We start from the raw sequence: 144,179 nt of genomic DNA, 5'->3' as shown, positions 1-144,179 counted from the left end.
TTTTTTCGTTTGAAGATTGTTTTCGCGAAATATTGCATAAGTCGACAAGGAAATAGCCCGAACAACACTGTAAGTACAGTGAGAACCACTAGCGAGATGATTTTGGCTACAACTACATCCATATCAACTTCGGATTCTGGCATTGGGGAATGCTGTCTGCTCGTAAACCCTGACATGAGACCAAACAGGAAGTGACGATATCATAAGGTAGCTAGGGCACTTTTTTCTCCAAGTGTCACCAAAACAGATTCTCTTCACAAAGCAGTGACATACTTTTAAGTTGTCATCGAAGCTTTTTTTAAGCTGTAGGTCAACATTAGATAGAACGTGCGAATTCCTGTAGCCATGATCACATGATTGTTATAAAACACGGTATGAAGCAGCTAGCTGACCATAAGCAAATGGTCAATACGATATCGTCCGTTATAATTGTAATCCAAAGCTCAGATTATTAATCTACAAAATCACGAAAGTCAATCTCGCGCATTTTGTTTATCTCACACTTTCAAATACAATGTACAAAGAATCAGATTTGTAGTCTTCCACTAGTTCAAGAATCGGACTCATCCGCATACACAATTAAATCCTTGGTCTGTGTCCAGCGCTGCGTCCACTATGAACCACTTCAAGACAGTCTGTTGTGGCCAGCAATGATTCCCTAGCGAGTCGGTATCGACTGACCATTACTTCAACATGTACAGCTGTCAATAGCACGTGACCGTCAATTATTATTGGTAAGTTATATTGTTATTGTAATAGCGTTCGATTGTCTGTGATGTAGAATGATGAATATCTTTGGGCTCAAACAGGACACTAGTTCAGAAAGAAATATGCACGCGCTGTATATCTCTAAATATGTACATTTATGCTAATCACAACGAAAATCTCTTATATCATGTTCTAAGTTTTAGAAAACGAATTCACGCTGCAACAGGCTGTGATTAACCCTTCACACTTAATGTTAAATGAACTTGATTGCAGATTCATCAGTATGTATGTTTATGTCAGGCCAATCAACAAATCCACTCTATGGTAGTTAGAGCCGAGTCATCTGCCTGATTAAGCCTACCATGTCTGACACGGCCTTCCCGTGTTATACCAATCGATGAAAAACTCCACATACCTGTGCTGGAGACCAGTGCAATCAGTACAGACCCGATTCTCCAAGAAGTAGCTTTAAGTCAAATACACCTCTCAATGTCTATTGTTATTTTAAAAGTTGAACGTATCCTTTCATCTTCATTCGTGTCTTGAAACCGAACTATCAGACATATTAAACTTTTACATATCTACCGCTTGCCTTTGATAGTTACGAGATGGAGGCGCGATTATTTATTTAAAAGACGACCAGAATAGAATTAAGAGAAGATGAAAGACTGTTTAACTTGAACTACGTTTTCCTGATGTGTTCATTTGCATCATCCGCACGGCAGTGGCCGGACTCTCTCGTGATATGTAGCTCAGTCTGAAAAGAGATAAAAAGATTCAATTCCAGAAGAGCGTCTATAATTCACGCCATTCTAATGGATAACCTATATAATTCAGACATACTGTTGATATCTAGTTTTTCTTACCGGCGGATTTACGGTATGGACAATGACGTTACGTCATATCATCAAACAAAATTGTAGCATCCTGAAACACCATTAAACTAACACATGTTTATCTATTTATCAAAACCTAGATAATCCACACTTTATCAGTTACAACAAATCTTAACCCTCATTGTGTACTTTTGTGTCCACCTCGCGCTAGCGTAATATCAACACGGGTATCTGTATTCCGAATAGTATTAGACATCTATCTATATTTAGAAATAAAATGATGTTTTCTTCTCCGCTTTAACCAAAGGTTCATCTAAGATCACGTATCTTTTCAGTCCTTGAAGGTTGTGACGGTTAGAAATAATTCGTATCAAAAACACCTTGGCGTCATATATCTCAAATATTCCGTCCAAACTCAACATCACTCATGAAAAAGAAAGAAGTTCATAGTTTCATTATTCGTCTACTAGCAACATAAATGTATCTTAAAAACCAATGATCCAATAATCAATAGACCATGCATGCAAAAACAGACAATACCTACCACACTTACATCACCAACCAACAGTACCATGACAACATTCACATCACACACCACCAGTACCATGACAACATTTACATCACACACCACCATTACCATGACATTTACATCAGCCACCACCAATACCATGACATTTACATCACCCACCACCAGTACCATGACAACATTCACATCACCAACCACCATTATCATGACAACATTCACATCACCAACCACCATTACCATGACAACATTTACATCACCAACCACCATTACTATGACATTTACATCACCCACCACCAGTACCATGACAACATTTACATCACACACCACCAGTACCGTGACAACATTCACATCACCAACCACCATTACCATGACAACATTTACATCACCCACCACCATTACCATGACAACATTCACATCACCAACCACCATTACCATGACAACAATGCATGGTTTGCAGTGAAAAGGTTATTTTCCGGTTTCAATTTTTAAAACCTACCTTTTTGATGAAAATAATAGGATATATTGTTTTAACCATAAAGCGTGTAACTCCGTTATAATTATATTATCAAGAATATGAAAAGCTCACTCCGAGCAATTATCAAATAAAGCACAGCTAGAACATAATAAAAGTTGTGATGTCCTTTGTCAATTAAGTGTTGGAATATATTAACACTATCCACTGCCCCACATAAAAAAAACTTTACAGTTTCATACATTCCTTAGTGAAATTGACATGGGAAAGAAAGCGATCTATATTTGAAACCATGCGTACATAATGGTATGTCAGGTAACGTGAAGCTATGTATTTTATATTCTAAAATAATTATAGGACTTTATGTGACGATACATTATTGATGTGTTAATCAATAAATCAAACGCTGTGGAATTTCCAGACAATACTTTCATGCAAGTATAACGAAATAGAAGCTTCGGGCGTGACGGACGGAAAACCGCCGTTACATGTAAGCCTACTACAAAGTAAGGTAGATTTTTCCTGGTCGTTTGCACGCCAAATGAGAATATTAGTCTGTCGTGTCGTGTGCACTGGAATATGGCATAATGGAATTTGAAAACCTGAATTGTTGTGATGTTCACAATCGTCAGAGGTGCATGAGGAGCGAAATGTTCCAGAGAGAATAGGGTACTCGCTTACCTGTCACACACAAACGACACAAGAGAAAACTGCAATTTACTAAGAATGTCCACATTAGTCGCCTGTATTTTTTACTAAAAATGTCCACATTAGTCGCCTGTATTTTTACTAAGAATGTCCACATTAGTCGCTTGTATTTTTACTAAGAATGTCCACATTAGTCGCCTGTATTTTTACTAAGAATGTCCACATTAGTCGCCTGTATTTTTACTAAGAATGTCCACTTTAGTCGCCTATATTTTTACTAAGAATGTCCACATCAGTCGCCTGTATTTTTACTAAGAATGTCCACTTTAGTCGCCTGTATTTTTACTAAGAATGTCCACATCAGTCGCCTGTATTTTTACTAAGAATGTCCACTTTAGTCGCCTGTATTTTTACTAAGAATGTCCACATTAGTCGCCTGTATTTTCACTAAGAATGTCCACATTAGTCGCCTGTATTTTTACTAAGAATGTCCACATTAGTCGCCTGTATTTTTACTAAGAATGTCCACTTTAGTCGCCTATATTTTTACTAAGAATGTCCACATCAGTCGCCTGTATTTTTACTAAGAATGTCCACTTTAGTCGCCTGTATTTTTACTAAGAATGTCCACATCAGTCGCCTGTATTTTTACTAAGAATGTCCACTTTAGTCGCCTGTATTTTTACTAAGAATGTCCACATTAGTCGCCTGTATTTTTACTAAGAATGTCCACATCAGTCGCCTGTATTTTTACTAAGAATGTCCACATTAGTAGCCTGTATCTTACTAAGAATGTCCACATGAAACCCTCTCACAAAAAGCAGTAAGATTTTTTATGATCTTTAATTAGAAGGAAAAACAGATACTCTAGGTCTGAAAGCTGTAACTTTTAGTCATGTCATACAATAATACTGGATCCAGAAAACACAAATGTGATGAACCAGAAAGACAAGCGTCGATTAAAAAAACCCAGACGACAGGTAACAGGTAATACAAGATATGTAATAAATTGATATCTAACGTCCCCACAATAGTTCGTGGAGGACACGAGCTCTTAACACGCTAAGCAATACATCTAAATTCACATTGTACCAGACCAAATTATATACTCATTTGATTGAATCTGTCGTTCATTTTTTTCCTTCTCCATAGTAACCGATGTCAATGTCAATGCTAAGATATCAGACATTAATTTCCGGATCCGACAAACCACTCTATATAACCTTAACCTTTACCCCAGACTCTCATAATCTAATATTCTGTAATCGCGTACTAATATAGATATCATAGTTTAAAGTCCCTTGATGGCTGTAGAATATACAATATCTGCCAACTATTGCTGCCATTACATACCCTTTCTTATTTCACCCTCTCACAGATTATGAATTTTTCATAGTTAGGGACCCATGGAATGACATGTCGATAGGTAGTCTTAGTTGTAGACTACAAATGTCAAGGTTTTAGAAAATCAAAATCTTAATATAACAGCAGGTCATCCTTAAACAAATCCTGATTAGATTCATAAATAATAATGTAATTCACTGAAGAATCAATGAAAGGTATTTACCTAGGCTTGGAAGATTCCGACCAAAAAAGCAGAAGTCACGGGATGATACGTATTAGGACAATACACAATTTTCTGCATGATTAACGACGTTTCACGGTCCCTGCTAAACACTTTTCGATACGTACCTTAGGACACTGATCAACAGCACAACATACAGGTACAGTGTATCGATTTGAAATAATGTTTGTCTGTATAAGAATGCGTGCCAGTAGGACTATTTACAGGTGGTGTAATGGCACCAGGGTGACAATGGATTTACTATCGCGCTCGTTTATACTAGTATTTTATGTTACATTTAGACCTCAAACCTGCAATAACAAAAATAGAAAACTCCATTCTCTGACCTTTAAACATTAGAAACGATGTTAAGTTAAGGACAGACCAGAAATAAAGTCGGTAAAATTGTAAACTACCTTTCAATCGAGAAAAACTACTGTGACATGGCGCAATTATCGACTGAATAATGACTGTACACGGCAAGGTTACTTTACATGTAAGGGTTACAGCCAAACTGATACGACTAGTAAGAATTGTGGTGAAGAGTTATATATTAAATGAAGATACTTTCTCTACAACATTTCATGTTTTTGTCTCCCAAAGAATACTTTATGCGAAACGATAAGAAGCACAACATGGCGATGTTAATGTTATGTTAAAAATCACGGAAAAGAATCAGAGAGTATAGTTAGCAGACGACAGTGAAGCGGTTCGTCGAGAACGTAAATAACACATAAAGCTTTTTATTAATATAATTAAATTTAGGTAAATAAAACTGCTAAGTCACCACTATTGTGACATGTGTAAGACATAATCAGCACCAGTAGGTCTTAAAGAAAACTACAACATGTATGTATATATGCACACTCACCTTAGTGCGGTAAATATAAACAGGTAAGACGAAAAGCCCACTGTGTACCGCCATTATTCGGCACTATTTCCCTTGGTGGCGAACACAGATGTTCAAATGTTAACAAAATCCTCCCTAAGCTTTACTCTCACAATTCCAGAAGAAAATCTCATTGATATTGTGTAAACAATCTATCTTTAGACGTACGTAAACACATCAGTGCTGTAGGATTCGGTCTAGCACTGTGTAGAAAAAGTTAAGAAAACTCACTTTTTTATAATTACATTCCGTGGAGCGTTTTCATGATTGACACTTTTAAACGAGCATTATTACAAGTTCATAGCCATAAGTCATTTATATATATATATATATATAGTTAGTTTTACTTATAGCATCACCTCCTCATTCACCGCGTCCGTAAGGTACCACTGACAATCACATCTATTGAACGCTTTGATATACATCCAACTCATATAGCAGCTTGAGAAATTGAATTGTCGCGGGTGACTTATAAACATCAAGGAGATCTTTCGGAAAACCTTCCTAGTTGCTTAAGCGCTTGCAAATTTGTCGAAAATAGGATTGATTGGATTGTCCACAGTTGATGCCAACAGTACATAATAATTGATGCCGTTGAAAGGGTTATAAACAAATGCCTACGATCGGGTTTCATTGATTTTCTAGCTTTACGCAAAGTTCCTCGGGCTTGTAATTCAAACTACCGGCGGTGTTAAAGGCGTAATTACAGTGCGCACGATTGATCGTTTATCGGAATTCAGTGACTAATGATTTATTGTTAGGATTGAACCTTAAGAAATAATCGATAAAATAAATGACAATGTTAATGTGTTCTGTGACTTTTTGCTGAGAGAAATAAACAAGAACCACAACCTCTCATTGTGAAAGAAATTAGGGCAATATTTCACACATCAAGAAGCCTTAAATTAATGTATACATATGATACGGTTATGACAGAGACCATCGCGGGAGAGATTGCGGGAAGATGTGTAGGTCTGTATGACCTCCTCATCCATCACAGGCCCCTCTCCAGCTGATATCTAAATGTGATACAATGGTATATGGCACTGTGGACAGAAGTTACTATGATATATTAGTCCCCGGGGTCCAGTTATATAACATACATATAAACAGGTTATAGGGATGCAGACAATTTGCAATTATTTTTATTTTTAAAGCTATGTAACACGGTAATCAAAAGAATAGGATTTCACGTAAGTGTTATTTCATTTGCTATTAACGAAACGAGTTTTAAGATTTTTTTTCATTTCAAAATGCCCCTGGTGAGCTAATATCAAACAAATGTAACGACTGCATACCAAATTTCGGATCTCCTGTATCACCGATTTTACAAATATTTCTGGAAACATGATTTCCCATGCGGATGTTGAAGACATTTTCACTGCCTATCATTGTCTACATTGACGTCACAATGTGTAATATTACTCCAGAAGTGTGACACGCGAAAGATATTACACGAGAATATTTACGGAATTACACGTGGTAATCATGTGACATGTGATAATTATTAGATGGTAAAGTAAATTGATATAGAGAGCTTTAATTGAATCTATGCAGACACACAAAATAAACTATTGTTGTATGTAATGAAGTCTGCTTCGAAACGCATTCATAGCACATCATATGCATTCTGGTCTGTTCCGTAGTCTGAAAATTATTTCAAAGAAGTTATGACAAAATTGCTGGTGTTAATGAAAATTCTTACGGAAGGTTTCCTTCGTCATACACTTACAGACATTGTATGATTTACGGTGATGTATCCAATACATTCAATGTTCCAGATCAATGCGGGGTTTCGATTGGACGAGAATCTCTTTCCGTAGTAAAAAATACGGAAACTACCGGTTTTTTAGTTAATAGAATACCTGTCATCTCTCATAGGACAGTATACGTATCAAAAGTATATAAAGTATAATCAATCTCGCCAGAAATGGTAAATATCCGTGTCTACTTATTCCATATTAAAACCCACCAGTCGCATGTTGTACAAGAACATCTAAACCACGCTCCTAGAAGTATAATTTTACATTGGCTGTCCGATAACAGTCATTTGTAAATACGGATAACAGTTGGATGCTTCTCCTGGCGTACCGCTGGACCATAATCAATTGATTTATATAAGGGTATATTAAGTGTCCATTATGGCGGGAAAGGCAGAACACGAACCAATCTCATAATTACCAAATAATAAAAATGTACTTCCGTAAAATGTTTCGTTATGTACCGACACCAAATCTGCGTCGAGCCAGACACAATTACGCGGATGTATAAAAATTGCGTTTAGGTCAAAGATAGTTTGGAAACGTTTATTGCAATGCTATGTTCTACGTAATGAGAAGTTAGGGATATAGATAAATGTGATGGTGTGATAGTTATTGCTAAATAACACGTGCAGGCCAAATCTCTATAGAATAAATAACAGAGTTTAATATACTGCGTAGATTTTACAATTGTAATAAAATCAAAGCCAAACAAACTTCAAAATCAACCATTTCACAGTTTGTTTGGGGGAAGTCTTCTTCATTAAAATAGCTTACAATGATAATAAATATTTTCTTATTGCAAGCAATATGTTTAGTACAGAAGAAATGTAGCCAACTCCGAGTTGAAAATGTTTCTTCGGATGTGATAAATGTTTTTAGCTTCTCAATTGCTTTATTAACGCAACTTTCAAGATGTGGTTCTAGATTCGTCGATTGATATCTCCCGCACTACTTTAAAAGTAGAGTCTGCATTCTTGATTCACACTATTTCCGTTAATTCTACTGTCCTGAATCCCTGCAATATAAACCGTTGGTACAATTGTATCGTCAGGACTGATATTTAAGAAACTATTCTAACAAATAAGATATTATAATCAAGGTATTCGTCAGAGTCAATATTTCCTTGTTAAAATAATTTTATTGTTAGCCGAACATTAAACTTCTAAGAAAATCTCTATGACGCATATAGAATCTATAACGAAACAAAATGACATTAGTTTTGATTGACCAACATTGCGCTAGAAGGGTGACAATCTCCGACTGGAGGGGAAGGAGGACATTATCAGGACAATTAAGTATTAACACAGCCTTTTATCACGAGTTGGAGGATAATTGGACATCACGACAAAATTGAATATCCTTGGATCAAAAGGTCGATATCACATATATATTGTATATAGATAAAGTAAGTAACTGAATAGGATGTGTCTCCATTGATTTTCCTCTTTGTAATCGGATATCCCACCCAACAATTTTCCCGAGGAAGTAATGTGCATTAAAAGGTCAAATATCTCGGAGCGAAGTTTGCTGCCCAGTGACTGAAATGTATATTCAAATTAATGATTTTTCCATGATAAGGTTACTGGAAGTGATATTTTGTATACGCTGTCTGGTTGGTTAAAGTAACACACCAGACAAATTATGAGTTATGTTTAGGACAATGCAGAAATAGAAACGCACATCATATATGAATAACGATAGGTATATAATACATTATTTGACACTTGACCTCTTATGATGGTTTGTCTGGCCTTGTCAGACTTCGGCTTGTCATGCAAAGACCGCCCAGTAAATAACCATCTCTCATGTTAGTCGAACATTTACATTCCCAAAGATGCGATGCCGGTAATACACACTAAATATACACATATTAAGACAATTTTCCTCCACTGAATAAAATCTCATTTACATTGTCTTTAAAAAATCTGATGTGTAAAAAGTGCTGTTTGGGCATACACTACTACACCGAGTGCCTTTTTTTTTTTTAGAGTTTCTTGGATGAACAACATGATCAGTTTGAACAAATTATTTTGATACATCATAGCGTTTAAATCTGTATAGTAGTCCTTTTGGTTAATATTTTCATACCCATTGACCCTTTTACATTGTTACTTGGCAATGTCATTTGCTGCGTCCTTGTTCGTGAAGCACTCTGGTGTGTTTTGCTCGTGTTTGCGAGCTGTGTGGTATGCATTGTGACATGTTGTTTTAAAATAGTTCTGAGCAGAGTGGTATGCATTGTAACATGTTGTTTTAAAATAGTTCTGAGCATTGTGGTATGCATTGTGGCATGTTGTTTTAAAATAGTTCTGAGCATTGTGGTATGTTTTGTTCTTGGTTGTGATTACAACTTGCAATGCTACAATTTTAAACACAATCTGAATGATGTAAAATATCATTCGCACCAAAACCTGTATACTTTTACATAGTGTAGAATTCTGTATTTATACAACAAATGAAGGAGGAATAATCTAAACAGGCATGTCAACACTACGTAAATGTAATGGGAAATTATGTAAACAATCATATCTACAGACGTGTTATAAGGAATTATGATAAACAATCATATCTACAGACGTGTTATAAGGAATTATAATGAACAGTCCTATCTACAGACGTGTTATAAGGAATTATGATAAACAATCCTATCCACAGGCGTGTTATAAGGAATTATGATAAACAATCCTATCCACAGACGTGTTATAAGGAATTATGATAAACAATTCTATCCACTGACGTGTTATAAGGAATTATGATAAACAATCTTATCTACAGACGTGTTATAAGGAATTATGATAAACAATCCTAACTACAGACGTGTTATAAGGAATTATGATAAACAATCCTAACTACAGACGTGTTATAAGGAATTATGATAAACAATCCTAACTACAGACGTGTTATAAGGAATTATGATAAACAATCCTATCTACAGACGTGTTATAAGGAATTATGATAAACAATCTTATCTACAGACGTGTTATAAGGAATTGTAATGAACAGTCCTAACTACAGACGTGTTATAAGGAATTATAATAAACAATCCTATCCACAGGCGTGTTATAAGGAATTATGATAAACAATCCTATCCACAGACGTGTTATAAGGAATTATGATAAACAATCCTATCTACAGACGTGTTATAAGGAATTATGATAAACAATCCTATCTACAGACGTGTTATAAGGAATTATGATAAACAATCCTATCTACAGACGTGTTATAAGGAATTATGATAAACAATCCTAACTACAGACGTGTTATAAGGAATTATGATAAACAATCCTATCTACAGACGTGTTATAAGGAATTATGATAAACAATCTTATCTACAGACGTGTTATAAGGAATTATGATAAACAATCCTAACTACAGACGTGTTATAAGGAATTATGATAAACAATCCTATCCACAGACGTGTTATAAGGAATTATGATAAACAATCCTATCCACAGGCGTGTTATAAGGAATTATGATAAACAATCCTATCTACAGACGTGTTATAAGGAATTATGATAAACAATCCTATCTACAGACGTGTTATAAGGAATTATGATAAACAATCCTAACTACAGACGTGTTATAAGGAATTATGATAAACAATCCTATCCACAGACGTGTTATAAGGAATTATGATAAACAATCCTAACTACAGACGTGTTATAAGGAATTATGATAAACAATCCTATCTACAGACATATTATAAGGAATTATGATAAACAATCCTATCCACTGACGTGTTATAAGGAATTATGATAAACAATCCTATCCACAGACGTGTTATAAGGAATTATGATAGACAATCCTATCCACAGACGTGTTATAAGGAATTATGATAAACAATCCTATCCACAGACGTGTTATAAGGAATTATGATAAACAATCCTATCTACAGACGTGTTATAAGGAATTATGATAAACAATCCTATCTACAGACGTGTTATAAGGGATTAAGATACCATGACCCCGTCTGACATCGACTGCCTAACACCACCATAAACCGCCTCCTGACACAACTGAACAATAAAAGGCGCCGTATCAGCAGGTCTCATGGAGCCGTGGCATGTCTTGGTAGTCACGCCGAACAGACATTCACATCGAAAACAGCTACTATCCCGCAGGAGTTTATAGTTTTATAACTAACTCTCCGTTAGTGGTTTATATTAGCTGTCATTTGCCATTGTTTTTTCTTGAGTAACTGATATTACCAATATTAGTAGCTATTTGCTCATTTCCAAGGACGCTTTTAAATGACGAAAACTCCAACTTACCACAAAGCCCACATGTATTTTGACATTATTCCTGTTGGCATTTTGACAAAGGCGGGCTGTATAAATCACGTGTTGCTGCATACCAGGTATTTGAAACAATTTAACCAAGGTTTGTCACTTCTCGTCAAACGTAACCAGGATACCGCATGGCATCAAAATGCGATAGGAATGTCTTAGCATTAGCATTGCAAATAATTCTAGTTTTTGTTGCCTTATCTTAATCGACAATGAATACTCAAGGTCGATGAGACTCTTTAATAGGATTATAAATATTTCACATCTTTGTCCTATTTCTAAATCTTTTCTTTATAGTCCAGTTTTTATCTTAGTATAAATATTATACATATAATACATATATATATATATATCTAAAACATTTGTGACACAACTTTAAGGCCCATGTCTGATAGGTGACACCATACCTTTTCACGTTCATTTAGGGAATCGTACCCCGGACGTCCAGGTGAAAGGAGAGAGCGTATAAATATACACATTATAATTTTTATATTTACGAATATGGGTTTATCATACAAGTGATGATAGGAATCTTAAAATGTTATATAGATAAAGATTATAATATGTAAAATTTAAGAAGTTAAAGAAAACATTTCACAAAGTACTATAAACCCATCAATCAACATCATCGACATTTCAAATGAGTCGTAATTCGAACCCGTATTCGATGAAATATTTTAACAAAAGAAAGATATACATATACAAGATAGCATTGAATAAGACCAGGTGTCGTGGAAGGATAAGTGTTATGCTAGGTCAATCCTAGTAAGTAATGTCATGTCCCCAATATGAACAATGTCAGTAGAAATGATATATTCCAATATGAAAAAAAAATCAAAACGAGAATTCTATTATGTAACTAATTAAACACTTCACTCACGGCAGGCGATGCAAACCTTTGAATCAACACTCGGCAGTGTACATGTGTTGTGCTATATAATTATACGTATACATAATTACATATGGTTTATACGATGTTAGTATATATGGAATACTTATATATCTATATATATACAATATAACTATCCTTAACAAATTCTAAAGAAATCTAAATATCAATCACAGGAAAAGAATCTGATAAGTTCAATACCGATTCAGTATTAGATAGAGTAGGGTCAAATAAAAATTAGATCATACAGCTGTTTCATCCTTCTACAACTCGTTAGTGATGTTACAAACCTTAATTTTGAAACCTAAGAGGCAACTGTGGCAAATCAATTATGATTAAAAAAATTTCAAAGTTTAGATTAGGAGGTGTACTCGCCCCAGCATTTAATAAATTGCGTAATTTTCCAATTGTCCTTATATCGGTAGTATTATGGTATAGTAAAACCGGTAACATACCGTGCCCATTGTCCTTATGTCGGTAGTATAATGGCATAGTAAAACCAGTAACATACCGTGCCCATTGTCCTTATGTCGGTAGTATTATGGTATAGTAAAACCGGTAACATACCGTGCCCATTGTCCTTATATCGGTAGTATTATGGTATAGTAAAACCGGTAACATACCGTGCCCATTGTCCTCATATCGGTATTGTTTATGGTATAGTAAAACCGGTAACATACCGTGTCCATTGTCCTTAAATCGGTAGTATTATGGTATAGTAAAACCGGTAACATACCTTGCCCATTGTCCTTAAATCGGTAGTATTATGGTATAGTAAAACCAGTAACATACTGTGCCCATTGTCCTCATATCGGTAGTATTATGGTATAGTAAAACCGGTAATATACCGTGCCCATTGTCCTCATATCGGTAGTATTATGGTATAGTAAAACCGGTAATATACCGTGCCCATTGTCCTTAAATCGGTAGTATTATGGTATAGTAAAACCAGTAACATACCGTGCCCATTGCTAGCCTTTTAACTCATTTTATGCCAATCTCATGTCGTTAACGTTGAAAATTCGATTTTGACGTGTGCTGCTGAGAAGAATAAATACATCCCTGTCTCACACAGAGAAGTGTATGTACATAGAAAATGGACACAATCGATTTCTTCATTACAGAAGATGATTGACTGTAATTATTAAGGACAGATAATGTGTTACCGGATACGGCTCATAAAGGGACACATCAAGGTGGTCAAAGCGTATATAAAATGACGCTATGGCTGAAGTAAATGTGTAGATGAACGATCAGGTAAAACACCAGTTAACAAGAGGACCAATTCAAACCTGGCATTTCACTTTGTATTTGCTGTCACTATCATTATGCTTAGAAAACAGACATAGAATGTACTTGAAAATTTATACATGAAATATATACTAAGTATACTTTTCTGATCTTTAACACGAATAAAAACACGAGTTCATTATAATTCACAGAACCAGACCATCTTTGATACAGGGAAAACTGAAACTGGATAACGGAACGAAAAGTGAAACCTGGTTGATCCGATAGATCTCAGTTCCAGTGTATCAAGTATCTAATGACTGTTTAGACATGCTTGATTTTAAGACATGTATTTTCTCTGTATAACCAAACAAAGCAAGTTTCCTCAAACATTTTCAATGTACATGTTTATTTTTCATATACATTCAAATAAGGCATGTGATAATTAATTTCGTGTTTTTGTACAAAATTCAAATATATAAGAATGAATGAAAAAGATGTAACAGAACTTGAAGTATAAGACATGTCCAGAAATACATATTAGCCTTACAAATTTTATCAACATATTTTTCTTACATTACGAAATCAGACTACCTAATAGATGTCATTTTCAATTTATCCGTGTATGCAAGTTGTTACATCTTGAAATAAATGAAAAAAAATCTAGTATTATTTGAGTCTATTTAAGTTTTTACATGTAAAGCTATGTCTATATGAAATGTTTTAGTTTGACGTTCGTTCATAGTGATTCATACCCAGTAAAATCTATGTAGTAACTTATCATTTAAATGCTATCTGTGGTCACCTCCATTTAAAAGGTACTCAACACATTGTTGAAATAAAACGAAAATAGATATTTTGATAAGAAAGCAAAACAAGACTTTTTCGATATTCACAACTACGAACTTCGTAAGAGAATAGCCACTCATCCAGTAATACACGTGTCCTCAATAATACGATGTTGTTTCAGAGTTTTAGATCGTAGCGTGATGCAGAAACACCGTGGAAATAGATTAATTATTAAAATGACACTACGTGTGGACAACAGTGTGTTTTATTGTAATGACCCGTAATATGTACAGGACACAACACATTCAATTAAAATTAAATTACATTTGTCTGAACCATTAAAGTCTGTGTTGTAAACAGGATTGCGATGTACAAATGTTAACCCTTATCAATCATTGCGGATGATTAGATATTATTTTACGATATATCAATATAAAAAATATATTGGTATTTACCCTTCAGTACATGTACATGTCATATGTTTCTGTAAAACGTTAAGTATAATCCAATTACAGCAGAGTAGCCTTAGATTACACAGGAATTTAACCTTAGTTCACCTTTACTTTGTATACGCATTCTAGTGCGTGACACTAGGTATATTTCTATTAATAACCATAAGACTCTGTATGCGATAGAATGATATTAAACACACTAGATAAAAATAAAGCAAACTTTATCTAAATGCGTAATAAGAAATCAGTGATTATTGAAGATAATTATCGACTTCACTTACCGTTTGATACCTGCCACCTGTTTTAGACTGCCAGGGCTAATTTAACCACCTGTTCTGGCAGTTGTATTCCCAATAAACAATATGGTTCTCACACAAGCTCAATGACCGATTCAACGGAGAAAAGCTGTACGCAATGTCGTTATGGATCGAAGCCCAAAGAATGACATTTAAACGGAAGCGATATGCCTGTATTATCCCTCCGAGTTATGTTGAATAAACAGCCAGGCGAATCGAACGGTAGAATATATTGGTTGTTGTCGTAACGGTATTATACTGAGCTTAGACGGATTTGAGCGGATAAATACAAACTGGTGTTTATAGTGGCGAGAGAGTCATTGATTTTACTGGTGTTTGTTATAGAACTCCCTACTGGTGTAAATATAACGAAGGGTGGCATTATGACAAGAAAATACACACTGACTAGTGCTTGTTAATTCAAAATAACAACAGGGAATTCATTCCCAGTAAATATCACTTTTCTGATACTTCTGGAAAATGTCTGTTAAACCATGTTTTGACTTTGTGTTTCCAGTTGATATTTCAGCTTTTATGTCGCTGTAATTTCTTACTTACCGTATTTCAGTTTTCCGTTCTGAAGTCACGATGTCGATACTGAAGTACTGATATTAAGTAAATTCAGAACAAAATTAGCAGCTCATCACACGTGATCGATATAATGCGGAAGTAGCGAAGTACATCTACTTAATTCAATAAAGCAATTTAAATCTAACAAATCGTCGTTTTTCAGTGAAGAATATCTACAAATATTAAGGAATTCAAGAGAGACATGCATTCGGTGAAATTAACCTGAAGTGTTGTTTATTGTGCATCAATGAAGTCAGTACACAAAAGTGTAACTTTGATCCGTGAAATGTTCATCACTATGTTCTGTGTGAAGGCATATTACGTAGTGTTCAGCGTCCAGTTATTTACATACAGACATACACTGATATTGATAAATGAAATCAAAGTGTTTGTTTTTGGATGATATTTGATCAAAAAATGGTTTAAAAATGTAAATATTCTAATAAGTAATTTATTGATTCACATAATAAATGGAATGAAGAAGGGTATTTGAAAACAAAGAAAAAACAAAAACAAAACAAAGAAAAAAACAAACATACAAAAAATATAAAAAAAAATGAAAAAAAGATCTATGGTTTTATTTGTCTTCTCAGCTGTAAAGAAATTAAATCCCTATTCTATCTTTTATGTTTCTTTCAAAAGAAATAGTTTTAAAAGAGCTGCATTAACAACTTTTACAACATTTCTTGTGAATTGATATCTTAAAATTAACAAGCCAAATCCGAAGATGTACAAGTACAAAACACATATCAACAAGTTTCACTTTCCTTTGGATATGTTAATAGACAGCAATAACTTTCCCGGTATTAACCAGCAGTTCTCATCTACCCTAGGATATATCAACACACCTCAACTGAACTAAGATATACCAACATATTATTTCTGTTTGAATATATGTCAAAATACCTATCTACTTCAAAATATGTCAACACACCTCATTTGCCTTAAAATGTCAACATATCTCTGCTTCAAGGTGTCATCACATCTGCCTTGACAGCGTATGTATGCCTTGGTTTATATATATATATATATATATATATATGTGTGTGTGTGTGTGTGTGTGTGTGTGTGTGTGTGTGTGTGTGTGTGTGTGTGTGTGTGTATTTATATATATATATCAGATAATTTTGTTACATAACATAAATTCAGAGAACCCAGTATCCAAGGTATACTTAATAACCTAGAAAAACATAGACAATAATTTTAACAAAATCTTACAAACAATATCCATCAATTGTGATCAGATGTAGAGCAATTGAATAGTGTTTGTTTGTAGCGTTTGTACATCTAACTACTTGAAGACTTGACAGTAATGTTTCATATACAGGTGTCCTGTATCTTCAAACATATAGAACAAAGATCACAATTAAAACTACCATTATGCTTCAGATGTGCATGTAAGACTTCTAAGTCAGAGTTCAGAATTTAAACATAAGGAACAAGTATATCACTGACAAATTAATTATCGTGCTAATATGATACAATTAAATTGAACAATAACTAAATACATAGGCATTTAAAGACGTAAATACTAAATTGTAACTTCACCCAACAACACACAATTAACAACTGAATTCACCGACAGGGCTATGTATCTGATCAATGACAGACTTCACCTTGCTTATATCATTCTTCTTTATTCCTTGTCAGCTGTTGTATGGTATATGACCTGTTTAGTGGGTACTAAATAAGGGTTAAGGAACAACTGTAATTGTTTAAAAAACGGGTTATGTCAGGGTTATGAAGCATTTGTACATGCGAGAATAACGGGTTTTCTATGAACGACATATACTTTTTCTTATTTAAGAAGTATTTCTATATTTTACTTTCCAATCCGGGATATAGGAATACTTGTTCTTCATATTTATTTGTCTGTTTTCGTCCTGAATACTTTAAACACTTCAAGGCGGCTTGGTAGAACTCACTGACCTACGTGCTCTTCAAGAGTGTAGAGTACTCTAAAGTTTGTCGAGTAGCTGACTTTCAGCTGCTTAAAGGTAAAAGTGGTGTTTTTTTCTTCGAAAAGTTTATTGAACAAGAAACTTCAAAATAACAGGAATTACCTTTTGTAATTTAAAGTTTATTTCCATTGTTTTTCCAAGTTTCAGGGTTTGATAAAGAAAACATCGCGGCGATACTAGATGTTGGCAATGTTGGCTGCATCACCCACAAAAGTGATAATTTACTTAGTCTGGAAGTATTGCATGCAAGACATGAATAAGATACGTGTAATGATTTTTAATCGGAGGAATATTTACAAAACTTTCGTATGATAAGTGTGATGATTTCAATTTCCCTATTGCATTTTTCCGTATCTAGAGTTCAATATCCTTGCGTCCCTTACCTAAGATGTTTACATGTTGAAGTTGATTCAATATTCTAAGGCTTGTTCTCATTATCACACATCACGATATTCGTGCAAGATGTCGGTAACTGACAGAAAAACTCACAACACAGCATTTGACAGACGGAGTTTGATGAAAATAATGGGGAACTATTTATGGTGGGACGTGTTTGATGCTCGTTGGTATATCTGTTGGTTGCGGTGTTCTAATTTGGGAACTTGATATTACATACTTAGATTGTCCAAGATTTGCCTGGTTGGTGTCGTCGATGAAGCATAAGACGCTTACGATTACGTAACACCTGGTCTTCTTTTCCTTGTACTTTTCAGGAAACTCTGTGTAAATCTTTCTTTTGTTCCTATATTGCTCTAGTCTTATTGAAAGATTGTTGACATGTTTCTTGTTTTATTGATGTACGGATCGATACACGTGTTACTGTAAAATGTTCATAATCACTAGATCCACTACCATGTAGGGTGTTTGTCAGCAGCCCTGATCACTTCTTGACTATGTTAAGACGTCAGTAGCTTATGTTGGGGGAAGGGTGTGTTCGCGTTTAATCGTTTGGCATTATGTGGTTTTCTGCTATATTTGTTTGTTTAGGTGTTACAAACGTTTAGCATTAAAACCTTACTTCGCCGCTCACTCCAATCTGTGATCAATTGTAATAAAGACACTTCCTCTTTGAGCAATAATTTCCTTCCAAAGGATCGATTTCCCCTCAATTGACTTCTGTGTTGAAGCAAATGTTTTATTTGACCCACTTTTCCCATTAAGGATCACGTGACACGAAAGCCTTTACTCATATCGGATACTCAATATACTCCTGGCTAAAGATGCTGAAATGATCAGTTGGGGCGGTTTCCAGAATTACTTATCATATCTAGATATATTATTTTTTTAACATTTCATTTACATGAAGTTTTTTTGTAAGTTTGTGCTCCGCATTCACCCGAGTGCCAGCAGCCTCCCCAACCAGTCGACTTACGTACCAGAAAGTGTAGCATGAGCAATATAATTCCTCTTTTGTCTTTCGGTCTACGTCGTCTGTTTGATGCTGCTGTTACATTGTGTTAAGTGGTGTTTAATTTCTGTTCGCATTGTTTTCTGTTTGTCAAGTTTTCCTTATCCATATACCGCATTAAATATAAAAATACAAATGCGATCCAGAGCGTTTGCTATCTAATTTCTATTTTAAAAAATGAAATTATCATCGAGAGAATGAAAAAAATGTGCAATTCCATCCAACGTTTGTTGAAACATCAGAGGAACAGACAAGAGAGGATGAAGTTTAGTAGTTTTACGCTTGACGCCTGAAGCTGCACGTGATTCGACTTTGTGATTATTCTACCAAGAACTGCATTAACAGTTATCTTGTTGTTGTGAGGCAGCACGTGAATTCCACAGAAACCTATTATATCGTCAGATCACCCCGTTAACGAGATTTTACAAGACCAGGGGGTTTTCAGACAAAATCTATTGTTTTGAGTTTTCATGAGATGAACTTGTAATCCATTATTCAATAATCAGCTTTTACGTTGCAATATAAATACATGCATTATTACATGTTATAATGCTCGCTGTAAGGTGCGATTCGTGTTAATAACACTACATGGTTTATATGATATCTAGATTGTTAGGATGAAACAACACAACACAACGGTCACAATAACAATAATCATACAGAGAAATAGTGTTCTATCTGACACATATCGAAACACGCGACCGTGTCATCCTCGATTCTCTGTAGGAAACTCAGACATGGACCAGAACATACAATCCATTACAGAAATTGAACAAAGATCCGTCATTTTATCAAAAGATATCGTATTGATTGTCAGAAGAGCATCGGCAGAAAGAATCACAGTTTATGTGTCAAATGATAAATCGCAAAGGAAAATAAATGAAATTGGATACATGAAATATCGAGTTTTGGAGAAAATGGCTTCCATCACTAGATTTTTTTGTTTTTGGATGATTCCTGGGACACATGATCAAATCGTTCCAGAAACAAAATAATGGGAAAAACACATTTTACACCGCAACCTAATTACAGAAAACAAAGTCTAAACGATCGCGGAAAAGAGTTAGCGATCGTGAAAAATCAAGCATTACCAGCCTTTTACATCCTAAAACACGGGATAGTTCAAGTATTACCAGCCTTTTACATCCTAAAACACGGGATACCCGGTTAGCTGCAAAGTCATCAATCGCTTTTCAAATCAGTTGGTACCAATGCAACAATTTACATATGTAAAAAAAAATTGTTTACCGTAAACCAAAACCACTGTGATTTTATAACACACAGTTTCTTAATGAATGCAAGGTATTTTTTATGTTTGAATTCATAAGGAATTTGATATTGTAGATCAACAGAAATTAGAATGAAATTTGATACTTCGTAATATGCTTAATAAAATAGAAGAAGATAAATTCTCAAACCACATTTAATATTAAAAACACATCATATTTTTAGTTTTAATTAAAACATTTTGTCAACTTACCACAAAAGAATAAATCCAAACTTTAGATAGATAATTCTATATCTGAATCAAACTGTCATACCTTCAAACATATCTCTACTTCACCGCTCGGTTTATTACAGAATAGTTATGATATCAATAGTTAAAGAGTGTCTTTATGAAAACGATTTGGAAAGGTTTCAATTATGTAAAGATATTCTGAATGTATTGTCACATCCTAAAATATGAGAGGAGTTTATAATTTTTAGTCCCAGACATTCGTCACAAGGGACGTATCACAATATCGGAGCTGTTCTTACATTGATGATAATCAATATTTAACTGACTACAAGCTTTTAGTGGTGGAAAGAGAAGTGTTTTTTTGTTTCATATTATTACAATATTACAAAAATAAGTTGTGTTATAGGAGTAAAGTGATATCTTAGAGAAAGTAACTTTTAACATGTACGAAACAGGAAGTGAAAACAGTAAACATTTCTGATTGGTTTAGATAACGAAAATCCACGTGCAATATTTTCAAACTAATTAAATTTTAACATGAGATGAAATTCAAAATGAAAATCAATATTTAATTGTACAACAAACATCATCTTGAATCGGTGATCGGATTATAAAACAAAGCTTGTAGCATAGTTCGATTTATCTATACTAATTATAGAATAGAAATATTTAAATATACTCATTATAGAATAGCAACATTCACCAATACTCATTATAGAATAGCAACAATTACTTATACTCATTATAGAATAGCAACAATTACTTATACTCATTATAGAATAGCAACATTTACCTATACTCATTACAGAATAGCAACAATTACCTTTATTCATTATAGTTTCTTAGTGAATGCAAAGTATTTTTTCATGTTTGAATTCAGAAGGAATTTGATATTGTCAAGCCACATTTAATATTAAAAACGCCTCATAATTTAGTTTGAATTCGAAAATTTTGTCAACTTACCACAAAAGAATAAGTCTAAACTATAGATGAATAATGCTGTTTTAAGATATAAGTATTCCATATCTGAATCAAACTGTCATATACATATATACATATATTATCATTTTGAAGGATGGTTAAATTTATCTATTCTTCTTAAGAGGCTCTGCTCGATTAACCTATACTCACGCCTATTTGGAGTAGAACAGGAGTCGTAAAGCAATGAATAGCGCCTTTTAATACAATTTCAGAGCTAGATACAGCAGATCCAGACAATAACGTAAACTACAACATATAGCTGTTTCGTCCTTCTAGTTTCTTAGTGAATACAAATTAGCTGTTTCGTCCTTTGAACTTCAGTGGTTATACATCATACATTGTTTCAAGCCACATTTAATATACAAACGCCTCATGGTTTCAGTTTGCTAATTCAAAATCTTTGTCCTTCTACTCGTCAGTGATGCTACATCTAAATCTGTTTAGATTCTAATGCAGTGGTGATACATCATAAGCTATTTCATTCTTCAAACTGTCATATACATATATACATATGTTTCATTTTGAAGGACCATTAGTGATGCTAAATCATACAGCAGTTTCGTCCTTCTAGGACTCGTCAGTGATGTTATATCATACAGCTGTTTAGTCCATCTAGGACTCTCCATGATGCTACATCATAAAACTGTTTAGTCCTTCTAGGACTCGTCAGTGATGCTACATCATAAATCTGTTTAGTCCTTCTAGGACTCGTCAGTGATGCTACATCATAAAGTCGTTTCGTCCATCTAGGACTCGTCCATGATGCTACATCATAAAACTGTTTAGTCCTTCTAGGACTCGTCAGTGATGCTACATCATAAATCTGTTTAGTCCTTCTAGGACTCGTCAGTGGTGATACATCATACAGCTGTTTCGTTCTTCTAGGACTCGTCAGTGGTGACACATCATACAGCTGTTTCGTCCTTCTAAGGACCATTAGTGATGCTACATCATACAGCAGTTTCGTCCTTCTAGGACTCGTCAGTGATGTTATATCATACAGCTGTTTAGTCCATCTAGGACTCGTCCATGATGCTACATCATAAAACTGTTTAGTCCTTCTAGGACTCGTCAGTGATGCTACATCATAAATCTGTTTAGTCCTTCTAGGACTCGTCAGTGATGCTACATCATAAAGTCGTTTCGTCCATCTAGGACTTGTCCATGATGCTACATCATAAAACTGTTTAGTCCTTCTAGGACTCGTCAGTGATGCTACATCATAAATCTGTTTAGTCCTTCTAGGACTCGTCAGTGATGCTACATCATAAATTTGTTTAGTCCTACTAGGACAGTAGGACTCGACAGTGATGCTACATCATAAATCTGTTTAGTCCGTCTAGGACTCGTCAATGGTGCTATATCATACAACTGTTTCGTCCTTCTAGGACCCATCTTGTAATAATCTGCTTGGGTTTCGAAAATAAACCCAAAATTACATAGTTTATGATGAACTTGGAAGATATTCCATGGAAATTAATAGAAAAATGATAAAATGTATTAGTATTGTTTCAAATAACGTAACACAGAACATTATATAATACAAATATGTTATATAGAACTCACTAAGGTTAAAGGTCATTGGTTCTGGAATACCAAGGACGAAATGTATCGGATTGGGTTGGGTTACATTTGGGAAATGAATTAAGTAAATGTCCATTTTATGTCAAATTTCAAAGAGCGAATTGTAGATATATTTATGCAGGAATGTTTCGGTAAATTCAATACTATATCGAGATGGAATTCATACAAATATCTATGCAATTTTTTTTTTTTTTTTTTTTTTTTTACAAATGTCAGTAAACAGTGAATACTTGAAGAATAAAGAGTAAGACTTTCATTCCACGAGTTAAGAATGGAGGATACCACTGTGTGAAATCCGACAGAAAACTTGCTCGTTTTGTACTATGATGTAGAAAATTACTTTCATTTGTTCTAAAATGTCTATTTTTTGCTTTCTAAGGAGGTCTGTTATCAATTACTACTACATAAAAACACGAGTATGTTTAAATGTTCCTAATTGTTGTCATCATCAAACAAACAAAAAATACAATTTAGCAAAATACATAAGATCTGCGAGACTGCAGACTTGAGTAATTTGACTCACCTGTTGTAAGTTGTAAATTGTATCTAAGGTAAATAACCTGATATATGACTCTTTTAAATTACATGTACTATGTCTTTTTTTATTCCATCCTTCAGAATTTACATTTTTTATGGAGAAAGTGGAACTCTTTTATCATTTAAAGTGTTCCATAAATCTTTTATGGTTTACGTTTGTATACCTCAGATACAAAATGTGTTTTAAATGTTTATTGACACGTGACATTTACATCAATAATTGATTGATTGACTGAATTTAATGTTCATGATAAGATGTGTTGTTATTTACATGTTTGTTTGTTTACTGTAATGTTGTATTTTACATATATGCATAATTGATAGTTAATGAACCTGTGGAGACAGGCACGCTCCAAAACATCGATTTCAACCACGAAATCGATCTAATTTTGTTCTGTATAGTGATATTGTGTCATATAGGTAAGAGATCCCAGAGGGATCTTGGCGCCGTGGATTGTATGGTCTTTATTATTTCTTTTTCAGGTGAGTCTTTTCTCGTCTTTTTACCCCCGATCTGTCATAAATAGACAATACAAAACGAGGACGAAGGGTTACAGTCAAGATCCATTCAGAAATTCCGAAGAAATAGTGACAAACTAAAGTCAAAATCTAAGACGGCTCCCTGACAGCCATTTTGTCCTTCCAAATAGTCTCAAAATATACATTATTGTGCAATGCACAACTAGTGACAAATGGAAACCTGTACATAATTGGAAAATGATCCATTTCGAATTTGACAAACTTTAATTTTCAAAATTCAAGATGGCCACCTGCCACCTATTTTGTTTCCCCGACTAGTTCCCAAATCTCCAATGCACAACTAGGGATCAAAGTAAACCTCGATTAACATTTTGAGAATGATCCATCCAGTTCTTTTCACGAAGACAGTAAGAATTGTTGGAGGTGGTGACAAGGTTAATGATTGTCGGCTAAAAACTCCCAACCAACTCAGTTGTATAATCTCTAGCGAAAAGTCGTCAGTCGAGTATTTTATACGAAAATGACTGCAAAGCAGCATATTTAAGAGAGTGTGTCTTCGATCTTAATGAACAGATTAATGAGAATGACTCACAGTTTCTTTTCATATTTCTTGTAATAAGAAGTGACCATATTTTTACATTTGGGCAATTATTGAAGAAACAAATAAAATAATAGTCTCTATGTGACTTGATGAAAAAATGCACCAGAGAGCGTGTAATGACGGTATAAACACGAAACCGAGAACAAATAAACAACTACGACATCATGAAAAAGCCTTAAAGTGTTATTCAATTTAGATAGACGTTTAATATCTAACTCCAGAACCTTACCTATTTTATGTGTTCATAAGTACGTTTGTTCTTTTGTTTTGAATGATCACAATTCATGACATTATACCACTTAGATTGTTAAATCAAATATAATAGGATCGATCTACAGAAAAGTTAATTAGATTTGGTTCTGACATTAAATTCCTCGTATAATCTGCTGACAAAATGATATTAAAGCGTAATGAAACATAAAAAAGCACTTATAATACAATATTAGCACCACTTAATGAATTGTTCTGAAGTGTTTCTAACGTAACTAGATTTAAGTGCTTCTCTTTAAGAACACATCAGAATCTCTCTACACTAAATTGACATTGTTTTTATTGTCACAAAAACTTTAAAATCTCTGCAGATACATGGTTTGTTTTTAGTTTTAGTTAATAACTTAGAGTTAAATGCGTCATATAATGTTAAACACGATTGTTTACAGTACATCACGTGACTCATAAAACCTTCCTGTAGATTGTAGTATCACTAGTGAATAACACCGACATTAAATCTAAATAAGATAGAGAAGGGCCAAACAATATGGTTCCAAGTCAATGTGGAAATAAGTTTGGTAGTTATCCTCAAGCTTGGAAACTGGCAAAAATAATGTCTCTCTTCAAAATGGATGATATATATCAAATATCTAATTATCAACCGATTTCTTTGTTATCCTCAGTTTGTAAAGTTTTTGAAATGGTTGTTTTCAAACATAGCTATAACTATCTTTAGGAAACTCACTTTTAATTTAAATCAGTCAGGTTTTATGTAAAATCATTCCACACTTCATCGATTTATAGAAATGTATCATGATATTTATGTTTAGCCCCAGAAGAGAGAAACATGCTTGTTTATTGTTCTATGACATTGCTAAGACTTTTGACCGTGATTGGCACAAAATGATTATCACTGAATTAAAGTCTTATTGAATATCTGGTGAGCTGTTAAGTTGGTTCTCTAACCAAAGTGAGCTCTTAAGTTGGTTCACTAACCAGGTGAGCTGTTGAGTTGGTTCACTAACCTGGTGAGCTGTTAAGTTGGTTCACTAATCTTTTGAACTGTTAAGTTGGTTCACAAACAGATGAACTTGTAAGTTGGTTCACTAACCAGGTGTGCTGTTAAGCTGGTTCACTAATCTTGTGAGCTGTTAAGTTGGTTCACTAACCAGGTGAGCTGTTAAGCTGGTTCACTAATCTTGTGAGCTGTTAAGTTGGTTCACTAACCAGGTGAGTTGTTAAGCTGGTTCACTAACCAGGTGAGCTGTCAAGTTGGTTCACTAACCAGGTGAACTGTTAAGCTGGTTCACTAATCTTGTGAACTGTTAAGTTGGTCCACTCACTTTCTATCAGGTTGGCAGCAGAAAGTATATTTTTTCAAATTCTGTTTCTCGTGCTGGTCTTATAAAAGCAGTAGTACCTGTCATAGACATTTGGGAGTCGTTCCCAACCCCGAAGGTAAAAGGGGTGGATATAGCATCTATTCATATATCTGTTATGAAGAAAATAAATGTTCTTAGGAGCCTTAAGTACATGCTGTATACACGTCTTTTATCTTGCCGAATTTTGATTACTACTGTAAATTATAGGATGGATGTAAAGTTAATGACTGTGAATTTTTAAAGAAAAATCCCAACGTAAGGCAGAACGCATCATCACCATTCCCCCATTCTATGCTCCCAACGACTCTATTTCGAAACAGGATTAGAAAGACTATCGGAGAGAAGTAAAAGAAGGAAACGTCAATTACTGTATGAATAATGGTCTTACTTCAGATTTTCTTTATAGAATTCTTCCTAACACAGTTAACCAAGATGTCAGATATCTCTTAAGAAAATGCTAACGATTTTATCTTACCAAATTTCATACTTTCCTCTACTAATTCATCCTTTCTTCCTTCTAATTTCCATTCTCAAAATAACCTCGATGTTGATGTTAGATCGTCAACAACTTCAGTAAATTAAAAAAAAAACATCTCACGTAATAAAAGTACATCTTCTCCAAGTTGCTTTGGATATGGTGAACGCAAACAAAATATTATTGATACAAAATTAAGGTATAAATGTAGGTCACTTAATTACCAGTAATTAATCTTAATTCATTTTTAAACTTCATACTGACAAATCCCAGAAGGTTGACACATTGTACGCTAAAGTTTTCTTTACAGTTTGCTCAACTATAACTTATTCTAAATATATTTAGACAAGGCGGTATTCTTTTGGCTATCATACAACCCTTAAATTACAGCTTTCAACTCTCATCATCGTAAAATGTCGATGAAACTATCGGTGGCATTCTTTTGGAATCAAATAATAGCTTAACATAGTATTTTCAGGATTACTATACTCTTATAGCAAATTTGCAAAATGTACTCTTCCTGAATGTTGCCTAAATGGTTGCTGCTGCATGCAACGTTAAATTTGCGAAAGAGTCCGTCTATGACTTCTAACGAAGCAAGAGAGATAACCGTTATTTTTTCGTAGTAATTTAGCGACAAAATTATCAGTGTGTATTTTATGTTGTTCGTGACACAAACCGGTATTAACACAGTCGTCTATCCAGGTATTCTTCAACGTTATATTGTGTGTCACTGTGTACCTTTCGTCCCGGGTTTTCTTTTCTTTTTGTCATTGTTGCATTCGTTCCTGTTCCCGTCTTTCTGTTGTTTTCGTTCACTGTTGGTGAAACCTCTGTCCCTGCTTCGCTCTCTTTCTTGTTTGCGGTCACTCTGTTGGTGAACCCTTCGTCCCTGTTTCGTTCTTTTTCTTGTTTGTGGTCACTCTGTGGTCATCCTTCGTCTCTGTTTGCGCATTCTGGTGTTTCTGTCACTCTGTTGGTGTACCCTTCGTCTCTGTTTGCGCATTCTGGTGTTTCTGTCACTCTGTTGGTGAAACCTCCGTTCCTGTTTGCGCATTCTGGTGTTTCTGTCACTCTGTTGATGAACCGCCCGCCCCTGTTTGCGCATTCTGGTGTTTCTGTCACTATGTTGATGAACCGCCCGCCCCTGTTTACCTCTTTCTATTGTTTTGTATTGCTGTTTTGGAGTACCCTCAGTTTCTTTTTCCGTCTTTGGTGTCTACTCAACTTTTAATTTATGATAGCAGGTTGTAAGATATAAAACAAGATGAAACCCTTACGCAACTTTCAGCAGTAAAACTAATCTTGTTGGACCTTTTGCAATTTCATATTCCCTTCTATTTAAAAACTAAAACCATTTCTCGCCAGTATAAATAATCCGAATGGCCTTTCTGTGTATTTTCTTTATTCAATTCTTGTCTTAACAGCCATCAACCAATACAATAAACTCTATCATTTCTAACTTCAATTTCCATTCCAGATGTCCTCCATTTTTGTATCGCTACGTAACTGCGACAGTATTAAATTCGCAATCTCATCACTACTGGTCAAAATTAAAGTAAATCACAAAGTCAAACTCTTCTTATAGTAATAATGATGTAATATATAAGTAACTTATACAGTAGTACTAGAATGATTCTATGTGAGATCAGACATCATTTAACATACAGTGATAATTACATCAGACCTATATAACTAACACGACTAGAGATATTTATTTAGCAGGTCCTGAAGTGTCGAAACACTAATATTTGACCCACAAGATACGATCACAACCTTCTGGCCTTTGAACTTTTCTGGGTTGGACATAAAAGCTCCCAGGGATACGCCTGCCGACCCCTCAACAATCTGAAATATGAATTGGAACAAATTCTTTCTTCAACAAGAATGAAAGCAAGTAAAGTAGCAATGATTTCAAATCTTGATAAAAGTGAAACTCATTTTAACCGCTACTTTAATGCAGAGAACGTCATTATTTAACAATTATTTCACTAACTAACTCTACAAGAAACCTACTGATTTAGGTATAGTCATTTACATGAATCTGTACGTTTTTGATCGTTAACGGATAGGCTTTCGTTATCTCGTCCCTCTAAAACTAACATAGAACAAACTAAACAACAGTTACAGACCTAACTACCGACATGTAAGGCCATACCTTGTGGTGAGTCTGCATCATATATACTACCGACATATACCACTATACCTTGTGGTGAGTCTGCATCATATATACAAGTGCCTTTCCTATTTGTTCCTCTGTAACCAACATCCATTCATCAACATAATCCCGACAGAGCTCAAACGTCACCTATCAATGATCATTCCGCTGTTTACATTGGTGCCAGAATTAACACACATTAGAATTGTATTACGACTACTCGTGTACTCAACATTCAGCGGAGCTGTGATTGGCTACAGGTTCCGTTGTTTCAATTATGACATCATAAATTCATGTCATCATATATATTGTGACGTCACAAGTGAGAGAGATATCGACTGAGAATTTCGCAAAGTTTGATTTTTTTTATCGGTCTAATGAAGTGCCGTTTTTAAGAACGCTCAAAGAGGTATTTAGTAAGGTGATAAACAGAATATTATATTCGTTTCCATTGCTGCATACAACGAGATGAGTTAAAAAACCTGTTCAGTCCAGAACATAATCTGAAGAAGCTTAAATTTAGAATGTATTAAATCTTTGTGTGTTTCTATGTCTCGTAGTGGAAATTTTAATTCTAAGTGATTTATGTGTATTGTATGACAATTTAAGTTTGTACAAGTCTTTCTTTTATTCTTTAAATGTATGTAAAATTCGTAAAAACTGTACAACATTAAAATAAAGTTTTTTTTTTTTTTTTTTTACTTTTTTTTTTTCAATTTTCATCAATTGATATCAAGTTTCAAATAGAGTTCTTACCGAATTGTCCTCTACAGAACCTGCCGTTCCGTCCGACAAAGTATCGAACGATTCCTCAAATATCAATTTCTTCGCTTTCACGCTTTCGTGCATAACTTTTGATTTCTCTGGAGAGCAGCCAACGATCTTGATATAAAGGAAATGAAAATCAAAACCAAAGCAAATATCTAGAGCTGTGATGTAGTACAACAATATTCATCCGGTGTCATGTAACCACAGTGGATATAGCCACACTGGCCACGCTCGTACAAACCCCTCTACCCTAACCCTAACCAAATATCTAGAGCTGTGCTATAGTACAACAATATTCATCCGGTGTCCTGTAACCACAGTGGATATAGTACGGTGCTGCCTTGTATCAGAGAGGGCTGCTGGAGTGTGCGAATCAAGAACGAAATCTATAATAGAAGTACAATGGTTCTTTTATATCTAACACTTTACTGATTGGTTTCTCAATATACCTGGGAAATAGATACACAAAGATCTCATTGATGACTTATTTCCGTGATTGTACGGTTCTTTATGGTGTACTGATAGGATCAGACGACTACAAGTATCAAGTGTTACATAAAAAGTCTGCTCGGTAATCTCCTAGATATATGTTATTGTTATCATACAGATTTATGTTGCCTTACCTTTATTGTTGGCTTTACTTGCTTGGCATATCTGGCTATTCCACCAATCAGTCCACCACCCCCAACTGACACTAAAATGACATCAACTTCCGGTAGTTGTTCTAAAATCTCAACACTGTGCAAAGGAAAACAAAACAACAACAACAACAAAACTAGTGAATTCGTCATGGCGCCGATAAACATATTAGAACACATTTGTTTGATTTGTATTATCTAATACCACATGTCTTGTTAAATAAAACAGGAAAGTAAATTACTTTGGTTGATACACTAACAAGTAAAAATTACAAAGAAACGAGTGATGATGAAAGCATCTAAAGCGACTTAAAGCACATGCAGATTTTTTCCAGAACTTTAGAGGCACTTACAAAAAACGTATCTATAAATATCGATACCAACCCATATAACAGGTTTTTTTTGTCTTTCTCCTATCTACTTAGCAGATATCGCGGTTTTGTTGGGGTAGCTGTTTGTCAGTTGTAAAAGCATAATTCCTAAATCTATGGTATTTTACATAATAATCAGTTTCAGATAACTAACACCATCACCTGCGTCAACTTTTCATTCCCTTAATTAGTGTTGTTAACTTAAAATAAAAATCTGTATATAGATCGTACTACATGGTGACAAAGATGGTCTTGTCGGTAGTTTGTTAGTTATTATGGACTGTCATATAAAGATATCATGATGTCTAAAAGATTATAATGATTAAATAAATACATCATGTGTGTTCCCCTGAGTAATTAGTGTCCAATCAAATTACATCATTATGATGGGTTATACTCTCTGTGCAATTACGCATGCGCACTGCATTATTTGTACTGTAAATTATACAATCAATTCTAGTGTTTATCTCCGTGTAATATTGTTTATAAAAGAGTTGAGATAACAGAAATAAAATGGTAGGAAATATAAACATTTACAGTAGTACATCTGTGTGGTTTTTTTCTAAATAATACACACGTTTTATTATTACATTGGTTCATTGATTACCTTATGGTTCCCTGTCCAGCAATGATATCGTAGTCATTGTACGGAGAAATGTACTCAACGCCAGTGTGCTGAATAATGAATGATACAAACAGGTAGCCAGGTGGAAGAAATGTTTGTTACAAAATATCAAGTCTGATGTTTGTGACCATGAACTAGAACTACCTAGAAATTTCAATTAAAATCAAACTCACTTAATTAAAACTGATATCTGGTTTTACCTTTGCAACCCTTCGTGCCTCCAATTCAGCATCCACGCAGTCCTCGCCATACAAAACCACCGTGGCACCTCGGTCCTCTAGTGTTTTCCTCTTCCCGCTGTCCACGTTTTTCTGACAGTACACTTTGAGGGGTATTCCACTTTTTTTACAGGCTGCCAACTGCAAACAGCGAAAATCTTTAATTGGAATTTTTCCTCGTAAATAAGGTATTGAATACTATATTGGCTAATACGTCCCTGGTACTACGATCTGGTAAAACAAAACAAAAAATAATAACTACAGCAAAATGAGAAATATTTTTACATGAAATGTTTCAAATTTAACGGTATTAAGTAGAACTTAAATTTATCACATTGTTCTTACGTCGATATTTAAATTGTCTTATATTTGTTCTCATTAACTTAAAGATATCACTACTACGGTAAACGTGACGTCATACTTACACAAGCGAGGCCATGGTTACCGGACGACGCTGTTATTAAACCTTTCTGTCTTGACTTGGGACCCCTTCCTGCTATTAGTAATATCTTATTGAATGCTCCTCTCACCTTAAAGGACCCCGTCATCTGTTCACTTTCTAAATGTATGGAAGAAATTAGCATTCATTTCATCTTGTTTAATAATAATAATAATAATAATAATAATAATAATAATAATAGTCTTTATTTATACTTGATAACAAATATGAGTCAATGACTCGTATTACAATTTGGTCAAGTGTTTACTAAAATATAAACAATATTTACAAAATGTACATAAAAGATTCAAAACCGTAAAACTGAAAGTAATATAAGCGAATAAATCATACATGGAAAATTATGTGGATTCAATAAAAAAAATCGTTGAACTTTGTTTAAAAGATAAGAGTGAAGTAGAATTTCTGACATGATCAGGTAAAATATTCCATGTGTATGGACCCTGGTAAGTAAAAGAATTCTTAAATATATTAGTTTTAAATGAAGCTAAGTAAAATACATTACTGGATGAGGATCTTGTTTGTCTTGCCTGAACATCAGAACTAAGTTTAAAAAGATTAAGATACTGGGGAGCCAAACAATGCAGGACTTTGTACATCAGTATAGACTGATTATATTCAATACGTTTGGAAAAGGGTAACCAGTTTAACATTCTAAAAATATCACGAGATGGCATATTAAAATCACAACCCAAGATAATTCTACCAGCCCTTTTCAAAAATTTATCGAGCTTGATGCAGTTTTTCTGAGATGTATTTCCCCATATATTAATACAGTAGTTAAAATGAGGATTTACAAAGCAATTAAAATATGTCAAACAGGAAGACCTACTTAAGTATAACCTCAAGCGTTTCATTTGGAAAATATAGAAAGACAGTTTGATAGAACCTGTCTCTTTTTGAATCTGTTATTTAATTTGTCATAGATTACATAAGTAATATACAATCACAAAAGAACGATAAAACATTGAACTTAAACTGAAACAATCTGATCTCTCAGTGTTACTACCATTAGTTCCACTCTGTCAGATGGTATAGCTTGATAGACGACGGGGACCGAGAAGGATATAGAAACTAGGAGTAGTTATTCTTGTTTGGATCCACGGTATACTAGTGTATAAGTGAAATAATATTGTGAAATAATTAAGTTGGTCATATTTATATATATATATAAACAAGAGGCCCAATGAGCCTTAACGGTCACCTGAGGAATATATGTCAATAATCTGGGGATTTTAAAATGTTACAAAAATGTAACAACATTTGTGCAAGACCGTGTGTAAAACATCTGTACCAAGTTTGAACATGATCCACCCAGTGGTTCTTGAGAGGAAGTCCAAAATGTCTTAGCCAAACAGAGGCCAGGGTGGCCATCTTGGATTTTGAATCGCCCCAAAAAGTTAAAACACTTGCCAGGACCTTGTGTAGAACATTCGTATCAAGTTCAGACATGATCAACCCAGTGGTTCTTGAGTCTTGACAAGAAGTTGAAAATGTCTCAGCCAATCAGAGGCCATGGCAGCCATCTTGGATTTTGAATCGAACCAAAAAGTAACAAGACTTATGCAGGACATTGTGTTGAACATCTGTATCAAGTTTGGACATGATCATCTCAGTGGTTCTTGAGAAGAAAATCCATCAACTGGTTCTTGAGAAGAAGTCATTTAAAGAAGGTTTTTACATATGGCCCCTTTTACATCCCTTATGGGCCCCAAAGGGGACATTATTACATTTTTCAACATAATTTCCTATGTCCTTCACTAAGGGATGCTTTCTACCATATTTGGTTGAAATCGGTCAAAGTTGAATTTTTGACCCTTTTGAGCGCCCCCTAGAGGGGCCGTTTTTGACCCGATTTTTTTTCATTTGCAAACTTTGTATACCTTGCCATAAGGACCCTAAATATCAAATATGAATTCAATCTGACAGTTGGTTCATGAGAAGAAGACTTTTTAAATATTTACCTAATTTACCCCCCCCCCTTTCCCCCCTCCTGCGGCCCCTATTGGGGCCGAACCCTTTTTCTTCGCAAACTTGAAGCGGCTTCCCATGGGGATGCTTTGTGCCAAGTTTGGTCAAAATCCACCCACTGGTTCTTGAGAAGAAGCCATTTACATATGGACCCTTTTACATCCCTTATGGGTCCCAAAGGGAACATTATTACTTTTTTCAACATAATTTCATATGTCCTTCACTAAGGGATGCTTTCTACCATATTTGGTTGAAATCGGTCAAAGTTGAATTTTTTACCCTTTCGAGCGCCCCTAGTGGGACCGTGTTTGACCCGATTTTTTTTCATTTGCAAACTTTGTACACCTTGCCATAAGGACCCTAAATATCAAATATGAATTTAATCTGACTGTTGCTTCTTTACCTAATTTTACCCCCCCCCCTCTCTCTCCCCCCCCCCCCCCCACTCCTGCGGCCCCTATTGGGGCCACACCCTTTTTCTTCGCAAACTTGAAGCGGCTTCCCATGGGGATGATTTGTGCCAAGTTTGGTCAAAATCCATTCAGTGGTTCTTAAGAAGAAGTCGAACATGTGAAAAGCTAACGACGCACGACGACAGACAAATCATGATGGTAATAGGTCACCATGAGCCTGCGGCTCAGGCATATATACGTCTCTGGCTCAGGTGACCTAAAAAGACACAAGAAGTTGGTATTCCCTACTGTATGTGGAATTCTTATAGATTTATTTGGTATCTTTTCGAATAATAGACATATTGATTCATTTCAATATTCGTAACAACTGGAAGGACAGATCCTAAGGAAAGCAGTTGCAGGTCGAGTGATGTTGTTGTGTAGGTCAGATAGGGAAAGTATGGTGGCTGTACGGGGCCGTTTTTTCCCGTCTTATCACTTTCACGTCGCGAAGCAGTGGAAGTGCTTTAATTCGGTTGTGACCGATGTATTGTAGCGTTGATAACGCGAAAAATACATTGCATAATGCTGTCATAGTCATTTGTAAATACAAAAAAGCAAAAATGATACCTTTTTGTTGTCCGAATATCGCTTTAACCCTAGGGGAAATCCTCATCGTAAACACAGGCACTCGAGGCCAGGATAAAATTTTTTAATGACCGTGGACCTCGGATTTGTCAACCGGCACATAAACTTGAATTCTGCTGTTATTTCGTTTAAATAACGTCAGTCATGAGTGCTAAAACAAAAATCAATATTTAAAAAATAATATCCTGGCCTCGAGTGCCTGTGATCGTAAAATAACCAATGCGAAAAATTCAATTCTTTTAAATTATCTTTTTAAAGAAATATTCTCAGTTTGTCTTTTGTCATTAAATAAGGACTTAAAAAAATAGAATAATAATTTTAAAATAGATTTAAAAGCTATCCTTTCCCGACAAAAAAAACAACAAATATGGTTCTTATCGGACACCATAACTACGACAAACCGGATGTTGAATTAACACTGCTGACCTTTGCTTACCAAGTTTTATGAAGACGTCACTACCATTACCCAGGCTAGTTAGACTAGGAGAATATTCCAATGGTGTCTTTCTTATGTACGGATTTATCCTTTGATGAGCTTGCAAAATTTGGGTCGGTAAATCCTGGAATTTAGATACCTCCATTTCTGTAATTTGTCAGGCGTGTTCCCGTCAAGATGACAACTCCAAGGCTAGCATTGTGATAGGTGGAAGAATATGATGTGTAAATAATGATAGCGAGTGATCCGCACACCATATCTATAACACACAGAAACTCAAATACAGGTAACAACGCTGTAAAACGTTCTAATTAAATCGTTAATGTCTGGAGAAAGTATTAAAAAAAATATAATTGAAGCCTATTTTTTGGAAGAATTTTGAAAAGTACTTTATGCGCAATACCTGTTTACAAATTGATGCCTATGTGTCGTGTATATATATGATAAACAGTGGTCACGAGTATAGTCTTTCATGTAACATCGAGTAATTTGTTAGAAATCATGTGACCTAAATTGATTCATCCAAACTAAAGAATACGGAATGCCGAATGCACTTCTGTTGTTATTACCTAGTAGCGATTGCATGAAAAGTTCCGAACGGACGACGGACGGACGTTAGATGCCACAGTATGCCATAAGCTGGCTTGGTCCTTCGGTGAAATAGCAAAGACAATGACTTGCATGTTGACACTTTAAAAATCAAACCAAGAAAACGGGTAATGTACTTCACCTGACAAGCAACTCCTGCAGACAAACAAACACAACTTAAACAGTTATACACATAGGTCCCTGTAGGAGAAACCAACCAAATATTTCAATTTGACATATTTTATTTACTCGTCTCTGGTACACCGTGTTGACAATCAAAAGGATATTATTTTGCCCTCTAGAAATCCACCACACCAAGTGTGAAATTTGTGTTATTGCTTTCCATGAGGTTAAAATACATATAACATTCCTTCTCTCTCGCCTATGGAAATGTTTCAGATGAAATTCAGACAAAAATATACACCTATTGACCAGGCCATTAAAGTTACAAAGATGTTACAATACATCTCCTGTAGAGTTCTCCTTTTTTTTTACCAATACGAACGTCCGTTCGCTTTCATCAAGGAATTCATGGATGTGAAGAGAAAGTTATCATGGAAGAATAAAATATCTTTGAACAAAATAAAGGATTTCATGAAAGGAGTAAAATAAACTAGGTTCCAAAAGTGCAGGCTGCTTCTATCTCAAAGATTGCACGAGCAACACAGATTTAGAGACAAATAATGAATTTAACACACCGCGTTTCAGTCCTTCTCGGTCTTATAAGTTATACTAAAGACCTAAATTCTTGAAACCAAGGAGGCAAATGAAGAAAATCTTAATTTATCGATTCAAACGTTAAAATCCAAAAAGGGAGGTAAGTGTGCCCACCCCAGAATTTCATATCTTGTTAGCCCAACTGTATCTAACTCTAAATTAGGATTAAGTTCTACTGTTAACTTCAGTGTTTCTGTACAACCATTCCAGTGTTGAATGATTTCAAAAGAGGTAAAAGGATGTGTATTTTTAGTAGTGATATAATTTTAATGAAGTAAAACACAATTATAATGCGTTACGGTAGTGTCATGTTCTCAAAGGAAGAGCCGGAGATGTAACTACCGTGTATACTAATTAACAAAACATAGGTGATTCCGACATAATAACAGAATCTTAATTCAAACTAAATCTGTTGATACTAGGGGAGATACGAGCAAAAGAAAATATATTTGGAGAATCCAAAGAGAATATGACTAGGTGTTCCGGAAGTGTAAGCGCCTTCTGTTTCATTGACGACACCCGCCATACAAATCTTGATATTTCCAAACAAGAATGTCAATGAGATTGCATTGACAACCATAAGACCCCGCCCCCCCCCCATAATCCTGACCAACCTGCATCTCTCCAAACTCTGTGTTTTGAGTTTGTCTATCAGCTGCCACAACTTTAGTGAAAATCTTGATATTGGGAACATGCTTTGAATATCGGAACAACAGTGACATGTTTACACCATAGATTGAGAATGGAGGAATGTTGCCATCCAGAAATGTGAAACTCCCAACATGGAAATAAAATCATCAAGCCAATCATATAGCTGAATTGAAAACTGTCCCTGTTGATTTCGTTGTAGAAGATCAAGTCCAACTTCCTTATTGCACAACAGAATATTTTCCGATATCATGTGGCTTTCATTGACATGCATCTCTCGAATCCTTGAGTTATAAGTTTGTCCTCAGTGGTTCGACATCTAGATGTTCATAACATCATTATATTAGAGAAATATTGATCTGATCCAAAGCGCACTCTTGCATGTGACAATACCACAAATAAAGCAACGCTAGAATGCATCACAAATGTTTATTATTTTGGGGAATACAGTAATTTAACACCTAACCAACGATATTGCATTCTTGTGCGTTGTTATCTTAAATTAAAATTCCATCATTCTAAATCTAACATAGATATACAAGAGACCCAATGGGCCTGCAGAATTCACCTGGTGTATATATATACCAGCCAAATATCATGCCTGTCGGCGTTTTCGTTCATGACAAGTCATTTAAATGTTTTTAAAAATTTGACCCCTGTGACCTTGAACATAGGTCAAGGTCATATATTTTCTATACTTTGTTAGGGTTCATCCTAGGAACAAACCAGCCAAATATCATGCCTCTAGGCATTTTAAATCATATAGTAGGTCAAGGTTATTTCTTTTTCGGACCAGGTGAGGTAATGAATGGTTTGGTTTATTGTTGCTTTATGTGCTACTAATGGCCAGAGTTCTAAGTGTCGTACACTGGTGGGCATGTTCCTGTGTAATGTTGATTCGGTCTCCAGGGATTGTTCCTACTATAAGGATTCCGTGAAAAAATGCGGTTGATGTAAAGTTTGATCAACATGTTGATATTTCTATATAGTCTTCATCATCCCGAATCTCTCCAAACCCTGCATTTATGTTTGCCAGTAGACAAAAATGTTCTCCCACTACCTTTAACTTGACCTCTGTTACTAACATACTGATATCAATGCTGTGGGAAGGTATATTGTTTGACTAACCTTGACTTGACCTTTGTGACTAGTATACTGATGTTGTTTGATAGGACGTAGATAAGAATCAATGATGTGAAAAGGTGTGTTATCGGATGACCTTTAACTCTTGACCTTTGATAAATATCTGTCCACAGAATATCTTCTGTGATAACGTAATACTGTTAAACCAGTTGATGTTGAGTTTGTCCTATAAGCTAGGCACATGTCCGCTATTAAGAGAATTCACTAATTTTAACAATTCTTCAGTTACAGTTCTAAAAAGTCAATATCAAAAGATCTGACATCTACAGTTCTGAAGGAAAAGAATAATGAAAATGTTTTCAAAACAACAGTTCTAAAGGAAAGCATTGCCAGCATTAAAAACATTTAAAGAAAAGTACAGTCAAAGTTATGAAATTAAATATTTCGGAAAAGAAAGTTTTCAGCTTTTTGCAAATTACAAAATGAGAAGGAAAATATGATCATTGATGTGAACAAAGGAGAACAATGTTGTGACAATTGGAAGTTCTCATGGGAACTGCAATTAATACTATATTCAACAGCTCTGAAGGTAACATGTACTATCAGTGATTTAACAATTACAAGTTCTAAAGAAGAACATTGTTATTGCTGTGACAATAACACAAATCTTTAGGAAAATGCCATTTGGCAAGTGAGAAAAGTTCTAGTTTGTTTGTGATTTAAAAGAAGTCATAACAGATGATTCTGTTGTTGATGCCACAGAAAATCCTTCAAGAAATTTTGTTAATGTTATGAGAACTATATGTTCTTATGGGTAATGACAAAATTGAAAAATCAGAATTTTCAAAAAAGAAGAGTGAGTAATTCAAAACAGAAAAGTGTTGGTGTTGTGCTAATTACCAGGAACATTGTTAAGATTGAAGACAATCACGTCATCATTATGTTAAAATATCATCATACCACTGATAATACAAAAAGGATATAAAATGTAGATAACAAACCAAATTAGATTTTGGTAATGTTAATAACAATAAGTGCCTGGATTTTATAAGTGTAAAGACATTTCATGCTAATTCCTTTCAAAAACTTTAAATATCATCTTTTAGATTTTCAATTTAAATGTAAATTACATTTACTTTTTTAAAAAACTTTTGATGCTATTTTTAAGAGTAAAATGTTATTTCAATTATTTGTTTATGGTTTAATTAGAATTCAGTTGCATATTCTTCATTAGTTGTTTAAATTTTTATCACATGAATGTAAAAAACATGAATATTTGGTAACAAAATACCCAAGAATGTAATAACTCTAAAAAAGGGCAGATTTGCAGTAGTGTAAAAATTTAAACAAAATGCTAACAAACGTTTTGACACTGAAAAGACAATGATTTAATAACATCTGTAATCTGTTATTGAATGGATCATCGGGTATTCTTTCTAGTTATGATAATAAAAAAAGGAAAATACACAAACATGAAGAAGATATCATTTGTATGTCACGCTTGAATTGTAACATTACTACATAGATATGAACAACCACCATCATTATATATCTATACCATATCGAAGTCTCCAAAGTGAAATTGGGTACAAAATAATTATACAAATGGTACTTATTAAAAAAATGAGGTAATATGGTAAATTGCAGAAATATGTACACATACACAGTATTAGTGTGGTGAGTATTACTAACTATACCTGTGAACATATTTGGCACAATTAGTTTTATTATACAATACAAAACTCATTTTTGAAAACAAATATTCCTGATGTAAATATATCATTTTACCTTGGGGGATAATGAATTTTAACCGACCAACTATTTTGAGCTTTAATATGTTGTCTGCAAGCTGCAAATAATCTCCTTTTACATTCATGAAAAAACAGGATTTTTCCTACAAGTGCTGAAAGTGTTTGATTTTATAAGTGTATAGAAAAACTGCATTATATAGGAATTGTTAGTGTATAAGCTCAAAACAAAAAGTTACAGAACAGATTTAACAATTTTGTTACCATTCAAATTTGATATTTCTAATATATCAATTAAATATATACATCAATCAATTTCATATTTCTTTAAAACCATGAAACTTTATTGCAAACAAATCTTAATTTTAGTTAAATTTCGATATACTGGGTAATTATCATATATACCAAGTTCCAGAAAAGGATTTATGATTTTTTGTCTTAAATGGAATACACAAATGAAATACGAGAAGATATCGCACTGAAATCTTTGCATCCTAATTGACAGTGCAATGAATACATAAAATGGTGTCTACCTCAATCATGGTTAGCTAACAATGGAAAAAATATATATCAATCATTTCCTTATCACCGGTATTGCTTTCCCTCAAATTACTGAAATAAATAGTTCATTTAGTCCACCGCCGCTAAATCACCGTTCTAAATCTTACAAAAAATAGGGAAATATTTTCATATACATGTACCTTATCATATATCTTGTATTCAGCAAAAATTTACATCCGTGTTTTTTCCATTGAATATAGATACATGCCGTAACAGTTTTGTATCCCAGATACATCTCTGGCTGCTGTTATATATTCAATCTATAGTTTATACACTTCTCAACTATCATGAAAACAATGGATAAAATATTGAAACTCAACAAACAAGAACAAAGTCATCTGAGAGAACGATTCACACTCACATAAATACATTTACAGCAATCATACATATGAAAATCCTCGACCACATCCAACAAAACACAAACAATTCCATTCTATTGTATTCAGTTACGTCTATATCAGGTATTCTAATTACTGAAGTGATATCAAAATCACAACCTTCTTAATGATTGGGATTTTCTTCAATAAATAGAAAAAAAATAAAAATAATGTTTTGCTGTTTTTTGTTTTGATTCTGATTTTTATCTTATTTTTTATCTTTTTTTTTTGAAGATGAATATAAATTAACGTTGTGATTCTTACAGAAACAGATTAAAACAACTTGGTGAATTTATCATAATCCTTATATATACAAAACAATGTCCAGTAAAGTCTGCTTACTAACACCAATACATTCCTTTCAATTTCCAATAATGTTTTGGTAATATTCAGTTTTTACTCCTTCAGTAGTTTCTGTTTGAATTTATCTTTGATGAAGAGTAGGAAGACTGTTAATACTGGTAGTCACTGTTGGCCTATACCTGGTCTTGAATCATGAGACTAGGAGTGAGTCACTGCTATTGTATGTTCTTTGTAACTTATTTTCTTTTTCTTTTTCAAGTTGGACTGATACATTGTGTGAAAAGCTGACGTCTACGCATAAGTGATAGACATCCCTATAAGAAGATTAAATAACATCTTACAGTTATCATTCTACCTGTAATGGATTGATGATACTCTCTGACTGTAAGGTGGCTGTAATGGATTGATGATACTCTGACTGTAAGGTGGCTGTAATGGATTGATGATACACTGACTGTAAGGTGGCTGTAATGGATTGATGATACTCTGTGACTGTAAGGTGGCTGTAATGGATTGATGATACTCTGACTGTAAGGTGGCTGTAATGGATTGATGATACTCTGTGACTGTAAGGTGGCTGTAATGGATTGATGATACTCTGACTGTAAGGTGGCTGTAATGGATTGATGATACTCTGACTGTAAGGTGACTGTAATGGATTGATGATACACTGACTATAAGGTGGCTGTAATGGATTGATGTTACTCTATGACTGTAAGGTGGCTGTAATGGATTGATGATACTCTGTGACTGTAAGGTGGCTGTAATGGATTGATGATACTCTGTGACTGTAAGGTGACTGTAATGGATTGATGATACTCTGACTGTAAGGTGGCTGTAATGGATTGATGATACTCTGTAAGGTGGCTGTAATGGATTGATGATACTCTGTAAGGTGGCTGTAATGGATTGATGATACTCTGTAAGGTGGCTGTAATGGATTGATGATACTCTGACTGTAAGGTGGCTGTAATGGATTGATGATACACTGACTGTAAGGTGGCTGTAATGGATTGATGATACTCTGACTGTAAGGTGGCTGTAATGGATTGATGATACTCTGACTGTAAGGTGGCTGTAAAGGATTGATGATACTCTGTAAGGTGACTGCAATGGATTGATGATACTCTGTGACTGTAAGGTGGCTGTAATGGATTGATGATACTCTGACTGTAAGGTGGCTGTAATGGATTGATGATACTCTGTGACTGTAAGGTGGCTGTACAGGATTGATGATACTCTGTAAGGTGGCTGTAATGGATTGATGATACTCTGACTGTAAGGTGGCTGTAATGGATTGATGATACACTGACTGTAAGGTGACTGTAAGGGATTGATGATACTCTGACTGTAAGGTGACTGTAATGGATTGATGATACTCTGTGACTGTAAGGTGACTGTAATGGATTGATGATACTCTGTGACTGTAAGGTGGCTGTAATGGATTGATGATACTCTGTGACTGTAAGGTGACTGTAATGGATTGATGATACTCTGTGACTGTAAGGTGACTGTAATGGATTGATGATACTCTGTGACTGTAAGGTGGCTGTAATGGATTGATGATACTCTGTGACTGTAAGGTGACTTACCTTGTCGATGACATATTAATTTATACCTTTCTTGTATACCATATCTTTCAGACAAAGACATGTTTAGTTTCATTCCGACACATCAATATAGCTACATTCAGAGTAATATCTAGTGTTCTTCCATCTCTCAATATATATAAAGCTACATTCAGAGTTACATCTAGTGTTCTTCCATCTCAACATATATAAAGCTACATTCAGAGTAACATCTAGTGTTCTTCAATCTCTCAACATATATAAAGCTACAGGTCCATTTCACGTTTAAAAACTTAATGCAGCAGGCAGACATATATCTACCTAACAAACACTTTGATGCTTCCTGGCTGTGTTCAGATTTTATAATGAATACTGGAAGTTTAAGGCATGGCCTGGGTTCCTTAATGGCTGAAAGAGATCTACACATCTATCAAAGTTTCCTGTAACAGGAAAACCATATAAATATCATTTTAATGGTGTTTTGACAAAAGAAACTTAAGATGTTTTAATTAAGAGCTCATTACAAGTGGTAGCATACAGAAAATGTAATCATCAATCCTAATTTGTCATTCATATTTTGTTATCAATGTTATAAAAAATGCTTTGAAAGTTTGTTGCCAGCAAGCAAACCAAAAGCTTGAAAAATTTAAGCAATTCCAATTGTAACTATTTGTATAGTTGGAATCTGGGTGAAAAGGTGTCAAACATTTCCAAGCTGACCACATGCCATGCAGTCTGAGGTCTTTTAGGCCATCTTTAAGTGACTAGACATCCACTGCTATCAGCTGCGACAGGATTTCTGTATCCAATCCAAGTACTTCTGTGCCAAGCCTTTTTTGAAAGTATTTTTCGTTGACAAATGGTTTCTGGACACCATGTCAACTTCCTTTAACAAAAGAACCTGTCGCTCATTTTCAAGCTTGGTTTTCTTCTGGCTATTTTTGATGGGAAGATCTTGATCATAACCTCCTGGTAAGGTTATCATGTCCACAGACACTGTCTCTGAATCACATACTTTACACAGAGCTTGGAACACATACCTCCTGTAAAATCAATGTTATATAATACTTCATTTGATATCTATCTTCAATTCTCTCTTAAAGAATTTTTCTTCCCATAGAGGTTTTGAATAAAAACAAAAGATGCAAGATAAACAAAGGGTGATAACTCTAAAAGAAAAAAAAAAAAAACACTGTAAGGTTCTTCAAAATTACACATGAACAATATATCAGTACTAAAATAATTGTCAAGCATGGTATTCTGATATCTTAAAGAAAATTTTCTTTGTAGAAATTGGCAAACTGTAGTCTCTAAATATAATAATTCAATTCTGTTTAATCAAGTTCCATTGAAAAGATGAAGACACAGCCTACCTGTGGTACCATAGAGCCTCATGGTCTGTGTAAGACTTCAATAAGTCCACTACAATTTGCATTTCCTTGTGAATGAGATTCCTGTAGTTAAGGGAGAACTGTTCCTTGAGAGTGTCTGCCTGCTTGTGTATGTTGGTGAGTAGATATTGACGGTAATGAAATCCACTATGGTCGGAGATGTGTCGTCTCACCCAGGCCTCTGTAGCATGTAGTTCTCCAACCAACACCTGAGCAATCAGAAAATTAAATGTATTTTGAACTCAACATTAACAGTAAGGACGGTAAACATACCGTCAGTTTGAACAGGCAGGTCAGTTAAACACACAATTTTTTCAATAAAAACATGAATTTTCTCTCAAGTGATAGTTTGAAACCTTTTTAGCCTTGTTTCACTTAACATTTCAAATTTGTTTGAACATATTGCAAGACCAAACATTAAACTATTGATAAAGGGATTGGGGTCACAATAATCCCTCCATGTGGTCACTATTTACATGGACATTAAACGTCAAATTATACACATACAGTTCACTTAAGTAGCATTGATGTTTAGTGTGATTTCTTTCAAATATTGATGTAACATGGTGAGGACACAAACTGACACAACTCTAGGCCCCAACTGTGTATTTAATGAATGTCGGCTCTTATCTTCATCACAGTATCCAATGTTATGAAGATCAACATGAAAGCTGTGATTTCTTTACAGTTGATTTACATATATTGCAGTACAGTAAGTGTTTCAAAAACTAATTTTTTAATCAACTTTTGCTTCTCCCTCCCTTTCTGGACAATGTCAACACAGACACAGTTTCACATGCATCATTTAGCATGATTTGAACAGATTCAACAATATCTAAATAATTTTTTTCAAACTGACTGAAAGTTTACCATATACCCATGCCTCCAGTTTTCACTGCTATCTTCACTGTAATTAGCACCCAATAGGTTACCTCACATTTCATAAAGGATATTTGTAAATTAGTGCTCATTCACATCAATCACTGTTATATTTTACAATAATTATTGAAATTACTTGCAACATATACATCATATGTCAATAAATAACAGCAACAATCAATGCCATACAATGACTGTTTTGTTTGTAAAAAATCTGTACCCAGTACCCCTACTTAGGGCAGTGCAAGTGATAAGATATACATAAACACATAGCAAGGTTATCCCAGAGAATATAAATACACATACATAAGGTATAAAATAGCAGAATGATTTCAAATCTTTTTCTCCTCCTGTAGTATACTAGAAAAGGTTGTAGATAAGCAGTAACTTCTTGTATACAACACATGGTTTTCCCATTTCCTATTTCAAAGTGAGAGTAATAAAGAGAACACTAAAACCAACAAGAGTTCCTCGGAACTGTATGTGTCGCCTGCATAAAGTGTCACAGGAACCAAGAAATTGAACTGGATGTGCAACGATCAACCATAAAGTTGTAATACCAAATTTCATTTCTATAACTTGAAGCATAAAGGGAAAACTGCGCAAAGCAATATTCCTGAGAAATTTTCTAAATTGAAAGGGGCATAACTCTGCCAAAATGGGTCACAGACAGCCAGGAATCGAACTTAATCTGAACCCTTGTAACAAAAAGCCATATGCCAAATTTCATTTTGATAACTCAAAGCATTACTGAAAAAAAGTCCGGAAAGCTTTCGTATGGACGACGCTGCCGCCTCGTGACAACGGACAAAGTGATCCCTAAGTGTCCGCAAGCTCTGCAGGCGACAATAAAACCAATAAACAAATGAAACTTCAGATAAAATGTATCATAATTATGTTATATTCAGTTCACATTCTGTTTATCAATACTTTTATACACCAGCTTTACAATCACCTGTATGGTACAGTTGTAGCAGTTCTGGACAACCCAGCTCCGGTGACTCCAGGCATTGTAGTTACAAGGGTACTTCTCTGCAGCTTTGCGACATACAGTAATCTCTCGACGCATTATTTCATGAAAGTCTGGCTGTTGGTTCATTCCGTGTACATTATTGTCCATTAAAAGGAAATTATTTGCCTCAGCCTCCAGGTCAAAATCTATGGCATCCATGTTGACAAAGTCGTTGTATAAACTTCCTGTGCTGGTAGTACTTCCGTTACTAGAACTAAGACAGCAGTCAACATATCGCCGCAGAAGCCATTTCCTGTGATGAAAACCGTCATTTCCAACAATATAATTTTGGTCTTTTCTTTATTTCTGTGATCAAAAATATACTACAGGCTTTGTTTTCTAAGTTTTCCATTTACAATCACCAATACAAAATCCTATTTCTTATAAAATCTACCACAAATTCTGATACAACTTTCAATCTAACATATAATTGGTGTATTCAACTGAGTGTGTGATCTGAAATATAAAACCATAGAGCTAGAGAGTAAAGATGTAAATCCCTATGTATGTAATGCTGTGTATTTACTTGAACTTTATATATACCTGTGGCAGAATGTTTCTGGACTTTTGGGATGTCTAGACAAGACAAGGGCTCCAAACTTCAGGTCATCTATAATATTGAGATCTGAGGATTCCACCAGCTCTTTCCTGTACAAAAAATATGCAAAACAATTATGTACATGTTACTGTAGTATATATATGTATATGTTACTGTAGTATCTACATGTTACTGTAGTATATATATGTATATGTTACTGTAGTATCTACATGTTACTGTAGTATCTACATGTTACTGTAGTATATACATCTTACTGTAGTATCTACATGTTACTGTAGTACATGTTACTGTAGCATCTACATGTTACTGTAGTATCTACATGTTACTGTAGTACATGTTACTATGGTATTTACATGTTACTGTAGTATCTACATGTTACTGTAGTATCTACATGTTACTATGGTATTTACATGTTACTGTAGTATCTACATGTTACTGTAGTACATGTTACTATGGTATTTACATGTTACTGTAGTATCTACATGTTACTGTAGTACATGTTACTGTAGCATCTACATGTTACTGTAGTATCTACATGTTACTGTAGTACATGTTACTATGGTATTTACATGTTACTGTAGTATCTACATGTTACTGTAGTATCTACATGTTACTGTAGTATTTACATGTTACTGTAGTATCTACATGTTACTGTAGTATCTACATATTACTACAGTATTTACATGCTACTGTAGTATCTACATATTACTACAGTATCTACATGTTACTGTAGTATTTACATGTTACTGTACTGTAATATCTACATATTACTACAGTATCTACATGTTACTGTAGTATTTACATGTTACTGTACTGTAGTATCTACATATTACTACAGTATTTACATGTTACTGTAGTATCTACATGTTACTGTAGAAACTGGGAAAAAAGTTGTAGCATCCCTTCTAGACCTCAGTTGATTGTGCATATAGAATAGTAAGTGTGAAGGACATAAATTTCACTTACGGAATATTATGATTACTTTCAATTCTTACCCCATAATCTTTCAAGTTTTCAGATGGGATATTTGTAAGTAACAGAAATATACAGCTTCAAATACCTGATATTCCAAGCTGTTAAGCAATCGGCATTGACAAGAACTACCGCCCGACTGAGACTTATCAGGTCGAATGGATCTGGAAAATAAAATACCTTGCATGTGTACTGATTCCAACAATTATCTCATTAGATTTAGCTTGCAACCTATTCAAAACAAATTCAGTTTCCAGCCTTTTAGAATCCTACAAATGATATGTTAGAAGATATTTTCCATGAAAAGACAAAATAGATATATACAAAATAATGTCAGAATTATCATTACAGTCATATCATCATCAAGGACTACTTGGCTCTCTTAATATCTATTCTCAGTTTCAGTACTTGATATTCGTTCATAATATTTGATGGAAAAGTATTTTAACTAATTTGCATCATCTTTCACAGAATTTTCGTAATTCCAAATAAAAACATTAAGTTGCATTCCTATATTAAGGTATCATATTTTCATATCATGCAACACAAAATAATTTTTAAAAAATTGAATTGCCTTGGAGACCATTCATCCAATATATATGAATGCAATAAATATTTTTTCTAATTTGAGAGAGATGTAAAGTGTTGAATATGCACTATTGTTATCAAAGTAATCACACATTTATAATTAATTTTCCTTCTTTATTTAAGGAGATCTGATGTTACTCAAAATGAAAGTATCCTAGTGACATTCATTATTCCATGTCAGATTTAATTTGTATATGGAAAGTCTTATGATAAAGCCAAGTAATTTTCTTCCAATGTGCAGTGTAATCTGCTTAGTGCATGCTTGCCTTAAGGCATGATGTACAAGTTAGGTAATAAAAAAACCAACCAAGAAATTTGGCATGAGCTTCTTTTTGGCGCCAAGCCATAAGTGTATTATAAGCATGATCGTAGAGAATTTTGACACTCCACATCTCCAATCCAAGTTTGTGTTCCTGGAGGATGAGTGGACTTCTGTTGTGTTTAGGTTCCAAAACTGGCAGGAAATCATACTCATCTCTGAAAAATAGATACTATCAGTCAATATATATATGTAGGACTGTATAACAAACCATTCTATGTGCATCTCTTTATCCATTCCTTCCATTTATAGTATCTCTAAAGTGATGAATTACATGTATCATCCTTAGAACTATTCTATGATAAGGCAAACTTTGAAATAATGTTGATAATTTCATAATTTACTTCCAATACAGTAAATGGATTACATTGGCCTTTTTATATATTATGGGTTAAAAAAGTATTGATGTTGTACATCTCTGTTCCTTGTTTGTACTCCTGTAGGAACCAACCTACCTTGTATAGCTTTTTTCGGGGGAAAACCCAAACAAAAATTATCAAAGGTTACTGGTGCTCTATACTGGTCTTAAACAATTTGTATTACAATGTGACTATAATTATGGATTTTATATGTTATCTGAGACCTTTCTTCACACTTTTTAATTAAAATGGTCCTGACTATTGTTCAGCAACCCAATTCTTTTTATTCTTGGTTGACAGTCAGAATTTCTCTTTACACAAAAATAAGAAAATTTATAGCCACCAGTGCATTGGTCACATTTGAGAAATGATACATTTTAAGTAATTTACGACAAAGTGATGCTTATATGTTAAAATATTTTGTGACTCACTTTTGTGTTTCCAAAATGTGCTAGACACTGTAGTTGTTGAAACAAGTTCATTTATTTAGTTTGAATAAACATCAATGACTTTTATGTAAGTTAGAAGAAAATGTTTTATCTTCCATTGATGTATATGAGTGCAACATTCACAAACCAATCCTCAAACCAGGCACTTCTTGAAAGAAGTGGTAATGTCCTCTTTATCATAATAATAAAACAAAAATTCTGATACTTATCACTTCCAATTGTGTCTGCAATGATTAAAATGTACTTTACACCAAAGCAATATCTGTGGCAACAGTTGTTAGCTTTGTGTCTGAGGTAGGCTTTGAACACCATATTTCCTGATCAGTAAGATTACAATTAACATTATATATAAGTATGACAAATAAAAAGATGATACAATAACTAACAAACCCATCAACTTAACAAAACTAATAAGGGCTATAGACATTATTGATGAAGAGCTAGAAAGCCAGTTTTACATCTAATTTGCCAGGCCTATGTGATGATAGTAAATGCTGACATCGCCACACAGTACATAATATTTCCTTCACTTTCTCAAAATATTTTTTCTCAATGAAATTTCTTTTTGTATTCAGTTGGACATGCATGTCCCCATCCCGGCCGGCCAACTTTGTTCAATTCTGCAAACAGAACCTTCCCTAAACCAGACAAATGTTCATGCATGTTGCATACATTGTTGGTTTGGAGACGCTCCACTATGTTATCATAGACATTGTGCTGTTGTAATTTAAATATAAATTGAAAATCACTGCCCAATACAGACCCATGCATAAGTTGCCAAAATTTCCTGTTTTTAAATAGACTGTGACCCAGTCAGAAAATGGAAAGATAATCAGAACCCTTCAGACTACATTTTTTATGCTGAAAGTCTTGTCCTGCTACAACTAATAACTAATAAAAAAATGTTCAATGCATCTTGAATGTAATGGTTCAGGTCCTAATTACAATACTTAATATATATAGAAAGTTATTGCACTCAATACAATATGTTTGCTTGCAAAACTTGCATTCATATACTTGATATCTGCCATTAGATATCTTAACACTTATATTTATATTACATACACTTGTTGATGAATCAAGTAGATTATTATCCGATTTAAACTAAAAAAAATCATTATATGCAATGTGATCTGCCAATATGATGGTTTAACAACAATAATTATGTCATAAAGAACATACACTTCTTTCTGAAAAGTTTATATGACGTTATTGTCATGCAAATTATGCCACCACATGGTGTATTCCAGTTGGTCAGTAGACCGAATGTTTCTGTCTCTAATACGGCAATATTCACATTTATTATGATGTTATTAACACTAACAGGTGCATTGATTATCCTCATTTCAGTTAAATGTGAAATGGTGTGTGCATGTATATACTGTAAGCATAGAAAGTATCAACGCTTTGAGTAATCAGGTAGTTACATGTATAGGGGCAACTGTCAGAGCAGAGTAAATTATATTCTAAGCATGTTATCAACCATGATAACGATACAAAATACAAATATCTAAATATTTTCGTAAGATGCCCTTGACAAACAGTGTCAAATACAAAAATAAACATGTGCGTTTTCGTTTATTTACGTAGTTACAGCAGTGCCAAGTGACAGCTCACTGACTGACATTAAAATGGATGACATCATTTAATGTTATCATACAACAACAACTTCTGAAATGTATCAGCTTATCTTGTAAGAAATTCAATAGCATTCAAGCATGTTCAAATCGTAATTAGACAACATACATGTCAGGATCTCGACGAAAAGCAGAATTTAAATCCGAAAGTAGACGGGATCCTCTGCTGTCAGTCGCCATCTTTGTTTATATCACGTGACTAGATTATTTATTTTTTGTGGTTTGACAAGAAGTATTTTAAATTCGCTGACTTACATACCCATTAAGTATTTTGGAATATATTATGTACATGTATGTTTGTAAATGACTACTGATAAAATAGTAATATATTTAAGACCATTACTGAAATTAGGAACTCTCGCGAGATCTGTCATGGCTGACAATACTACATGAAAGCTCTACCGAGATTAAAGAAAATCCAGCCGTGCGATATTTTGAGGCAAACCTGTCACTATGCAAGGACGATTTCAACGCAGTGACAATAGATTTGGATCTCCAAATTCTACCCTACGACCGCGGCATATGGGACACGATTTTCATGGCGCTCCAATGCATGGTTTTGGAAATCGGACTACGCAAAGAGAGCATCAAAGATTTCCACAAGATCACACCCGGATTTTTAATCCACCTGATTCCCCTTTTATGAACAGGGTTCCTGGTAGTCATCCACAGCACATACAACATAACCCCCAGTTTAACCCGAATACTCATGTGAATCCACATGTCCCTCCGCCGCCTATAACTGACAATCTACAATCACAAAAAGAATTTCCCTTTCAGCATCCAGGCCCACACACTCAGCAACATGATCCTGGAAGTCAAACGCGGAACATCTCATTGCAAAACCCAGGGATGTCACAAGTTTACCCAAGAAATGAAGCTCGCGATTTCCCTAAAATGCAAGAAAGTCATATTGGTAATTCAAAATGGATGCAGTCTGATAAAAAATTTCACTTTCAAGAACAGCAATCAAATGCGAATGTCTCTTTTCCTCCATCAGGTTATTCTGTGAGCACATTGGGAGACTGTAGACAGTTTCCTCCTCCTAGTTATATAGGTGATGGTATTAAAAATCAAATGGTGTTTGATTCTCCAAAATCTGAACACCACATGCAATTTACACAGGAAATAAGAGAACAACCCAAACTAGAGAGAACAAAGGAAACTAGCCAACAATGGGTCAATAGATGGCTTGGGCAGATAGGAAAGTCATCTTCAGGTCAGCTAACTCAGCTATCTTCAGAACCTGCATCTGGTAAAACTTTGAAAGTGAGTACTACAACAGACCGATATTTCTGTAAAACTGAAAACAGTATACTGTCACCATCTTATAATACTATCAGGTTTTGACTTTAAATATCAAGGGTGTTTACAGGGTCATTAGGTAAAATGACTTTATAATCAATTTTATTGTATGATTTTCACATCTGCATGTGTGTAGATGGTGTTCTTTGGTATTTTTGAAAATTATTTTGACTGTGTTAGAACCAAAAATTGAACTTAAATCTTTTAAATACTTATGAAATGTGAAGAAATATCAGGTGATTCTAACTCTTCATGCGATTTGAGTAGGCGACACTACATACCAGATAGCCATTGTTAAAGCAAAAGGTCTAGAACAACGTTTCCCTTGTAGATTCCTGGATTCAAGGTCACAGTGTCAAATTCAAACAACTCTTGATTAACCAAAAGACTTTGTTGCTGTAAGCTTTGTGTTACAAAATAGTTGTAGAATATTTGTTTCAAATCTAAACATCTCATAAATTTCATTGCTTGAAGTCACCCAAAAGGAGATCTAGTAGTTGTAATCTTATGTTTAGTGTGGTTCTGTGAAGAGTGGAAAGCATAAATGTTGGTTTTAACATTTTGAATGTTTATTTGGTAAAGAGTAGAACAGGTAAGCCAAATCCATATATCAAATATTGGGAAGGAAAGTTAGTTAAGTAAGTTTGAAATTATCCTGCTGAAGTTAAGGTGGTAATGTACTAAAAAAAATGAGTCACAATTAACATTGCATGATGACAGAATAAAAAAAAAAATGCAATTACGGTTCCATAGCCATTCCATTATGTAAATTACGTTATTTATATAATTATTGTATTATTTATTAAAGACTTTAGACATCTGGTTAGGATGAAGACTGTCATATACTTACAAGTTATTTTTAACTTTGTCAGATGATCCATAAGCACTTGCAACCTGGGTAGTCAAAACATTTTCTGATAATTCAATTTCATCGGCATACTACAGTCTAACTTGAAGTCAATCTTAAAGTCAACAGGACCATGAAGAACCTTTTTGAGTTGTTTGAGTAATAAAGGAACAGGCCTTGAGTATTAAAGGGATATTCTTCCAAAGTTGCAAAATTTCTGGTTGTTCTGTACCTTGTATTAACTCATTCTAATGACTATAGAAACTTTTGTTGAAAATGGAGGGAATACTCCTAGCCAAATAGTGTAAATATAGAAATTCAGAACTGAAAGGTCACTGGACCCTAGATTTCCTGTGGAGCATCGCGTAAATACACAAGTGTGTATGCTATGCACAAAAATTTCTGCTGGGTTTACAATTTATATGACTTCATTAGACTTATTTTCTGATGATTTTATAGCTCAAAAAATATTTTATTCTGCGAGCGTTCGTAAGTCAATCTAGCTAGATCTGTAAAGAATTTCTGAAAATTGAATATCATGTATTTGTTTAAATGGTTAATTGAAGTGTACGATTTCTGTAAGAACATATGTAGATTATTTTGTACAGTTTTCTTCTAACCAAGATGAAAAAGAAGATTTGGAAAAAAAAACAATGTTTGAGTTATCAAGATAAGTTTGACTATAACAGCAGATGTATAAATATGTTTCAGATTTGTGAAGCCCAAGAACGAGTAAAACAAATGTTTTTCTTGTTAGCAAAGTTGAAACAGGAGACTGCATATTTGGAGTCGCTAACATATGACAGTGATGAATGGAAAGCTCATACAGAAATAACTACACAACTACAGGTATGTTAATCAAATATAATAAGATTGAGATTCCTGCATTTAATGACGATTAATTTTTTTTTCAAAATCAATTCCTAATAATGTTAATATGTCATAACTAAATATAGATATTTCAATATATTTAATCACTTACAATTATGATCCGTTGAAGTATTCAAGGCTTTTCAGATAGAGTTTAAGAAAAACAAGTTTTTTGCCATTGAAATTTTCAGATTGAACTGAGACAGCATAAAGATGTGATGACAGACGAAGCGATGCTAAGTGACTTACAACAAAGAATTGCAAAAAGGAGAAAGAAAAGGGTATGATAAGTTACAGTATATATATAGCAGGTTTAATGAACTTGTGGTTGACTTTTATGGCAACAGAATTTATTTGTAATCATTATGTTTTCTGTATAAAGATGCCTAAATGCATGATAGAAAATGGATGTAACCAATATGTATATATATAAACTACCTCTACTTTCTCCCCCAAATCTGAAAGGTTGATTTAAGACATTAATGGTATTTCTCTTATTTTCAGTAAACCTTTCTGACCAAAGTCTACTTTATGACTGAGGTTACATACAGCCCAGAGTTGGCATACCCTTCCTGGTCATCTTTAATGATATATATCCTTTTCAATATGAGAAATTTAAGAAATACTTAGACGCTGTTTTATTTTTTATATGATATATTTTGTAGCTACTGAATTATTTCAGCTGGATTTTTCATGTGTGTGTATAAAGTTGAACTTCCTTATCTAAATCAGGAAAACAGATATTTAACATCCTTAGTAGTAATACTTTTATAAGTCTTTAAATTGAATGAATGGATATAATTTACTAGTATCCACTAAAATTCATGAATTTTCAAATAACCTGTGATTAATGGCACTGTATCGCTTTTGAAATGGCCAATTCTATAAGTGACAAGTGACTTCATTGAGGGAGCTCTGTTCCATGTAGATTTACTTTCATGTCCTTTGCGACAGGGACATTAAAGAGATAAGGTCCACACTTTGCAGCGTCCTCTTTTGACTAGATTTTCATTCCAGTACACTTATCAAGTCAAGATCTGCCTCTAAATTATTAGTTTGATATCCATTACTAAATTGATAAAATACTTCTTGAATGAAATTCTAAATAGTAGTCAAATTTCAAATTTTATGTAAATTGTATTTGCAGTGGTGTTCTGTGACTTTGAAGTGGTTGCATGAGACAGGGCTCAAGTCCTTACAATTAATCTAAACTATCCGAACAGTTAAACTTTTTAATCCGAAGCCAAATTATACACTTTATAAATTAATCAAGCTAGTTTTAGTTTTTTCTAAACTGCTTAGCGAAAAATTAAATTGAGGCCAAAAAAAGATGCAAAACAAGAAAAATGGAAAATTGATTTAAAAAGATTTTATCTCTAATAGATTTATATGTATGTACAGTTAATATACTAATGTACAGTTGGCAAACAGATCATTTCTTATTGAGATGTGGTCTTAAAAGATATGAGAATTTACATTAATATTTGTCCACCATATGTTTATTGTATAGCTGAGACAGAAAGAGGTAAGGAGAGAAAGGTATGATGACAGACAAACACAGATGGCTGAAAGGGATAAGTTACATAAGATGGTTGATGACTGGCAGGCCAGAATTCAAAAGGAAGAACTCAACAAAAGTCAGGTAATAATATTACCCAAAAACTGGAAATGAGATGATTGTTTTTGAGTGTCTGGGGTTTTACAGCAGTAGAGATATTGTTTGATAAATAGCATTTTTAGTTTATCTGACCTGAAAGATCATGATGACCTATAGCAATAGTACTTTGTCCGTCGCTGTCTGCTGTGCATAAATTTTTGACATTTCAAACTTCCTCCAAAGTTTCACCACTAGGATTCAGCTCAAACTTGCATGAAATGATCCCGAGATGGTCCTGACTAAATACCAGTATTGTTATTTTTTGGGTATGTCTGAAATTCAAGATGGCCATCATCTTGAAAAACATATTTTAAACTTCTCCACTTCCACTGGTGACATTGAGCTAAAAAAAAATTGGGAATGTTAAGGAAAGGTAGTCAGGCTCATTGGCCTCTTGTTTTGTGTTTTTAGCAGTAGAAACCCAAATTTTTGATATCTTAATTAAAAATGAAAACAAGAATCCATCTGTCTGTGTGTTGTCTACATGTGGTCTTAAAAGTTTAGACATTTTTCAGTGTGTTCAATATCATGTTTCTGATATTGCAACTGCCTTTTTTTCAGGAGAAAGAGCTAAAAGCTACTGCAGACTCCATACTTAGTGAAGTGAGGAAGAAAATAACAGATGCTGTGAAGACTATTGATCTCCTAAAGGGTTTACAAAAATTACGAAAACTCCGCAAGGATAGGTTGTCTCGACAAGGTATTTTCATTGGTGGCATTATTTTTGCAGGAAATAATGAATTACATTATTGCAATTTGATATCCATACAGTTTAAACTTTATTGCAAATTATCAAAAGATAAAGGATGTTCTAAAGGTTGTTTTATGATCATCTCTGATTAAATGGTAACTCCATCGTATATAAACTTTACGAAATATAATTGTCTTGACTGTTACTTCTAAATAAAACATAACAGAATTTTTACCCTTGATTATGTACAAATTCAACATTGTGAATGAAATAATGAATGAAGTAGAATTTGATTGAATTAAAGTGTTAATTAATGTTTTCAGGTATCACTGTACCCATTGGTAATGACATCATATTTGAGGAGCAGGTGACACAGCAACTCAAAATGATGCAATCCCAGAAGGAAGTTTACCTTGCTGAGGAGAAAACTCTCAAGGTAAATATGTTTTACCCTATAGGTGATTATTTTCACAGTGATGATATTTTTGTTATTTCACGGTATATTGATGTGACCACCAAAATTTCATCAATGAAATAAAGAGACACATCTTTATTAGATGTTGAAATTTAGTTTGAACTTTTTATTAGAAAATTGTGAAAACCATGCATGAAAATGACCAGCTGTACGGTTTATAAATATATATTGTTACCCAGTAAAGTTTCAGTATAATTTTTTAGGGAATTTCATACATTGTTTTACTATCATTGAATCTGATATGTAAACAAACCTGTTTATATATATATTTCTTCTTGTTCTTATTTTAATCATCCAGTAACCAGTCTTCGTTCGCCTGAGATCGAGAACTTCTGTTGGGGTAACCTACTAGGTAGATATCAAAGCATTTATAATTGACTACTTCCATTTGAAGTTTTGATCACATTGCTTCAAAGATGACCTGTCTGTCATGCTTCAATATTTCAGCTATTGATGACAGCAAAGATTACTGAAACTTATTGTTTTCATCGATGGTTAATAGGGCTTGATCTGTACTTTGTCCAAAACGATATTTGGACTTATGTAACTTTCAAGATGGCTGCCTTGCAATTTCTGCCTCTTCTGAACTGAAAATCCCTCTGAGACAGGACTACCATTAATTAGTAATGGCTTTGATGCTGCTGAAATAGATAATAATCATTATCATGCCACTAGAAAGGTTCTTTTACATCAGTCATCATTTTGATCCTGTTAGTACAAAAGGGCCTGTATAACTACAAAGGTTCGAAAGAGTTATGTGCATTTTGCTACTGTTCAACTGATGAACTGTTGGGACAAGTTTAGATTGTCTAAAAAGTCAAATCTTGATATGTTATTGTTACAGGTTATGTTAGAAATGGAACAAGAGGAGACACAGGTTTAGATTGTCTGAGAAGTTAAATCTTGTTATTGTTACAGGTTATGTTGGAGGTGGAGCAAGAGGGGACGTAGTTTTAGATTGTCTGATAAGTCAGATCTTGTTATTGTTACAGGTTATGTTGGAGGTGGAACAAGAGGAGACACAGGTTTAGATTGTCTGAAAAGTCAAATCTTGATATGTTATTGTTACAGGTTATGTTGGAGGTGGAACAAGAGGAGACACAGGTTTAGATTGTCTGAAAAGTCAAATCTTGTTATTGTTACAGGTTATGTTGGAGGTGGAACAAGAGGAGACACAGGTTTAGATTGTCTGAAAAGTCAAATCTTGTTATTGTTACAGGTTATGTTGGAGGTGGAACAAGAGGGGACACAGTTTTAGATTGTCTGAAAAGTCAAATCTTGTTATTGTTACAGGTTATGTTGGAGGTGGAGCAAGAGGAGACAAAGGAAAAGGAGAGGGAGCGCATACTGAAGATACAGAAACAAAAAGCAGAGAGAGATGAACGACAAAGTAATATAAAGATGTTTGGATCAAGTGGTAAGTACATGAGCATGAATTAAATAATGACTGTAAGAAATGAAAATGCTGTTCTTGTGGCTTTAGAGATTTTTAAGTCTCATAAAGAACCATTGTAAATCGCTTTTTGACCTGCATCATGCATCATAAACTTTCAGCATTTTTGACCAAGTCAAAAAAAAACCAAAACACCAAGAACAGATTTCAATGTTCAATGGAACTTTGCAGAAACTTTCCTTGGCCAAAAGTGAACCAAAATTATGAATTGCCTGAGAAGCAGGGCCAAAACAGACCAAATTGACTCAATTCAAAAATCTACTTTTCAATACACAGAAATGGTAGAATCAAATGCTCTTTATGGATGGAAGGTGATTTACCAAAACTGAAAATTTCAAGATCCCAGCTTTTCCCATGTCCCTGGAGGGTGTGGGGTTGGTTGGGACGTAATTTCTTCACTATAGGTCATATAGGAAAATTACATTTTTGAGCATCATTTGTTTTACTCGTGTACCATAATTCAATCCTGGAAAGAATCCTAAACATGGGATGTTAACATTTCACATACATGTTATTTCTCTTTAGCATTTGTAATAAGATGTTCCCAACTGACGGACAAACTTGTAATATAAGATTTTAAAAGATGCAGTTTGATGAAAACTATGGGGAAGTTTTATGCAGCATAGTGATTTCAGTAAGAAATATTTTATTTCTTTGTGTGCTATGAAGCAGGGCATATTTGATGCTTGTTAGTTTGCTTGTTGGTTCTGTTGTTGTACACCTTATTCTCATTTAAGAACTTGACATTACTTACTTGGATTGACCAAGGTTTACAAGGCAGGTGAAACAGAAGACGCTTACTCTTCTGGAACACCTGGTCTAATTCTTCTTGTATTTTTTTTCAAGAGTCGATTTGTTAATCTTTCTTAAGTTCATATTTTGCCCTAGGTTTATAGAATTAGAGTTTGGATTATAATTATGTTGACATGTTAGTTTATTCTTGTTATTTTTTCTATGTATGTGACAAGACCAACTACAGCATTGATAAAACCCAGGTGACTGCTAAGGCCTTGAGCCTCATGTTTTATGATGATTAGCTGTGGGTTTATTTAAAGAAATAGTTAGACATCACATGCAGTTATTAATATTATCTGTTGTTCTTTCGAATGTCATTCAACATACTGTAGGGTAGGTATATTTTTGTATATTGTTTTATCAAAATTAAGTCTATGCTACAGTCAAGTCACACTTTTCACTGCAGTGAAAAATTTTAAGTGGACTTAAAAGATATGAAAGTTTTTGGAACTTATATCCAATGCCTAAAATGAATGTGAAATAAGTATTGTCCTTGAATGCCTATCACTGTGAGTTGTAATTGTCTGGCACAATATACTGAAGTACTGCCTGTTGTTAAGAGCCCTGGACACTCCCTAGCATTCCTTTTTTGTTGTAAGGTGATATTCTTAAGTTTTGTACTCACCAAAGTTCAGAATTTCAGTAAAGACACTACCACGTGTGTATATAAACTGATAACTAGTTTGAACCACATGTATTGTATACAATCCATAGTCACAGACTTTTTTCTAAGATTACTTGTTTGTTCTGATGAATTATGATGAATGTGTTTGATTTCAGAAAGCATGGAAGAAGATGACCCACTGTTTCCCTATTTCCAGTACTATGATCAAGCAAACCAGAAGTTGGAAGCTCTCCTCCAGATAAGGTATACCTTAATGTAAAAAGGGTTTTGGCCATGATTTTGGTTTTTGTTAAAGTCTGTAACATCATGATTTTTAGGCATTGCTCAAAATATGTCCTGTTTTTAGGCAATCGAAAGTACTCATTATGCATGAGTGAGAAGTTTAACAAGGTGACTGGTCATGTGGTACATATGACTTTAAAATGTTACTTGAACTGATGGTGTCTAGTATGTAAACAGTATTATAAGTGTATTGTAAATGAATATAGGTATGTTTCTTTATGTCTTATTAGATAGATAAAGTATCTTTATCACTGAACACTTTGTCGTCACATGCCAATTGACCTTCTTTTGCATTCAAAATATGCATATTTACCAGATTAAGCTTAAGGGAATGGGGTCAGGTTTCCCACAGGTCTGTGTGCTGGGAGAGACAGGACACTGCTGACTACATACATTACTGCAGCATCATAGACTGAAATATGGCATTATGGAAAATTGTGACCAAAAACCTGGAAGAAGTTTACTTTTCTTTACAGTTAAAAACATTAAATGTTTCATTATGACAGACTACAGGGACATTTGATATGTGTTTTGATCTGCTATCTCTCCTGTCAGTATAAAAACAAATCACTAACTTCAGGCCCCCAATTTCATGATTTTTTTTTTTTAATTTGAGGAATTTTTTCTTCAAACCTAAAATTGTCCATAGGAAAGCATTACATTAGTTCTTCATTTAATGTGGGTTTTTTTTCCATATTCTGTTTCTATGCGAGTTAAGATCTACCCAACTTTAGGAAAATTCATGGAACTGGAACCAGCCAGATTTATTTCAAGAATCTGATTCTTGAAAATGCAGACTTTGTTAGGCATTATTGTGCCTTGAAGTAAAGACACAGCATGTTCTTTATGTACTACATAACTAGGTTAGACTTATCAGGATGATGATAGAAGAAAACAAACAACAATCTACCTTATTGATTTTATTCAGTGGAGATAAGATTACATAGATGTAGACTAATAGTTATATACATGATATACATAGTGATACATAAGTTTATAACATCCATATTTCAGCTGATGACATGGACAAATTTGAAAAAAGATTTAATGTAGAAATTATTGGAATTATTGCAAAGAGTTGGGAAACAAATGAAACATTAAGGAAAATATGGAAATGAAATAAGTGTTTACAAAATGGTGGTAATGATTGAAATATTACAGGAGTGAAATCATTACGTTTTGCAGGAGAGATTGGGACATGTTTTTGGTACCAGATGGAACACCAGGTGGCAGTAGAATACCAGATGGATTTGTCCTACCCTCTGATCCATCCAGTGAAGCTTGGGCTACTGCTTTGAAAGATGAATAAAGTGATTTTAATAGAAAATAAAAGTTATATGTATTTTTCTTCTTTACAAGTATAGATCCATCTTTTGGTGTGGCAGACAAAGTTGAATTATACCAGTGTGTATTTAGTATCTACGGAAAATTTTGCTAGTTTTTGGTTACATTTTGTCGCTTCCCATCAGAATTTTTTAGATGTAATAACAACTCTGTATTGTATTGACTGTCATAGCACTTTACCTGTTAGTTTAAACATGACTAAATGAAACCACATCAGTTATGGTAGTGCAGAAGTATTCAACATACATATTCTTTCTTATACTTACATACCACAACATGTAACGTGAAAGATGAAGCACCCAAAAGTTTTTATGCTCCCGACAATTATTCATCATTATTTGATGTCCAGTCATTTATTTCATGATGGATTGATATAATGAACTTAGATTTGTTGTTTAGTTGGAAAAATAGGAAAATAAAAAAGAGGTGGAGGAGTCCAATGTCCTGTGAGTGGTACTAGTTGGTAGATGTATCAGTAGAAGAATCCTAGGTGGATCAGAAGGATTCTAGCAGACCTCCATAGACGATAGGTACTAACTACTAAATAAAGGATGGAGCATCAACACCAAGGATTCCGTGATCGGTAGTTTTATTAGGTTGACATGTTTCGGCTAACTAGACTAGCCGTCATCAGAACAGCGATAGAAGTATCGGCATAGCTAAGCTTAAAATTACAGTTCAGCCATGACGTAATAACGCATTATCTTGATCACGTGATGATAACAAGACAGTTCATTACACTATACAAAGTAAAGGAACAAAGGTAGCTATAGATTATATAAAATACAAAAGTGGTACAGCGATGCTGTTTATAAAGTAATTGAAATGTTCTGTAACAGTTTTCAAATGTAAATTGGAAGTTCTAAAGGTATCATTGATGCATTGAGACCAGCTAGGCTAGCCGTCATTGGGATGGCAGTGTCAGTAAATGTTGATGATGAAAAGTAAATGTGAGTAAAAAAAGTTCATCCATGTCATGCTATGGTTAAGTATTCCAACGTTCTTTTGGGTTGCCTACTACACTGGCTACAAGTCCGGAAGTGTGTGACATGTCTTCTAAGAAAGTATTCTCAAAAACCATAAGTCCCAGGGTCATGATGTAACATTGTTGTGGTGAACTTCCAAAGCTCTCTGCACAGTTCAAATAACTGACCTTGACACAATTTCATGAACACATATGTGAAATTTTTTGAAATCTTCAAACAATATCTTCTCATTATGTTAGTGTTAAGGTCATGCCTGATATTTGGCCAGTGGTATAAAGTTTGTTAAAATAAAAGACCTGGACTTACTTTTAAATTATAATTTCACCTGGGTCAGATGTTCGGAAATCTCCAAGCTACAGACAAATGTGAGCTTTACTTAATTTGCTTTAGGTTTGGATTTGAAATAAAACACATATTACTGAACGGTAATGTAGGAGGGATGTGTGTCCGCAGACAGAGACATCCCAAGGTCACAGATTACCTTACCATAGGACAATTCACACCTTCCTCTCCCCAATGCGACAGTTAGTCTCAGTTTACATTCAAGTTTTTGCATTGTAGAATAGTGCACAAGTCACTACCAAGGAACACTTTATATACAGGATACAGTGTATATATGCAATAAAGGTAAAGTTCCTGGACAGTATGTGAGTAAATCCTGATGTTGATATTCTAACACTATTATGATAGCCTGTACATGGTAACCAGTTATGCCTATAAGATGTAGGCCTAGATCCCATTTATATGACTGTTCCCACTGCCTAAATCTAACCTTGACAAACCCCACACCATAGCATACCCTAGTTAACGTTATTATACTGTTCTCAGCATGTGTTTTACACTCAGTGCTAGTTAGACACCATATACACTTCAAAAACAAACACTGTTTATAGCTGTCATCAAATTGTTTACATGAGGGCGAGTATGAAATTCCAGCATAGATCATAAAGGATGTTATATACCCAAGAAATAAATGTTAAATATAAGTAAGGGCAGTGTCATTATCTCTGCAAATAATAAATCTTTATTTCTTACAGCTGTAAAAAAATGAAAATGAGAATTATTATTTCTTTTTATTCTATTCATTATTATTTTTTTTACTTCATTAAGCTGAAATAATTCTTTAAAAACATAAACACTAAATCATTGAACAGTGTTTCTATTGATATATAAACATGTATGGATTATTTATCCATTTGCTTATAAGGAAGCTTTAATAATTCTTTATAAATTTTACTGTTGTCAGTTATTGAATTTATTTATATTTATTTGAATTAATAATTTCTTATCTTTCTTGTCCTTTTTCTTCTGAAATTTTACACGATAAGAGTACTATAAAAAAAATCACAAAAATTACACATGTTGATTAAGCTGTCCGGTATCAATTATTACTTATTGTACCAAATAGGTAGGGCTGAGGGTATAAAGAATCGATTGGCAATTGTGTCATGTGAAAAGGAAACCAGTTTTCTGAAAATTCATATTTTGGCGAATCAAAATTTAGAGCTAGAGCTAGCCCAGTAACAGCTTGTCAGACGGGAAATTTCCATCAGGTAGTATCTAAGAATTGGTGATATAACTCTTCAACTTAGCTACTGATGCATCATAAATTATACACAGACAACTTTCTTCTTGAACAATATTTTCATCATGAAAGGCATAACTCTTGAACAGGTGAATATAAACCTACCATGGGATGATGATGTGATCTGGATACTGTTATGATAAGAATGTAACAAGTCGTATCACTTTGGACTACCAAGTGTTATACACATATAATATGTGCTAATATCTAAAGTGTCTTGCCAATTTCAAAATCAACAGTTTACTTCGTGTGTTCTTTTGAAAACAACACACATATATATAATATCAGTATATACATGTGCATGTGTAAATTGGTAGGAATAGGAGTGCCATTGTGCTGACCCAGGTTTATTCCTGACATTAGGGTTTTCCCTGATCGTTCCGGGCAATGTGATCGGTGTTGTAGTGTGACCTGTAATTTGTAAACACTCGCTGCCGTCCCGAGATGGCGTAAACGCACGTGTACTTGGAGAAGTTAACTTTTCGCTGGCAGTCAACGAGGATCACGGTGATATACTGTGGTATTATGGCAGCCAATACTTCTGCTAATGTTGACGTGGTCATTGATACCGGTGATAGGGAAATACCTGAATGTCCTCATGGTTGGTATTGTTTATAAACACATGTGCCCATAGTATACGTATTATAGCGATAAATCAAGATGTGCCCGACCTGCCGTATGCAGTGACATCATGAAGATTATCTGACAGAAAGTAGTAGTAGAATAACTATTGGTATTTAAAGTGAATTACTGTCCAAACCAGCTTCACCTACACCCATCCTACTGGTGCAATAAGAACCATCAAAATGTTTTGTTTTGTGTGCATAGACTACTGTATAATCCGAATTGTCCTTACCTTCTATCGATTTTTTTGTTCTATGGGTCTAGAATAGGTGAATGTCAGAACTCCAGTCCAATAAAAAAGAGTATTAAGTCAATGTGGCTCTTATTGAACCAATATCATATACCAGAGTAATAAAATCTATCACCTCCGTGTGATGTAGACAGAAGATGTTCAAACATGTCACCCCTGCGTTATGTTGAAGACAGGTTAAGGGAATCGATCGTCTCAATGTGATTTAGGAAGATATTAATAGAATCTATCATCTTTGTAATGTAGACAGCGGGCAATATCATTTATCACTTCTTCGTGATGTATACAGACAATAATTGAATATATCATCTCTGTGTGATGTAGGACAGAGGATGATAGAATATATCATCTCTGTGTGATGTAGGACAGAGGATACAAAAATATGTCATCTCTGTCATGTAGGACAGAGGATAATTGATTATATCATCTCTGGGTGATGTAGGACAGAGGATGATAGAATATATCATCTATGTGTGATGTAGGACAGAGGATACAAAAATATGTCATCTCTGTCATGTAGGACAGAGGATGATAGAATATATCATCTATGTGTGATGTAGGACAGAGGATGATAGAATATATCATCTCTGTGTGATGTAGGACAGAGGATGATAGAATATATCATCTCTGTGTGATGCAGGACACAGGATACATAAATATATCATCTCTGTGTGATGTAGGACAGAGGATGGTAGAATATATCATCTCTTTATAATGTAGACAGAGGACAGACAATATGATCTATTACTTCAGTTTGATGTCAACAGGGTTGTAAAATTGATTATTTCTGCATGATGTAGACAGAAGGTAATATAATCTGCATTGTCTTTATAATGTGAAAAATGATATGGTAGAATCCTTTACCTTGTAATGAAGACAGATGCCAATAGAATCTATTACCTCTCTTTGATGGAGACAGTGGATAATAGGACTTTTCACCTCAGGTGATGTAAATAGAAATTAATGGAATATATCATATCCTTGTGACAAAGACCGAGATATCTTAACCAAAAAGTAAGATTTTTAGCTCACCTGGCCCAAAGTGAGCTATTGTAACAAAATGAGTAAAAATGGATTTAATGGTAACTTTGGAAAGGTGTGTATCGTAGAGAGCAGCATCTTAGTTTAAAGTACATCAGGTCAAAAGTCAGTCAATGCTGGATCGAGGTAAAAATCCCGCAAGTGACAGGTAGTGATGCACACATGATAACGGGCGGGATGTGTACCACAGTGTTGAAGCACCGTGGTAGAATATCACCAGTATGACTGATCAGGACAGATAGATGCTCTCATTTGTATGTCTTGCGCTGGCAAACGTATTTGTAAGTAAACGAGATAAGAAACAATGTATAAGGTAGATCAAAGATGGGAAGTTGATAACTGGTACTCCTAGTCGCACGTGCCTTCATAATTAGATGCTCCGTGGGTTGGGTTATTGTTGTCCAATAGGGACTAGGTTGAAATTAAGTATTTGGGTATTATTTATACTAAGACAATAGCCAGCACTAGTGTAGTCGAGTCTGGGATTGAGTAGCTAGAGAGAGTTGGGAGCCGGATGTGAAGACGGGCAGAGTCCTGTATGGAACCTGCTCCGCGATGGAGCAGGCCCTGGCCAAGTTGGCGCAAGGACATTTGTATAGAACTCTGATATGGATGGGCAGGTGTTTACTTTTTGTCTGCCTTACACAGGTATTTATTTTTGGTGCCACGACATGCTGCTGTATGTTGAATAGGAACTATCTTTTGTAATGGATATTAACACGAAGTACTAACTATGGAAAACCACTTTATGATGAAATAAACGTTTCGGTCAACCCAAGTTAACACCGTGTTTAGTCATTGTGTAACACTATTGCAATTCCACAGTATCTGTTGCTTGTCCATCAACTTTTAATACAAATCGCTACTAGTCGTGTATTTGTGAGAAGATTTGAACATATTTGATCAAAAGCATCCTTTGGGGAGCAGAACTCAATTTTGTATAAATGATGGATTTGATCCCAGCTGGAGCCTGAGATGTGGGACCCAATAAGGGAAATATTGCAAATTCTTTAAAATCCTGCTCCTTCTGTTGGAATGATTGTATTTTGTCCAAATTCGGTTTGAAATATCCTAAGATGAAAAGGAATAAATTTCATTTAAATGGTGGGTCATGACCCAGGGCAGGAAGGGCTCAATAGGGGAAATAGAGCTTATGCTTTAAAGTCCGTTTTTAGGAATGTGAGGATTCTGTCTCTGTTCTGAAGCATGTTTAAGTGAAGGAGACTTTTATATAAATGGTGTCAATGTCTCCTGAGAGCAAAGTGGTGGGGCCCAATGGGGAAACAGATATAAAGCTAAGAATTCCTTTTCCTTTGATTTGAATGACATGGATAAATCAATTTCATCCAAATTAAAGCCAAGTGAGCAATACAGGCCCTTTGGACCTATCGTTGAGGTATACGTAACAAACATTATGATAATTACTAGTGCATGTTTTGATGATGATCAAAGTGGAGACATTGCACTATCATCAATGACCTAGGAAGTGTGAGCTTAATTGTTGACATTATTCAATTATGAGTTGTGTTAAGAACAGTAGTATGTGTTGGTTATGGTGAGCTGTCTTATTTCAAGAAAAGATAAAATTATCATAAAGTACTTGTCATTGTATACACTTTCTTTGGATGATTAATAGTATGAGAAACATCTAAAATCAAGTAAAACATTATTTCTGTTTTAGGTCCAGCTTTGCTATTTGAACGATATGAAAGGACTTCTTCCAGCAAGTTCTTTGCCTGTTCAGCCTTCAGAGATAGGAAGGAGTGCAGCTTCTTTCAGTGGGAAAGTGAAAAACTTTCAGAAGAAATAAAGAAAATTCATCAAGATATTAACTCAAGACAACAGCCAAAATTTTCCCATCAAGAAGCTTCCAATAGGTATAGTTTTCAGCAAATATCAAGCTAATTTTGTGGTCCAGGGGAAGTAACTCCTATTCCAGAAACAGGTCCTGAAGTAGGATGTTAAATGGGCTGTGTTTGCCAGTCATTGTTCTGTAGGCTTTGTATAAATGTTGTGAATATTATGGTTATTATAATGGCTTTCCAGTTTTATATATTTATTGTTCAAGTCTCGGCAGTGGTATACTGTCCCCTATTCCCTTTCAGGATCTATTCATCTACTTGTTGTACAGAGGATCCCCTGCCAAAGACCTGTATAAATCACAATATTTCCATCTGGTTTTTATCATCACAGCAAACCTGAAGAAGTGTAAACATTCATTAACAGAAACATTGAAATAGTTTGAATTAGAACAATATGTTCATATCTTATTGGGGTATATTTACATTTAGAATGCTTTATTTGGCCTTACCAACAAATTTGATGTTTACACCTTGTTAAAGGTCAAGTCTGACCATCTTGGAATCAGCTAATTTGTTATTCCAGCAGTTGTCAGGCTGTTCTCTCAGAGCACATAACATCCAAAGAATCACAATATTCTTTTTTTTTTTGCATAGATAAAACAAAATTATCTCAAAATGTAATTGTGAGAAATGATTTTTATGCTCCCAGAAGAGAGGGCATATAGTTGCCAATTTTTGGAAGTACCTTGAATTCTCACTGACAAATTAGTTATTTTCAAGAAACACTTTATACTTTCTCCTGAGCTGATTATTTACCAACCAATGAAAATGATGTGTCAAGTTTTTAGGAAGGCAGTGTATAAGTATTTACCAATAGTCTAATCTTTCTTGTTGTTCTACATTCACAGATTGTCAAAATTCAAGGAACAAGCCAGCTCTAATCGCCAGTTCTGTCACACTTGTGGGATGGTTTTGTTACCAGGGGAGCTACAAGATCACAGAGGTCACAAGATAAAGTCACCAATTACAGACAAAATGTTGGAGAAACCTTCTCAGTTATTTATACCTTTAGATAATAACAAAACGTTTGCTGTAAGTGAAAAGTAGAGTTGACAGTAACCTAAATGTGATAAAATCATTATTAGCTCACCTGACCCGAAGGGCCAAGTGAGCTTATGTTGTAGCATGTCATACGTCGTCAGTTCATATGCCTGCTGTACTTCATCTGGCATCAACTTTTTTCTTTGAACAACTTCTCAATAACCAATGAACCAAATACTTTGATATGTTTTTAGGATAAAGCCCCACAAATCTGAGAAAAGAAATGGCCTTGACCTATATTCAAGGTCACAGGGGTCATATTTGTTAAAACCTCTAAATGACTTTTTCTAATGAACCAAAAGGCCTTGAAACATGATATTTGGCTGGTATATATGCCAGGTGAGTGTTGCAGGCCTGTTGTTGAATATGTTGAAATTCCTGAAAAAAAAAAGACAACTGCTAGGATTTGATAAGTGGAAAGGAAATTTTTCGTATTCTTATGTTGAAGTATTGCGAGTTGATATGACACAAAATATGCTGAGACTAGAAGTAAATATATATATAGCACTTTTGTTATAACCTGTTAAATCAGGATTGATAATACATGGTTTTATTGAAGCATACAGAATGACTATTGAGTCATCTGAAAATCATGCAATTCACTTTACCTTGAATCTGTTACATCATTTCATTCTACATAACTAGTGAATGTATTTTGTCATAACTTTTAAATGAAAGATTAATCACACTATTTCTCACAAAACCAGACTATGGATGTTTTTCTTGTCTCATGATTTATATTTGTGTCGCCTGCCTGTCAAAGGCAACATAACATAGGTAATGACTATGTCATTGTTGGTGTCATCGATGGGTCATCTGGACAAAGTTTTATTTTGTGATAATCTGAGTTCCCTTTTGCCAATCAACCTCAGACTTCATACAGTGCTTTCTTACCAAAAGTGCTTCCTTGGGATTGCATTCTAGGTTTGAAGGTCAAAGGTCAAGGCTACTGTTACTATAAATATAAAATTTGTTATCATACAGTAATCTAACTTGCTTGGCATTGCTTTTCGGATCAAAAGGTCATTGCAGCTGTAAAAGAATGGTTTGTGTGATAACTTGAGTTTTCTTTGGACAATTAGATTCAAACTTCATACAATGAACAAAGAACAAAGGGGCTTGTTTGAAATTGGTTTTGTTTTTCAGGTGGGTTGTCCCTGTTTTTTTAATTAAAATTCTTTGCATAATTGTGATATACATATCTATCCTGTGGATTCAGTTCCCTTCGACACCATACATCTAATCTTGAAGTTTACTCATCACATCTCAAACAAATGGACAAATTATATCAATGGAATATATACAATAAATATCTATGGCTATTGTTCCATCAAGCTTATCTCCAGAATCTTGCTGGACAGTACATTATGTGGAATTCTTGTTGTTAATGAGAGTATTGATATGGCTAGTTCTAACAAAGATTAATTCCTCTTTTTTACAGCAATACTTGTTTTCTTTTTCTGCTGTTGACTTTACCATCAAGACTTTGGAAGATCTGTCGTTTACACATATTGTCTGTGTCGGAGCACCAAGGTAAGCATCAATGAAAGTTTTGTGAATTATCTTTGATTTATCGATAAATCTGTGTCTATTAACGGGACCTTTACATTGAACTATAACACTATATGCATTCATTTATGTGAAAAAATAATTTGAAAAAAACTTCACCTTAATTACAGTGTAATTGATTCAATACACAACCCTGAGTCTTAAAAGACTGTATAAAGTCAATATTTTGTATGATTTAATATCTTCTGACAATATTCATGTAGATTATCTCAGTATGGAAATCATATAGGTAGATCCATTTTTGTGGTATGGTAGCATTTTGTAGCATATTTCTTTAATTTTCAATCAATTTAATACTGCTATTGTGTCACAGGATATTTGAAGCTATAGAGACAAAGAAAGATACCAACTTAAAAGGATTACTTCTGGACTTAGATCATAGATATGTAAGTAAATGTTGATATGTAAGTAAATGTTGATATGTAAGTAAATGTTGGTATGTAAGTAAATGTTGATATGTAAGTAAATATTGGTATGTAAGTAATTTTTGATATGTAAGTAAATGTTGATACGTAAGTAATTTTTGATATGTAAGTAAATATTGATATGTAAGTAAATGTTGATATGTAAGTAAATGTTGGTATGTAAGTAAATATTGATATGTAAGTAAATGTTGATATGTAAGTAAATGTTGGTATGTAAGTAAATGTTGGTAGGTAAGTAAATATTGATATGTAAGTAAATGTTGATATGTAAGTAAATGTTGGTATGTAAGTAAATGTTGATATGTAAGTAAATATTGGTATGTAAGTAATTTTTGATATGTAAGTAAATGTTGATATGTAAGTAAATGTTGATACGCAAGTAATTTTTGATATGTAAGTAAATGTTGATATGTAAGTAAATGTTGGTATGTAAGTAAATATTGATTAAGTAAATGTTGATATGTAAGTAAATGTTGATCTGTAAGTAAATGTTGATATGTAAGTAATTTTTGATATGTAAGTAAATGTTGGTATGTAAGTAAATATTGATTAAGTAAATGTTGATATGTAAGTAAATGTTGATAAGTAAATGTTGATATGTAAGTAATTTTTGATATGTAAGTAAATGTTGATACAATAGTAAATGTTGATATGTAAGTAAATGTTGGTATGTAAGTAAATATTGATTAAGTAAATGTTGATCTGTAAGTAAATGTTGATATGTAAGTAAATGTTGATATGTAAGTAAATGTTGGTATGTAAGTAAATATTGATATGTAAGTAAATGTTGATATGTAAGTAAATGTTGGTATGTAAGTAAATGTTGATATGTAAGTAAATATTGGTATGTAAGTAATTTTTGATATGTAAGTAAATGTTGATATGTAAGTAAATGTTGATACGCAAGTAATTTTTGATATGTAAGTAAATGTTGATATGTAAGTAAATGTTGGTATGTAAGTAAATATTGATTAAGTAAATGTTGATATGTAAGTAAATGTTGATCTGTAAGTAAATGTTGATATGTAAGTAATTTTTGATATGTAAGTAAATGTTGATATGTAAGTAAATGTTGATACATAAGTAAATGTTGATATGTAAGTAAATGTTGGTATGTAAGTAAATATTGATTAAGTAAATGTTGATATGTAAGTAAATGTTGATCTGTAAGTAAATGTTGATCTGTAAGTAAATGTTGATATGTAAGTAATTTTTGATATGTAAGTAAATGTTGATATGTAAGTAAATGTTGATACGTAAGTAAATATCTCATGTTATGAAGATCAAAATGAAACCTGTAATTTTTTGACAATCTATTATCATGTATTGCTGTACAGTAAGTGTTTCAAAAAGATGACAGATCGAAGTGGTAGTTTTATAGATTCCATGTTGGGTTTTTCAAACTGCTAACTATTTTGTTTATCAACAGTATTCATTCATGCCTTACCCAAAATGTTTATTCCAAACATTTGTTATGTTACTTATTTGTACTGATATAAATATTTATATTTCATATAAATTGATGGATTATGAGGATGCATGAATCCAAAGAAAATTAATGTCCCATCTATTTGATGATTTTACAAATCACGTTTCTTGTAAGTATGATTTTTAGATTCAAATCAATACCTTTTTATATCTTTCCTTTACAGCAGCAAATGTACCCAGTCGCCAAGTTTTGTCGCTACAACATGTTCAACCATCATTTCTTCGAAGAAAAGAGCACAGATGTCTTTAGACAGTTCCTGTTGGAGGAGAGTGGGAAGCGTGTTGCTATGGTGATGGACCCACCCTTTGGTGGTATGGTGGAGGCACTGGCGGCAACTTATAATAAAATCAGCCAACAATGGCAAGCACTTTCAGAAAGTAAGCATGTAACTTATAACATGGATTGCTGTCATTATGCATTGTGTGCTGTCTGTAAACTTTTCCTTTAAAACACTACTCCTGCTTAATGATGTCTCGGCTGATCTCAACCAAATTTAGTCTGAAAAATCACTGAGATTGGGGAATTATTTCTCAAATTCAGAAAGGTGATTTGACACCTAGGGACCTGGAAATGGGGCCCAAATAGGGTATTTAGACAATACTTTGCTTCAAAAAGCTACTCTTCCATAATGCTTGAATGGATTTCATTCAAATTTTGTCTGTAACATCAGTAGGAGTTGGCAAATGATTCTTAAATTCAATAATTTGATTTGACTCCTGGGGACTTACTTTAATTTGAAACATCATTGAGGGTGGGGAATCATTTCTTCAATTCAAAAAGTTTATCTGACACCTAGGAACACGGGGGCAGGGCCCCAAAAGGGGGAAATTAGATAATATTTTGCTTCAAAACACTAATTCTTCTTAATGCCAATATAGATTTCAACCGAATTTGGTCTGAAACATTATTGCAGGTGGGTTATTATTTTTCAAATTCCCTCAGAAAGTTGATTTGATCCCAAGCGACCTGGGGACAGGGCCCCAAATGGGAAGTTAATAGTCAATATTTTGCTTCAAAGTATTACTCTTCCTTACTGCTGGAATGGATTTCTAACAAATTTGTTCTGAAACATCATTGTGGGTGGGAAATCATTTCTTAAATTCAGAAAGTTGATTTGGCCCAGAGGAACTTGGAGCAAGGCCCCAAAAAGGGAAGTTATTTGACTTAAGAATCAACCTCAATAAATGGTTAAGATATTTAGTTTGGAATCTGTGAGAATATGGTAGTGAATGGTATCAAATTACCTTAACCATTATTGTTATGTAATTTGTCTTGTAACCAGACAAATCATATTTCAGTCTGTTGTATGTAGTGTCACTAAAATGAAGTGATCTTGTAAAACTGATAACTATTCTAATACAGAAACCCAGGATGGTGATTTACCGATCATGTGGTTTTTCCCGTACTTTATGGAGAAGCGGATAAAGGAGTGCCTTCCTACCACACAGATGTTGGACTACAAGGTATTCAGTTAAACATTCTGATGTGTTTACCTTCCAAACTTATGTATGATTCAGCTGTGACAACAGTAGTTAGATTTATTTGTTTTAGTCCAGGAGAAATAAACAACTTGTGGCTGAGAGGTTGAGCTCACTACTGTGATGTAATACAGAAAATATCGGTAATCTGATTTTCAGCACTTTTGGTACAAAAAATAGTGATTATACTGATTATTGAAATAACTGCACGTTGTATGTCGATTAGAAAACAATGTTTATGGATACACTAATTCATTGTTGTGCTAATTTACCAAAAGGTAATAATGTGCTAAAATTTAATTGTGTCAACTTATGTGCTTTTACAGTATTTGTTGGTATTTCACTTAAGTAAATGTAAGTAAGCATAATACCATTAACAGGCTTACTGATGTATATGGTAATATATACTTATACCAAACTACCTCAGCTAAATATATGCTGTCACATCAGAGGTGAGACAGTACACTACCATATTATCAGACTATAGGCCCTTGGGTTCGGTTCAAGACACCAATATCTAAGTTCTACAGAATGTGAACAAATCACATTATCCTGCGATATGTCCATTTCCCGACTTCAATCTGATATTACCAATATGTATTGGCCCAGTATTTATTGCTGTATATATGGTAGTTTATACAAAATTTAACTGTAATCTTGTGCCAGTCTTGTGTAATCCTGAAACTGTATTCCAGTATCTCTACTTAATGCCTGTTGGTTTGCCTATGTTGGTGTAATCATAATTATGTATCTGTTCCTGTACTAAGTGGCTGGTTTGTAGGTGAATTTGTCTATGTTGATGTAATCCTGTAACTGTGTATCTGTATCCATGTATCCCTCTACTAAGAGCCTGGTCTTTAGGTGGATTTGTCTATGTTGATGTAATCCTGTAACTATGTATCTGTGTTCCTGTATCCCTCTACTAAGTGCCTGGTTGGTATGTTGATGTAATCCTGTAACTGTGTATCTGTATACCTGTATCCCTCTACTAAGTGCCTGGTTTGTATGTTTATGTAATCCTGTAACTGTGTATCTGTATACCTTTATCCCTCTACTTAGTGCCTGGTTGGTATATTGGTGTAATCCTGTAATTGTGTATCTGTGTTCCTGTATCCCTCTACTAAGAGCCTGGTTTGTAGGTGGATTTGTCTATGTTGGTGTAATCCTGTAACTGTCTATCTGTGTTCCTGTATCCCTCTACTAAGTGACTGGTTTGTAGGTGGATTTGTCTATGTTGATGTAATCTTGTAACTTTGTATCTGTGTTCCTGTATCCCTCTACTAAGTGCCTGGTTGGTATGTTGGTGTAATCCTGTAGCTGTGTATCTGTGTTCCTGTATCCCTCTACTAAGAGCCTGGTTTGTAATTGGATTTGTCTATGTTGATGTAATCCTGTAACTATGTATCTGTGTTCCTGTATCCCTCTACTAAGTGCCTGGTTGGTATGTTGGTGTAATCCTGTAGCTGTGTATATGTATACCTGTATCCCTCTACTAAGTGCCTGGTTGGTATGTTGGTGTAATCCTGTAGCTGTGTATCTGTGTTCCTGTATCCCTCTACTAAGTGCCTGGTTGGTATGTTGGTGTAATCCTGTAACTGTATCTGTGTTCCTGTATCCCTCTATTAAGTGGATGGTTTGTAGGTGGATTTGTCTATGTTGATGTAATCCTGTAACTGTGTATCTGTATCACTGTATCTCTACTAAGTGGCTGGTTTGTAGGTGGATTTGTCTATGTTGGTGTAATCCTGTAACCATGTATCTGTGTTCCTGTATCCCTCTACTAAGTGCCTGGTTTTATAGGTGGATTTGCCTTTGTTGGTGTAATCCTGTAACTGTGTATCTGTATCCCTTTATCCCTCTACTAAGAGTCTGGTTTGAAGGTGGATTTGCCTATGTTGGTTAATCCTGTAACTTTATACCTGTATCTCTATTAATGCCTGGTTTGTATGTTGATGTAATCCTGTAATTACGTATCTCTAATAATGCCTGTTTTGTAGGTAGATTATGACAACCACATGCTGTTCCGAGGTGATGTAAAGAAGCAGGGCTCTCCAGTGAGGATATTCACCAATCTGTCCCCTCAGTCTGTAATCCTTCCTGCCTCTGAGGGATACTGGTAGGTGTACATCAAGTGTGTATTATAATACTGTCTACCTCTGAGGGATACTGGTAGATATACATCAAGTGTGTATTGTAATACTGTCTACCTCTGAGGGATACTGGTAGGTATACATCAAGTGTGTATTGTAATTCTGTCTACCTCTGAGGTATACTGGTAGGTGTACATCAAGTGTGTATTGTAATCCTTCCTGCCTCTGAGGGATACTGGTAGGTGTACATCAGGTGTATATTGTAATCCTTCCTGTATCTGAGGGATACTGGTATGTGTACATCAAGTGTATATTGTAATCCTTCCTGCCTCTGAGGGATACTGGAAGGTGTACATCAAATGTGTATTGTTAGCAATACAGGCCCTATGGGCCTCTTGTTCTTAAAAGCTTCTGTTAGGATCTTGTACAAAACTTCTGGAACATGTGACTGATTAGAACTTGGACATGTCACAACTTGGTCCTAGTCAGAATGTCAAGGTTAGATAAGGAATAGGGAACACCATATAACATCCTTACTAAGATCATTGTAGGATTTTTTATTTCAGTATTTAGTGTTTAAAGAAAATGTCATAACTTTGTACAATCATCAAGCTAGTACTCTAGAGCAATGCCTTTTGATGTGGGAAAATTCTGCATTTAAATACTTTTTGTTACCATGGAAAAAGATAGTTCAAATTACAAATTTCAGTATTTCTGGAACACAGCTCTGAAACCATTCAAGATAACTACTCAAAACTTTTTTTTCTGGTTATTAAGCTTGTACACTAGAAGTGCCCTTTTGCTATGGAGAAATTCTGCGTTTAAATACTTTTTCTGAAATCATAGTAAAAGTAGCAAATTTCAGTTTTAAAGAGCATGACCATTCAAGGTAATTACCAGAAATTTTGTGCATTTGCATTTAATGTCTTTTTTTTCTTGTTACCATGGAAACAAATTAGAAACAGGCAAAATTATGAATTTCATGGTTTCTTGAGCATGACAACACAATTGTTCAAGAATTATCTGAAACTTTTTACACTTTGTGCAAGCTAGCATTTCCTTAACACATTTTGCTGCTGGAGAAGATTTCAATTAGAATATTTTTTCTTTCTTTTGTCTGTCAAAAAATAGCTGTAATTATTAGCAAAGTTTCATAATGTTACAAGTAACCTCATATTTATATATCATTTCTAGTAGCTCCCCAACGGGAACTGGTTGGGATTTTAGTTTTACGTAGCGTCTGCACTCCTTCCACAATCTTGTCTTTTACAAACTACTCATGGGAACTTAATGCTTACAATATGGTTCACCTTGTTGGGATGGTGTGTCACGTGTTAAAAATAGGTCACTCTGACCTACATTTTCATCTTTGAACTTGCATCAAAGAAAAAATTGGTTGTGGCTCTATTGCTTGCACTGCAGGTCAGTGAAATGTCATACTTAATGTATGGGTTCATTTTGGTGAGGTAGTGTGTTGGTGGGGAACTGTCATTTGTCAGATTGTCTCGTTGATTATGTTATCATTTATTTGTGAATGAAACCAAGCTATACTTAAAATCATCAATGATAAAAGATGATTTGTGCCAAATTATCAGTAACAGTGGTGGAATGGACTTGATATGGGTTATCGTAATAATGACATACCAGTATATTTAATATATATTTCATACTTTGTGTTATCATGTTTTTATTTTTTGTGAAGGTATTGTAAGGTGTGCTCCAGATTTTCTGCTAAAGAAAACCATCACTGTGATATCTGTGACTTCTGTCCATCAAAGGTAATACCTATGGTTACTGATATATTTAATCTCCTATAGCTCACTACTAAAAATAACATAAGCCTCCTTATGTATAGTTCACCTGATCAAAAGGACCTTCAGCATATGCTGTTAGAAAACATTGATAATTTGATTGAAAGTGTTGATGAAAATGAATTGTTTGATGTCAGTGAATGGTGAGAGATCATAGAGTTTGATTCTGGTGGGTAATATAGCATTAGGCTGATGATGAATATTTGTCAAAAGTTTTCGTATTATTGTCTGAAATGTTGACTAGTGTAATAAAAGGGGAGTCTAAATTATGATACATAAACTATGAGATATTGATATTTTGATAAACTTGCAAATTTGAAACAGCATATTTCCTTAAATTGTAAGCAGATTAATGCAGGTTTATATAGATAAGAAACTGCAGACTTATTTTCAGTCAAGTTTTTGGCTTACCTGGTCAGAAGGTTCGCTGAACTAAGGCCATGGCACGGCAACCATTGTCCGTCAACTTTTTACTAAAAATCACTACAAGTCATGCATAATTCAACAGATTTTGACCAAATTTCATCTGAAGCATTCAAGTTCAGATAAATACTGGTTCACAGCCCCCAAGGGCTTGAGGGGTGGCATTCAAAAGGGGAAATTTTAGTCAGTTCTTTGGATTGAAATAATATGGTATGAAGTATTCTTGGACAAAAGGGAATCAATTTTGTATAAACGGTGGGTCTCGGTTCCTTGGGCAGAAGGTGCAGGGCCCAAAGAGGAAATAGAACAAATTGTTTAAAATTCTACTACTCCTGTAGAAATGATTGGATTTTGACTTAGATTTTGTCTGAACCATTCTTGGGTGAAGAGGACTCAACTTTGTAAAACAGTGGGTTTCTTGGGTAGTGATATATTCAACTTTGAATTTGAGATGTCTTTCTTACTGTAGGATGGGAGGACATACAAACACTGCTTTAAATGTGACCGATGTGTGAAACCTTCTAAGCAACACTGTGATAGATGCAAGATGTGCCAGCTGAAAGACCACAAATGTGGTCAGTCTGTGCCTTATGGTCAGTCCTTATATTACATTTTGTATTTAATGTTTATGAACCTGTATAATCCTGAAAGGTAGAAACGATTCAACCAAATTTTCTCAAGTAACAGTCTACATATTTGTTTGTCAATGGAAAGAGATTAACATTGGTAGAAACCTCTCTTTTTGGTTGAGGAAAATTAATGTATCGCGTTAAAAGCATGTATACTTGATTAATTATCAGGATTAACAGTTGGAACTTTGTTGATCTTAATTTCCGTAAGCATATATCACTGGTGATTATATTCCTAGCAATGATCTCAGAACTGTTGATGTTTCTTCTGCCCATCTGATGTCTCATATTGAAATTACAGGATGTCACATATGTGGAGCTCTTGATCATAAAAGAAAGAATTGTCCAAAACAGGGATCAACAAAAAGGTTAGTTCATGTTCAAAATTTAGTTGGTCGTATACTCTAATGATTGGTATATTTTGGAAGGTCCTGTTTGACACTACAGCAGTATGGAACAAGAAAAGTGTGCCATGAAAAATGTGTCTATTTTGATTCAAACTGAGTAAAATGCAAAACTTCCAATCCTCAAGAACAACAAGAGGATGCTGTGGTAGGGACAATAATTCTCTATGTAATTGGCAGTTTTATGAAATCTGAAATGTGATTGGAAAGGTGAATTCAAAATCAAGAAAAAAGACAAAGGCTGATATTTTGATGGAGCTGTTTAAGTAATAATAAAATCTGTTCTAGTTTCATTTACTGTTTCAGGAGAGCACCAGAAAAGAACACATCAAACAGACAGAAACGAAAGAGAAAGAGATAAAAGATTTTATAAAATAAAATAATTCTCAAATATTTAATGGAATGTTATTTTCTTTTGTCTTGTGACTATCTTTGACTGAAATAGGGGTAACAAGCTACATTTTGGCAGAGTTGTTCTTACCCAATGACGAACCAAAAGGAATCAATACCAATGAAAAGGTTTCCGAGTAGTGATAATTAGCATTCAATGTCAATATCCAAGATAGATGCTTGTCAGTCATCAATTTAGCTGTGCATCATCAGGTGGTGGACTGTTCAAATTGGTTCATCCATCCTCGAACAGTTCCTGTTATCATAATTTCCCGAGAGGTATTTGATGGATGATTTTAAGATTTCTTATGTAGGTTCGCTTATATCCTTCGGTTGTTTTTTCTTCAGCAGTACTGGACGGATCATTCGAAAATTTTTGTGGAGGTTCCCCTGTCTCTTGTTGATATCTAAATTTTGGCTAGTTATCACTGTCTTTGATTTTATTGTTTACAAATAATGTCCAGATGAAAAGGTTTTAACATCAGCCATCAACACCCCAGGAAATCATTAAAGGATACAACATTTGTAAAAAGAGTGATGGCTGTTCTAATTTTCATAAGTATGTTTGTTTTTGAAGTTACAGTTCAATTACAAAGGTCAAATCAAATCACTGATCAATGGATGTTTGGCTCTTTAAATCACCTTGACCATGGTTTTGCCTTCAACATTTCTTGGTATTGTAGTTGCTGGAGAAGTACAGGATGGATCACTCAAATTTTTCTGGATCCCTAGCGGTACATTGTCTATTTTGAGACTAATCAGGAAGAAAACATGTCTGACAAGTGGCCATCTTGGATTTTGAAATGAATAGTTTTGTTATCACTATTTCATGGCAATTATGCATGGATCTTCTGCAAGGTACCCTTGGTCTCTTACATGTGCATATCTGATCTGAGGACTGGTAGGAAAGAAATGACCTGTGAGCAGCCATCTTGGACTTTGGTAAATGTAGTTTATTTGTAAGGAAGTCCTGGGTTGATTATTCTCAGTCTTTATATATAATCAATAGCAAATAAGAGGAAAGATGAGAAAAGATTAAAACCATACAATTGTGAGAGCCAAGATCCTAACTTTTTGTGATTTGAAGCCCTATTTAATGTTTCTAAAGATCCTTTCATAAGACGATGAAGAATTTGTGTATCCTGTGGACAAAGCATTACAAAGGTCACAAAGTGTAAAGATTGTGTATAACCAGATTTCAAAAGAACAAAACAACAGTAAATAAGGTTTGATTTTTTATTGTCACACCCTTATCAATTCTTTTGGTATGTGACTTAAATATAAGCAACAGTAACGAACCATGTGGCGTCATACTTGGGTTTTAACATTATACGACACATGTAACTTGATATAACTGGGAATACAAGTATGTGTACTACAATCACATACAACTCTTAGAAACTTGTAAGTTCTGGGGACAGACAAAAATACAGGAGATTTCATTTTCAGATATGAAACATGATCAAAATTTGATGTTTATACAATTTCATTCAGAGAATTTTCTACAAAATTTCATTATTGAAGCAAGAGATTTTCAATTGTTACAAAAAGCAAGCAAGAAACATTGTATATGGGCCAAACCAAAACACACAAGTTACTACAGAGAACAAGCATCAAAATGACATGGATTTGTGATGGTACAATAATGCACTTTGTTCAAAAAGGGAGATAATGTAAAAATGAATGACCAGTATATAATAAAATTGATCAAATGTAAAAATATGTCAGAAACAAAGGGGAGAAAATTATAAAATGGTTCTACCCGACAAATGGCTATAAATAGTGATCAAAACAACCTATGATGAAAAAAAAAATGTGTACAAATGTTGTATATACTGACAAATGGCAGCCATAAAATCATTCTGGTTTATTTTAAGAATATTTACACAAGTATTTTAAATTAAATTTACTTTCTACATAACATGTATAAGAACCACAATGAAGTACACATTGCTTATAAATTTCCAATAAATGAGAGAATGACAAGTTAAAATGAATGCTGCTGCTGCAATACAAATGGGAAGATAGTTCAATGATGATTTAAAACTTATTTATATATGTACATGGAATGGGGTGTTTTATTACATACACAAAGGTTGCCCCATTAGAGTATTTGATACTCGGACACAAAGTTAAAATGTACACCAACAAAAACTTATTACAACAACGATACTTGATAGGATGAAAACTTTGATTCTGCGATCTTACCCCAAGGTCAGGTAAATCGGTAACTCTATAGAACTGCTGCCTATGTATTTACAGGGCAAACTACAGGGATGATGTCTTGTATATTTACATACAAACTCCTCCAAACTACAGGGATGATGTCTTGTAGAAGTATATACACTCTCCTCCAAACTAAAGGGATGATGTTCTATATATTTACATACACTCTCCTAATGTATAATGACTGGCGTTATTAATATCTTATGTGGCACAGTAGATAACAATATATACATAACTACAAAAGCTGTATCACCAAGGCTTCACAAATAGCCAGACTCCAAAACAGGGAAACAATGATATTTGCATAGATGAAATACAGATTTGTTATGTCTTTTGATCAACTTTATGAATCGTAAGTAACTTTCCTGAATGTTTACTCCTTTTAGATCCATCAAGACATCAGAATCGCGATGTGACATCAAAACAGAATTACTCAAATGACCAAATTTATCATTTCATGTGTATATTTAAATTGATTGCACATTCATATTTCTCAAGAAAATGTATTTAAATGTGATTCCAAACAACGAGTATATGTTTAACATATTTGAAAAGAAAAGAAAAAAATATTATAATTAACAGTAAACCCATTTATCAATGTAAAATACGATGATTTAGAATATGTCAAAGTAGACATTCCTAGTGATCATGTTCATTGGGACCAAATATCTGAAGTTCATTTCAAATTTCAATTTTCATGCAATCATTTTTTTAAACTTCATATTTGCGGGCCCACTGTCTTAAACACTAACTTCGCAGGATTTTACCTTTTAATTAAAAAGTACAATCCTCAAATACATGTATTTATAGAATTCAACTTTTTTGAAAATATACTTGAAACATTTGCATAAAGTTATTTAAAGACCATCTGGCCCAGGATGTTTTTCCTCTTCATAGACAAGTGTTTGAACTAACCAGGGTCACCTGTATACCTAGGTGTCCAAACTGAACATATAAACAAGAACCTCAAATGGCTGGAATCCCTAGCATGATCTACATGCACCAAAAAGGTTCAACTTAGCTTATATTGTTCCATTAAACACATCAACAGGTCTGGACAAAATGATTTTCTTGCATAAGGCATTAATAAGTCAACCTCAATGCATGCAGTACAAGTCTTACCAACAGATCTCATAACTGAACATATACCCCTTGGTTTTACACACTTCGAGTATAATAATCTCTTTTGTAAAAGCTTACAGGAAACAAATTTAAAATTCTATCTTCAACAAAACAGGACAAAAACTCTTTTACCTTTGCATATGTTCTTACTGCTATCACAACTACAATTCTTAAATAACATTGGACAATGTGTACCTTGTATATATCAAATAAATTGATCTATCTTAAAGAGTCAGACTGGTGATTTCTGTTACACATTTTTTCTATTAAGGTACATTTTCATTCATAATCTTGATTTTTCAATCTTTATATATTTTATAATAATCAACCTTAGATAATTTGATTTTGTTCTTTTCATAAGTTTCAATCACACGTGATAGTGCTTTAATTTCAGTTTTTGCAATATCACAAAAATGAAAACAATAAAAATAATAACCTGAGTATGACATTTGAAAGCTCCTACAGAAAATTGTCTTTGGTATCCAAGCTTTAAAATTCCAAAGTAACAACAAAAAGATCAGTTTAGAAATGGAACTCAAATATATACACAAATTTTCTTTAACCACTTTTATGGTCCAATTCTTATTTGGTAATCAACCAAACAACCAAATTAAGTTTTTGTATTAAAAATGAACATGTTGAGTGGATCCCTTGTAACACCATTATTTAACCTGTATAATAAGGCCATTCAAAAACATGAGGTTATTCCCCTTTCGCTACACATAATCTCACTTTCCATGAAAGACATCCCTATAGCCTTTTGAAGCAAAGAAAATGAAAATGACCTCACTTATTTTCAGGAAGTCCATTAAAACTACAGAAGGAAAGTTTCTTAATAGGGGTTGTAATTTGTTCGTTGTGTTGATGACATTATTTGAAAAATTTATCATAACAAGCAAGACTTCTCAACTTTTTTAGTTAACAGCAATTACATAATAAAGGTATTCATAAGGTCTATGATTTTATAGGGGAAGTTTTGTATATACTATCATATATATATATATAGGGTAGCTTTGTATACGCTATCATATATATATAGGGTAGTTTTGTAAGTTCTTTCTTATAATATATAGGGTAGTTTTGTATACACTATCATATATATATATATAGGGTAGCTTTGTATACACTATCATATACATAGGGTAGCTTTGTATACGCTATCATATACATAGGGTAGCTTTGTATACACTATCATATATATATAGGGTAGCTTTGTATACACTATCATATGTATATAGGGTAGCTTTGTATACACTATCATATATATATAGGGTAGCTTTGTATACGCTATCATATATATAGGGTAGCTTTGTATATGTTATATTGATCCAGCAATAACACCATACCCCAGTGGTATGTCCGTAGGAATATCAACTGATCCTTTATCAGATTTCTGTGGTAAGTCCATCTCCGAATCTAGTTAGAGACAACAGGTTGGTCCTTTGGACCTATTGCCAGGATAAAATATGGTTAAGAGATGAAAATATGGTCATTGTTCCCATATTCAAGTTATTCAGATAAATACAATTCACTATTTTCCTAAAGTGCATCGAGCTTGGTGATACATGTGTATATATACACTTGATTACAGTGAATAGCTGCCTCTGTCAAATCTACCACAACCAATATGCCATATTAGGTTAAGACATGTATTGCCAAGGGAGGGGTGATAGTCAGTGCTTGATGATATACCATGCTTAAATACAAACTACATATATATAGGTAATTTCTATAATGAGATTCTTTCTTCCCCATCATCCTAAGATAATTTTATTTTGTTTCTTAACTACTGTAATTCTACTGATAATGGATCATTCTTCTCCCCTTTTCTCACAAAAAAAAAAAATTATATCATATAAACTACAATGATAAGCATTTTGTTATTATTCTTTCTATTAAATTAGAGTCCTTCACCTTCTAAGAAATAACTTCTTAGAGACAATATACTATCATTAATCATTTTCAAATGCAATTGGTGCAATTCACTTACACTTCTGTTTAGTAAAAATGCAATACAACAAATTGATATTGTAGATTTCTATCAGAAACATATTTTCACTCTTGTTTTTAAAATTGTGAAGTGGTTACAATGTGTCAAAATTTGTGTAACACTAAAAAAATAAATAAGTTTGAAACTTAGAACTATAGAAAAAAATGCTGATTGAGATCCCAAAACAGTTCACTTGATTTAAAATTGTGCATCTCTGTAACATTGCTTTGCTACATTTTTGAATATACATCAAAATTATCATTTTCCTACCCAATTTCAATTTTTTAATTCTATGCCGGTATAACACACTTATATTTCTATATCTTGTGTAACACATCTGATTGCTAAAAATTCAAATTAGTACAGATATGCACAAATGTCTCTTCATGCCTTGAAATCTAATTTTCAAAATTTACAAAATGGTGAACACATACAGGCTACTCACAGTATGCTTCTTATGCATATTTTTCAGCATACAAAAATATTCCTACCTAACAGTAATACTGAAATTTGTGCCATTTCTTGCCAATTTATATAAATTTATTGAAAGAACAAAAAAAATCTTTACCATGTCTCCCTCTCAGTTTTGAGATCCCATGTGACTTTCAAACCACAATGACCTTGAGATTTTACATGACCTTGAATGAAATCCTCAGTAACCAATGATCTTAGTGACCCCTGATGACCTTGATATTGCCCTAGAAGGCACAAGGGGTGTCAAGATCCTTGGTTTCCATGAGATCAAACAAACCTGTTAGATCCTTTCAACAGTAATATTATGCCATAATATACATTTCAAGCCATTCCCCCTTCATCATATCAACCTCTGCATTATCACAGTCTCCAAAGTAAATGTTGATGCGTAGCTATATATTGCATTTTGTAAGACTTGCACGCACATTGTACTCTGCTCTAACATCATCCTAAATCTACAAGTATATGGCACATGTATATACAATGTGGTAAGCACCTCTCATGATATGGCCATAGACATTATTGCCTAAATTCAAGAACCACTTTTCATGTCTGAACACTCCAACTTCGTAAAAACTGCCGAACATTTGATGTTCAAAGTATTATTTCATTGTTTTGATATCTTCAACAGACATCCTTAACACAAAACAAGCACTGAATCAAGTTCAGTGAAACTATTACAAGATTTTAACGCAAAGCAAGTCAAATCAACATTCTTGCTTCACATTCTGTTGGTCTTGCACATTCTAAGTGATCCTCACAAGAACACTTATAATCCTATCCGATATGAAAAACAATTAAACAACTAATCAACGTTTTACAATGACTGTAAAAACAACCTTGAACTTTTGGTATAATCTCAGTAAATCTATCTGACCTTTAATTGGCTGATTACAACCCTTTTTTTTTCTAATTCTCTGATGTAATGCTATCTGCAGATCTTGTAAATCTTCACAAGATAAATGTCTCATGAAATGATAATAAAGCTCATATAACATTAACAAGCTTTCTCATATGGCATAACCAATCAAACGTCATGCATTTGTGGTTTCTTTCGATGTCGCTTTTCCTCCAAGAGATAGGATAAGTCCAGTCGCTGTTTAGATGGAACAGCTGCCAGAAGTTTCAACATCACTTTGTTCAATCTCTCCTTCTGTTCTTTTTTCTTAAAAATAAAAAATATTTCTTGTCTTAGGATAATTTATATGATAGGTGGGATTTTTTAAGCAATGAGTAAGGACCAATGAAGATATTTCAAGAGCCTGATAATTACGTATTGTATTATCATTCATATGGAAAATCATTTTCATTATTTCAAAATAAAAAAAATTCTCGCTGAAATTGTTTCTTAAAACAAAACAACCAGATTATTCTTTATTGAAATTAATTTTCACAATACAATCTCTTAAACAAAATAATCAACACCAAAAGTGTTTTAAAGTTAACCAATATAATTTGTGTTCTGCGACAGTGTTGTTACTGACAATCATTCCAATGACTTGTTTTGTATGGTTTGTTTATTGTGATAAACCAAGTAACCTTCTTTTAAAAGGGTTTGTTAATTTGAGAAAAAAAGAATCCAAAGTGAATTTTCTGGATTTGATGCAATTCTTGCAGTGGAATATGTTTACACATCCTTTTTTCATGTCATTTTGACGTTTCTGATAGCATGTTTAGCCAATGTGTAGATTTACCAATGTAAGGTCAATTTCACTTTCCTTCAGTATAACTAGTCCATTTGAGTGATTGACAGTGTCTGTGTATGCAGTATACCTTCAGGTACCCATGCAAACGAGTCCAGACGGATCACAACTTGTCCAGATATTGTTAGTCTATAATCCAGTGTTAGTGAAAATTAAAAAAGCATTACATACATCTTTGATCTCTACCTTTTGTGCCTGAATTCGGATCAGTAACTTTTCCTCATCGTCATCTTTGGATTGCAGGCAGGGACGTCGAGCTCGTCTTTTCTTTGGAGCCTCCGAGCTGGAGCCATTGACATTGCTGTCTCCAGGGCCACGTCTTTTGTAGGCCTGTGGAACCTCATGTGGCTGTGAAAAGAGAGGTTGTTATAGTTGCAGCTTTTCATGAATTTCTGTGCTATTAAGTGATGAAGTGCAAGTTGAATTCCTAGCTTAGAACAAAATATCCAGCCGCAAGCTACCTGCATATGGCTCACCATTCTCATCTCAAAAATGATTGAAGTCAAAAAATTTAGAAAACAAACCAAATTAAAACAAAACCATTTCAATAGAATGAAACATATCTGTTATTATGTTAAACTCACATTTGTTTAAGGACTGTGCAAAAGAAGTCAATAGGAAATTTCAAAGACGAATTGTCCATTTTCAACCCCAAACCCGCCGAATTGTGGAGCCTTTTCTACCGGTTGCCACTACTGCTTATTATTAATTCTATATAAATTAATGTGGGACCTCATCCATAGAAGGAAGACAAATAAATACCCCCATATTAATATCTTAAAAAAATATAATAAAATATAATGATTTTTGAAATAATGGCATTTAGCAGTCTGCTTACTGTGTCATTCATTAACATGCTTCTATGTAAGCTCTATTAAAACGTTAATCCTTAATAAAAACTTACAGAATAATTCCTCTTTGGCATCAGTCGCTTCTCATACTTATCAAAGCAGTAAGACTTGGTGTTAATAGGATAACTGAAACATAAACAACAACATTGTCTAAAAGTTACAATAAGGATCATTAATTTTTCAGGAGATCTGATTTTTGTTCACTTCCAGGGTACTCTTAATCAATTAAATCATGAGTCTACAAACTGCACATACCAGTCCATTTATTGTGCTCTCTTTATCCACGAAAGTGTCCAAAATGCAGTACTTTTGGAGAATTTTTTTAATACTCCAGTCAGGGTGAAAATGCCTTGAAAACATCATTTAAGTTTACTATGAGAATATAACATTAACCATCCATACAGAATTCCTGGAGAAGTGCTTACTATTTCCATCTACATCTTTACAACTTACGGGTGCTTGGATATCTTATAGAAGAGATGAGCAGTCTTGTCCAACCTGTATTCACAGATATAGATGTCCTGGTCGCGGACACCCTTGGGTCGACCTTTACAGAAAGTGTTAAGGTCTACCACACAGCATCCACCTACTATGCTGCCAAAAGCAACAATCTCATAGATGGGTACACGGAAGACCTCATTTGAAAAGAACTTCCGAGATGGTTCATGGAATGTCTCGTACGGATGGTAGTAATGGTGGCCAAAAGCAAATCTGTCACCTCTGTAAAATATGACAAATATACATATGAGAAAAGTGTCGAGACTGCAGAAGTACAAAGATCAAAGATGCCAACAAATGATCAGGTGTATGTTGTAAAATATATGCTGATTCCTACCTCTATCACGCTTGTACCCCTTCATATTGTTAGATTTGCTGCTTAACTCAAATCTTACCCCAACAAAACATGCTAACCTAAATATTTAACCATGTCAGTGAACAAAAAATATTGACACAGTGACCTACATTTGGTACAAAAGTGCAATTACTCCCTAAGAAAACACTAGCTTCCTAAATTTATCTATCTATTTGTTTCCCTGTTTCATACACTGTCAAGTTCACTGCTAGTTACATCAATGAATGACATACAAGAGGCCTGATCATACACTCTAGAAAAGGCCAACATAAATTCCTGTTCAGTTTTACAGTTTATTCAGATCAGTTGTATTTGGCCAACAAAAACACCCAATGTACTTCTGAGATTTTTTCGTAAATTTTCAAATTGACAATTAGTATTAAGAACTTGAAGACAAATGTAATATAAGAATGTCATTTGGACATGAACTATCATTTAAGCTGTTAACATTTGTCATAATGAATACTTCAAGCTGTCTTACTTTTCATCTTTCCACAACCTTTCAATACGGAATATATCTAACTTGTCCTTTCCGATTTCAGACACAACTTTCTGGGAGGTTTTCACAGAGTCAATTTCTACTCCGACTTTCTCTGGCATGTCCCGTATCACATAGACACAATCACCCACACGGATCTGGAGTTCATCTCTCATCAATGTCATGTAATATACCCAGCCTGGCGTGGCATCATCTGGCTGGGGATCTGCTAGGATTTCCTGTGACATTAGAGAACCATGTTGTTTATACAGGTCTCAGTGAAAGACAAATCTACAAAAAGCTGGGTAAAAACCTTGGTTGACATGTGTATGGAAGACTTCCCCCTTTGAACCCTTTGAAAGTGAGTTTTCAATTACATGTAACTCTAACTCCAATGAAATTATAAACTGAATTATCAACTCCTAACATATATCACTATAAATTTCTGTAATGTGAATATAAATGATTTTGTACAGTATTTAGTCAACATGAATTTTCAAATATGTTGAATTTAAAAAAATTTCACACAAAAGGATTTGAATGTTTGAAGTCAAACAATTGACCAAAAGAGTACTCACTCTTTCCACAGGCCTGCAGTTACAAAGTTCACACAGGTAATTCTCTACATCTCCTGCTACCTTCATACAGTCACAGTGTTGCCAGATCTAGAATGCACCAAAAAAAGTTATAATTCCACATTATCCCACAGATCACTGCACATTTTTTTATGGAATAGCACCTAACAGCTAAGAAATCAGATTGTTAAAATGCTAGTAGCTGCAACAGATTCAAAAAAAAAAATTATCAAACTATACCTACCATTTCATTTTGCCTTAAAAACATTTTTCTACTTACAAAACATTTTTCACACTGTATCATGAGCCCTTCGTCTCTGTAAATTCCACAGATACATCGGATTACCTCTTCTTCTTCCTCTTCCTCCATGGAATCTACAAATGCAAGAAAAATTGCTCTTATTATTCCAAAAAGCATTACATGGATATTTAACAAGGCAAAATTGACAAAAGGCCTTTCAATTCTCTAGTAGTAGTATGGCTAAGTAAATATAAGGCTTAATTACAGGAAGCTAATAGCTAGTGTTGTTTTCCCACTTTCAGTAATAAAATCAAAGACTTAATTACAGGAGCTATTAGCTAGTATTATTTTCCCACTTTCAGAAGTTCTACTGTAGACATCTGGTGGCCAATTAAGGAATGGAAAAGACAGTTGCCAGATGCCATGCTAGAGCATCATTAGCTGACTTTGAACAGGGGAATTGAATCACAGATTGAACAACACAACCAATTAATCTTTTCTCTCATTGAAATACTGGAGAGACATTAAAAGTAACACATACCCATGTTATCTGTGCCTTCTGTAGTCTCGGTCTCTGTGATTGCCTGCACATTGCCTTCTCCTAACACATCCTCCAGTAGGGGTACGGCCTCTGCCTTAGCTGTTAAATACACCTTCCTCAACTTCAGCACCAGAAGACCCATCCATGAGGATCGTCCACAGTACCTCTGAGAACAGGAAATGGATACAAATTACACATAGCAGAAACGATGGTCAACAGATAAGATTATTTCACTTATATGTTTCTATATTTTTCCACTTTTTACTAATCATGTAACATTTCAATTCCAACCACAATGGATAGTAGAGACATTAACTTACATGCTCTTCAAAATGAAATAGCAATATGTATTAGACAGCATGATTTAAATTTGCCAAGAAGTGGTTGTTTCAAACACATCTGTATGTTTAGTTTCCATTTAGCTCAATATGTAATCCTGATTTCCTTGTAGGAATGATTCCACTTTGTTTACCTCAGCATTTCTGAAGAGCCTGTTCATGTCTTTATCAAAGGCTTCCAGTGAGTTGTACTGTCCACTACAGATATTTCGTTCGATCATATGGAAGTCTATTGGACTCTCAATGACATTGTAGTATTCTGGATGTTTCTTCTTGGATGGTAGACTGAGTTGAGCAGACAGTTCCTTTGCATCTTCATCTGTGATGACGTTAAGAATAAATAAATTATCTTACGCAAGAACATACTTATTTTACTCTAGGAGTAATATTTGCCTATCTAATATTTCCTATTTACATTATCCAAATGGTCTTAAAGAAATATTCTAGCAGAATGTGTATATACTTTAATTTAAAGTTTACCATTTAATACTTCGCTGACTGCAAACAATTTTTAGTCTTTCTAATATGATAATAATGACAGAAGAGTACATAACAAAAAGAAAGTATCTATCCTTGTGTGTTGCATGAAAAAAAACACTTTTTTATTTTCATATTAAAATGTAAACAAATGTATGATTTTATTTTCTTACTTGGCTAAAAATTCAGCATTTGCTTTTTTATCAGAATTTTTATCCCTTAATATCATCAGGGGTTATATCTTAGCCCTCTGGGATTAGTGTAGGATAACTACTGCAATCTTACCTCGGTAACCGACAACAGCTTTTCTGATATTATTGAACACCTGAGCAAGTCTAGCTGTTTGAGTGAGTTCACTATTCTCCTCTGCCAGGGCAAGACGCCTGCAATGATAAGTTGATAAAATAAGTTAAATGATAACCAATTTTGAGAAGAACTCTTAATTTCATGAATAATGATCAGAGACATGCATCTGTCTTTATGTATTTTCAATGAGATGTAAAATATACCTAGCTGTCTCGATGAGTTGATAATAAAGCCAATGTCTTGTTTTCTCAATTTTGTTATTCATGTTTACATAATATGTTTTTTTTTATTATTTTCATATCTCACCTTGTTCTGACAGATCTTGATGTTTTCAGTGCAGTCAGTTGTGTGATAAACACATCTGTAAAATAAAAAATAATCATCAAACATCTAAAACCTATAAAAGATCTAATTAGTCAACAGTGTTGAAATTACATTCCTGTGTATAAGATCATCATGATACTACATCAGGAAGGGAGAAAAACAAGATCTGGAAGTTCAGGTATAATTAGTAAAGGGAGATAAAAGTAAACCGTACAGAGATGAAGTTCAGGTGTTAATTAAACTGTACAGTGAAGTTCAGGTGTAATTAGATAAAAGTAAACTATACAGAGATGAAGTTCAGGTGTAATTAGTGAAGGGAGATAAAAGTAAACTATACAGAGATGAAGTTCAGGTGGAATTAGTGAAGGGAGATAAAAGTAAACTGTACAGAGATGAAGTTCAGGTGTAATTAGTGAAGGGAGATAAAAGTAAACTGTACAGAGATGAAATTCAGGTGGAATTAGTGAAGGGAGATAAAAGTAAACCGTACAGAGATGAAGTTCAGGTGTAATTAGTGAGGGGAGATAAAAGTAAACTGTACAGAGATGAAGTTCAGGTATAATTAGTAAAGGGAGATAAAAGTAAACTGTACAGAGATGAAGTTCAGGTGTAATTAGTGAAGGGAGATAAAAGTAAACTGTACAGAGATGAAATTCAGGTGGAATTAGTGAAGGGAGATAAAAGTAAACCGTACAGAGATGAAGTTCAGGTGTAATTAGTGAAGGGAGATAAAAGTAAACTGTACAGAGATGAAGTTCAGGTGTAATTAGTGAAGGGAGATAATAGTCAACTGTACAAAGATGAAGTTCAGGTGTAATTAGTGAAGGGAGATAAAAGTAAACTGTACAGAGATGAAGTTCAGGTGTAATTAGTGAAGGGAGATAAAAGTAAACTGTACAGAGATGAAGTTCAGGTGTAATTAGTGAAGGGAGATAAAAGTAAACCGTACAGAAATGAAGTTCAGGTGTAATTAGTGAAGGGAGATAAAAGTAAACCGTACAGAGATATGTGTATAAAATGATATAGCTGATTTGATCAAGTTAACAATTGCCTGATAACAATCTGTTCTCTTAAGAGGTGTCTTTTATTCTTGCATAAATGACCTCTTAAAACATGAATGCTTGCCTACCTGTTTTGCTGAACCCAACCGACTTTGTAAATTCTCCATCTTTGTTCAGGGAGGTTGAAACCCTACTGCGGAGCTGTCGGACCCTGTCAATATTCCGCACCAGGAAAATACTGTGCTTCCGAGCCTTACATCGTTCTGTGTGGGACATGGGCTTAATGGTTGGGAATATGGTATTACTCTGCTCCTGTGCTAGTCGTTGCTGAAATAAATAAAGTTTTAAGTAAGAATCTATTCCACACCACTACAAAGTACTAACATAACAGTAAAAATTCTGAAGTATTTCGTATTTCAAACACTTTACTATAATTATTGTGAAACTATTTCCTGTTTTCCAATCACATAAACAATAAAAAGCAGGTTAAAGTATCAAAGTTGAAATGTAGGTATTGTATGTAGTTATTGAATAAAAAACTGGACAAAAGTTTTATAGGCGTGCAAAAAACCACTGTTTACCTGAATGCAGTATCTATTAGCTGCAGCACAAATGAAGCGACAATGTCTCAAAGTACCCATCACCAGAAAATGTTTTTTAAGAACACTGATGACAAGATGAGAGACCTTGCAATGATTACTATACCATATTTTACTTTTAAAAGGACTGCTTCTATTGTATTTTTTTTAAATGTTTCCCTTTAGTACTGGATTACCTTTTCTCTAAATTTCTTGAGTCTATTTTTAGACTTGCGTTTGTCCTTTGGAGGTCGGCCAACAGGCCTCTGTGGGGTAGTCTTTTCCTTACTCTGGCCGTTGAGTCTCTGAGTCTTGCCTCCTATGACTCCACGGCACTTCTCACTTCCACACTTACAGATTTGCTGTATATAGACAAACATAATTCATTACATACATTTCTGATCAGGAAGCGAATGGTTTGGAAAATCATTCACATTTAGTGAGAAAAGAAATTTTTAGCAAAACCATAATCATAAAAACAGACATTGATAATCCTATTTCTGTACACAATAGTCTTTTCATGTACTACCGGTAAACATTTTTGTTTCAGGGTCCACCATTTCCAGAAAGAAAAAAAAATCAATAATTCTTAACAATTTGGTTATTATAACACATTGAATATCAATCTGCCACTTTTACTAATCTCATCATTTTTATCTTAATGAATTATTCAATATACCATGAAATCTGGTTGACTGCGGACATGGATTTCTGTATATACAGTATGAACTGAAATACCGTCCAAAAAACACCCTAGAAGAAAGGATTCTGAATAACATGTTACACTCAAGTTCTATTATCATCATCCAAATGATACTCTAAATTAAACAAAGTTTTGATAGATTTTTTAAATAATGACCTGGCTGTCCATGTTGAAGGAGTGAAAGTTGTAGTCATAGCTGAGTTCTGTTCCTTCTGGTATATCTTTTAATGCAAACAGAGCCATCCGGTAGTACCCATTTACATTCCTGTAACAATTTTTAATTAAAATCATACATACAATAACTCAATTAAAAGCTTGTATTAATCACATTTCATTAGGAAAAACTCTCTTATTTAAAATTTCAAATGTAGTTTAAATGGAACTATTATAAACAAATACACCACATTATGAAAGATATAATGCATGTTCCAAGATAACTAGTTCTCTCTTAAATTCCATCATGATTTCACTTCTTTCCGTTTTGATGGTTTTTAAACACTTTTATCCATAACAAGAAGTGCATGTAACAAGATTATGTCCCTTTAATTACAGAAAGATCAACACTTGCATTATCATAACCTAGTTATCTCTGTTAGCTGTAAGAATAAATGAATGTGAAATGCCAATACAATGTTCTGTACTGTCCTTAAATCAACAATGTCATGAAATTATTTTGCTGTGAGTAACATGAATCAACAGTTTCTATACAAATTAGGCCTTTTTATCATGATGGTCCATCATTAAGACACACTGAACCACACACTTTTTTGTTTCTCAAAATAAAATGACTTAAAAAAAATCGACACAATACCACATCATGTGTTGCTTAGACTTTGTAAACTTTAATTATCCATTCATCAAGCTGGTAGCATATTGTGACGTGAAACCACTAGTTCCCGGAAGACTTGGTGCTGTCAAATTGTGATCATATTGATGATTTACAGGAAAAGATAATTAGTCTTTGCTATCCTTATTATTATCAAATACTTCAGTGGTTAAGCTATGGAGAGATTTACTTTCCTGAGATGATATTTTCAATGAACTTACACAGAGTAAAAACATTTTCATACAAACTACTGATGGAGTGAAGGAAGTATTAAAGGGCACCTTAATGATATTGACCTTTCACAATGGCATCCCTCAGGGTGTTTGTGATAGCATTTGACAGGCAGAGATTATAAAGTACTCCCTTGTTTAAGGAGTTGAAAACCAAGTTCAAAAACTGGGATCAACGAAAACCTGAAATCAACTAAATGGCTGCGAATTTGTCAGATTTGGTGAACCAAACTGTGATAGCTGTGAATGCAAGGATTAATATGATTTTACTTACCACTTTTGCATCTCGCAGTTAGGTTCACAGGAGTGGTTGACAAACCGTCCTATGTTGCCCATCCTGTAACCATCTATCAGTGCCCCACTATCGAGGTTGAGACAGTAGTGGTGACGTTCCTGGGAGTAGTTCTCGGTCATACGGCGTCGAAACTCCTGCTCACTAACAACTTCTCCAAGGTACTCCAGGATAAACTGACCTGAAGAACAGAAATCACAGTTATGAACTGCATAAATATATTTAGCCTAACATTGAACCATTAATTATGCAAATTCTCAGTTAAATTTGACAGCAACTGACAAAGCTAATCTCCAATTTAGGGCCAGTGATCATTGTTAGCATGTGATCTCATTACACTATACTGCAAAATCATTAATTTTCATGGGTGATTTATTTTTGTTAAATTCCTTATCCATGTATTCATGTCCACATACTGTTAAAATTAGTTTAAGCTGATTTATTGAGTTATAAAATGAAATCTTGGAATAAAGCATAAAAATTGAGCCCAGTGAAAATATGAGATTTTACATTATCTTGTGTATATCGCAGTAGTTCATATTACATTATCATATCCATCCCATTATTAGTGTACAAAAGCCACTTGTCTAATACCTTCAATTACCTTTTTCTCTCTGTGCAATCTATAAATCATTTACCACACAAGGCTTTCATATGAAAGTTTTTCTTAAAACAAACTCTTTTGTAATGTAACCTCTATTACATGTTCTAAAGACACAAAATATTTTTGTCTATGCTCTCTGTTTGCTTGTTGTAGAAATCAACATGCCCTGAAACTTAATATGGCTGTTTAATTGTTAAGGCTTTCAAACAGGTGATTGATTTTCAATAAAGATGGCAGTATATTCAAAACTCGTAATAGCTTTCATTGAAACGGCATGCTAATATTTCAAGAAAAACTGGCAGTGTGGGACAGTCTACCTGTATGTATAGATTGGAGGGTCTTCACTCCACATCCTCTATCATCAGTTGTGAACTTCTTGAGACTAGGCACCCATTCATGTTTCTGGATCTTCTGATTGGAGCATCGTTCCCCACATGGACAGGTCAGGGGATTGCACTCGGTGTAGATTAGTCTGTTGAGGCAGTCATCCCCACATCCAACGACATCTTCATCATTTGGTTGCTTGCAGTTACATGCATGGGTTTCATATGGGCACACTGGCTTAATATCGTCATGTACGTCTGAAAATTTACAATGCATGGAGTGAACCTAAGTTGGTTGTCAAGCTAGATTTCTTGTGCAAATGATATGTGAAGACACTGACATCAGTCAAGATAAGAGTATTTTTATTGCTTAACTCTACTAATAATTTCTGATACTTCAATGAATTTCAGTCCTGCCTTTATAAATATCTCAAGTTCCATTTTTCTTTTAAAGTGATCTCCAATACTTTTTTAATTAATTTTCTTTATTGTAAAACAAACGCTCTTTCATGATACTGTGTACAGAAATTCGAGTGAAGGAAAGGTATCTTTAACAAATGGTTGAAGAAGCTTGTGTAATATCAAAGATATAACTTAAATTTGGCATGATCTATCATCCTTGGAAATAACAATGTAGCAAATAATCTGCTTACCCTAAATTAGTGTTTAAGTTATCAATCATAGGTAGAGAATTATATAAATATGCCAATTCAATTAGTCAGGTCTTTTTTATATGAATGTATTACAACATTTCCACATGTACTCTTTCCCATTAGGTCAAATACCAGGAGGATGGGAGAAGTGTATGGAGTCAGAGCCAAGATGGACTGGGCTGATGCCAACTCTCCTCATTCTCACTGCATTAATTGTGTAACACAGACAGTGCAGACACACCTTAGCTACAAAATGCCACTTGTATAATGGTATTTTAAATGATCTGCAAGTATGATAAAATTTCCTACACAATATTTCAAGTGGTTTTTCCTTGGTAAATTAGGACATCAGATACTATGAGCAAACACTTAATTTCTGTTTTTACTTCTCAACAAATAAGTTAACAATAATGTTTATCACTTGTATCTATGAAAATACAGAGGCAAGTTTGTCAATAGAAATACTAACATACATGACATACTGGTTATAATGAAGCAATTTTGAAATTTTGTGAACTTGATTAAAGCCATGTTTTATTGGTATTAAATCTCCAGTGAAAATTTAACATTACTTAGAGCCTTGGCTACAGAAAGGAAAACAGGACTTGACTATGACAAATGATAAGATGGGCATTTGAGTGAAATTCTATTACACATGCATGTTAAAAACAAAATGTCTTTTTACCCATTGCCAAATACATTTAAGCACTTTAAAACTGCATGTTTACAATAAAATGGATTTTATCAGTAATTGTGACGTTTCTGCATCTTTGCCAAGTACTTGGGATCAGCAGGGACCATTTCTATTTTTGATTCTGAGACCACACATGTTAACTCTATCAGTTTATGTGTTCCTCATGCTCAGAGATAAGGTTAATTGCTAACTGGATGACACATATTTCTGGATAAAAAACACCCAACTGACATGATTGCTCTTGTAAGTCATAATGACATTCATAACTGTCTAACACTCATTACGAAATCCATCACATACTTCACAGATCACATGCTACTGTTAGCTCTGCATTATAAACACTCAATATAAATATATTTAAAATCTGACTGTATCGTTACAATTACATCATAACACATTCATTTTAGAAACTGAAAATTGTTGATTGAAAATTAAAACCAGCAATATACAATATGTAAGTGTCCTAATGTAACAAGTTAACATGTAATATTATCAGGGGATAGAAATATCAGTATGAAGTACCAAACATAATGTTCCCACTTCTCTGTAGATAAAATTAGTCTGCTCTATTGAACATGTGTGACATACAAGACACTGTTCCCGTCTTACTTTTATGCTTCCTTTGCTAGACACAGTAATAAAACTGTTATACATACAGTGTAAAATATTCAATGTCCTGAAGAGTGATACTCCATTTTCTATAACAGATGATAAAGATTTTTTTTTATCCCTGATTTTTTTTAAGCCTATACATTGTACATGACTCACATGCAACATAATGAGTCATTTCCCTAACCATCATGGTAGCAATGACCACATCGCCCTATTTTAACACCTACTTCGAAACACATTAAAACTTTACAGTTCATATATGGCCGCATCATGCATACTCAATGTCACACATCTCAGATATTAGGAAGTATGTTTAATTTGATCTTTTTAATTTTTACTAAATATCTGATTCATCACAAAGGCTGTTGACGCCAGTCTTATTAATAGCTGTATCTGACCTGATTAAAGAATATCACAGATATTTTTCATAAAAGTGATGGGTCTTTCTACTTTGTTAAATGATATTTCCTCATTAGCGTCAATCTAAAATAAAATTTTCTGGTATGCCAAGACATGATCATTCTATACTCTTTATCCTTTAATAGTGACCAGAAGAATTAACACAAGTGTGCATTGTGACACACAAGTGTACAGAGTGACTTACAATAAGTTTCCCTAACAGAGTAAAAAATACACTTGATGACTCCTTTACTTCTGTGTCTTTATTGTATGTAATCGATTTAAAGTATGAAATTAGACAAGCATAGCCAAAGCCATTATCTATAATTATCCTGTTCACTTCTTATAAATGAAAAGAATTTGTATATATCATCATCATAAAATTTCATTTATCAGTAATCAACATTAAAAGTAGCATTATACCTTGGAATTGAAACCCTAATAGTGTACAATTTAATAAATTTACCCAATACCCATTTATTGAGAGTAAGACAACTAGCTCCCCCTCCCATCTCTGCTGCAGCAGTAATATTTTAGGCACTAGTAATGAGTACCACATGTACTGTGGTTGCACTAGATTACAATACAGGGTGTACTTTTACTCTGCCTGTGTCCCTATGGCCAAACACTCCTGGGCTGACTGTGGTTGTGTGTCTAGATCTGATAAAACCTCAGGTCATTTCTATCCTAACTAGTACATAAAAGAGACCTAAGACATTTAGAAATGTACTTTTTTCTCTCGACTATTGCAAAATGAAACCAATACCATTCTGTTACAACAACGACAATACAAGTCAGTGTTCAATACCTGCAGGGAATATCAAAGTATTATTAGGATTCCTAATGAAAATTGTACACCTTGTCCCTCCCCAATCTTTTTTTTTATAAATACGACCATATAATCACTTAATCATTTTTGACAGTTTCCTTCACAGTAAATATTTACATCACATCACAAAATCACTAATGGTTTTAAGTACATTCATTAGAAGACAATTTCTCAATACATCTTTAGTTTATATTTCATTTTTTTTTTAATTATAAGTAGAATGTCAATCTCCTTTAAGTGAGAACATCTGAAGTTTCCATACCTCTGTTTTATTTCTAATTCAAAAAGTGACCTTGGATTTTGTTTCTCTGCCTCTTATTGCCTTTCCTCAACTCAATTTTTCAACAGATACACTTAAACAGCATGTCACAGCATAAGAAACACAAAGTTGAAATACTTAAGAATAAATGCAATCATCCATCTTAATTATTCCTGGTAAACTTCATTTTAACAGGTCAGTATTCCACTCAGTTAACCATTTCTAAACACATATTTATCAAGGCAGGAACTGTGCTCAGTAACAATACACTTTTTTAAAGAATGTGACCCAACAGTGATATCATCACACCTTTCTATAATTGTGGCCAAAGAAATGTGAAAGTGGTTTAAGTCTAAGATGATAAGATCTTCCAGAATTTGTCTTAAACTGATATGGCTTTCATCATTTTATCATGATATATGATAAGCTTATAGAAGAGACACAAAACTTCTGTACATAAACATAATTATGTAAATGTCAGTAAAGATGGCTACTGACAGCCATTCCAGAGCAGTTCAGGGTCTGTGTTATGTAATATACACAGGAAGCACTGTGTGCTCCTGGTCTGAGAGTCTAGAGTAAGTGTACCAACAACCATTTCCCTTTTCAAGGACACACAGCTCGATCAGACATAATTACCTTGTTTGCTTTCTAAAGAGGACTATCTCCATACAAGATTAATCTTTGGAGGCATTTAGTTTCAATAAACTTCCATGTAACATTTTAATGGAATGTATGTGTCTGTATTTAATATGGATGGGTCTTCGAAGTGAAAAGGTGGGTTATTGTACTGATAAGCTGTTTCCTAGTATCAACACCCTAAATACACAAATATAACAGTACAACTAGTAACACACAATAAACTTCCATGTAACATTTTAATGGAATGTATGTGTCTGTATTTAATATGGATGGGTCTTCGAAGTGAAAAGGTGGGTTATTGTACTGATAAGCTGTTTCCTAGTATCAACACCCTAAATACACAAGTATAACAGTACAACTAGTAACACACAATAATCTACATCACCAATAACACCACCCTAAATACACTGAAGATTACCAAAGTATTACAACAATTTGCTGATCTTTCTGGTAACATTCCAGTTAATTTTGAATCCATAAATATTTCTTTTGAAACTTGATATTCTATCATTAGACCTGAAAGATTGTTTGCTCTCATGGGTGGGCTTACTTAATAAACTAACACAAACAACATCTCAAGTTTCACAAAAATTGACAACATCTAATTTGAAATTTTTTTATATTATAAGGACAAGTAGCTGTAAAACATGAAATGTGTAGTTTTATATCTAGACCATACATCAGTACAGCTGCAATATCCAGTTGAACATATATGACACATCAATTAAATTCAAAATGATCACACTTCAATTATCACGTGCTATACAGAATTAAAATGCAGACTTACTGTTTCGTATTTTCTTGTACTTCGTCACTGGTTCTTCCTTTTTGGAAAGCTGAAAATACACAAAAGAGAGCCAGCTATTAACCATCCTACATTCAAACTAAAATAAAGTGTTATAAAATAACAAAGCAAAACATTTCTAGAAGATGACTAATGATGATGTTCAGCAAATATATAAATTGTTTCTTTGATTCTGATCTGGTGATCCATCTCTAAAAACATGACAGATCAACATTTACCAGACTAATGTGGCCATGTGTTCCATACTTAATGAAAGGAAAAACATGAACTAAGTCCTTGGAGTGGGACTGAATAGAGAGAAAATCTGTTTGGTGACAAAGTGTGGGATAAAGTCTGTTGTGTGACCAAGTGTGGGAGAAAATTTGTTGGGTGACCAAGTGTGGGATAAAGTCTGTTGGGTGACCAAGTGTGGGATAAAGTCTGTTGGGTGACCAAGTGTGGGATAAAGTCTGTTGGGTGACCAAGTGTGGGATAAAGTCTGTTGGGTGACCAAGTGTGGGATAAAGTCTGTTGGGTGACCAAGTGTGGGATAAAGTCTGTTGGGTGACCAAGTGTGGGATAAAGTCTGTTGGGTGACCAAGTGTGGGATAAAGTCTGTCGGGTGACCAAGTGTGGGATAAAGTCTGTCGGGTGACCATGTTTGAGATAGATCTCAAACATAGATTGGATGACCAATTTGCAAAAAGACAAATGGTGAACTGAACAGTGCTGTTACAAAATGATTAAGCGAAGTGATAAAGGCTACTTCCACGTCTATGTTTCCATAAATGTTTTTAAGAAAGGAATTAAAAATTTAAATGATTTTTTTCTTTTCCTTACAGGCAGATCAATATTGCTTGGTTGTAAGTGAAGGACTGTATCTGGACCACTGATCGAAAAAAAGTATATAAATTGCCATGTCATGATTCAACTGTTTGTTATATGTTATAGAGGCAAGGACAGTAATTGTAGGAAGTTTCACAAATATATTTATTTCAAGTGTACTCAAAATGAGCTTTTTTTCACTTTCAAATACATGCAATTGTCATAAAGAAAGAAAACATGACAATAGAAGCCTTCTCTCCCAACTCCCCCATACCCCATAGAAACAGACAAAAAAACAAAAAAGTATATATTTAGGCAAGTACACATATATATGCTGCTACAAGCTAGAGTTTTAGAGTGTGATTACTCCATGGTTTGGTAAGGTACATAGCTGCATTTTATCAAGGAAGTGTCAAAGCATTTCTGAGAAAGGACAGCACAAGCGAGGTTAGAAGCCCTATAACAGAGTAAAAAGCCAGTTTAATGGTGATTGTGTGCCAACTTTGTTTCATAAAATGAGGTTTAATGCCAAGAGAGGTTGAAGATTTAAGTATTAAAGTCAATTTTAAGCCTCTCTATCCACTCTCATGTCAAGTCAACCCTTACAAAAACTGGTATTTAGCATTTAACAACTGCACATATATCCAAACAGAAGCATCTAGAGCCATCACCAAGGACTTTCCACATCATGAAGATAAGAGTTATTGTCTTGGTGTACCAATATGAAAATGTGCATGGAACAGGGAACTTAGGTGCACTTTTGGAATGTTGTTTTATAACCCGTAACATCCATCTTATCTCTGGGACCATGATGATCTTCAAAATACATCCTTGCATAGTGACCAAGATGGAGATGGAAGCTGGTTTTAATCTGCAGCTGTCAAAAACATTACCTACTGTATGCTTGGAGAAGCAAGCCCAAGGGTAATTAATCTGATCATTGGAATGCCTTAATTTCATTACAACAGAATCACACACTTTTCTTGCCAAATTACATACCACTTGAATTTTGTTATAAAAATAAATATGAAGTTAAACAGAGAAACTGACCTATTTTTTTGTTTTTGTTTTTCAACTTTTGTGAAAAATGATCTTTTTTGATATCAAGCAATCTCTTAAACAAAACAAGATATAATTATTGTATAGCTAATTATTTTCCCACCAATTTCTGTGATTTTCATTTAACAGGAGAGAAATACATTTTTAAAAAATAAAACTTATTTTTATGAATATTGTTCCAGTTATAAAAGTTTCAAATTGCTCATTTAAAGTAAAAAAACCACTATGATGATTCATAATGATGATATTTCATGTTTTAAGCAAGTTTTGTGTACTGTGTAACATATAACCTAAAACATTTGACTGTAATTGTCAAAATACACTTGGATAATTGGAGACAGACGAGTCCACTAGTGACAGTTAGGATAAGTGTTTAGTTGCAGTTTTATTATGTTATAGAATATATTACATGTGTCTTATTTCACGGATCAAATTTCTGCTACATCATCTTAATGCCCCAGAACACAGCCAACATATCACGCAAAAATAAGTGACTGCATGGTATCATACATTTCTTCACCAAATCATATTTTTCAAACTGAAAATATAACATACTACCAATGGGTTCTGTAATATTTTCATTCTAGGTAGAGTTTTTACCATATCAAGGAATGATGCTGGAATCTTTCTTGAAATTCCATTCTTTGATTTACTTACATGTATATTAAAACCTGAAGTAGCTAATTCTTGACACCAAAACATTTACTATTTAGCATCCATATTTTTCTGTACATGATTAATATTTTCAATGAACATTTGGAAATGACAACAACAAAATGTTCAAGTCCTGAATATAAATCAACATTTTTTGGAAAATCTGAAACCTCCATTAAATAGAATACTGGATATTCCACAAAAACCTGCTGATACAAACAAGAAATAAGAAGCAGCTGTTGCTTTGTAGACCCATCTAGTAGGTTAATGCTTGACAATGTAACTACAGAGTAATACAAGTGTGAAGTAGCTTAAACACAGATAATGTAGTGAACACAATAGAGATATGCTGAATACGCCAATATGGTACACACAATCTCAAAAAGCGATTGGTAAAGAAATACATCGTCAACATATTAAGTAGATAAGTGAAGATGTTTGCACACGCACACGTGGTACTACATTTAACTGTATTACACTCAAAAAAGATCAATACATACTCTAAGAATCAAGGATTAAAAAGATAAAGATATTTATATACTTGTTACACCAAAATGTTAGTCAAACAAACAAGTACTGTATTTGACTTTAAATGTCCTGAACACATCCGGTAGAAATATAGGATACATATAGACTTCCAAAGTTTTCCAAAAATACCCATGAAGTAAATTTGTAAATAATAATAAAAGGAAGGAGATTCCCAGACCAGAAAAAAAGACGGAGGCACTTTTACATCAAATGTAATGGGCATTACATAAAGATATGACATATGACAACCACTACGGTTTCCTAGGTAACAGACTCTAATTACAGTAGATCACCTTGTATTATTTATTTCCTATAGTAACCATTGATCAGTAGTCAAGCATCACATGAAGAAGGTCAATTCAGGAGATCAGTGACAGTAAGTGAGCATGAAATATTATTCTACCGTAGTCAATATAAAGGAATAGTTTAAAAGGTAATGATGGCTGACCCACCAGAGGGTAAGAATCCCTTCAACAATAACAAAGCTAAGATGATAATGATGCATTACACTTTCTAACATAATCATTATCAATGAAGTTGTGCACCATTCATAAAGCTCAGAGTACAATAAATACAGCAAGCTAAAGCTTGGGCACATTTAACCATAAGCATCACATGTACAACAGTATGACTAGCTATGATCAGGATCCTTACTCATACATATATGGAAATTGGTATATCCATTTAAATTTGCACCCCTTATTAATTATTCTTGAAGGTTTTTAATGTCTGATTATCTGTATTGTAAGAGGAAATTAATTCCTACTTGAGGTTTTAAATTTCAATTAATTATTGTTGGATTTTTTTCACGGTGTATAAATTGATCCTTTAAATGATATACCAGGCAGAAATAAGAATTTTTTTCATACTGAATTCCACATTGAATTCTATATCACAGGAAAAGATATACATTGAACCACTGATTAACTCGACACTCATAACATTAAAACCCTGAATACATGTTTCCTACCACCATGCATGATGTTTGTTAGCTATTAACACATGTTTTCAGTTAAATGTTTAACTATCTTGCATGTTAAATTTAGTCTGGCATTAAAACCAAATAAAATGCATCCTGTATTTCTGACACAACAAAACCTTGATTTCATTTAAAGATGCTGACCACAAATCTACACTCGCTAAACTCCATCTCCTTCCATTTCAGGAACATGCTCTTGGTTAGGAATATGGAACTACAAATTTGGTAAGCAGTGGTTGATGACCAGACAAATGATATTCTGATGGTTTATAATAATTTCATCGAAGAATTACTAGAAATCAAGATCTTATTTGAATTGCATCATATATATATTGCTGGATCAGAAGTCATTGATTCTGTATATCGAAGTCAAAGCAAGGTTAAAGCTATTGATTAATATAGAATGAATGAAGCACCATTACGAAGCATTAAGTGTGAGATTAGATGCAAGTGAACTACACTAATCTATTCATCCCAAAAACATATTAGTTCAATAATGCAGAATGACAAGATAACATTACCTGCAGTGTTAGTGTTAAAAGCACAAATATATACTGCAAATAACAAGTTTATTCAAGCTCATAATGCTGAATGCCTTCCATAAAAAATGTGACCATTATGTAAATGTTATTTCAAATTATTAAAAAAATTTCCTGGTAAACCTATACCACTGTCTAACTTCCATTGTAAATATATAGATCAGCATTTGATGTGCCCCGGAGACATACGCTTTAACATGACAGACTGGCAGATGTCCCAATAAAACTTTAAACTGTACTGAAGCAAGAACTATAGACCTAACAAATGCAAGTATTGCTATATTACAGCATTATAACGTGTGTACAGGAAGCCCTTTGGAACTGGGAGTGTGGTAGGGATGGGATTGGGTCTGAAAGTAGATGTCCAACGGTCACAGTATCAGTGAGGTGGGACGTCATACTGTTGTATATGTCGGCCTGTTAGAAGCATGACTGACACACAGCAACAAAACAGTCTTTGTAAGAGTTTACCAGATCATGCTCGTGCTGCCACCATATATCATAAGGGAGGACAAAATCAGAGAGTGTCTCCCGTAAATATTTTCCCACATGTAGAGGGGGCGGAAGCAGCTTGTGCTGAGACACTCTGCACACATACACCACCTTTTCTTTGGTCCGGGGCGCAGACTCCAGAGATTTCTTCTTTGGCCTGAAACAACAACAAAAAAAATTTTGACATTAGGTATCATAAATACCAATATGTATGACACACTAAATCATGATTGAAACTATTTTTAAATACAACACTAGTTTAAACACAACACAGGTATGATATATCTAAATTTATCACATTATTGCCTTTTTATTCAGTGAATATACCAATGTCATATTTTTGTAGAAGACAAATGTGTAATAGAGCTTATTGTGACATCACTTTAGAGAATAAAACAACAGCAAATATTCACTGATGGCATTGTGATGACCAATGGAACCTATAGATATAAAAGGACCATGACTTCAAGTTCAATGTAGAAATGTCACAATTTTTTAATTTCAGATTGCAAATGGCATGTTAAAATCAAAACTTCTGACTCATTTCATAAATTTTCATATTAAATGGAAACTAGTTCAGATCCTATATGTATGTTAGTTTCAAAAAACATGATTTATCACACAACGAACTGTTACACCCATTACACAAACTGTCATAACACATGTGTAATATGAACTAGCTGAACTGTTAATGTGACGTCATAGCTTTGTGGCATTACATTAATGTGATGTCACCAGGGAAAATATATAGTGAGAATTTCCCAATTTAGATTTTTTTTGTCAGTCCATTAAAATGCTGGTTTTATAAATGTTTTTATTAGTATCGAAGTTATGTGACAAACAGAATCCCACTTTTGTTTCAAATTCATGCTATTTACTGTTTTCCAGTGTACCTCGCCTGTGGCACGTAAAAATGAAAAACAATTATTTAAGACTTATTTCATGACCTACTATGATCTTCCTGGAACATCCTCTCGTAATTAGACAATAAGTATTTGTATCACTACCTTATAAAAAGGTAACATCTAGCCAAAGCTTTAGAGAAATGATTTATAGTGAAGAAGTTTACCACTTTGCAATGAAGTTCAATGTTTACCAGTAAACCAACACAATACAGACACATCTTTACACCAACAATGCAATATTCCAATTCCACATATAAATAACACAGCTGGAAACTGCAGGTAAAATACTAATACGTAATTCACAGGTAAGTTCCTGGATCCTAAAATTCATCTACCCTTAAGAAAGCTGAAAAGTCTTGTTTTTTTCCTTGTTGGGATTACAAAAGGACTTCTTTGTGTATGTTTTCAACACAAGAGGTATAGATATGTATATCTCAATGTGATGTATTGCTCTGTCAATATCCAACCTGATAGGCATACAAATTACTCTGTATAAAGTGGAAAAAGAGGTAAATGTCCTAAAAGTTTGCTAATCCCTATTATCAATCACTGTTTATGTAATATTTTGGGCTTGAACATCAGTTTCAAGAAATATACTTTTCATCTTAGAAATGTGTTCTCTATCTCCCCCCCCCTTCTATCTAAAAATTAGGAATTAGACAATTAAAAAGTGTTTTTTTTAATTATTTATTGTCATTCTGATAGTTTTGTTTAATTGAATGTAGATGTGGCATGTATGTCTAATTTGACTTATTTGAAGCAAACTTTCAAAAACTTTATTGAAAATGCACAAATCTAGGTGATTTTGCATAATGATGATCAGAATATTTCAAGTGAAAATGGGCCAATAAACCATTCTCAAAATTCTGATTTACATTTAAAATCCAAATATTGAATCATGTTTCATAACTTCATTATCATACTTGGATGTATCATTTGATTTGGTTCTCAATTTAAGGATATTTACCACACCAGACAGAGTCAAATCAAGTAGGGAGGATTCTTTTCAAACGATTGATTAAATAATGCACCACAAACTGGTTCTACTCAAATTAATGTTTGAATTGAAATCATGTATCAAAGGCAGGAATAAAGACTTAAACCGCCCACTATTCACAACCAAACACCTATCCCACAGATTTCTTTAGAGCACTGACTACAAATCGTCTTTGACCTTGGCACTTGGTGGAGTCTATCACCTAATCTGTAAGAGTACTTCATCTGTGACTTCAGAATAACTAGCAGTAATTCATGAATGTCTTATCAAAGATTCTCCAATACTGGTGTAATTGACAGACCAATAACCTGAAAAGTCAATGTTAGAAGAGGTATTAAGGAAACATAAAACCCTCAGGAACTAAAGTGATATAATGATGAGTTATATAATGAACAGTAACCAGGCCTTACATGATGTTTCATATTCCTGGCAACAAAGTAGAATTTCCATATATGTATCACACTTAAATCACATGGTGGAAGTTTTATTTAGTGTTTACAAGAGGATGTGTACTACACAGCGTGACATGCTGTGAGAGGAAGTAATGAAAATATCACACACCACCTTTCACTCTTTCTTGATAATTACTACACTAGCAATACACACTGTCCTCCATTGTAATCAGTTTGAGTTCATTTCCTTGTTGAGCTTAGCTGCTTGATGTCAGTGGATAACTTAATGTTTGCATGATAATGTTGAGTGCTTTCTGCAGCTTAAGTATGATCATCTTTGGAAAATACAAAAAAAAAAAAAACAAAAACAAAAAAAAACCCCAAAAAATGGCAGCAAGGTTTTTGGCAAATCCCATTCCCACAGAAATTATTGTATTTTCCTTCAAAGTTTAAAAAAAATCTCTTATCTTTATTTAAATGACCAAATCTAAAATTAATACTGAGCTGTCAATCTAACCAGCCTTTAACTAAATGAGGCTGACAGGTATATGTACACAGAGGGATACTTTACCAGTTATCATTGTGCAGTACTTGTGTGTGGACAAATGTAATTTGAACCAATCAATCAATAATGATAATGTATTTACAGTGTGATCTCCCTCACTGATAAGCAACTCATAGAAATCCAGTACAATGTGATGAAAATAGGAGAGGAAAAATCAATTTGTTTATATAACTTTCCACTCCTATTTCGAACATCACAATGATCATTGCAACAACAATAAAAAATTGTTTCTCTGTCACTGCTGAAAATAGATCAGCTGATGGAGACCAAGTGTCTGTTAGCAGAAGATGGCAGGAAAAATCACACACTAATATTGAATTGTAATTTGATAACGATTTGTGATAATAATTTTTCTCAGCCACATGAGGTTGCAAGAGGACCTGCACTAGTAAAATGAAAATAATTTTATTTCAAATACATTATCTCCAATCACTTATATGACAAATCAATTTTACACATGTACATGTAACAGACTATTTTAGAGAGTATTGAAGACATATCACTACTGGAATGATAGTTGTACGGCACTATTCTGTTGAGCCCTGTATCATTCTAGATAATATCATTTAGATGGAAAGCAATATAATTCCTATACATGTGACTCAATACAATGGAAATATAGAACATTTTGATAACAATCCAGAACACTTTATTTTCTATACGAGACAAGAGTGTACAGAAACTCCAGTTAAAGTAGAAAACATGACCTTCTTAACCACACTAGTCTCAGAAGTAGAAAACATGACCTTCTTAACCACACTAATCTCAGAATAGAAAACATGACCTTCTTAACCACACTAATCTCAGAATAGAAAACATGACCTTCTTAACTACACTAGTCTCAGAATAGAAAACATGACCTTCTTAACCACACTAATCTCAGAATAGAAAACATGACCTTCTTAACCACACTAATCTCAGAATAGAAAACATGACCTTCTTAACCACACTAGTCTCAGAAGTAGAAAACATGACCTTCTTAACCACACTAATCTCAGAATAGAAAACATGACCTTCTTAACCACACTAATCTCAGAATAGAAAACATGACCTTCTTAACCACACTAGTCTCAGAAGTAGAAAACATGACCTTCTTAACCACACTAATCTCAGAATAGAAAACATGACCTTCTTAACCACACTAGTCTCAGAAGTAGAAAACATGACCTTCTTAACCACACTAGTCTCAGAATAGAAAACATGACCTTCTTAACCACACCAGTCTCAGAATAGAAAACATGACCTTCTTAACCACACTAGTCTCAGAAGTAGAAAACATGACCTTCTTAACCACACTAGTCTCAGAATAGAAAACATGACCTTCTTAACCACACTAGTCTCAGAATAGAAAACATGACCTTCTTAACCACACTAGTCTCAGAATAGAAAACATGACCTTCTTAACCACACTAGTCTCAGAATAGAAAACATGACCTTCTTAACCACACCAGTCTCAGAATAGAAAACATGACCTTCTTAACCACACCAGTCTCAGAATAGAAAACATGACCTTCTTAACCACACTAGTCTCAGAATAGAAAACATGACCTTCTTAACCACACTAGTCTCAGAATAGAAAACATGACATTCTTAACCACACTAGTCTCAGAATAGAAAACATGACCTTCTTAACCACACCAGTCTCAGAATAGAAAACATGACCTTCTTAACCACACTAGTCTCAGTACAGAAACCACTGTTAAAATAGAAAACTTAACATTCTTTACCACACTTGTGTCACAGAACTAAAACTCCTGTTAAAGTAGTAAACTTTATATTCTATACTATACTATCATCTCTGTACAGAAACTCCTCGGTCTCTGTACAGAAACTCCTCTGTCTCTGTACAGAAACTCAGAAACTCCTCGGTCTCTGTACAGAAACTCCTCCATCTCTGTACAGAAACTCCTCGGTCTCTGTACAGAAACTCCTCTGTCTCTGTACAGAAACTCCTCTGTCTCTGTACAGAAACTCCTTGGTCTCTGTACAGAAACTCCTCTGTCTCTGTACAGAAACTCCTCTGTCTCTGTACAGAAACTCCTCTGTCTCTGTACAGAAACTCCTTGGTCTCTGTACAGAAACTCCTCCGTCTCTGTACAGAAACTCCTCCATCTCTGTACAGAAACTCCTCCGTCTCTGTACAGAAACTCCTCCGTCTCTGTACAGAAACTCCTCGGTCTCTGTACAGAAACTCCTCCGTCTCTGTACAGAAACTCCTCCGTCTCTGTACAGAAACTCCTCCGCCACTGTACAGAAACTCCTCGGTCTCTGTACAGAAACTCCTCTGTACAGACACTCCTCCGTCTCTGTACAGAAACTCCTTGTCTCTGTACAGAAACTCCTCCATCTCTGTACAGAAACTCCTCGGTCTCTGTACAGAAACTCCTCCGTCTCTGTACAGAAACTCCTCCGTCTCTGTACAGAAACTCCTCTGTCTCTGTACAGAAACTCCTCGGTCTCTGTACAGAAACTCCTCCATCTCTGTACAGAAACTCCTCGGTCTCTGTACAGAGACTCCTCCATCTCTGTACAGAAACTCCTCCGCCACTGTACAGAAACTCCTCCGCCACTGTACAGAAACTCCTCGGTCTCTGTACAGAAACTCCTCTGTCTCTGTACAGAAACTCCTCCATCTCTGTACAGAAACTCCTCCGCCACTGTACAGAAACTCCTCCGCCACTGTACAGAAACTCCTCCGCCACTGTACAGAAACTCCTCGGTCTCTGTACAGAAACTCAGAAACTCCTCAGTCTCTGTACAGAAACTCCTCAGTCTCTGTACAGAGACTCCTCCATCTCTGTACAGAAACTCCTCCGTCTCTGTACAGAAACTCCTCCGCCACTGTACAGAAACTCCTCGATCTCTGTACAGAAACTCCTCTGTACAGACACTCCTCCGTCTCTGTACAGAAACTCCTGGTCTCTGTACAGAAACTCCTCGGTCTCTGTACAGAGACTCCTCCATCTCTGTACAGAAACTCCTCAGTCTCTGTACAGAAACTCCTCCATCTCTGTACAGACACTCCTCCGTCTCTGTACAGAAACTCCTCCGCCACTGTACAGAAACTCCTCGGTCTCTGTACAGAAACTCAGAAACTCCTCAGTCTCTGTACAGAAACTCATCCGTCTCTGTACAGAAACTCCTCCGCCACTGTACAGAAACTCCTCGGTCTCTGTACAGAAACTCCTCTGTACAGACACTCCTCCGTCTCTGTACAGAAACTCCTTGTCTCTGTACAGAAATTCCTCTGTCTCTGTATAGACACTCCTCCGTCTCTACAGAAACTCCTCGGTCTCTGTACAGAAACTCCTGTTAGCCAGGTTGATAGTGATACGGTTCCTATCACAGTATAAGAAAGGGTTATGGTATATCAGGATTGACTAATGATTCAATCAACTTCTGAAAAAAAAAATTCTCGAAATATTTTGACATAACATTTAATATTAAAATGTCTTTCAGTATTTAGCTATAATATAAATGAACTCCCAGACTTACATTTCAGTGCACCAATTTCAGTGATTGCAGTGAAGTTTACAAAGCTGGCAAGAAAAAAGCAAATTGATTACTATGACTTGAACAAAATTCTAATGAAATACTAGCAACATGTGTTTTGCATATGGAAAAGAATGTAAAATCCAGTTCTTACTGTAACTGCTGTTACATCAGTCTCCCAAACTATTCCCACAGGCTTGAATCTTGCTAATTGAAGTTGAAGTAGTGATGTTCATTCTATCACAATATACCTAAATACCAATGTGAAGAATATTGGACAATATCCAAATTTTGACCAATCAACTCCACAACTACAAATCTATCTAATTAGGAAAAAGAAATAGAATTAGTGTTCACTGTTTCCTATAAATTTAATTGTCCATGCTGATCAGACTACATAAATTGAAAATAGTCCATTCATCTTTCATTAAAGGATATTCATATGCAGGGTTACACAAAGTTTCTGAGTAGAAGGGAATTCATAATTGAATCCTACTCTAACTGTTCCACAAAACTAAGATAAAAACATCAGACGTCAAACATGCTTTCCAGTACAGATGGAGACAAATAAATGGAAACAGTTAAAAAAAAAAATAAACAAAAAAAAAAAAAACCTTCCAGAGTGGCATCGAGCAAGAAAACCTTGACAAAGAGTAAGCAGAGAATGAGTGTTGAGAAATCTGGAATTTGCTGTCATCTTCAATCAAACCTCAACAAGACTGTTATCTACAACCAAGAAACAATCTGGGATTTACATGCAAAGCCTTTTAACTTTCATGTGCAGGAAAATAGCATTAGGTTGTGGTAGAATGTAATTCGAATGAAAAATGGTTTCCCAGTGGTGATAAATGGATTAGGACTGTTTCACACTGTTAAATCAAACAGCCACCATGTAGCCTACACACAGAACAGGATAAGATAGGAACCAGCATCTTTATAGCATTAAAGGTCTTTCCAAGTGGTCCAGGCAGGGTAAATACCTCTCTTCTTACCCCTTTATCAAGCCATTGGGATAATGATATGTCATAATAGCCTGTGTTTGGGCATACCGTATCACCTAGCTGTCCAATTATTTGTATTGTGGAAGCCATTAACCTCAAGTTTGCAGGGTTAGTGAGAACCAGCCTGAAGAAATTTATGACCGAGAGGCCTGTCAAAATAAGTAAACAACATCATTCTCAATTGGTATAACTCTCTGCTAACATTCAACAGAGAAACTGTAGTCTCTAGCATTGCCCCTGTGTAGTCAGACGAGACAAAAATTTATATGTGGAATACTGTTAAAGGCATTTTTGATACCAGCTAACAGCCTCCCTGCCTGTTAATACAAGTGTAATGCAGCAGAGCTTTGTAACACGATACATCTACGATTCTTAGATCAACAAGTAGCTGCTGGTCCTGGCTAGACAACACCAATATATGTGTGTGGGAGATTATACCAGGCTCAACAACAATATAACATATTCCAGTTTGTGGGACTTGTGGTTTCACCACCTCTATCAATTTATTTGCCTAGTTTAACCAGTTTTTATAACAATTACCATGTAACCTTACTATTATTTCCAAAAAACTCCCTAACTAATTTCCTAGTGAGAATATTCTGCACATTTACTTTTTTCTACAACACTCCTAACATATCCAGGTATGTTACCAATAGGCTTGTATTTCTACAGCAGTCCTAACATATTCAGGTACATTACCAATACACTTGTATTTCTACAACACTCCTAACATATTCAGGTATGTTACCAATATGCTTGTATTTCTACAACACTCCTAACATATTCAGGTATGTTACCAATATGCTTGTATTTCTACAACACTCCTAACATATTCAGGTATGTTACCAATACACTTGTATTTCTACAGCAGTCCTAACATATTCAGGTACATTACCAATACACTTGTATTTCTACAACACTCCTAACATATTCAGGTATGTTACCAATACACTTGTATTTCTACAACACTCCTAACGTATCCAGGTACATCACCAATAGGCTTGTATTTCTATAACACTCCTATCATATCCAGGTATGTTACCAATATGCTTGTATTTCTACAACACTCCTAACATATTCAGGTATGTTACCAATACACTTGTATTTCTACAACACTCCTAACATATCCAGGTATGTTACCAATAGGCTTGTATTTCTACAGCAGTCCTAACATATTCAGGTACATTACCAATACACTTGTATTTCTACAACACTCCTAACATATTCAGGTATGTTACCAATATGCTTGTATTTCTACAACACTCCTAACATATTCAGGTTTGTTACCAATATGCTTGTATTTCTACAACAGTCCTAACATATTCAGGTATGTTACCAATACACTTGTATTTCTACAACACTCCTAACATATCCAGGTACATTACCAATACACTTAAACAAAAACCTTAGTGCCCGGTCATTTTTATCACTATAATTTCTTTCTTTCTGTGGGAGCTTGAATGATAAAAAGATTTTATTATCAAAAGACTTCAAGCAGACAAAAGCCGTAAACAGCCTGAGAACTGCTCTACTCTTCAACACCCTATAAAGGTGTTCACTCAAGTGTGGAGCTAAATGGGGCGCTTAACACCCCACACAGCCTAAATTTCTTCCATCAAAACCCAAACCTTTTCACCTGCGCTTATTGTGCCTTCAACTCTTCCGACATTTTTAACTTCTAATTAGAAACATGTCAGGCATTGAGTGGTATAAATATCATATCAGTAAACACATTTCACTGATGCGCATGTTAGTCATCTAATTGCTGAAGACATCAGCTTTTGTTCACTTTATAAAAAGTTCCCACCAATGATCAGCCTAATACTGATAAATTGCCTGTTCATATTACAATTTTTCTGCATTTCAATACATTGACAGATTTTAAAGTCAAATATAAATTGATCTTTTTTTCCCAGCATTCCTATAAGGCTGAAGTTTATACATTTTTACTTTGTTGTTATTAACTTAATAAAAAGGTTTAAATAAATAAATCAGATTTCCAATTAGTTGAATAGTAAGCTGCTATTCTACTACAGTGACTTAAATGAAATGTTCTCTTATTGATAACTTTTTTATCGACATTTCTCCCACAACAGCCACAAATGCTATAGGTACATCATATCCAAATCGTATCTGTATTAAATTTTTTTTCAAAATTAAGCAAAAAAAATAATATCGTTTACATCACAATGTTTTCACTGCATCTGTTCTGTGTCAAATATATGATGCTGAAAATAACCAAAATTACTACCATTATCCATGTGAACACTCTTGAGATGGATAGATCCAAGGATCTGCTATATCAACAGAATAAAGAATCCTGAATTAAAACGATTAAATAGAAAGCTAAAGTATTGATTACTAATATCTGTTTAGCCAGTAAGCTGTAAATTATTCATGTATTTTGATTTCACACCATCATTACTAACACACTGTAGGTCAACAACATTAGTGTATTGCACCAGATATTGTTTTACACTTTGATACATATAACACAGTGTTTGTCTTCTTGTCTAGCCTCTCCACATCTGACAAAATCATTATATCTACCACTGGATCCGTTCATCTGCTCTACTAGGAGCTTGTTTACCGATCATTTACATGGGTCATGAAAAAAAGGGCGCACAGCGACATGCCTACTTTATTGATAAAACATTCCCTGGTTGTCTATTAGACTGATATAGGCATTCTGTATCCCTGCTAGCAGTCCATATTGATCTGTTAGCAGTAATAACTCGGTAGACTTTCCCCTGATGGATGCGTTCAATACAAATCAACTCGGGGCATTAAACCATATTATACCAGTAACAGATTCAAATCTCTAGACGCTGGCTACCATTTCCTACCATGTGTTTTCTCCTCCCTGTAAACGTTGTTTAGTCTATTATCTCTCTGCTAGCAATCACAATAAACATTTTTAAACCACTCTTTGGCTTGTTTATGCGAAACAGATCAATTTTGAGAGTATGTTATTCCTGCCAAGCGTATATATACCTAGATATCAAAGAAGCGATTAGCAACGAGAAGTAACATCAATGCACTGTTTCGGATTGGTGTAGCAGGATCATTTCTCAGGAGCAGTCCCATCAACCCTCACAGTGGAGACACAAGCAGTAAGCACCTCGTTAATTACACAAGGCAGACACAACATTTGTCTACATGCACAGCTAACTTTGCAGGGAGACATAAATAACATTTATCTGCCTGTGCATCAGGTATCTTGGTAAGAATCTGAACAAGGACTTTTTTCTGATTCCCGTTCCATGTCAATCTCTTGTATGATTGTAAAGTGGTAGCTCAGGATGAACCCATTAAGATAGGCTGATCTACCATTTCATATAGATACATTTAACAAGTTTCTGTGGCATTATACAGGGAAAGGGCACCTGCTGTTAGTGTCAAACCTTTTCAGTTATAAATAAAATACAAAATCTCTATTGATTCTACCACGCATGACACATTTTATTAGACCAAGTTTGCTGGAACAATAAATAAGAAAAACGTGGGGGAAAATCTAATCTCAGAGCCATGCAATTTTCATGAAGCTCGTAATTTCCACTGTACCTACTGAAGAAATTTAATTGCCTGCCTTAATAAATGTTATCTCTCTTGGAGACTCAACAATGCTTAAAAGTCATTAGTGTTTGCACCATATTTACACCTGGAAAGGACACTTAAACACTGTGTACAAATCAGAAAGGGATTAGCATACAGCCAACATAACACACCAATAAATCTGTCAATAATGAAATAAACAGCTTAAAAGTATCAAATACGCAAAATAATCAATAATTTAATTCTTTTGTTTCTGATCTTGTTTTACTGCTTCAACAATTATCTGAGGGTCTATTGATTTATTGAGTTTTCCATCCAAGATATAGGTTAACTATTTTACTTTACACAATTCAATTTGAGCTCTTGCTATTTCAGTTATCTTTGTAACCTCTGGCTACTTTAATTTAAAATTATTGATTTTGACCCACTGAAGTCATCATGTGATCATCTGAGGCGTTTCAGCATCCTTGGTAAATGTATCAGGATAGGCAACCACTACACAGGCCTCATACCTAACGACAACAATACAAATGGAACTAGTACACTCTGTCAGTCACCTCTGTACATAGGATCTTTGTTACTTCACATGTAATATAGCACTGAAATGCCATACTCCTATTACAGATGTTCAAAATTTTACTTTGGCCTTTGAACAACAGATGCTTTTACAAGACACTTATTTTCTAGATTATAGATAAAGAAAGTATAACAATCTATATCAATAGATATTGACAACCCTTAATTACTTTTCAACAAATTGACATATATGTGCACTCTGTTTACCGTCTGAGATATTATAATACTTACCAATCTCAGAAATCAATGGGCCTTCTCATCTACACTTCTGATGACAAATAATCTCCTATGAGCTGACAAATTGCAATTAAGAAATTGTATAAATTATTAATTTAATTTAATTTAATTAAATTCAGTGTGCTGATTTCAGAGCCTGGTTTGACATCTTTTTCAAATTTTACAGCATGACTTATGAGTGCTCGGACTTCACTTAATAAACACTTACAAACCATCATGTTTTCAGAAATTAAATTATAAGCCAACAAAACATATCACACTACATCCAACACTCTACCCACAGGTAATGTATATTTCATAAAACCACCATCATCAACTTGTGACCCAATGACTTTTGCACCACACTTCATTACAGGTGTAGGATTTCAACAGGTAACTTTAATATGTGAACTAAAAGTACACACTACAGGTGTAACTCGCTGCAGCAGGTATAAAAATAGACCACACCTGTACAGGTACAAAACACCAGTAAACACCTTTGGGACAATACTTAAGGGCTACACTATAAAATATTGGTCTTAAATGAAATTAAACTAGCTCATCCTTTGCTTGAAGAACACATTAATTTATATATATGTTGAAGCTGACAAAATTTCACAAACACCATAAATTCAAGTCTCCATGTCTTAAAATTCCAAATTAATTGGGTCTAAAATATCCATGTGTTACACAAAATTAATAGTTACAAACACAACAAAACAGCTCACAAACAATTGCAATTTGCCATTAGACTAACATGAGTTTAAATTACATTGATGTAACAAGTCTTTTTTATTTTCTTATGTCCCTACTAAAGAATTTGGGGAGTGGGGGGAGCATAAAGTAATAGTATTGGCCATGTCTGTCTGTCCAATCCTGATTCCATGTAAGCACCTAGCAACTTTATTCTTGGACAGATTTTGGTTAAACTTTAAACCAAGGTTTTTTATGAGTATACTTTGAACATCATTGTGTTTCAGGGCCTAAGGTTAAGGCCAAGATCATCTTTGCTATATATAGAATATTGTCAACTGATTCAATCTAAACACCTTACAACTTCATTCTTTCATAGAATTTTGTCAAACTTTATACAAAGATCAAGAATGAGTATATTTTGGAAATTAATGTGTTTCTGGGGTCCTAGGTCAAAACATTGGTGGTAGGTACAATTACAGACACTTTCCAGTTTTTCCTTTTTCAAGGTTTGTCCTAATAAACAGCCAGGGTTATAACCAGAAAAAAGTTAAATTTTAAAGATATACCAGACCACAACAGTTAATCATTAGTTTGGAAAAGACACAATAGTATCTCCAACACTCTCCACCCAAAAATCTTTATGAGTGTATGTATATCCTTAAAGTGATGCAAAAAACAAATGTATAAAGCGACAATCAATATAATCATCACACCATAAGCACCTAAACTGGTTTAAATCACATGCACCATTATGTTTGTTACCAGTACCTTTTTTAACTTATCCTACCAAATATTATGTCTTCTCTGTAATTAAATAGGAAACTCTGAACTCATTATCAATTCAATTCATATAAATAGACTGGTCGGCCATGGATTACCCACTAACAAATATAGTAACCTGTGTCAGGTGGGCATTACTTTTTACACCAATCACCATAAATAGTCCCAAAGCTAGCTACATTCAATGTTATAAATTAATTAGAACAAAGCTCTTGGCCAGGGCATCGCATGATGCATCTACATCTTCCTGTAACTGAAATCAATAAGTGACAATACACAATCAAGTAGTAACTTGTTGAGGTTTAGCTGTAGGTATACAGCTGTGCATGCCAACACACAGGTATATTATCATGCCATGCATAAATCTAACTATTCACTACATTACATAATGATACAACTAAAAATTGATTACTCATTCAGAATTTAATTGACAATTTGCCTGTTTATAAATAAATGATCATCTCAATGGTACGATGTGCTCTATATAAACTACTGGTCTTTCATATGTAATCAGTAACCAGGGACGCAAGTAAACCTAACAGCCTTGCTTGCAAGTGTGAAATTATATCTTTTTATGTACAATACACATTTCTATTTAAGTAACAAAATTACCTGTAATTTTGAATATCTTTTATATAAATAGTATTAGTAGCCTACACAATTTACTGAAAGCCTTCATGACAAGAAGGACAAACACAATTCTCTGTTAACCATAACTATACTGTAATGAACAACATGCCCAGTTTTGTATAGTTTTCTTATTTATTCATAATGAAAATAACAAGGTACAAAATGATTTATTATAAAAATTTCTAATGTTTTAAAAATAATAAAACTTCTGACCACTAATTGGTTTTTTTGAAGTGTCTTTAAATATTTCTAACAATTGTAACAATCAAATAATGAGGTTGTAAGGTTATTACTATCAAACCCTATATCATTACTACTGAAACTGAATGATTACTGCATGTGAAATTATGCAAGTCTAAAAGACAAAAATTTTGATTCATCAAAATAAATTGGAGTTTTCTTAATCGTACATCATGGTTAAAGGTCGTGGTTGTACATCACATTTTCCACTACAATTTACATAAACATAAGCTATCATCACTTTGGGGTCCCATCCATTATAACTGTGCTTCAAGACCAACTAAAATATCAAATCAGTACTTAAAATTAACATAAAATCTAACTCTTTCAACAAAATACAATGCTGTAAACAGCATGCATAGGTACACTTCTGTCTACAAAAAAAATCACCTTTACCTGTTCTTTATCATATTACATGTAAACAACTTAGCATTCAGTTTGTTTTCAAATGTTCAAGGTCATACTTTTACTTCAATATCACATTTAAATCACTTGTTGCAGTGAAGAAGACAGATGCTGATTCATATCAGTTTTTATGTTAATGGCAAAAAAAATTTCCATAGGGAACACCATACAAGTATCATGTATGCCCTTTGGCTGTACACGATAGCACCAGAAAGCACATGATTCCATTTCCTTGACGACTTTTCTATTGTGAATTGTGAAGTAATATAACACTAAAATGGTGTACCATCTGTCATTTGATGCAGGTGTTTCACATATCCTTGTGCATAATGTGTAGTTTTATAAATTTACACTTTTCAGTAGTAAAGGATTTAGTCATTCCTTTGTCACCAACCTTGCTACAATAACGGTATTCTAATACATATGTCTATCTGTAGAATTATACATCAAGCAGTCTTTAAAGTTAAATCTTGTCACCCTTGTATTGAAGTATTTATTTACCTACACTTATCAGTATAAAACTTCAAATTCATTCCCAACTTAAAAACCACAAAAGTATACAAGAAAGTTTTCAATCAACTTGAAAATTGATAAAATCAAATCAACAAGAAGTCCAAGGGCCTAAATGGTAATCTGAGTTCTATAAATGCTGCTGTTGTAATTGTAACACATCTGTCATAGAACTAATCAAAATAAAATCATTTGATTTGCACTGTACATGTAATGCAATTTATATAAACTACTGAATAACATTACTTGCAATCCCATGTTTACATTATAAGAAACCAACATTAAATGGAACAGGGACCGTTACATATATGTCCCCCAAACACCCTGCAGTGTCGCTGGACATAGCTTTAAATTAAGGCTGATAAGAAATGTGATAAAAAACAAACAATATTTGAATTCATCGCATTAGTCATCTGTGTAGGGCAGTACATTTGTCCAATAACGAAAAGTATATATTGTTCTGTTCGTAGTGTCAGACAACACCTATGTACAGATTTTCATAAAAATCAAGCTAAATGTAAATTTCAACTGATCAGAAACTCCCTTAGGGGCCATTTTGTTAAATCAGAAAATGGACTCCATCATTGTTAACAATGTAAGACAATACCTATACACCAATTTTGTTGAACATCGACATCTAAATTTCAACAAATTAGAAGTTGCTATGAAGCAACCATTTTGTCCGATCAGAAATAATGTCACCATTATATTTCTGACTCAAAATAATCCATAAACATTCCTAATTTCATTGAAATCAGACCAATTTTAACTAATCTGATACCATGCTATGTTGCAGCCATCTTGTCCAATCAGAAAACAAATGTCACCAATGTTTCAGATGTAAAACCACACCTACATACCAATTTTTATGGAAATTGGATAATATCTCAATTTCCCCTCAGCCAATCAGAAGCCTCTACATTGCAGCCATCTTGGCCAATCAGAGAGCAAACATCTTTTGCTCCATATGGCACAAGGAGCTACAAAGCTTGAGGGGTAGGGGGTGTGTGGGTGGGAAGAACAATGATAAAGGTGACATAAAACTTTCCCATTTATTCTTCATCAACCTGCATCTTTTGTCAACATGATCACTGAAATCTTTGATAATGAAAACAAAGTAAGCTGGGGCTTGTTCAGATGTACTCTAACTCCTTCACCTTTTTATTCTGATTTAAATATATTAAGTGTTTAATCTATGATGAGGTTCATAAGAAATCTTGTACACAAAATGTTTATTTCAAAAGAGTTTCAAGAGTGACCTTTGACCTTTAACTTTGACTGATTATTATTTAAATCTAATCAAGTATAGACCTACATACATGAGGAGTGAGGCTATGGAGTGAACATGAATTAAAACTGTCGAGGGAATCATAAGAAATCTTGTACACAATGTTTTCATTCAAGAAATGGTCAAGGGTGACCTTTGAGCTTTTACCTTGACCCCTAATAACTTGAATCAAATCAGTTGTAGACTTTGACAAGGTGATGCTATGTTTTGAATAAGAATCAAAGTTGTCCAGTGTATCATGAGTTAACCTGTACACCTGTTTATTTCAAAAGAAGAAATGTTGACCTTTGACCTTTAACCTTAACTGATGACCATCAGATGTAGACCTTTGTGAGGTAATGCTATGATGTGGATACAAACGAAATCTGTTCAAGGGTTCATGAGATATTTTGTACACAACTTAAATTTATCACACATGCACAGAGACAAAGCTATTACTATACACCCCTACTCCCTTTATAAAAAAACCCTAAAGTGTTGAAACAGCTGCGACATGAAAACAACACATGTTTAGGAAGGAGAAATGTTAAAGGAAATGAAAACTGTCCTTGTTGGTTGTGTTCAGCTGATTTCTAACTTTATATAGTATATAAAGAAATTGAATACAATACTATGAGCTTCATACTGAGAAACGCTTTTAATGGAAGAAGAAATATCAAGGTCACCTCCGAGTCCTGGTTTGGACAATACTGTGTACCACTTTTTAATACTGGAGTGAAATAACAGAGGCAATCTTTCAGTCACTCACTGTGCACCATTTGTAGGCCCCAATGTTCGTCACAATAAATTAAAGTCTGGCATTGTTTTATTAGCATCATCTGAAATAAACCTAAAATGACATGAATAGAGGACATGTCATCCTTACATTATTAATGCAGTGTCGACCAGCAATATCATTAAGCATGTTCCTGGGTTTTTTAGCAGCTCAAGATGAAACAACTGTTCCTTCACTGCTTCAGTAAGAACAAATACAGTCAAACCACAAATTTCACTTAAGGCAGCAGAGGATTGTGGCTTTATAAACAGGTAGCTTCTAATCAAAGGGTATGAATTTTAGGATTTAGGAAGGTTCAGTTTGAAGAAGTGAACCAAATTGACCCGTGGACTCCGATATGTATATGGACGTGGATATATAATTGAACCAATTATGTTCTGTACATGACATTAATCATTCTATTAGCTTTCAGCATTTACACTGCACATGTCCAACTGAATGCAGAAAAAGACTTAATCAAATAACAATATTTCGGTCAAGTGAAGAAAGCAAGATCCGTATATAACACCTGACTTAACTGTAAATAATCTGAGTGCATTACCCTATGATCTCACAACTAACATTACATCCTGTCGGACCTAGCCCGGGTCGGATGGTTGACTAGTTTGAAAGTGTTTTCAACCAATATTTGATGAATAGGAGTTTTGTTGATCAGTACTACAAATCATTTTCTAAATCAACACTCCATTGATGTTTCCATTTTGTATGTGTTATAAATAACATTTCACACAAATTAAATGCAAAACAAAACTGCGTCTTTCTAAGTCTGCTGCACTAGGACTTATTTTCACTTTGTTTCTAGACATTTCTAGCTTCCGATCGATTGATGGGTTCGTTTGAAAATGGTTTCACTTAGTCATTGAAGATAGCTATATATACTGCTCATTATTATCCTCTCGATCAAGGTAGGTATACAGCCTGTATGTGACAAGAACACATGATTTTAAAAAGCTTACAACTGTCACCACAAGTATTGATTTCAACGTCCAGGGGTCATAACTTGGGTCTTGATTAATCAGGTAAGCCCAGTTTTCATAAGTCAGTATACAAATATGTATATATATCACCATTTTGTTCCCTTTCAAGAGATGGTCGACTTTGAGAAGGATAAGTTTGGGGAAGTTGAAGTGCATTAAACTGGGTTTTGAGCCTCATTTAAGGCCTCATATTTTTTAAAGAACCTTTCTGGGGTTTGACTCTGACTTGATATCTTCCATAGTGATCACATGACTCTATTTTCAACTAAGAAGAGATGCTGCCAAATCCATGAGAGGTAACTGGCACACAATGTCAATAAGGGAAAAAAAGAGGACAAAATTGTAGTTATTGTTGATAAATTCCAAAGGCTCTTATTGAATTCTGCCTACCTGATTTAAAGAATTGACTAAATTTAGGATCTGATCTTTCTAAACAACTATAAAGGAATCATGTTTTCTCCAGGTAGAAATATTATAAAACTATGACAAATGTTCATCAAAATCATAAAGAATCACAGAAGTAGTAATCGAAGTAAAAAAAAAAAAGAAGTGAAACCATTAACTTTAAGTCTATGATATCATTTTGCTGCCTGTTTCTATGGCAACAGCATAAATCAGACATTTCAAAGTCAACAACCATACCTAACAACGTAATGTGAGAAACATTACATATCAAAACAATAACTACATAGGGTATAATCATGTGCATACTTACTTCCTTCATTATCAAAGAATTGCTTTATCTTGCTTTTATGTATGAATCAGTCAGTACACTTCTCCTCAACAAATCTTCTATACTTAGAGTAAAGGACGTCTTTAAGTATGTCAAATAGGGACTATCCAAAGAAATTATTCAAATCAAACAGTGCCGGGATAGTAACTTACATTATTTTTCTAGCATTCACCATGCTTTGATTTTGTTCATTTCAGGAGTCCTCTAGGTGGATACAAATTTTATCAGAATAGCCCTTATATAATTACCAGTGTGGTAATACTTTCTATACTTAGGCCCAATTATAAATCATGTCCACATCTATTTCAGTCAGCAGCAAGTACTATTGTGTAAGTATCTTCTACTGGTGGGAATATATAGCTAGTGGATACCTGAAGTTATTACAAACACATGCTGTGTAAGTAATAACAGTGTAACAATATATATATCCCCTTTCATAGTTTTGACATTAATTGCGTATCTCTGTTTTAAAACTGAAAAATATCCCAGTGGGTATAGGGATACAAGACCTGAAAAATGCCATCTATCGTCACGAATTAACACAAGATCTCACAAATGCTTCATTTTTGCCAAAGTCTATGTTAAAATAAAAGTGCAGGTCCACTTCAAGCTAGTTTTTTCTTTATAAAGAATCCTTAAGAAATTAATAAAATAAAAATACTGGAAATGTTGTAAATCATGATAAAGAAGTATGTGTTTTTTGTACCACAATATGATACATTATTTTTGTGTACTACAGTATACCGGTATATCCTTGCACTTCTAATAATTACTTACTTTCATCCACTACATTACAAATCTTGTGTTTAATTCATCAATACCAGAAATAGTCTTGTATTAATCTCCATCTGTATAAATAAAACACTTACTCTTCTTCCTTGTAGTGATCTGAGAAAAGTCCTGCTTTCTGGTATTTTTTCTTTGGCAATTGGGAACATTCCTTTTTCTTCCCTGCAGCCCCGTCCATCGGTGTCTCCGAATCAGATATATTTCTGTAGTATAAATATTGACATAAAAACAACAGTTAAATTAAAGTATTTGTGAAACAAAACATATACCAAAATCTGAACTAACAAATAAACAGATATCTAAACTTGAACTTATTTTTTATTATTCTTAATATCTCGTTTGTAAGTTCCCATTAATTTGCAGTATCTGTTGTAAGAGTCTGAGATGTACACAAAGAAGTGTCAGCATATTTATATGAACTTTTCAGCATCCAATAATAGGCCAAATTCCAAGTAATGTCATTGAATATCTATAAAGGAAAAATTTCTATTCTCTCAAAATTTTGGTTCCCAATTGGTCAATCCTCCTCCCCTCAAAAATGTCAAGTATAACAGATTGATAACATTGCTGTTACTTTTCACAAAACTTTCTTACCCAGTATCTGCTTTTCTAAAACCACGTTTTTTCCCCTTTCTCCTTGGTTCAGTTAAGTTGTCTGCTGCACTCTCTTGAAGCTGATGTTTTGGGGAAGGCAGAGGTTCATACTCTGAGCTCACAGACCTTATCACAGAATCAATTGTAGCCTCTACTGTGTCCACAGACTTGCATTCAGCAACTTTGTTGTCCTGAGAATTACCACTATCTACCTTCTTATCTGAAGGAGAGACAACACTACTATCCTTTAACCGAGAATGAGATTTTTTTCTGTGTATAATTTTCGTAAAACGTCCACGCCTCTTTTGCACATTTGTAGTACCTGTATCATTCTTACTACTACTGTCAGTCAGATTTTTGGTTCTTGGTCTTCCAACTTTACCCACTATACGCCTGCCTTTTTGAAGCAAAATTTTCTTTATTCTTCCTGCCACAGAAGAATTGGAAGAAAATTTTGCAGTGGCAGCTGCATTGCTGGTATTGGGACTAGAATTAGATTCTACACGAGCATATTTTGGTTTGCGACCTCTGCGTTTTGGTTGCTGGACTGTAGCTTGTAGCTGACTACATTGGGTACATGATGAATCCTTCACTTTGTCAGATTCTAAATTAACATTCTCTATGTAATGCAAATTTGAGTGATCTTGCCCATGATATTCATTTGAACTTTGTTCAGAACTGTTTTTTGGTTCAACACAGCTTTGCTCATTCACATGACTGGTAGAGTCTAAAGTACAGATCTCTGTATTCACACTGGTAGTATTTAGCTGCATTTCATTAATAGATGAGTTTGTAGAGTTGGCAAGTTTCTGAGCTTCAATAAATGCCTTGGGCTTTCTTCCACGCTTTGCAGCAGGCACTACACCTTGCTTGGCAGGCACGGTTTGATGTTCTGGTATTTTCTTTTGACAAGCATCTGTAAAATGTACAAATAAAGTGTATAACTGTAGTAAAAACAAAAGTTGCTTTCCAATAACATCATCAAATATTAGATAATAGCTTGATAATCTATTATTGCTCTTAACTTTATAAGTAGGTGATTTTACTTGAGTGTTACAAGCCTTATGGGCAAGACACGTATGTATTATGAGTTTAATAAATACCATATTACACTGATACATGTGCAAGTTTCTATTCATTAAATAGCATTCCTGAAAGATAAGTGGATACTCTCAAATTAATTTCCTTGTATGTGCTGTACATTTTTCAATATTAAGACAATCATGTCAAGTCACCAAGATGTGACTTTAAATGTTATTACTTGTGACCAAGCGTCTAATGAAATTTATGTCATGGATGTAAGACATGACACAACAGGCCAGTTATGTAATGGAAATATATTCTGTAATTATATTCTAAAGAGGGTTCCTTCATATACGATGTCAGCTTATTACTACTGACAGGTAAGATCTAGGACATCAACGTTACTTATAACTTGTGTTTAAAGGTAATTCTGATGTCAATTCACAAATATATGAAACTGAATTTGATTTTAAATCTGTTATGCGAATATGGAATACATATAACTAATACAACACCTGTTGAACATAGCACTGGAGGCAGTGGTGTTTTCCTCGGTCTACCTGGTTTTCTCTTTTCAGGAGGTTTTTGGGGATTAGGTGTCTCTGCATCAACCACTTGCTTTTGAATGAAGGTTTGATGCTGCATGACAGTACTGGTCTGAGATGCAGAGAACAACTTGTGTCGCTTCTTTGGAGGTAAACACTGCTGACTGTTGATGTTAATATCTGTAGGAGATGGAAGTTTGTCATCCAGAGAGAAACTTTTCTTCCTTACACTTTTCAGTTTTTCTTTTGCCAGCCACTTTTCGATGAATTCAAATTCTTTTCTGCTTTTCAACTTTTTAGGCTTTTCACGTTCCAATTCCACAAGTCCTCCCAGTAACCTTTGGTCTTTTTTCTTGGGTTTTACATTAATTTTGGTGAGTTTGAATATACTAGGTAATGGAACTTCCCCGGGTTTCACACGGATGAAAGTCTCCTCACGGTCAGATATAGCTAAACAGTGAAAATTGTTCACCACATACTCCAAGTCTGACAAAAACATTGGGTCAACAATATTTTTGTGTTTGGACTTGAAGAAAAGGATTTTTTTCCTTTTTTGTTTTGCTTGGAATCGGATTTTCCTCAAGTAATCTCTACATGGGGATGTCGGTCCACTTTGCACACTGCCGCTGGTATTTGAATCCAGTGAACTCCGTGAAGTAAACATTTGACTGCTTTTGTCTACAAACCCAAGAGCTGTCTTTGCGCTGGCAAGTTTGAATTTTGATCCTAAAGATGAGAACCTACTGCTGAAATCAGTTGTATTGGAAACAACAGGCTTGTGCTTTTTTCTTCCTCGCTTTTTGTGCTTTCGCATCATCACATGGAGTTTTGGTTTGCGAATTTTTGGAACTATCTTTGGAGATCTATTTGGTATCGGCGACAATGACATAGGTGCTAGTGTTGGCTCTATGGTTTCTAAAACATCTTCAATCTTTTCCTGAATTTCATGATCCATCTGTGGTGAGAACTGTGACTTTATTGAGTCTTGCACACTTTGAATAAGTGTATCAAATTCATAGTCATCCCCCTTTCCTGATGCTAATTTCACACTACCCGATGTTTTTACATTTTTGTCTAAATCAAGTAACGGACGTTTCCGAGGTCTACCTCTTGGCCGCTTCACTGACTCACTTGAGGACGACTTTGCTGGTGAAATGTCTAAAAGTTTTGGAGGGGACATGTCTGATAACTTTGAAGGTGACACAGCAGAAATATCTGATAATTTGCTGGGTGAAAAGTCTGAGAGTTTTGATGGTGAGATATCGGACAAGTCAAGCTCTAATGCTGCATCGGAGAGTGGTAGAACTTCAGGTATATCTAATTCAGGTAGTTTTAGCCAATCATGAGGAACAGAATTCGGGTTAGATACACTTGAAGATGTATTTGTAGCTGCCACTGCATGATGATAATGATTTTGAACTTCTGTAGAATTAACATTTAACACGTTGGTCTTCAATGGATTTTTCTTTATGTTCTTTGAGCCCTTAGGCCGACCTGGACTTCGCTTTTCAATTTGTATGCCCTTAGGTTTTGGTGGCCTTCCTGGGCCCCGTTTAACTTTCACTATAGGCCTTCCTGTGCCTGGTGGTCGTCCAGGACCTCGTTTCTTGACAGCTGTACTTGTCACATGCAAATTTTTAGACAAGGGTGGTCTGCCAGGTGGTCTACCTGTACCTGGAGGCCTGCCTGGACCCCGTTTCTTTTTAATCTCATTTTTCGCAGGTATCGTCTCTTTGCTTGAACTTTTCTTTAATCTCTTTTTCATTATTTTTGTTGGATTATCTAACTTAATCTTTTTCCTTGCAGACAGACCAGGATTCTCTGGTGATACATCCAAATTAGTCATATCATACACAGATGCTGCAGAACTAAGCCTTCCATCAAAGTCTGGAATCTGTGATGAAGGACTAGAATTCTCTATCCGAGTAGGCATCTGACCAGTTTTTAACAGGTTACTGCTTTTGTGTTTCCTTAAAAATTCATGTTTCTTAGGAAGTCTACCAACCCTTTGCTTTTTCTTGCCAGGTGATGGTGACGATGAAGAATGACTGGGACTATAGGTACTGAAAACATGGACATCACTGAATACATGAGTGTCACTTGTTTCACTGTCACAACCACTAGTGTCCATTACCTTTGACGTATCAGACATCTGGTGCACTCGCAACGGTGACAAGGATTTATGGTTCATGGTAACACCTAGCGTATTTCCAATATTTGGGGATTTCGATTGTAATGATGAGTTAACACTCTCACTTCTATGTAATGATAATGAGTCAGTTCCACAAGATAAATTTTTGGAGGACTGAACTTCAGATATGGTAGATGATGCAGATGACATACCCGTGGACATTATCACTGATGTAGGAATACACAATGGCTCCTGTAGCACATGCTGATTATTATGTGAACCAGTGTCTGACAATGTTCCTGAATTAGGTGATTCATTCCCTACTGGTGATCCGGCGATTGACTGATCATGAATACCACTATCTGGCGACACATTTGATGCCATGTTATCCAGTCTTAACAAGTTATCACTGACATCAGAAGCACAAGGTCTAGATCCCACTAACTGAGATTCATAATCATCCATATTGCACCTGGTTTCCTTGTCCTCAGACTCACAACAGTTTGTTTTGTTGTCAATGTCATGAGAAGGCACAACTTGAGTTCGGTCATTGTTTGCTGATGATTGGGACTTATTTTTTGGGGGTCGACCTGTTCGGGCAGGTTTTACTCTTTTTTTAATTGGCTTTGTTGATATTTCACATTTACTGCTGATATTACTTGTTTCACTGGTGGGGAAACCTCCTAAGGCTGTCATTCTTTCAAATATGTTATCATGTTGTTTGTCTAAGCAATCCCTTTCAGAGGAACTACCAGTACTATCCATCTCCTGTACACTTGAATTTTTCATTTCTGGTGTCATATTACTTCTATTTTCACTATTTTGAGAATCCTGATCATAGGTGCTTGTGTTACCATTTCCTGTTGTTTCACTTTTGTCACAACTTTTTATTTTGTCTTCTTCAGAATCATCCATATTTCTTTTATCTATTGGCGTAGGTGCTCTATTGTGTTTTTCACTCTCCTTAGCAGCCATTTGCTCAGTCAGAGTTTTCTTTAACCGAGTAAAATCAGCTGTGCCACACTTTGATGCTTTCTTATTCAAATTTTTTGTGCTTGGTTTTTTACTTTGTTCCGTCACCAAGGATGGTTTTCCTTTGGTAGCTTTGCCACTTGGATTCAATTTACTACCATTATCCACTTCCTTAGACTGACCTACAGTAGCAACCAGATGGTGGTCATAGCTATTTATCTTCTTTTTCACTCCGATATTGGTGTTCCTGTCGAGAGTTGACTTGGATCCGACTTTATCTAACTGCTTTCCTGGATCCTTCTTGTGGAAAACATCATCATTGTCTGTTGTTCCATTTGCAGATAAGATTGAAGGCTTTGGACACCTATTTTTCCTGACATACTGCACATTGGCAGTTCTTGAGGCTTGCTGAAAATGAAAATAGAAACATGAGAAAACTAACTATCAAAATTTTGTGTAAATGAACATGTAGTGTCTAATACTCTAAATTGCTACCATCCATGATTTCTATAGCATTTGCCATTTCTGTCATAAGTGAAACATCATAAATTATTACCAACCATTAAATATTTAATACACTCTCTTGAAATTCATATATATTTCTATATATATTCTGCCAAATAATAAGATAGTGATAACTCATGAACCTACATACCTCAGTATCCTGACTGTACAACTCTGAATCCTCCTCAGAACTATCACTTAGTTCTGTGGATAGGATGTTGTCCTCGTCTTCATCTGCTGATGGAGAGGCTTGTGATGTTGAACTTTTCCTACGAGCTGAAATCTTGAGTTTTAATTGTCCCCTTGTATAGTTTGTTGCTTGAATTGAGAATTCTTTATCTGACGAACTGTATTCACTATCAGATGATCCTGATGTTGAATCAGTACTACTAGAACTGGAGATGGAATCAAGGGTGTGGTTGGTATCCTCCTTGGAAGTTCGACCCGCACAGGCTCCTGGCCCTGCCCCACTCATGTCTTCCCCACACAACCCCAGGCCAAAGCCTTCGTCTTAGTCATATGGTTGACCGACCAGACCCTCTCTATTACAGTAAAGGACAACCTGCAACAGAAAATTCAGAACTTAGAGGGGTGATTAAAGGGAGTTAATCCAAGCCATGATGTTCTAAACTGAAATGGATCTGTCCATGGAAGTACTTGTGTGCACGAGTCAGTTATTGTATTAACCATATTAACATTCCAATGCCCTGTAAGATCTGAAAACCATTTCAAGAATATAGTTATTTGCATGTGAATAATTCCACAACTAGACATACAAGAAACATGCCAAGCCAAAACTCAAGTAAAATTAAGGTTTATCCAGGTATGTTATTAAAACTTACACAGATCAAATATGTCAGCTTGCTAGCAGACTAAAAATGATTGAAACTATCTTAAACAATAAAAGTGAACTTTGATTTTACTATATCAGCTTTGTAAGACAGACAAATAATTCAAATGCACCTAGCATATCCTTTTCTTTAATAGTTAAAAGAACAAGAAAATATTCAGTCAATTAGTATTTGAAAGTAATGATATTATTCTGAATTATACATGGACTTATAACGTGATCCAATGTAAATTATACATATAATATAAAATTACATTTCTACACAACATTTTATATGGTTGAAGTGCATGGTTTGGTACAGAAGAGCATTACTCATAATCATGGGAAATCTACACTGCAGTGTTGGAAAGCAGTAAAATCTTATGGCAAACACAGTAAAAACTACCAATTGTGTTTGTTTCGAGTAAGAAGAAACAAATGTTCATCTTATATCTATATATAATCATATATCTGAAGAAGCATCACTTGTTAAAAAGAATGGGTTTATGTTTGGATGTGACAAAAGAACCTTCTCTGTAGTAATCTGGGTCAGTACATAAATGGAACCCAGTTTACATTTTTGCGGTATGTCAAGTACGATTTCGTTTCAATATATAGTAAATCATGGATTCACTTTTAACTAATGTAAACCCGAGTTCATAAATTCATCAATCTTCATTACATCTCAATAAATATCTCGGCAGACACAACGTAAATATGATTGAGTGTGTACACACTGTTGATTCACACATGCAGGTAAATCACACTAGACTTGTTTACAACACATGTAGAGATACCACAGTTCCGCATTACATTACACGCTTGCGTTAATCAGTGTACGTATGTAAGCAACCGAGGGCTGCTATATCTAACACAACGTGTGACGTTATTGCACAGAATCACACCTTTCTGCAATGGTTCACTTCAAAATCAATCACAGAAAAGAAGCCAAAGAAATTCACACACGCATCTCACCGTCTTACCCGCCAAAACCACGAGACGTTCCAACAATGAAAGACATTTATCGACGTTAAGTTCGTGTATATATATCGTGGAGATCCATATTGTTCTTACCTGTTAAGTATACAAGGTGATTAAAACGAGAAATGGAATAATCACAGATTGCCAATTCAAAACACAATCCTCTACGCCATAATCTATTATGACCAATATGGCGTTTGTGGTCGAGACGCGTAGGGGCGTATCGTTCCTCGTTTCCGAGATTGAAAAAAATATATAAAATTTTGCATAGATTACAGCCATTTTGCACTTATTTCTTCATAATACATACCTTCGTAATATTTATAAAATAATGTCGAGTTTGCTTTATTCAAACTGAAGTAGGCCTACTTTATTTAGTGTGAAGGTCGTTTTAGAAACTGTAGCATGTCCGCCCAGAAAATTTCGAGTTGTTTTGGTGCAATTCATATGCAAATGACTTGACGCGTAAATACGTAGCAGTTACTTTAGTGTCAGTACATTTTGTTAGGTTTTCAATAAACAAACATGTACTCCATGAATGCGTTTATTTCATACTGAGTACTTAATCATCTATTATCGAATACAACGACGAAGGACAGGTGCTCGTAAAATTTCCCACAATGCACTCAATGCAAATGTCAGCTTACAGCTAGAAACGGGACGATGTTTGAGATCACATGCACAAGGGACATTCCTAGTGTCTAGGTAGCTACTAGATGAATATTAGTGTTAGAGTTGTGATGGCTTCCATGCTCTCTCGAGGACCTGTTTACTCGTAAGTGACATATTCAAACATCGAAGAAGTTGGGAATTGTTGTCGCTATAGTACACTATACTGGATATTTACTGCGTCGTAAGTGATTAGCAGGTCGGGGTATTCTCTCGACAATCCTTGAGAAGAAGGCATTTTGGATAGTTTCATTCCATCTACAGACTTAAATTATCGGTCCCTGATTTAAGTATGTATTTCAACAACAAAAGAGCGCCTCAGCACCAAACCTCATTGCGCATGCGGTGAGGTGAATTCGAATTCTATGTCGTTCATGGACTCGGACCAATAGCCCGTACCTGGTCTGAAAGTAAAGGGCCTGTTTCCAGTAATGTTAATTCTCCATAGGAGCCTGCCCCCGTATAATTTCTTATCTAGCTCAACTACTGTTTTTTCTTTTCCGAAAAATAAGTTTACACCTTTCCGACACCCAGATTTCATAATTTCAGTGAAAATGTATTTTTATAAAGTTGTCAATTTCAGCATCAAAGACATAAGTTCGTAAATAGAAGAAGGTTATCTCGAAATTGTAATTCGCAACATAGTATAAATTTCTTTTGATAAATATTTCCAAAACATCGTGTTTATTCATAAAACATAAAAAAAGTATATTCTCGGATGAAAATGCACTTGCAGAGACACAATTATGAAGAAAAATGCCATAAATTTGCAATTTTCTCCCGTTATATAGTTTTGGATGCAAATTTCCATCAGAAAATCGGATAGAGCTTTACTTGTTTCATATGTGTACCAAAAATCAGCTAATTCCATGTGGTGGAACGTTCTCATAAATTGTAAATTGAAAGAAAAGGGGAAATGAGTAACAACCTTGTCTGAAACCCTATTATATAGCTTATTATATACAAACTTTTATATTGAATATCAGAGCGGATATTTTCATGACAGTTTTATGATGTGTAACGACTAAATAAATAGTATCGATATAAAGATTTACACTGAGGACACCCTGATACATGAATACTGTTCTATCTCAAGCTGTCCTCTTCTGAATTTTCTGATCGTGTGGCCTTGTACATTTATCCGTATCTTCTTGTCTTTGTCTATACGTTTACGAAATCATTCACTCGACGCTAGCTATTCTTGTCTCAATTTCCTTGTTTTATTGTCCCATCTCCAAAGCGTTGTGGCTCTGTCAGGGTTGGGACCCTGACTTGTCTAACTTTCTTTGTGCCTGCCGACCACGCCACATCGAATAGATAGATTATCCATATGAAATACTTCATTTTGTTCTAAGTAATCAATCAATTCTGCGCTTCTTGGAGGTATTGAATGTGATTTATTATATTGTCTTGTTATTTTGTGTAATTAGTTGTTCGTTATTTATAGCATGCCGTCATACCTGAAACCCGGTCAATGTCAACATTCTGACGTCCAAGCAAATCTTGACAGAACTATCACCAAATCGAGGTGGTTGTGGAATCCTATCATGGTCGTCTGAAACACTGGACGTTCTTCCGAACGCAATTGGTGTCTAACAGCTTTATCAATGTCATTGAGGCTTTGCTTCGAACCGTCACAGCCTGTCTGAATGGTATTAGAGGACCGATCTACCAGAGATCTCCAGAGAGAGATGCCAAAGATAGGCTAATGGCTGAACGTATGAAGGACCGTTTGACAACACCGAATGGTTAAGCTCAGAGAGTCAGGATAAATCCGGATCTATCTAGACGGGCAAGGTCCGAGTTTGTCAAGATGGATGCATCTTCCGTACTGTTTCCCCGTCTCGATCTTGATTACTTGAGAACCATTACGTGTGGAACGTATCAGATATCTCTGGCTCCTGGTTACATCGCCGAACATTTAAGTGATGACGGAGACTATGAGGTGTGGCTTTACCAGCACTCCCCAGACCTTCTCCGATGTCAAATACATTCTCGACACAAAAGCCAAACGAAATATAACGTTTGGATACGGTTCACCGTTTCACCCGATGTTGAGGCCCCAATAAAGGACAACTACTGCCAGTGCCCAGTTGGAGAGAGAACGATGGGAATGTGTGCGCACATCTCCAGTATCTTGTACTACCTTGGGTATTACAGGCCGCTGGAAAACCCTCGACCATTACAACCACAGGTAAAGAAATTCCGACAAAACTTGAAATAGTTTTCCATGCGGCAACGGAGTGCATATGTCGAAAGTATGTTTGGGGCTCGATATGAAAGATTCCCGTTACCATGTGACTAACCAAACTTATAAATATAGGTATTATACAATCGCCCGTAGCTATGAACACTCCCGTAAATGCGAAAACCAACCAAAATCATAAGGAACACGTTTTGTTTGTTGTTCTGTCTATTTGTCAGCCAATGTCTTCAACCACGGGGACTTGTGAAGTAGCCATCTTGGATTTTTTTATGAAAAGGTGATTCTCTCAATTTTTTTCATATCTCTGTGCATATTCTCAACACACCGAGCAAATACTTTCGTTTTTTTGTTAATTATCTAAAAAAAGTCTGAAATCGGCAATTCAACCATAGGCTAATTCAACCCAACATTTGAAAATGTTCCACCACTTACATTTTGATGATTTTTCCTCTTATCAATAGCATATTACGTACTATTTAATAGGATAAAATTGGTTTGCATCCAACGCCCATAAAAGGGTGTATTCTCTAAAAAACACAGTTTTTGTGTCTAAAATGTTATCATCGAAAATGGCATTTTTGAGATTGTTTTTTCCATAAAACAGCCAAATGGCGCGATGGAAACATGATTTTTTGTCACAATCATGCCATGAATGTATTCTTTACGGTGACTATCATTTGATTAGATTTTCATTAATATTTTACATAACATGCACATTTTATCAACACTTAGACAGCATCTGAAAGGTACAACTTTGAGGAGCCATAAAAAACAAACCAAGTGACCTAAATCTTTATACTTTATAGATTTGTGACCACAACGGCATGGGCAATGCACCACCAACAGGAAATTTGAATCAGAGAAGGGGCCGTTTTGGAAACCGGCCCTTTAATATCTAAAAGAAAATATCACTCAGTATGAAATAGGCACTGCCTACAAGCGATAGCAAGGTATAAAAACAAATTAAGAGATACAGGGCGAGTATGAAAAACAATGGACCACAATACTGGAAATCGACGAGGGAAAGGGGAATGGCAGGTAGGCCTAGCTGTGATATTAGGGAAATAAAGCAGCTTATGTGCGACGACGAAATGAAAATTACAACTACATGATTTATGCTGTATTATCATGGCATATTGTAGATAATATAATTACTTAGCTTAAATTTATTTTATTGCAAAATATTACAAATTGATAGACCATTAGATATCTAGTTTTGCAACATAAAAACGCTCTTTCCCTATACATTCGGTACATGCCTGGATTATAATTAGTGATTAATGATGGAAAATCTAGATTGATATTTAATGACACTGTTTTATAAGTAGATTTATCTGATTTTCAACTTCATTTAGTCTGCTAAAAGGCAGAAAGACTGACAGCAGACATTAAATAAAAACATTTTATACATTGGAATGTTGTTATTACTAATACCAAAAAGGAATGTCTGAAGTCTCCGCCAACATATTAAGGCTTTTGAAGTAGATTTTAGAATTGACCACGTTTATTAAATATGTCCAATAGTGTCTCGTTCAGATTTACAGAGGTTGCAGAGAGGGCTATCTACTGGCATCGATTAGAAAAAAAAATTGAGTTAGTAGTAAAATTTGATTGAAGTCTCTAGTTTTTAGTGATTTCTGGAGGCAATGTTTGTTGAACCAGTCATTAAGGAGGTGCTTATAAGTTAAACCAGCCATCTTCATTAAGATAAGACAGTTCTCTTCACCTTTTTCTTTTCCATAAGCTTACGAGAGTTTTCTTGCTGTTAAAAATTCATATAATGCATATGAACTTTACAAAATTTTCATAACACAATGGCCATGGTATAATAGGGCGAGTACAGTTCATGCTCCCCATAATTTTGTAAACATTTCTTCATTGTTGATATTATTCTTGTATATTCTTACCAAATTAAAATATTTTATAAGAACTTATCAAGATTTGTTATTATTTATTTAACTGGTTTACGTCCAATATTTCGACCGTTCAGCGGACGAGTATCAAATTTGTATCTGCGGCAGCTATATCAGGCTTTAGTGAAATATGGTAAATCAGAGATGAACTGATTCAATACGATATCTGCTTAAGGACGTTAATTTCCGTTTTGGATTGGTGATTTTGTGTAATGTACAAGACATTTGGTGGCAAATTCTCCTCAGTGTTAGTAATTTTTGTGGCCAGCATAACAGCACCGGAGAATATTCCGCGCGTGCTATAGATCTATTTGGTTCAGATCCGAAGATTTTGCAAATCCAAAACTCGGGACATTGCTCTACTTAAGAACGTAATAGTCACGTGACTGATGTGGGCTGTCGCATCATCGTGCTGCAAAATGGGCCCATTAAGGCCTCCGACCAAACAGTCCTTGATGTTCGGGTTGCATGAAGAAACCATTCCCGATGTTGCCGAAGCAGTATTAGACGGTCTTCAAGAGGGATGATCAGCCGCTCCGTGATGGGTCGAATGTTGAAGTGGTTGCATTGAGACGTCGCCATAAACGATATACCATCTTTTGGCCACAAAACCATTAATGTACATTTTTGCTAAATTCATGTAAATTAACTAAGACTTTTAGTATGATTTTATTTCGACGTAAAAGTCTGAAAAGATATTTTTCGGTCAAGATAATTTTTTTAATCCGTCAACGGGTCGACAGTACACATTGTGTGCTGTGGTAAATGTATTGCGGGTAATGAAGTTCCAAGACACCGCCGTTTAAGGTGGATCATTTGTGTAGTTTGTTGGTTTTGAATTACCACACTCAATACCATGAAGTGCTCGCTATGAACATATATTCTCAAAAATTATCTTTAAATCGGCGGTACGCTTAGGCACAATTCAGCGGATAACAGAATTTTTTTACAAAGCAAGTTTGTTTTTGGTCATTTTCTTCATTTTCATATTGTCCGATCCCTTCGGTTGAATTTCAAGCTATTTTCCCGGTTCCAAACAAAAATTCTGTTTGTGAATATACAGCTTCCACTGACAAGGGAGAGGTCATTCCACCATCTATTCTTGCCTTTATTGCACTTATTAAAATATGATTCTTGCACACGTTTTCTATGGATTTGTGTTGTGTTTATCATTTGTTAGTTGTTACGTGAAGAATGAAGAACCGCCAGAGATATTTTAAAGATACTTGGAGACCAGCGCCAGATTAAATAAATACTAGGTACCACAACAATGTCACGGGTATAAATACATTTACGATGATACCTAGCTCCAAAACTATGTAGATACACATATTACGATATTGATACCATGCTACTATGATAAGACTTATATAAATACTATTGTACTAGTACCAGAGGCGTATAGACACTAATATTCAGTTAATGATTCATAGTTGTAGACGTCATTGAAAGCGCCTTCTTGTTTATGTTTACGTGTCCTCTTGCTCTAAGAACTACTCCGTCACCTTGTTCTTGTTCTACCTCTACCATGGTCCAACTGGGAACATAGCAATTCGTGATTTAAGCATTACTCATAATGTTAGGCTACGAGAGCTTTTCACGAAGTGTCCTAAATATCGTGAAACCGTGTCCATTATTTAGAATATGAATTTACAAGATACTTACGCATTCCGTTGAAAACTATGCATGAGAATGTGTGAAACGAGAACATTCTGCATTGAATTCACTTTCAGAGTTAGTTCAATCCAATCGGTCTTCCATTCTTAAAGTAATTAGCTGCTAAAAATGTAAAACGAAAACAAAACACAGGTTAGCATTCCTCAATCCTGATGTTAGATTTACATGACGGGTGTGTAGCTGCCTGCAGATAAGGCATTCGATAACTTGATCCTTGTCTGCATACATTATCACATTTCCTGTAAAGTTTGCTTGTTCGATTTATTGATTAATTGATTGATTGATTGACAGGTTTTCCGTCTCCGCGACTGGCTTGCTTGATAGCGAAGGAAACCTTTCCTATACATTATAAAATCTTTCCAAAGAAGAAATGCTGAATAATCATGCTTCAGTATTACCATTCAGATTGGGTGCGGAACTCCCCCATTTTCATTTTTTGTATTGGTTTCTAAACCTTTTAAGAACCTATATAACAGTGTCTTATTGCTGGCTTGACTAGCTGTTCAACCAAACCTTTCTCCAAATATCAAAGAAAGAGAACAGAATCATAGAAATGAGTTTTTCAACAGACTATTGGCATACCTAGTCAGAGACGAAGATCCGATATGGTCATTCTGAAATGGCGGGCTTCTTGAGATTATGTCTTAAGATGATTACAAAAATAATGGAACCAGATACGATAGAGTACTTTATTTAAAATGACAAGAATTCACCTCAAATGGCCATATTCGTTTCATCTTTCTGTACCTTTCTGTTTTTGCTTTCATTTGAGACAGAATTGATCGAAGAGCTTTTCAAAGCAGGTCAGAAAGACCATTGAAAGTCCTTCAGTTTCACTTTCAGATATATTGATGACGTCTTGTCCTTAAATAACAAGTGATTTATTGACCATGTTCGTCGGATATACCCATCATAAGTGGAAATTAAGGACTTGGCATACTGTTCTATATCAACCGCTTATCTTGATCTTTTCTTACGACGAATAAAACAATCAACTTCCCACCAAGTTGTATGATAAGTGTGATGATTACAATTTCTCTTGTGATTTTCCTTATTCTTGATATCAACATTCCTCCATCCCCATCCTATGTTGTTTGTATGTCGCAGTTGATTCAGTATTCAAAGGCTTGTTCCCTGTATCGTGATTTTTGTGCAAGATGTCAACTGAGAGACAAAATCATAACACAAGGGTTTAAAAAGATTCAGTTTGATGGAAATTATACCGAAGATTTATGGCTGTCGTAGTGATCTGATTGAGAAATATGTTGTAATTCTTTGTGCGATATGAAGGTGGATGTGTTTTAAGCTCGTTAGCATGCCTGTTTGTTCAGTTGTTTTATACTTTATTCTCATTTGAGAACATGACATTACTTAATTAGATTGACCAATATTTACATGGCAGGTATCATCGATGAAGCAGAAGATGCTTACTCATACGGGACACATGGTCTTATTCTTCTTGTACTGTTTCAGAAGTCTCCGCGTGAGTCTATTTTTATTAATATTTTGCTGGTTTTATTGATTGAGAGTTCGTATTATGACTATATTCACATATTTATTCTTCTTGTCTTTAAACCATTATAATGCCATTTCTTGTCTTCTCCAATTTGAAGAGTTTATTATAGCGTCAATTATGACATTATATCAATCATGACGTTACTATTTAGTTGCGGCGTGATTGATATAATGCCGCATTACGTCGTAGGTAAGGGAGCGATGCATGCATACTCTAGAATTTTGTTGATGCATGTTTCTTTGTTCTTTTGTGCTTTTGTCATAAATTGAATTAACCTAAACTATCTATGGATATTAGTGACACAAACATTTATCGTTCACTTTATTATCCCCGTCAGTTTTGTAAAGAACTCATTGTACCAGGTGTTTAATAGGATTCAAGTCTATCGTGTCTAGGATACGTCGTTGGTGAAAAACGGCTTCGTCTAGAGAAGGTCAACACTATAGAAGAAGCAACCCGACCAGAAACGAAGAAACAGGTTCGGTCATTTCTTAGACTGGAGAGCTTTTATCGGATATGAATTCCGAATTTCTCAACCTTAGCCATACCATCGAGCGATTTAACCAAGAAAGGACTTCCGATCAATAAGGAGTGGAACTCCAGTCAGGAGAAAGCATTTGTGACACTGAAGAAGATGCATAACACAAGGGTTTAAAAAGATTCAGTTTGATGGAAATTATACCGAAGATTTATGGCTGTCGTAGTGATCTGATTGAGAAATATGTTGTAATTCTTTGTGCGATATGAAGGTGGATGTGTTTTAAGCTCGTTAGCATGCCTGTTTGTTCAGTTGTTTTATACTTTATTCTCATTTGAGAACATGACATTACTTAATTAGATTGACCAATATTTACATGGCAGGTATCATCGATGAAGCAGAAGATGCTTACTCATACGGGACACATGGTCTTATTCTTCTTGTACTGTTTCAGAAGTCTCCGCGTGAGTCTATTTTTATTAATATTTTGCTGGTTTTATTGATTGAGAGTTCGTATTATGACTATATTCACATATTCATTCTTCTTGTCTTTAAACCATTATAATGCCATTTCTTGTCTTCTCCAATTTGAAGAGTTTATTATAGCGTCAATTATGACATTATATCAATCATGACGTTACTATTTAGTTGCGGCGTGATTGATATAATGCCGCATTACGTCGTAGGTAAGGGAGCGATGCATGCATACTCTAGAATTTTGTTGATGCATGTTTCTTTGTTCTTTTGTGCTTTTGTCATAAATTGAATTAACCTAAACTATCTATGGATATTAGTGACACAAACATTTATCGTTCACTTTATTATCCCCGTCAGTTTTGTAAAGAACTCATTGTACCAGGTGTTTAATAGGATTCAAGTCTATCGTGTCTAGGATACGTCGTTGGTGAAAAACGGCTTCGTCTAGAGAAGGTCAACACTATAGAAGAAGCAACCCGACCAGAAACGAAGAAACAGGTTCGGTCATTTCTTAGACTGGAGAGCTTTTATCGGATATGAATTCCGAATTTCTCAACCTTAGCCATACCATCGAGCGATTTAACCAAGAAAGGACTTCCGATCAATAAGGAGTGGAACTCCAGTCAGGAGAAAGCATTTGTGACACTGAAGAAGATGCCCAAGACAAGACTGGAGCAGACGCAGCAATCCTTTCCTTGTGACGCTCAAGGACGCCTAGGCGAGGTTGCCTGTGTGTCTTATGAAACCTTTTAAAATTCCTGCTGATTCTTTCATAACGAGTGAATGAATTTAAAAATGAAACTTAGAGGGAATACATGCATTCATCATGATACATCATGTTTCTCAGAAGGCCGCCGTAAGCACTTATTACTACGTCGCCTTAATCTGCAGCTCCCATAAATTTCTACGATTTTAAGGCTTTCCGTCGGTAGTTATTGCGCTAGAAGAAGGGTACTTATCAGTCACACTGACTTTTTCTCCACAGCATCTTTGTTGGCTCCTCGTAAAATCCCCCTTGTCGCATGTAAATGGTAGTTCCGGGCAAAGGATTTCCGTAACAGTAAGTGGCATTGGGCGATTTTTACAAAATGTATCCGTCACATACGTGTTTTGGTTAAGGAAACGTGAACTAAGATGACACGAAGCTGTCACAGAAAACGTGATATCCTTTGTTCAACATCGATGATTCTCTCAAAAGTGTTAACACATTAATATCATTTGTCCACTGCAGTGCCCCTTAGGGGTAGGATCGAACTCTCGG

The 144,179-nt window shown here is 34.5% G+C and overlaps 8 protein-coding genes across 18 annotated transcripts in view; 3 read left to right on the top strand and 5 right to left on the bottom strand.

Moving 5' to 3' along the window:
* The window catches only part of LOC132556346 (zinc transporter ZIP3-like), a 1,137-nt gene extending 961 nt beyond the window's left edge, over positions 1–176 (bottom strand). Inside the window, exon 1 of the mRNA XM_060220737.1 lies at positions 1–176. This exon is cut by the window's left edge and continues 961 nt beyond it. Within this exon, the coding sequence (XP_060076720.1) occupies positions 1–176 (176 nt within the window).
* A 28,524-nt stretch (positions 177–28,700) lies between these two features.
* Positions 28,701–35,823, bottom strand: LOC132556374 (L-threonine dehydratase catabolic TdcB-like). The gene is made up of 8 exons (XM_060220780.1): positions 35,679–35,823; positions 32,200–32,333; positions 31,757–31,915; positions 31,539–31,606; positions 30,546–30,660; positions 29,911–30,036; positions 29,203–29,304; positions 28,701–28,844 (listed from the first exon to the last, which is right to left on the bottom strand). Exons 1-8 carry the CDS (start codon positions 35,821–35,823, stop codon positions 28,701–28,703), a joined length of 993 nt encoding a protein of 330 aa, XP_060076763.1.
* Positions 35,824–41,578: 5,755 nt separating this feature from the next.
* On the bottom strand, positions 41,579–43,991 carry LOC132556352 (proline-rich protein 36-like). 8 transcript variants are annotated; one of them, XM_060220750.1, is made up of 4 exons: positions 43,097–43,991; positions 42,845–42,986; positions 42,423–42,806; positions 41,579–42,348 (listed from the first exon to the last, which is right to left on the bottom strand). In XM_060220750.1, exons 1-4 carry the CDS (start codon positions 43,366–43,368, stop codon positions 42,055–42,057), a joined length of 1,092 nt encoding a protein of 363 aa, XP_060076733.1. In that variant the 5' UTR covers positions 43,369–43,991; the 3' UTR covers positions 41,579–42,054. The 8 variants fall into 8 exon arrangements, with proteins under 8 accessions (XP_060076733.1, XP_060076730.1, XP_060076735.1 ...); XM_060220751.1 differs by having other exon boundaries at positions 42,055–42,312; positions 43,097–43,368; XM_060220746.1 differs by having other exon boundaries at positions 42,018–42,348; positions 42,845–43,368.
* Positions 43,992–44,042: 51 nt separating this feature from the next.
* Positions 44,043–51,616, bottom strand: LOC132556354 (protein prenyltransferase alpha subunit repeat-containing protein 1-like). The gene is made up of 7 exons (XM_060220753.1): positions 51,546–51,616; positions 48,980–49,149; positions 48,173–48,248; positions 47,097–47,201; positions 46,497–46,806; positions 44,645–44,871; positions 44,043–44,314 (listed from the first exon to the last, which is right to left on the bottom strand). The coding sequence occupies exons 1-7, from the start codon at positions 51,614–51,616 to the stop codon at positions 44,053–44,055; spliced, it is 1,221 nt and encodes a 406-aa protein (XP_060076736.1). The 3' UTR covers positions 44,043–44,052.
* A 226-nt stretch (positions 51,617–51,842) lies between these two features.
* LOC132556361 (programmed cell death protein 7-like) lies at positions 51,843–61,745 on the top strand. 2 transcript variants are annotated; one of them, XM_060220766.1, is made up of 9 exons: positions 51,843–52,705; positions 54,300–54,437; positions 54,650–54,739; positions 55,969–56,100; positions 56,677–56,815; positions 57,130–57,242; positions 58,575–58,698; positions 60,310–60,397; positions 61,622–61,745. In XM_060220766.1, exons 1-9 carry the CDS (start codon positions 51,890–51,892, stop codon positions 61,743–61,745), a joined length of 1,764 nt encoding a protein of 587 aa, XP_060076749.1. In that variant the 5' UTR covers positions 51,843–51,889. The 2 variants fall into 2 exon arrangements, with proteins under 2 accessions (XP_060076749.1, XP_060076750.1); XM_060220767.1 differs by lacking the exons at positions 58,575–58,698; positions 60,310–60,397; positions 61,622–61,745 and adding an exon at positions 58,274–58,348.
* A 3,083-nt stretch (positions 61,746–64,828) lies between these two features.
* LOC132556365 (rRNA N6-adenosine-methyltransferase ZCCHC4-like) lies at positions 64,829–79,885 on the top strand. The gene is made up of 12 exons (XM_060220773.1): positions 64,829–64,952; positions 67,948–68,143; positions 68,977–69,160; positions 70,611–70,702; positions 71,052–71,124; positions 72,816–73,029; positions 74,015–74,115; positions 76,128–76,246; positions 77,923–77,998; positions 78,924–79,047; positions 79,385–79,451; positions 79,794–79,885. Exons 1-12 carry the CDS (start codon positions 64,877–64,879, stop codon positions 79,846–79,848), a joined length of 1,377 nt encoding a protein of 458 aa, XP_060076756.1. The 5' UTR covers positions 64,829–64,876; the 3' UTR covers positions 79,849–79,885.
* A 1,214-nt stretch (positions 79,886–81,099) lies between these two features.
* Positions 81,100–132,647, bottom strand: LOC132556380 (histone-lysine N-methyltransferase ASH1L-like). Its single transcript, XM_060220787.1, has 22 exons — positions 132,324–132,647; positions 128,536–132,076; positions 126,998–127,913; positions 126,484–126,606; positions 106,993–107,038; positions 101,809–101,857; positions 96,928–97,191; positions 95,989–96,187; positions 94,815–94,923; positions 94,153–94,317; positions 93,506–93,704; positions 92,359–92,413; positions 92,032–92,129; positions 91,404–91,588; positions 90,932–91,097; positions 90,430–90,524; positions 90,153–90,239; positions 89,578–89,813; positions 88,697–88,963; positions 88,297–88,369; positions 87,564–87,740; positions 81,100–86,854 (listed from the first exon to the last, which is right to left on the bottom strand). The coding sequence occupies exons 1-22, from the start codon at positions 132,645–132,647 to the stop codon at positions 86,717–86,719; spliced, it is 7,512 nt and encodes a 2,503-aa protein (XP_060076770.1). The 3' UTR covers positions 81,100–86,716.
* A 2,004-nt stretch (positions 132,648–134,651) lies between these two features.
* LOC132556356 (uncharacterized) lies at positions 134,652–138,791 on the top strand. Of its 3 annotated transcripts, none has more exons than XM_060220760.1 (3): positions 134,652–134,757; positions 136,099–136,845; positions 137,664–138,791. In XM_060220760.1, the coding sequence occupies exons 2-3, from the start codon at positions 136,465–136,467 to the stop codon at positions 137,754–137,756; spliced, it is 474 nt and encodes a 157-aa protein (XP_060076743.1). In that variant the 5' UTR covers positions 134,652–134,757; positions 136,099–136,464; the 3' UTR covers positions 137,757–138,791. The 3 variants fall into 3 exon arrangements, with proteins under 3 accessions (XP_060076743.1, XP_060076744.1, XP_060076745.1); XM_060220761.1 differs by having other exon boundaries at positions 134,748–134,835; XM_060220762.1 differs by lacking the exon at positions 134,652–134,757 and adding an exon at positions 134,857–134,941.
* The last annotated feature ends 5,388 nt before the right edge of the window (positions 138,792–144,179 follow it).

This window comes from Ylistrum balloti, unplaced genomic scaffold (assembly GCF_031769215.1).
Source record: "Ylistrum balloti isolate Yb309-2 unplaced genomic scaffold, AGI_CSIRO_Ybal_v1 Utg370566, whole genome shotgun sequence".
Classification (NCBI taxonomy): Eukaryota; Metazoa; Mollusca; class Bivalvia; order Pectinida; family Pectinidae; genus Ylistrum; species Ylistrum balloti.
The sequence above is the reverse complement of the archived record's forward strand: the minus strand, read 5'-3'. Positions and strand labels throughout refer to the sequence as shown.

Bases quoted from the DNA above. Each gene is read 5' to 3' on its own strand.
- LOC132556380 (XM_060220787.1), bottom strand. From the start codon at position 132,647: ATGAGTGGGGCAGGGCCAGGAGCCTGTGCGGGTCGAACTTCCAAGGAG. The intron at 94,318-94,814 runs GTCATTATTTAA...GTCTATATACAG, and splicing joins CCTTCAACATGGACAGCCAG to CAAATCTGTAAGTGTGGAAG. The intron at 90,240-90,429 runs GTAAGTAGAAAA...GGTGCATTCTAG, and splicing joins TACAGTGTGAAAAATGTTTT to ATCTGGCAACACTGTGACTG.
- LOC132556365 (XM_060220773.1), top strand. From the start codon at position 64,877: ATGGCAGCCAATACTTCTGCTAATGTTGACGTGGTCATTGATACCGGT. The intron at 64,953-67,947 runs GTTGGTATTGTT...TTTCTGTTTTAG, and splicing joins AATACCTGAATGTCCTCATG to GTCCAGCTTTGCTATTTGAA. The intron at 79,452-79,793 runs GTTAGTTCATGT...TTACTGTTTCAG, and splicing joins AAACAGGGATCAACAAAAAG to GAGAGCACCAGAAAAGAACA.
- LOC132556354 (XM_060220753.1), bottom strand. From the start codon at position 51,616: ATGGCGACTGACAGCAGAGGATCCCGTCTACTTTCGGATTTAAATTCT. The intron at 47,202-48,172 runs GTATTTGAAGCT...TTTTTTGTACAG, and splicing joins TTAACAGCTTGGAATATCAG to GAAAGAGCTGGTGGAATCCT. The intron at 44,315-44,644 runs GTAGGCTGTGTC...TTGATTTTACAG, and splicing joins GAGGCTCTATGGTACCACAG to GAGGTATGTGTTCCAAGCTC.
- LOC132556374 (XM_060220780.1), bottom strand. From the start codon at position 35,823: ATGGAGGTATCTAAATTCCAGGATTTACCGACCCAAATTTTGCAAGCT. The intron at 32,334-35,678 runs GTAAGCAAAGGT...CCATACATTTAG, and splicing joins TGACGTCTTCATAAAACTTG to AAAGTGAACAGATGACGGGG. The intron at 29,305-29,910 runs GTAAGAACTCTA...GATCATTGATAG, and splicing joins GTTCTGTAGAGGACAATTCG to GTGACGTTTGAGCTCTGTCG.
- LOC132556356 (XM_060220760.1), top strand. From the start codon at position 136,465: ATGGATGCATCTTCCGTACTGTTTCCCCGTCTCGATCTTGATTACTTG. The intron at 136,846-137,663 runs GTAAAGAAATTC...TATACTTTATAG, and splicing joins CTCGACCATTACAACCACAG to ATTTGTGACCACAACGGCAT.
- LOC132556361 (XM_060220766.1), top strand. From the start codon at position 51,890: ATGCAAGGACGATTTCAACGCAGTGACAATAGATTTGGATCTCCAAAT. The intron at 58,699-60,309 runs GTAAGTACATGA...GTTTGATTTCAG, and splicing joins AAAGATGTTTGGATCAAGTG to AAAGCATGGAAGAAGATGAC. The intron at 60,398-61,621 runs GTATACCTTAAT...TACGTTTTGCAG, and splicing joins GAAGCTCTCCTCCAGATAAG to GAGAGATTGGGACATGTTTT.
- LOC132556352 (XM_060220745.1), bottom strand. From the start codon at position 43,368: ATGAAACTAAACATGTCTTTGTCTGAAAGATATGGTATACAAGAAAGG. The intron at 42,349-42,422 runs CTTACAGTCATA...CATTACAGTCAC, and splicing joins CATCAATCCATTACAGCCAC to CTTACAGTCAGAGTATCATC.